Source organism: Pinus tabuliformis, chromosome J (genome assembly GCF_031772625.1).
Source record: "Pinus tabuliformis cultivar Carrire ecotype Pingquan chromosome J, CPIR1, whole genome shotgun sequence".
Lineage (NCBI taxonomy): Eukaryota > Viridiplantae > Streptophyta > Pinopsida > Pinales > Pinaceae > Pinus > Pinus tabuliformis.
Window position 1 is genome coordinate 1,490,927,883 of NC_142295.1, and position 144,179 is coordinate 1,491,072,061.

The 144,179-nt window shown below is 38.5% G+C and overlaps 2 protein-coding genes and 1 non-coding gene across 4 annotated transcripts in view; all 3 read left to right on the plus strand.

The window, feature by feature from the left end:
• The first annotated feature begins 2,436 nt into the window (after window positions 1-2,436).
• Window positions 2,437-87,242, plus strand: LOC149233055 (uncharacterized). Of its 2 annotated transcripts, XM_089379673.1 has the most exons (6): window positions 2,437-2,792; window positions 4,083-4,180; window positions 4,447-4,545; window positions 4,645-4,761; window positions 86,490-86,535; window positions 86,672-87,242. In XM_089379673.1, exons 1-6 carry the CDS (start codon window positions 2,461-2,463, stop codon window positions 86,778-86,780), a joined length of 801 nt encoding a protein of 266 aa, XP_089235799.1. In that variant the 5' UTR covers window positions 2,437-2,460; the 3' UTR covers window positions 86,781-87,242. The 2 variants fall into 2 exon arrangements, with proteins under 2 accessions (XP_089235799.1, XP_089235798.1); XM_089379672.1 differs by having other exon boundaries at window positions 2,438-2,792; window positions 4,447-4,761.
• A 37,015-nt stretch (window positions 87,243-124,257) lies between these two features.
• The window catches only part of LOC149233056 (protein kinase STUNTED-like), a 22,459-nt gene continuing 2,537 nt past the window's right edge, over window positions 124,258-144,179 (plus strand). Inside the window, exons 1-3 of the mRNA XM_089382084.1 lie at window positions 124,258-124,474; window positions 124,672-124,724; window positions 144,038-144,179. The exon at window positions 144,038-144,179 is cut by the window's right edge and continues 285 nt beyond it. Coding sequence (XP_089238210.1) covers window positions 124,258-124,474; window positions 124,672-124,724; window positions 144,038-144,179 — 412 coding nt within the window. The remainder of the gene's footprint in view (window positions 124,475-124,671; window positions 124,725-144,037) is intronic.
• TRNAR-UCU (transfer RNA arginine (anticodon UCU)) lies at window positions 129,790-129,862 on the plus strand. The gene has a single exon. It is a non-coding gene; the product is annotated as a tRNA-Arg (tRNA).

Consider the following 144,179-nt stretch of genomic DNA (forward strand, 5'->3'; position numbering starts at 1 on the left):
TCATCATTATTATACTTCCTATAAGATAATGTAACCCTTCAAGTGACTCTAATTCTCAACTCATCATAATTTAGTTTACCTCGAAAATACTTAAACAACATTCTCTTTAGAGCAATGAAACCCTTGAAGCGATTCTCATCCTCATTCTCTTTTCTTATGCACTTGGAAAACCTATCATAACTCAGTAGACAAACTAGTAGTGGGGACAACTATCACTGATTGCTATTTGCAAATCTAAATTAACTCATCACTGTTATTCAAGGAAAACCATACCATGTGAAATTATCCATTGTGATTTGTAAGAGGGTAGGCTTCACTCTTACAAATGTCTTTGGGGTTTTGGACGGTTAAACTATTTCCTTATATTCAAGAAAAACAAACTCTTAGCCAAATACAAAGATTCTGGCACCTCACATTACAAAAATTTTCAACAACACCATACAACAGGGGCTCCCCATAGATTGGACAACTAGTCTGGCAATACCTCTTTTCAAGAGCGGTGATGTCAATAATCCCTCCAATTATAGGACCATCATGATAAACCCTTTGTTTGCAAAACTATTTGGAAGCATGCTAGAAAACAAAATTAGCAAGTGGGCAGAAGAAAGAGATAAGCACGCTAAAGGGAAAGCAGGTTTTAGACCTAAACATTCCACAGTTGATCATTGTATAACTTTAAGGCACATCATTGAAAAATTTTAGGAGAAAAAGGAAGAAGTCTTTTGTTGCTTTGTTGATTTCAGAAAAGCGTTTGACTCGGTTCCTAGGGATAAGCTTTGGCACAAAATGGAGGAACTTGGGGTTCCTAAACATTTGAGAGCAGCTGTGCATAGGTTGTATGAAGAGGTGAAAGTCAAAATTAGAACTTCAGTAGGCATTTCTGAAAGTTTTAGAAGCAATATCGGGGTCAAGCAAGGTTGCCCATTGTTTCCTACCCTTTTTGGTTTGAGGAGTGGTTAAATTCGCAAGGGGGTGATGGTATCTATTTGCGCAAGTTTGTTATAACGCTTCTTTTGTATGCAGATGACCTTATTCTGATTGCTAAATCGGCCCTTGGTTTGCAAGAGCACTTACTATCCCTTGAGCATTTTTGTAGAAGTGTGGGATGCAAGTCAATATTAGCAAAATGAAAGTAGTGGTTTTCTCTAAGAAAAAAAAACATAACCAACATAAGTTCTACTTTGAAGGAAACATTCTGGAAGAAGTTGCGGTATACAAATATCTCAGAATTGACTTCAACAAAAATCTAATCTAGAATGGTTGTAGAAAGAAAATAACTCTGGGGGGTTGGAAAACATTTTATGCTTTTCAAAATAGGTGCAGAGAGGGAGAGTTATGGGACTGGAAAACCACTAAAACTCTTTTTGGGCTTCTAGTGATTCCGGTGATTCTCTATGGTTGTGAACTATGGGCGAGCAGTACATCCGACATGTAGTGGAGACAAATTGAGAAAATTCAGAAGCGTTTGATTACAAACGAATTCAAGATTAAAAGTGGAGTTCCTTATGCTATCTTGTTAAGTGAAACATGGACTGCTCTTATTGAAGCAATTGCTATGGTGCGAGTCATAAGGTATTTAAAAAAAATTGAGCGAATGGAAGAGGGTAGATGGCCTAAGGTTGTTTTTAATGACAAATTGTGCAAGAGAAAAAATACTTGGATGCAGCAAAATAACAAATGGTTTAGTAAATGGGGTATTTGCTTGAACACGTGTCCCATAAACAACAAAGAGATAAAAATTATGTTATGGAAAAGTTCCACAAGTGTACTTGGGATAAGGAGTTAGGAGGAAAGAAAAATTACTATATTGAAGTGTTTAATCCCACTCATAGTCATCAACCAAAAGCATACATAGAGGCCAATATCTCTTGGAGAGCCAAAATTCTTATTGCTCAGTTAATGATTAATTCTCATCAACGCTGGAAAAGGCCAAAAGAAGTGTGGGAGGAAAGAGTAAGCATTTTCTGTTTTTCCGGAAAAGTGGAAACAAAAAAACATTTCATTTTAGAATGTGAGGCCTTCAAAAACAACAGGGAAAATTATGCAGATATGTTGGCAGCTAGCTCTTGGGATAATCTATTTAGCGAGGGGTTTGTCGAGAAGTTGGGAGCATTTATTTTGAAGCTTCACAGAGAAAAAGGGCTGAATATGTCAAGAAAATGAAGAAGCAATCTGTCCCATAGACTATCTTTAGCCTCGTGGACATAAAAATAATTTCTTTCTTTCTTTTTACAAGCATTTTTTTTGAAAGTGAGAAAATCTATCATAACTAAGTGAAATAAAAACAATTTTAAAACACACTCCAGACCCAATTATTATTCTCATTCCAATTTTGTAACAATTTAATTAAAGTTTCCTTTTATTTATTTATTTCTCATTCTCATTCTTATTCTTATTTTTATTATTATTATTATTTAAATAAAAACTCTCGGAGCAACATGCAAAGATCACTAGAGTTTGATGCAATCACTAGCGTTTGATGCAAAGATCAAGTTTGCACTCGCCTCCATTTTATCTGCGCTGAAAAAAGTTAGAGTGGAAACCTGGAAGGGGTGTTCTATGGAGGCTCAGGAAAAAGCCGAAGAGGGTGAGGGTTTTGGTCTGCTGGGGGAAGTTCATTACGAAGACATAGGAAATGGGAAGCTCAGATGCCTTGAAACTGGTCACGAATTGCCCTCTAAAAATGTACTATCCTATGGCAACAGCAAAGGCTGTCGCTTGGCGCTCATCGATCGTGCTCTCGCTGAGAAAAAGCCTCCTCTGAATTTATTCGAACAAAGTCCCATTGCCAAGTAAGTCAAGTGTGCTTAACGATTTTCTGTGCATTCATTGCACTCTGTTGTATTTTGATGTCAATCAGATCTCAATTCTATAAGCGAAGAATTCGTATCCTAAATTTGTGAGGGACCTGATTGCCTTAGGATTCAGGGTTTAGGGTTTTCCGTTGCTGTTTCATAGCTGGAAATACCTAAATGTTTGAAACGCTGAGAAAATGCATCCTGAGCTGCCAGAATTTGGAACTGCCCCAACTTTAGCCCAGCTCCAATTCTCACCCCTCCCCACGCCCACCTTTTTTGATCGCTTGTCTATAACAATACGAATATACAACAGATTTGGGTTCGTGATAATCAGTATGCAGAAATTTTAATATTTCATATGCCCAACCGTGGATTCTAGTATACGATTTTGTACTTTTCTCTATCTGGCTTAATTATTTGCGCAGCATGGAAGGTTATGTGTACTTTTTAATGTCCCCACCTGGTCTACTTGACCTCTTCTTTAGAACAAAAAATGGAAAATGAATTTAATCAGAATTTAATTAGGGATTTCATCAAAGTTGTTGGGAATTTTATGATCGCGTTACATGGCAGTAAGCAATAAAAACAAGTTCGATATATACGGATGGTCTGAGTTATGCTTGGTTTTACAGTATTTGACCTGTCATTGCTTTAGACCAACTAAAATGTTCAGTGCGTGTGCACGCGCTCAACATATTTTCTGGAGAAAAAAAAATGTATCATCTTTATCTCATATGACAAACAAAATGATACATAAACCTTTAGCCATGTGATAGTCTTACCAGGATGAAAAAAATCTATCAAGAAATGGTCCAGATTTAGAAGAAACTTTAGTCTCGCTAGCAGCTGCTACTTAGCGAGATGGCATATAACAAACAAACATCCTGAAGGGGTGTATCCAAAACAAACAAAATATGAGAAAAGGTCCGGGGATCACTGAAAGATTCTCCTAGGTTGCAATGGACTTGATGTCCCATCTTGTGCTCAGTGATCATCAGTAAACCAGCTTGAGAATCTACTGCCCTCTTGGAAATATCAACAATGCTCAGTGATCATCAGTAAACCAGCTTGAGAATCTACTGCCCTCTTGGAAATATCAACAATAGCAGCATTTTTCTCCTGCATTGTATATTATGACATCCGCCCGTTCGCTCACACATATAGTCAGCGGAACTGTTCAAAGAGAGAGAGGGTTTTGGTTGTCTTAACTTGACTGTGAAATAATCATGTTCATTGCTTTTAAATGCAAAGTTTGTTCATTCATTATTGTTTGTTTTTCTGCAGAGGGAAGCTGATTTGTAAACTGACGGGTGACATTATCAACAAAACAGAGCAACATATCTGGAAGCATCTAAGTGGCAAAAAATTTCAGAAAAGATTAGGTGTGCCTTTTCCCATCCAGTTCTGTTTGTTAACATGGACAAGCGTGGACAGTGACTGCCTATTTTTCATTTCATGGTTTCTTTCTGTTGTCTCCTGTTTTTCCATGGTTTCTATATGTCCATATTATTATGTTTTGTTCTTGAAATTTTGTCATCACTTATCAGCTTAAGTTGTTCTTACATGCTAATTGTTACCGTAGTAATCATAGATTCCAGAATTATCAAGTGTTCTGATTCATTTTTCTCATCATTGTCCTCTCATTCAGCTGAGAAAGAGGCAGAGAAAGAGAGGTTGCGCAAAGCGGGGAAGAAGATTGAAAATGGCTCTGAGCCAAAAAAGATTAGGACCAAGATGAATAAACATAGTAATGATGTGGATTTAGTTAGGAATAATGCCACTGCTACTGCAGATGCTGAACCTAAGAGTGATTCTGAAGGATCAGATTTTTGGACTCCACCTGTAGGTAGTCGGTGGGATGATGATGATGGCAAAGACAGATGGGAGGGTCTTACAGACTCCAAGTCAAAACAGAAAAATGGGATAGAGAAGATGGCTGATGATGGTAGCACTAATGCTGAAGGTAGAAAGCTCATTCTTAAATCCTCAAATTTCAATTATTTTCAAATATTTATTTGACAATTACTATGTTTACTGAAATTTCATCTATTATGATTCATAGATGAAATCCAATGGTTCCATGGAGTGCAACACGTTGGCCTCTATTAAGGAGGTCAAGAATTAGGTTTTGAGATTTGATATTGTTCATTGTAACTAAATGCTTTTTTCCAGTGCTGATAATATCGGTATCGGGAAAATATCGGCGAGGGTCCAGAAAATATCTTATCGGCAATATCGTCGAAAATACCGGCAAAATATCGGCAAGCATAAAAAATGCATAATATATTCATTTTTTTGGTCAGATTTTTAAACATATAAAGCAATAACAACATGAAATAAACACATTGGTACATAAATATGAAGAAAACACTGATATATATGATGTCAAATAGAAATGATACATCAAAGGCGATACCAAATCCCGCTGATCCCTGATAATTGTCCATTCAAGGACTCAAATGTGGAGAACCAATACAAAATAACATCACATATATAAAAGTATCTCATCATCATGAGTTATATGTAGCATAACAAATAAAACTAGCAGCTATCTATCTGAAATCACTGCCCTCTCCCCCTTTTACGGGAAAACATGATGGGCTGTTTGCCAGGCCTGCCCCTAGTAGTAGAAGGCCCTGACCCTGCCTCTACACCTAATGTCAAATAATGAGTGCTAGGTATGGGGCTATGCTCTCCTATATCTATAGCAAATGGTGTTGATGCTGATGCTCCCGTAGTGTCCTCCTCCTCCTCCTCTTCTGAGTGCTACTGCTCCTCTGACTCCGAGTCCTCCTCTTGCTGCCCCTGTTCTAATGGATCATCTGCCACTGGCTCTAACCATGAAGGTGACTCCTCTAAGATGGGCTCCTCAGACTCCACCCTCCATGGAGACAATACATCAATATTGTCTAAGGAAATGGTATCTGGATCCGTTGGTGATTCTATTTGCCTCACTCGAAGTCGGATGTTGTAATGCACATGCACCAAATCGTTGAGGCGTGCGAACTCCAACCTGTAAGAGTGTCAAAAAAAGTAATGAGTCTTGACTCTTGACTCTTGACACTTGAAGCTCATAAATTAAAAATTAAAAATTACAATAAGTGTAATTGCTCAACCAAAGGCTTGAGCTCAAAGTTATACTTGTTGCGCTTTTTGGCGTGTATTTTCTCAAATACACTCCAATTGCGGTCACACCCTGAAGAGCTACATGTTTGACTCAAGATTCGTATGGCCAATTTATGCAAATTTGGTGCCCTTGCACCATAGCTTCACCACCAAATATCTACAACAAAATAATGAAATAAAAAATTCAAAAACTTAAAACATAATTAAACTTTCAAATAAAAGTTACATAATAGAATTTAAAAAAAATAGAATTATAAGTAAGGAAATTCTAAATTGAAAATTCTAATTTCTAATGAGTGATGACTTGTCACTTACGTGGCATGAAGAGGGCCCTTTCCCTAATAGCATCATCAAAGCCAAAGAGGCCAACACAATCCCGATAAGACTGTATCTCGCGATTGATTTTGCTACGAAGCTCAGGATCAGGTTACCATCCTCTGAATACAGGAATGGAGCCGTTCCATCACCTCGCCATCAAAATCAAAGTTGCATTTGTATGAAAATGCGGGGTTGAGGAAGAGTGCTGCTGCATGAATGGGTCGATGAAGCATCCCTGTCCACCGACTATCAATCACATCCCATAACATCATCTGCCTATCAAGGCCAACAGAACCCTTGTTTGCATAATAGGAACGAATGGCCTCCTTGGCCCTATCCATGCCCTCATACAATTAAGCCATTGGAGGCTTCTCCCCATCCACCAATCTAAGAACCTTTACTATAGGTTCACTAACTGCACATGCTTCTTCTACTCCGTGCCAAAATGTCTCAGAGTACACCATTTTTGCAATGGCTTTCCCGTCATGTCTCCTGTTGTATATACAATTACCCCAATCATCAGACACAAACATTTGCGTCAACTCGAACTGACATCGAAGCAAAGACTGAAGAGTAATAAAGTTTGTGGCAAAACGTGTGATGGCAGGACGCTGCAACTCCTTGTTTCTAGTGAACCTCCTCATGAGGCTAAGAACAAAAGCATGGTTATAAATAAACTTGGGGATGCTCCTAGCCATAGCAACTGCCTCCTTGATGAAGGGGAGTTTCCCCATATCCCCAAGCCAATGTTTTTAAAACCGGAACCGGTGACCGGACCGGTCCACCTAATGAACCGGTTTACCGATTGGAACCGGTCTAACCGAGACTGGTTTGGTCTAAACGAACCGGTTTTAAAAAAATACATTAAATAATTAATTTTTAATGAAACAAAACTATTTTTAAGATGTAAAACCATGATTCCAAGCCAATAGAGACAAAATATGCAAAGTTTGCTAATTTATATACCACGTGAAGGTGAATATATCAAAATGGCACCGAGTACAATACATATCATCGACAAAATAGCAAAATACATAAGAAATGAGGCTCTAAATGGCCTATAAAGTCCAAAAACAATGCTGCAAGCTATGAGGCCATTGGCCTACTACAAGTCTACAGTGTACACATGATCAATCATCAAGTCCATCACCACTACTAGACACAGGATCATCATCAAGAGCTACATAGACATCATCTGGTTCAGAGTCTGAGGATGCCTCAGCCTGATCTGCAACCTCAGTATCAATGCCACCAATGACAATAGAAGTGGACCTAATGGAAGCACGAGTTTGTTGACCTGCACAACTAGTGCCTTCCATTGGTTCCTTGCCTTTCCTTGATGCCGCTACTGATCCTGGTTTTGATGCCGCCACATCATCTGCCTCATCCCCCGCTAAAGCCATGTCGATATCAAAATCAACCTCAAACACAGGATCTTCAGTGTCCTCCACCCATTTTGATGTTGGATCAATATCGTCCAACACAATGGGATCTAGATCAGGTGATTTGCTCATCATTTGGTTCCTCCTCAGTCGAAGGTTGTATTGCACAAAAACAAGATCATTTAACCGTTTTTGTTCCAAACGGTTTCTCTTCTTCGTGTGTATGCGCTCAAAAACAGACCAATTGCGCTCACAACCTGAAGCACTGCAAGTTTGACTGAGGACTCTAATTGCAAACCTTTGCAATTGAGGACACTGGCCACCAAATAACTCCCACCAATGTGCAATTTAATACCCCTTGGGATTGCCCAATCAGCCAATATAATAATTCCTAAATGTGCCAAATTAAACTTTTGCAATAATCAAAATGCTCATTGAAGCCTTCTGTCAAACCAGTGATGCGGGGGAGCGGCCCCCCCCCCTTCGAACCCGCTCCCGAAGCGCGCTCCGGGCGGGAGCGGCTCGGGAGCGCGCTCCCCAAATCGCTCCCGGACGGGAGCGATTTTCGGGAGCGCGCTCCCGTAAAAAAATTTGCGCTCCCTGGTCTGTGAGGGAGCGCTTCAGGGAGCGATCGCTCCCGCGCTCCCGAAGCGCTTTTTAATGCCCGGGAGCGATCGGGGAGCGATCGCTCCCTGATTGCTCCCGGGCATTAAAAAACGCTCCGGGAGCGAATTTTAAAATTCCGGGAGCGATTCGGCGGAAAAAAATTCCGCGGACCCGAAAAAAACAAAAAATTAAACTAATTTTTTTGGGTTTATAAGCCCAATGGGCCAAAACAAAATCATTTCAATGAGATTGAGCTTGAGTTTGAGAGCAAAGGAGCAAGGAGCAAGAGCTGAGGAGCAAGGAGCCAGAGCTGAGGAGCGAGGAGCAAGTGCCAAGGAGCGAGGAGCAAGCTTGCAGAGGTAAGTAACTTAATCATTTAGTTAGTTTAGCTGGTTAGGTAGTTAATTTGGTTAGTTTCATTTACCTGTTTGAGTTTAAAGATCATTAATTTAAATTAAATTAATAAATTAAATGAATTAATCCCAATAAACTAAATTAATTTGCAGATTCAAGACTCAAACCCTACAAACATCAAACACGATGGACCTGAGCATTTTTATTGGCATTTTCCTCTTCCTGGTCCCCTTTCTGGTTATTATGGTGGTGGAGAGTAGGAAACGGAGGGGGCCTGAAACTGAAGAGGTGGATGAAGAAGCCGGAGGAAGTCAAATAGGTGAAAACCCCAGTGAGGAGGATGTGGAGGGTGAACATGAGGGTCAAAAAACTAAACAAGACCAAACTCCATTGTGGAAATATGTTCAGAGGCCTGAAACAGGGAGAGGGGGTGGAACCACTAAATTTCATTGCCCCCATTGCAACTCTGATTTCACAGGCTCATACACCCGTTTGAGAAGACACCTTTGCGGGAAAAGGGCATGGGATGGAGAGAAACAAATAGGAATCAGAACTTGCGACGCGGTGTCAACAGCAGATAGAGCCAAATACATAAAGGAAGAGGAGGACGCCCAATACAAAGCAAAAAGATCAAGGGGTTTCTTTGAAAGCTCACAAAGAACTCCTTCAGCATCCTCCCAAGGCAGTGGATATGGACATGGAGGCTCAGGGTCATCATCTTTACGCCGTAGAACCATATCAGATTTCCTTGATGAGGGGTGTAGGAATGATGTGGATTCAAAAATTTACAGGTTCCTCTATGCAAATGGGATACCATTCAATGTTCTACGCTCACCTTATTGGCACGAAATGGTTTCTGCCATAAATGATGCCCCTAAAGGATACAAGAGCCCTGGGTATGACAAGGCAAGAACAGTTGGCCTTGATCATGAAAAAGCAAAAATATCACAATCTTTGAATAAAATGACAAGTTCTTGGACTGACAATGGGGTGTCCATTGTATCTGATGGATGGACAAATGTAAAAGGCAAGCCATTGATAAGTGTTCTTGCTGTGTCCCGAAGTGGTCCCATTTTTCTAGCTGCACATGATTACTCAGACAAGTTCAAGACCGCTATCAACATTGCAGAAGCATTGCTTGAAACAATTGAGCGTATTGGCCCATACAATGTCATCCAAGTCATCACTGATAATGCTCCTAATTGTAAGGCAGCGGGAGCAATTATTGAGGATAGATACCCGAACATATTTTGGTCTGGATGTTTGGTTCACACATTGAACCTTCTGTTGCATGATATTGTCAAAAACAAAAATGAACAATACCAATGGATTGGGGATTTGTACAAGAGAGGAAAAAAATGATAAAATTTATTACAAATCATAGCAATACCCATGGCCTTTTCCGCAGTCACTCGAGATTGGAGTTGCTGAAGATTGCGAGGACTAGATTTGGTAGCTATTACCTCACCTTCAGGCGCCTTTTGAAGGTAAGAGAGGGTTTAGCTAGCATGGTATCAAGTCCAAATTGGCAGGTGTTAAAGGAAAGGACTACAAATGTAGCTGACATTGCAGGTTTTGAAACGGTGGAGGAGGCCGCTCTTGATGGGCAGTTTTGGACAGCTGTGAGACAGGTATTGGATTTCACCAAGCCAATTTATAACATGATTCGGTTTGCAGATACAGACAAACCAGTGATTGGCGAGGTGTATGAGCAAATGGATACCATGTTGGGGGAAATAAAAGACATTGTTAATAACAGAGATCCCGACTTGTACAATCTGATTCACGATTGTGTGTGTGAACGGTGGAAAAGGCTTAACCTTCCACTACATTGCTTGGCGTATATCCTTACGCCAAAATACTACTCAGATTCTTGGTTGGGCAAACCTGCAGCAGGGGGTGGTGTTAGGACCAAACCCCATTTAGATCGAGAGGTAACTAAAGGATATCTGGATGCATTAGAAAAGTTGGTGCCTGACAGGGAGGAATGTGCAGCTGTGCGCCTTGAAATAGGCAGATACTTCACTGGCAGTGGTTTGTATGGTAACTTCCATGCAATGGACGACAAAGATAAATTTGATTCTCTCACATGGTGGGAAACATATGGCGGCGACGGACTTTTGCGAAAATTGGCATTGAAAGTTCTTGCACAGGTTGTAAATTCTTCTTCTGCAGAGAGGTGTTGGAGCACCTACAGTTATATACATAATGTGAAAAGAAACAGGCTCAACGAAAACCGAGCAGAAAGCTTGGTTTATGTGCACTACAATTTGAGGTTGTTGAGCCATTACTGTGATCGGGCTAATGAAGATCCCACATATAAAATTTGGGACAATCACCCTGAGGACGACAATTTAGAGGATGGCATTGTACATATGGAAGAACTAGAAGATGAGCTTGTACGGGATGAAGCTGAAGCAGCTGCAGCAGCCATGCCACCTCCACCTCCACCATCCAGTAGCAGTTCTCGGGGCCCGAGTCTTGTTCCATTGCTGTCGCCACCTCCATCGACACCCTCGCGTGGAGGCTCTAGTTCTGGTCGTCGGTCTGGGCGGGAGACTCCTAGAAGACCGCCAAGACCTACTTATACTCCTGGAGACTCTCGTGGCAAGGGCCACTTGTAGATTTACAGTTTACTTGTCTTTTTTAGTTTCTATTAGACTTGTCACTTTAGTTTTCATAACTGTTCAGTGTTGAGTTTTGAGTCCTTGACTCTTGACTCTTGACTCTTTCATATCATTATGACATTATGATATTTTTTGTAAACATTATATCACTGTGACAATGAAAATTTGAAGTTTGAAGTTGGGCCTTGGCAATTATAACTCATTGGTAATGATTGTGAATTATGAATATGATGCTTTGTGAAAGACTAAAGTTGTTTCATTTCATCTCATTATTCATGTTTCATTTTATAAATTTTTAACATTTCATATCATGTTAACAGTTAGAAGTTAGGACTTAGAAATATCTTCGATATTACTTCTTGTAATGGTTAAACTTGGCTTACAAGTACAACTTGTTACTTTGGTGATCAATGATGATAAATGTTATTGAATTGAATGTTATTTTAATTTATTATTTTACTAAGGTTGATGACGATTATAATTTCTAGATGATTGATGTGATATGGTTCAATGATCAATTTATGTTTTTTTATGTTTTTTATGTCTATTTCATCATTCTACATGTTTTTGTTGACATATATGTATCAAAAATTAAAAAATATAAAAAATATATATATTTTTAAAAAATCGCTCCGGGATTCGCTCCCAAACCGGGAGCTTCTGAAAATGGTCGCTCCCGCTCCCGCTTCCGCTCCCGCTCCCCGCTCCCGCTCCCGCTCCCAAGTAACACTGTGTCAAACACTTATCATACATCCAACCACTACATGGTCCATTAACTCATTGAAACAATTCAGCAAACAGTTTATTAACAGCCATTTTGACAAACAGATTATTCAAACAGTTTGCCTATAGATAAAAGGGCAGCACTATTTTGACAAATATTTTGCATGCAAGATAAATAGAAAACCTCAGCATCATATGCACAACATATTAAGCATGTGCAACTCACCACTTATTTATTAAAAACTGAAGGAAAGATTCTCATGTCAAATCTGGTTACAAAATATCATGGAAACCTGAGAACGTTTGCCTGTAGAAAATAGGGATTACTGAGTTTGATTGCTGTCTCTGCATAAGAAGATTTGGCGCTCAGAGCTGAGGTATTCTGCCTCCAATTCCTTGAAGTCTTTTTATTACCTTGTTGCCAATGATAAACCATTCCACTGCCCAGCAAACAAAGCAACTTGGCCTGGTGGATTATGTGAATTTTGGGCTGCTTAAACATATATTTGTCTTGTCGTGGCTATGGCACAAGGTGGCTGTAGTTTTAATACAGAGAATGTTGCTATTTAGTAAGTCTGCTTGCAGAGAGAAATCTGCTATCCAGGAGTGATTTTCCTTGCATTACAAAAGTTACCCTTTTAATAAATTGATCTCCAAGATAACCAGCGCTACTTCCTTCAAAATATGGCACCTTAGTCTCTATCATATGACAGATTTAATGCCCAGAAATAAGTTTTTGCATGATTCGGTGGGCATGCCAAAAACCGACCGGTTTAGGATGGAACCGGCCGGTTTTCACCGGTTAGGGCCCAGAAAACGGCGAAAGGCAAGGTCTAACCAGGTTTTTGTTGGAAATAATACTGAGAGGGGGGGTGAATCAGTATTATCTAATTCTTTTAATAAATCTTCTTTATTTGTTCTTTGAATTATTTTGCATGTCAGTACCATAAAATAATGAGCATGAACAAAAGAAAACAGATAGTCACACCAAAGAACACAAGATGTAAGGTGGAAACCCAATGTGGGTGAAAACCACCTGCTGCAATATGTCTCTATCTTCTTTCAAATTAGAAACTCCTTTTACAATGGTTTTGTATTGGTGCAGTCCTTTACCAGTACGCAGGCTGCAACCTGCAGAGAGCTACAACTCTCTCTCTCGTTTTCCAGTCTCTCCTAGAAGGGAGCTACGACCCCCTACTTCTTTTCTTACAAGGACCACTTTTCATAAATTTTCAAACTGGATCCATAAGCATCAAATAATCATCAAGTATAAGAGAATCACCCAGTCAACTGTAGTAACCAGATCAACAATAATAGGACCAAACCCAGAACACAACAATGATAAACAAAGATTTTAAGAGAAGTAAGCACCCTGCTCAACTGCTGGCCTGCTTACGTAAGCACCCTGCTCAACTGCTAGCCTGCTTACAGTACTCACCCTGCTCAACTGCTTGCCTGCTTACAGTACGCACCCTGCTAAACTGCTAGCCTGCTTATGTACGCACCCTGCTCAACTGCTAGCCTGCGTACCTCGCTTTGAGTCTATTGAATTGCCTGCGGACCTCCGCACCTGCAACCCTTCTATGCCTGCGTGCCGGCGCACCTGCAACCCTTCTGTGCCTGCGTACCGGCGCACCTGAAGCCCTTCTGTGCCTGCGTACCGGCGCACCTGCAACCCTTCTGTGCCTGCGTACCGGCGCACCTGCAACCCTTCTGTGCCTGCGTACCGACGCACCTGAAACCCTTCTGTGCCTGCGTATGTACGCACTTTTCTTTCACTGTACCTGCGTACCTTCGGGCATAGATGAATTCAAGATTTCAGAAATAACCCAGACAGTCAGATCTACAGATTTGAACATGCACCGAAGAGATCTCGATCCATCAGTAGATTCGCCTTATTTAGATCTAGACATACTCCCAAGAGAGATCATAATATGTCAGATCTAGCCCTCATAAGATATTCAACCCAAAGCGTGCTCAAGCCAAATGATCTCCTTTGCTTTATATAGGAAAGCTCTTCCTTAAATCATGGATCAATACCACGAGCCGACACCATAATAACACAATACCATCGGCTAAATACCAAGAGTAAAACATAAGAAAACCCCACATGTGAATTTCTTTGCCTTGAAATGTGTGCACTGGGGGTATGCACCTCTTGAACGGGATAACTGCGGGTATGTACGCACTTTATGTAACACTGACCTGCGTGTACGCACCTTATGCAAGGTGTACCTGCGTACCCCTTATTTTCTTTAATATTTGATAGCTGATCATCAATCTCTGCTGCTGACTCGAAGTACTGTGATCTATCACCTGAATGGGTTGCCATCAAGGACAACACTTTAGCCATAATGCCAACAATCTCCCCCTTTGGACTTGATGGCAACCTCAAAGCTTCAGCTTCATTCTCCCCCTTTGACATCAAGGGCAAAGGGTTATGCTCCCCCTAAGAACATGCTCCCCCTGAATATGAACCAGATTTGCAACGAAGAACCATAATCCACCATGAAAGAGATAGAGACATATTGCAGCTACTTCGAAGATCTCCTTCTGCACATCCTCCATAATGCCAACAATGCATTATATGCTCCCCCTGAACCTGTACCATCAATCAGAAGAGGTTCAGCAATAAGATGATGCATCAACAACCCCCAGCTTTTGCCTGAGGTATTCAAAAGTGTCCCTGGGCAATGGTTTGGTGAGAATATCAACAACTTGTTCCTTAGAAGGAGCATACTCCAACTTGACCTTCTGTTCGAGCACTTGTTTCCGGAGAAAATGATACTTGATTGGTATGTGCTTGGTTTTTGAATGCATAACAGGATTCTTTGAGATGCTGATTGCACTTGTGTTATCACATAAGATGGGGATTGGTGGTGTACAAGTGATTTGAAAATCCTGCAAAGTCTGCATCATCCAAAGGAGTTGGGTGCAACAAGATGCAGCAGCAACATATTCCGCTTCAGCTGTAGACAAGGCAATCGAACTCTGTTTCTTGCTGAACCAAGATACCAGTCTGGAACCCATAAAGAACGCACCACCACTTGTGCTTTTCCTGTCATCCATGCTTCCGGCCCAATCTGCATCTGTATAAGCATGAAGTGTAAGATCTGTATCTCTAGGATACCATAAGCCATAATTTTGAGTCCCTTGAAGATATTTGAAAATTCTCTTCACTGCCTGAAGATGAGTCTCCTTCGGATTTGCCTGAAATCTTCCAACTATTCCAACTGCATGCATGATGTCCGGTCGGGTACCTGTCAAATAAAGTAAATTTCCAATCATAGATCTGTAGGTTGGTTGATGTACTGCTGCAGATTCATCATTTGCACTGAGGCTACATCCTGTGACCATGGGTGTACATACTGGTTTTGCATCTTCCATACCATATTTCTTCAAAATCTGTTTGAGATACTTGGTTTGAGATAAAAAGATTCCTCCTTCTTTTTGTTGGATTTGCAAACCAAGGAAATATGTCAGTTCTCCTAGCAAGGACATTTCAAATTCTTTCTGCATGACCGAGGCAAAGTTTTGATTCATAGCTTCTTCATTGCTCCCAAAAATAATGTCATCTACATATACAACAAGTATTAGCAATTTGTCATTTTCAACTTTTATATAAAGATTGCTATCTGCTGATCCTTTTGAAAAGCCTTGTTGATGAAGATATTTGTCCAAACGGTAGTACCAAGCCCATGGAGCTTGTTTGAAACCATAGAGAGCCTTTTTCAATCTGCATACAAGATTTGGATCATTTCCAAGAATGAACCCATCTGGCTGTTCAATGTACACTTCTTCTTCCAAGTCTCCATTCAGAAAGGCTGATTTCACGTCCATTTGAAATACTTTGAAGTTTTGAAAACTTGAGAGAGCAAGGAACATTCGGATGGCCTCAAGTCTTGCAACAGGAGCAAAGGTTTCTTCAAAGTCTATTCCTTCTTGCTGCGCATACCCTTTACAAACAAGTCTGGCTTTGTTTTTAATTACTTCTCCATTTTCATTCAATTTATTTTTGAAGACCCATTTTGTTCCGATAACATTCTTATCTTTTGGTCTAGGAACCAGCTCCCAAGTGTTGTTCTTTTCGATCTGCTCAAGTTCTTCATCCATTGCTTTCACCCAACATTCATCTTTGCATGCCTCTTTCACATTTTGTGGTTCAGTAGAGGAGAGTAATGCGAAATAGCTTGAAGCTTCTGCAACTGTTCTTCTTGTTTGTACACCTGCTTCTTTCTGCCCCATAATCTGAGATTCTGGATGATTCTTCTGAACATATCTGGATGGAGTCTTTTCTTCTATTCTTGTTTGCTCCTCTGGTTCTTCTTGAGGTTCTTCTTCTTCATCATTCTGTTGTTGGGGGTAGCCTTCATCTTCTTCGATGTCTTCATGATGTCCTTGCCTAGGAATGTATCCCTTCTCATCAACCACTACATCAATGCTGTCAACAATTCTGCCAAGTCTTTTATTGTAGCATTTGTATGCTTTGCTATGTGGAGAGTAACCAAGAAGAATGCCTTCATCTGCTCTAGGTTCAAGTTTGCCAAGCTGCTCATCCGTATTCTTGATATAGCATTTGCTCCCAAAGATTTTGAAGTGCTTTACCGAAGGAGTCCTACCACTCCAGAGCTCATGAGGAGTTTGAGTGCTGTTCACCCGGACATTTGTTTTGTTGAGAATAACGACCGTAGCATGTGCAGCTTCACCCCAGAAAGTTGCGGGAGTTCCTGACTCATCAAGCATAGCACGAGCCATTTGTTGGACTGTTCTGTTCATCCTTTCCACAACTCCATTTTGCTGAGGAGTTCTTGCTGTAGAGAATTCTCTTCTTATCCCATGTTCTTCACAGAAATCGAAAAATTCATTTGAAGTAAATTCCCCACCTCTATCGGATCTGAGGCACTTAATTTTGTGACCTGATTCATTTTCAACCAAGGCTTTGAAGGATTTGAATTTTTCGAATGCTTCATCTTTGTGCTTCATAAGTCCTAACCAGACAAACCTGGAGAAATCGTCAATGAATAATATCAAGTATTCTTCTCCTCGAGGTGTCCTTTTCCTGAAAGGACCGCATGTATCTGTATGTACTAGCTCAAGAGGCATGCTAGCTGATCCTTCTTTCTCTGGAAAGTTAGTTCTGGTTTGTTTTCCAAACTGACATGATTTGCATATGGTGTTGTCAGGAATTTTGATATCTGGAAGATCGCGAACGGCCTGATATTTGCATGCTTTTCTTATTTGTGAAAAGCTTAGATGTCCCAACCTCCGATGCCATAACCAGTGCTCATCATCCTTGCTCAGATAGCATTGTTGTTGTCCTTCTTCAAATATGTACAGATTATTTGGAGTTCTTTTGCCTTTGATCACTGTTTTACCTGTATCAAGATCACGAACAAGACATCCATTTGATCTGAATATAACCTCGGTTCTTTGATCACACATCTGGCTGACACTTAGAAGATTATGCTTCAATCCATCAACATACAAAACATTTCCAGCCTTGACCTTTTCTTTTAACTGAGCAATGCCTTTTCCTTTTATAGTTGCAGGAGTATCATTTCCAAAAGAGACTTTCTTTCCCTTTTCTAGAGTAGAATAAGACTCAAGTTTTTCTTTATCACCTGTCATATGCTTCGAACATCCACTGTCAATGTACCATAGATTTTCCTGTCCCTCTGCATAAAATGCTATCCCACATCTTTCTGTTTGAGGTTCTTTTATTCTCCATGTTTTGGTGCTTGAGGCTTGTTCCTTTTTCTGCTGAAACCTGCTCCTGCATTCAGAGTCTTCATGACCAAAGTTATTGCAAATAGAACATTCAACTTCATTTTCAAGAACCGAAAAGTTGTTATAGGTCCTTTTTGTAATCCCCGTCATACTTCTTTGTTTTTGAGCTTCCCTAGTCATGATCGTTTTATATGCAACACATTGAGCTGCTTTGTGACCAAAGTTATGGCAAGAAAAGCATTGTCCATTGAAGAAACTTCTGCGGTTATCGAATCTACCAGCCAATTGATTGTAATTTCTATTGTCATCTATTCTTGAACCAAATTGAGAAGATTTTACCTGTGGCTGGTTGTAGCTTTTGTTCACCCTTAAGATGGATTGCCCCTGATAGTTTCTGTTTGTAATTCGTCCCTGCTTTACCTGATGATCTTCATTGTGCTTTTGCTCATTTCTTCTTGCTGCATCAAGATAACTTTTTGAGGTGGATGCTTGAGAAGTTTCTTCATTATAGCCCAGACCTGTCTTGTTTAGTGGAGACCGCTGCACATTAATAATCTCATCCAAAGTTTCAGATCCTTTGACAAACTTGAGATTAATAGCTTTTGTTTTCTCAATCTCTTTTCTAAGACCAACAATTTCACCTTCTAATTTTTCAAGATGTTTTTCCTTTTCATCAATTTGAAATTGTAGAGTATCAATGATCATGTTCTTTTCTTCTATACATCTCTTGAGTCTAGTAATTTCATCATAAAGGTTATCCACATCTATAGCATCCATATAATCATCATCTTCAAATGCCATTAACAACTTATATTCATTACCTTGTTCATCTTCATCACTGTTTGATAGACCATCACTATCTTCATGAGTGTAGTAGCTTTTCTTATTTGCATTCTGTTTCTTGTTCCATCTAGCAGGTTCCTTTCCTTTATCCTTATAAGGACATTTTACAGCATAATGACCTACTCTTCCACAAGCAAAGCATTTAAAAGGTAACTTACCTCTGAACCTTCCAGAACCCCTTTGAAGATTTCTGACAAAATTTGATTCTTCTTCCTCTTCTTCTGGGACGTGGCTCGCTTCATAATAATCTCCTTTGCCTGATGCCTTGAAAGCAGCTTCTCTTCTGTCTGATGGACCTCCCTTTCTCATTTCATAAGCAGTTAGAATTCCATGTAGCTGAGACATAGTAAGAATTCGTAGATTTTCCTTTTCTTCTATTGCAGATACTTTAGATTCAAACTTGGGGGACAATGATCTTAGAACCTTTTCAACCACAATAGCCTCTTTTATTTCTTCACCCAAATTTTTCATACAGTTAACAACCTCATCTACCCGAAGAAAATAGTTAGCCACACTTTCATCATTATACATTTTGAGAGTCTCATACTGAATTCTGAGAGTTTGAAGTTTAGCACGCTTTACCTGTTCATCTCCTTCATAGCTTGTGACAATTTTGTCCCATATCTCTTTTGCGGATTTATAGTGCATTACCTTCATGAATTCTGATTGAGATATACATCCTAATAGAGTACTGACTGCTTTCGCATTTGTTTCATACTTCTTTTTCTCGGCTGCATCTGTAGGAGTAGCTGAAGGAAAAGCGTAGCCTGTCTCTACGATGTCCCAAACTTCTGTACCAAGAGATTGAAGATAGGCAGTAACTCTTACCTTCCAATAATTGAAGTTTGTCCCATCAAAAACCGGTGGCCTGATTGATGCTTCTCTCTCGTAGTTGCTCATGATGAACGATCTACCTTCAAGCGATCAAGCTTCTCTGAAGGACCTGCTCTGATACCAATTGTTGGAAATAATACTGAGAGGGGGGGTGAATCAGTATTATCTAATTCTTTTAATAAATCTTCTTTATTTGTTCTTTGAATTATTTTGCATGTCAGTACCATAAAATAATGAGCATGAACAAAAGAAAACAGATAGTCACACCAAAGAACACAAGATGTAAGGTGGAAACCCAATGTGGGTGAAAACCACCTGCTGCAATATGTCTCTATCTTCTTTCAAATTAGAAACTCCTTTTACAATGGTTTTGTACTGGTGCAGTCCTTTACCAGTACGCAGGCTGCAACCTGCAGAGAGCTACAACTCTCTCTCTCGTTTTCCAGTCTCTCCTGGAAGGGAGCTACGACCCCCTACTTCTTTTCTTACAAGGACCACTTTTCATAAATTTTCAAACTGGATCCATAAGCATCAAATAATCATCAAGTATAAGAGAATCACCCAGTCAACTGTAGTAACCAGATCAACAATAATAGGACCAAACCCAGAACACAACAATGATAAACAAAGATTTTAAGAGAAGTAAGCACCCTGCTCAACTGCTGGCCTGCTTACAGTACTCACCCTGCTCAACTGCTTGCCTGCTTACAGTACGCACCTTGCTAAACTGCTAGCCTGCTTATGTACGCACCCTGCTCAACTGCTAGCCTGCGTACCTCGCTCTGAGTCTATTGAACTGCCTGCGGACCTCCGCACCTGCAACCCTTCTGTGCCTGCGTACCGGCGCACCTACAACCCTTCTGTGCCTGCATACCGGCGCACCTGAAGCCTTTCTGTGCCTGCGTACCGGCGCACCTGCAACCCTTCTGTGCCTGCGTATCGGCGCACCTGCAACCCTTCTGTGCCTGCGTACCGGCGCACCTGAAACCCTTCTGTGCCTGCGTATGTACACACTTTTCTTTCACTGTACCTGCGTACCTTCGGGCATAGATGAATTCAAGATTTCAGAAATAACCCAGACAGTCAGATCTACAGATCTGAACATGCACCGAAGAGATCTCGATCCATCAGTAGATTCGCCTTATTTAGATCTAGACATACTCCCAAGAGAGATCATAATATGTCAGATCTAGCCCTCATAAGATATTCAACCCAAAGCGTGCTCAAACCAAATGATCTCCTTTGCTTTATATAGGAAAGCTCTTCCTTAAATCATGGATCAATACCACGAGCCGACACCATAATAACACAATACCGTCGGCTAAATACCAAGAGTAAAACATAAGAAAACCCCACATGTGAATTTCTTTGCCTTGAAATGTGTGCACTGGGGGTACGCACCTCTTGAACGGGATAACTGCGGGTATGTACGCACTTTATGTAACACTGACCTGCGTGTACGCACCTTATGCAAGGTGTACCTGCGTACCCCTTATTTTCTTTAATATTTGATAGCTGATCATCAATCTCTGCTGCTGACTTGAAGTACTGTGATCTATCACCTGAATGGGTTGCCATCAAGGACAACACTTTAGCCATAATGCCAACAGTTTTTTGGCCGGTTTGGACCGGCCAGCGTGCTAACCAGCCGGTTTGACCGGTAACCGGTTTGACCGGTAACCGGTTTTTCAAAACGGTTTTTAAAACACTGCCTCAAGCAACAAATCCAGACAATGTGCTGCACACGGAGTCCAGAACAATGTGGGATGCCTCTCCATAAGCATTTTGCGAGCAGACACATAATTAGTTGCATTGTTTGTTATGACTTGCACCACATTCTGCACACCAATCTCTTGAATGAACCCATCTAACAACTCACATATCGTTGCTGCATCTTTGATATGTTCTGATGCATCCAACGATTTAATAAACATGGTACCTTTAGGACAATGTACCAAGAAATTTAGAAGGGTCCTACCCTTCCTATCTGTCCAACCATCAGACATCACTATGCATCCAGTAACTTCCCATGTCTTTTTCAACTCCGCCAATCGAGAGTTGATGTCCTGCTTTTCTGCTTGAAGAATTGGCCCCCGCTACTCCTCATATGTGGCACTTTTGTACCCTGGGCCCACAACAGCAATAGCATCACACATTGGCTGCCAAAATGGATTGGTTTTGGTGATGCTGAGAGGTAAGTCGCTCCAAAAAATACACCTCCCCATGACTCTATCTGCTTCTTGCTTCTCCTTCTTTTTAACAAGCGATTTTACGCCAGGTTGTGCTCCAGGTCCTGTTCGTGGAAAAAAAAATGATGACCTCGCAGTCGCACTAGCAGTAGCAGGGGATGGTGTGCCAGCTGTGGAGCCCCTCCCACTAGGGCCATTACCCTCAACATCAAAATCAGGAGAAGATATCCCGAAAGATCTACCTGCACGTTCAACTTTGTTTCTTTCTGCCTCTTCCTTCTTTTTGTCCTTTTCATCAATTGCCTCAAGAGCTTTTTGTATAAGCTCCGGACTAGAAACTGTACAAACCCCAACATCATGTCCACTGAGTCTAGCAAGATGGTATTTCAGTCGTGTAACCCTACCTGTCATCCTGGTCCCATACTCCCAAAATGGGTCCAAGGCGTTTGGCATATTTATATTTTGTAGTGGGCTAACTCAAGCCTAGGGCACCAAAAAAAATTGGAATTAGTAACTTAATAAGTAATACTAATAACCACATCATTTTACAAAACAATTTTTTTGCTACATTATTTGCAAATTTGCAATTTTGCAATGTGAATTGAAAATTGTAAATTCATAAATTCATACATAGAATTTACTTTTAGAAATAGGCAAATGGTAAACCTACCTCACTGTTCACAACTTCACATTGCACAATAAGAAAAACTGTTCACAACTTCACATTGCACAATAAGAAACTAATTTCTAGGGTGAAGAAATTTTATAGAGATGAACCCCTAATATATAATAAAATTAATAAATAGCCTTTGCAGCGATAAACTCAAAAAAAATGGAGTTTGCTCTCCAAATATGGAGAAAACTTGAAAACTTAAAACCCTTGCATTTGCTCATGGGCATGAAAATCTTTTCAAATGGAAAAAAAAATCAAGCAAAATGACTGTAGGCAAATAGGCAAGCAAGAACAATCCTAAAACTAACAAAAAATTCATTAAAATAGGGGTTTATTTGAACATACCTGTTAATGGAAGAAATGAAATTGTCTCACTGTTCTTGAAGCTTAGATCAATGAAATCTTCGTTGTTGGTGTCGATAATAGCTATGGAATGCTCAAACCCTCCTTGGCAGCAAGCACATAGCTCTCCCCTTCCTTCTCCAACAACCAGAAATGAAAATGATTGAAAAAAACCAAAATCGGACTATTATAACCCGCGCGGAAATTTCTGACTGTCGCTGGGCGATATTTTGGATCATTGCGCAATATTTTGCCGAAATATCGGTGATATTTCTGAAATATTGCAATCGCGATATTTTCTCGGCAATGTTTTTGCTCGTCGAAAATATCGCGATATTTACGAATATCGCCGATATTATCAACACTGCTTTTTTCCATTTTTCTTTTGCCTTTATTTTGAAACTCTCACTATCCTTTGAAATCTTTTGTTTATTGGATAGAAAAGAGGGAATTTCATCATTTTTTGTGCACTTAGCTCATTGTTGTAGAACTTTTGTTGTGTCTTCCAAGCACATTGTGATTTTTGGCTCAGAGGATTTGTTTTTGGTTCCATTTATTAATCTCTAGTTATATTGATTAGTTTCTTCATTTATTTGCACAACGAGCATGGCCATCCTCAATATCTGAGTATTACAAGTAATGTAGCTGGCTAACTGCACTTAAATCAGAATTCTTTGGCTAAGCATCTGTCAGTGAGGGTATCCATTGTGCCAAAATACCCAGGACTTGCACCTGGCCCCACCCAAAAGCATGAGCACAAGCACAAGTGGCCCATGAGAGGCATCATGTTGCTGGGGGGGGGGGGGGGGGCGCGGGGCGAGGTCGGAATAAAATATAAAGTTATGTGGAATGACTGATTACCCAACTATGATACTATGATCGATCATTGCATTCATGCTTGAATGATGAATGCTATTGGGAACACAATATATGACCATCAGAGTTCATTTTAACTAGAACTACTTCGTAGGATAATTAGGATTTTATACTTGGCATTTTTGAATGAAGTAATATGGATAAGAGTTTTTGTTTTATCAAGGAATGTAGGTTCATGGGTCATGCATATGGTGAAATTGCGGCAGAGTCTCAGAGATATGCAATCTTTGATATGTCGATTGTTAAAAGTTCAACTCATAGTTAAATTCTGCACTCGATGAATTACAACCTACAGTTACAGATTGAAAGTCTAGGAACTACTTATTAAAACTTCAGATCTTCTATTAAAACAATATTCAGTTAATTCAGGAGTACGAACACTGCATTCTATGATCTAAGTCAAAACAGCAGATAACTAGGAACTACTCTAATTACTGCGTAAGTCTGTAATCTGGAAAATCAGGACAGCGAGCACAGTCTCCAACAGAATATCACATTACTCTATTGCTGAAGGAAATTACAATAGCAGTAAACACTGCTGGCAATTCTTTGCTGTCACAGCAGCAGACTAACTCTGCACCTCACATAGACTGCTAAGTTAATGCATTTCCTCTCCTTTTATGGACTAAGAAGAGTCGGGTGATCACATTAAGTGAATACTAAGCCTAAATGGTACACTAAACTTGACCATGCCAACATCAATAACTGTGTTTTATTGTGAGAGAGGGTAACCTCTTTCCTTAATTTGCTCCATTGTGGGTGGGTAACTTCATTAATGTTCCTTACTAGGGCTCATTAATGAGAGGAATCACTTGACTAATGGACCTAACCACCAGGATATAACAACCTCCATAAATTTTGCATGTCCATGAAGTAATGTGCCCAACATCAATTGTAACCACTGACATTGTGAAAATTCCTACACTCTTAAGGAATCCCTACTGCAGCAAATTTGAATCTACTTCACCTACTTGATTTTTAAATTACATTCATTAAGTTAATTCTTCTGAGTACTGAAGCAAATTACTTCTGCAGTCTACACTAATTAAATATTTGATCTCATCAAACAGAAAAGTTACAACAGAGCAAAGAACAAGATACATAGGACACTTATTTTTGGACACAATAGTCCCCGAAAAACCCAATGCGGGAAAACCGGTGCAACAACTTTGAGGGTTTTATTATCATGCAGGAGAAATATTTGAATACAAATCTAGGATGCTCATCTAGCAATTCTTTACAGAGAAAATACTGGCGGAAAATCTGAGTGAGTTTTACCTCACTTCACCCGGCAGAATTCCGGCTGATTCGGCACAAGACTGGCTAACCTCGACTACTTCTGCATTGGCTCTGCGTCACCTTCTCTGCCCTCTATGTTAGCTCTCCCAACTGTTTCGACAGTTCCGACAGTTCCGATAGTTCTTGACAATTCCGACTGTTCCTACAGTTCTAGATTTTGCGTGACAGGTAGCTTTTTTGCTCTACACTGGCCCTTCTGGCTCTACATCAAGGCTACATGGGCCCAGACTGGCCCAGCGTCAGCCTTTCCTGGCTACTGCACTGCATTTTTGCAAGTTCTCTCCGCCTTCTCTGTCAGTATTCTCCGGAAAGCCCTTCTCCCAGATTCTCATTGCCCCTTAGCTGTAAGATCCCCCCAATCGATTTTCCTCTTAAGAAATTCTCACCTCAGAAAATCGATTTCCTCAATCTCTCTGTGCGTGTTTCCAAATGAACCCCAAGCCTCCATTTTATACTTTTCCTGTTGAGTCTTCAACGACCGAGTCTCTAATCAACGACTAAGATTAAAACATGATTTGATCAACCTTCTAGATCATTTTCACCCATATTTTGATTAATACTAATTAATATTTTAATTTCCTTAAGTTTAGACTTAGAACCCCATTAAAAATATTAATTATTTTAAGAAAATACAATCTATGTGGAATTTCACCAAACGGTTTCTGGGTTATTTAGAACTCATGTGTCTTAGCCTCTCCACCAATTTTCAAAGCTAGAGCACTTCCGATGCTACCAAAAACTAACAACATTAAAGCACTCCACTACCTTATTGTTAAAGTGTGCACCTAGGCAAGCATGCCCATCAAGGAAGAGAATAACTTTGGGGTAAAGAGGTCTCATAAAACAAACTACCCTCATGAAGATCACCCTCACAAATTCGTCCTCTCTCTCTAGCTTTTTCATTTTTGCTACTTCTCATCCATGATGAAGGGAGAAGAGCTTTGGAGAAACATGGTAAAATTTAACCCTCCCTCTTCGTGAGAATAGTGTTCTCTACCAAGCCAAACCTCTCCCTCAACTCTTGAACTTCCCCTTAGCTAAGGGTTAGTTCAAAGTATCAACCGTCCACGACTAAGAAGGAACATATCCCAAAATGATTGATTCTTTTTGAATTCTATCTCGTAGGAAGTGGTACCAAATGTCTACACTCTATATGCTTGGAATAATCATGAAACTTTAGATTTTCAGTGAGCCTAATATAACTTTGGTTGTCGCAATAGACTATTGTAAGCTCCAAATGGTTGATCGATCACTTTTGCTATCAACTTGTGATAGGTAAGATAAGAGAAGACAATTTTATTACTGTCCAACAAATGACCTCAAACAGGTCAATGGGATTGCCAAGTACATCCGTGTCGTTACAAAGTTGGAGTGCAGAGGGTACTCCCATAAAAGTAGAATTAACCTATAAGATCTAAGATCCAAAATGTAAAATCAAAGAGTAAAATACAAAGACTAATTCCTAGCATTGATGAGAACCAAAACCTCGAGAAGAATGCCTCTCAAGAGAGTGCATAGAAGGGAAGCTCAAGGACCCTCTGATGTTGCTGATGGAGTAGGAGTAGGAGTAGGAGGTGGAGGGGGAGGGGGTGGGACAGGTTCCCTTCCCCGAGCCAAGGATCTCAACATTTGAGGCTATGGAAAAAAAATTGTGATGGGTAACTGATTGATAGACTTGGAAGAGCTGGGTTGTGGTGTGTTTCATTGTTTATAGGATGCATTTCTCAATCTAGAATTGGAGAAGATCGATTGTTTACTAGTGTTATGTGAACTAGCTTGGGATATGAGACTACATCTTCTTAAGGTTCTCGCTAGTGGAACATGGATAACTTCTTGTGGTCTCATGGATTTGGTCCTTAATACGGTGTTGTTTTCTACTTCCCTAGAGGTCAACTCACCCTTTCACCATGTTATTTGCTTCTCCTTGCTACTTGTAAGGATTAGGTCATCCACATATAAGACCGAAACTAACATTAGCTTTATTAAATATATATCAAAGTTTAGGATTTGTAATAGTTTTAGTGAAGCCCAAATTCAACGAGCACTTATCAATCTGTGAGTACCAAGCATGCGGTTTGCTTCAACTTGTACAAGGTCTTCTTCAACCTACACACATGGTTATCTTGCCCATGTACCTTAAACCCCCTAGGCCGAATAATGTAAACTTTCTTCAGTATCTTTCCATTTAGAAATACTTTCTTTAAATCCATTTGATATAATGTTGCTGCTAGAGTAGGAGTAGGAGGGGGGGGGGGTGGTACAGGTTCCCTTCCCTGAGCCAAGGATCTCAGTATTTGTGCCTCTCACAACATTTGAGGCTATGGAAAAAAAATTGTGATGGGTAACTAATTGATAGACTAGGAAGAGCTGGGTTGTGGTGTGTTTCATTGTTTATAGGATGCATCTTTCTATCTATATTTGGAGAAGATTGATTGTTTACTAGTGTTATGTGAACTAGCTTGGGATATGAGACTACATCTTCTTAAGGTTCTCACTAGTGGAACATGGATTTGGTCCTTAATACGGTGTTGTTTTCTACTTCCCTAGAGGTCAACTCACCCTTTCACCATGTTATTTGCTTCTCCTTGCTACCTGCAAGGATTAGGTCATCCACATATAAGACCAAAACTAACATAAGCTGTATTAAACATATATTGAAGTTGAGGATCTGTAATAGTTTTGGTGAAGCCCAAATTCAACGAGCACTTATCAATCTGTGAGTACCAAGCATGCGGTTTGCTTCAACTTGTACAAGGTCTTCTTCAACCTACACACATAGGTATCTTGCCCATGTACCTTAAACCCCCTAGGCCGAATAATGTAAACTTTCTTCAATATCTTTCCATTTAGAAATACTTTCTTTAAATCCATTTGATATAAAGACTAACAGAAATATGATGTAAGAGACATAACTACCTTGAAAGAGGTGTATCTTGCAATTGGAGCAATGGTCCCATTGTAGTCAATACCCTCTCTCTAGGGGAAATCTCATGGACAAATTTGGAATTATACTTCTCTATGCTCCCTTGATGCAATCTTCACCTTGTGCAACTCTCAGGAAACAATCATTATTATTGATTTCCCCTTTGGTATTGACATAATCTACCAAACATCTTCTCTGTAGAATTGAGTGATACTTCTTTGCCTTATCGTTTGGCCACACTTGGTTTGAATTTGCCTCCTCAAAACTAGAAAGCTTTGCATCAATGATGGAGGACATGAATGATGTGTAACTTGAAAACTTCTAAGGTGGATGACTTACTTGAAAAGAAGTCTTTTGCACTTCTACTTGCTTATGTGCTTCTTGCAATCTTTGGGTAAGCCATCTAAGTTTCTTGGATGTTTTGGAAGATAATGGGGTCATTGTTCCTCCCTTGGAACCTTTTTGATTTGCTTCTATATGAAAACTAACCTTTGGGGCAACAAGCTGATCTTCCTCCATGACCTTTGGAAGAGGCTTCTGAGACTCAACATTCTCATCAAATTTCAATATCAACTTACTATTTCTTTCGTTGCACTGACATATGAATGTGATAAGAATATGAGGTCTCACTCTATCCCACAAAAATACCCTTCATGCTAGAAGATTGAAGACCAAATCTCTTCTCATTAGCAATATTAGTATATAGAGGGAGATATATTAATATATAGAGGAAAAACACAAAAGTGAGATACTTGTGGTTTTTGACTATTAAAAGCTTCTTCTGGTGTCTTTCCCTTCAAGACCCTATGAGGACACATTCAAAATATAGATTGCTATATTGCATGCTTTTTCCTTAAAAACATGGGTAGATCTAGATCATGAATTATGCCTTAGCTATCTCTATGATTGACCCAATCTTCCTCTTTGCGATCCTATTTTGTTGAGGGTTGTTGGGTACTGTTAGCTCCTTGATCACAACATACTTATGAAAGGAGTCAAATTCTTTGGAGCTGTTCTATTCATTATTGGATCTCAACGCCTTAATCTTTTACTTGTGTGGTTCTTCGCAAGAGCTTTAAACCCTTGGAATTTATCAAATACTTTTTTCTTGGTCTTCATAAAATTTATCCAAGTTTTTCTAGAGGATTCATCAATAAAAAAACATAATAAATGTTACCAGCCAATGAAGTTGATGACAAGGGTCCACACATATTGAGTGAATCAGATTAAGAATCCTTGTTGATTTGTGCTCATTTCTAGGAAACATAGTTTTGGTATGCTTGCCATGTGCACAACCGTTCTGCACCCTTGTCTTCTCTATCTCCAAATCCAACAACCCCTACACCATGTCCTTCAAGAGAGGTAATGCTCCATGGTGCATGTGGCCAAATTTCTTGTGCCAAAGCTCACACAATTGGTCATTGGCATGCATTAGGATTCCATGCTTGATTGGATGAGCAAACAACCTTTAAAGGCCACCCTTCTCTTTGGGCAAAACTTGACTATGATCTCGACCATGATCTATGATAAGAACTTGCTGATCATCAATCTTTTCAATGTTGGAAGAATTTGTCATTGATGTCAAACAGTGAATGGGTTAGCATTTGGTTGATGATATGCATGAAAGAGAATGAATTTGTAGCCCTTCTCATGCCATTTCATTTGATAGGTGGCACATTTTGTGGGTCCTTCTGGTTGGAGAAATATTAATTTTTGAAGTCCTTCAAGAATTTATGACCTTATCACTTCATTGCAGCCCTAAAGAAGGTCAGAATTGTGAATTTAATTTTCCTTGTTCCATATGTCCAAATCAACCTTTGAATGAAGATATTATGGCAGACATTTTTTTTTGTAATGTATCTAATCCACCTTGTTTAGGTCGGCTCCAAAATAAACATGGCTTTTCGAAATATTTTTTATTTTTATTTTGCTCAAGTCGGCCCTAGTTAAGGGTTAGTTAAAAACACATATAAATACACCGAACTTGTGGGCAATTGAGACAAGGAATTCGAATCATCTGAGGCAGAAACAAAGGAAGAACAGTCTGAAGTTTGAGCCATACTGGATATCTGAGGAAGCCCGAAATTCAAGAAGGGATTTTTATCTTGTTTTTGATTGTTTTTGTGGTGGTTTTATCATTGAGCTTCTAGGCCTGATCTAAGGCCAGTCTTGATTTAAGATTTCATGCATCCAATGCAATAAGGATGACCTTTTTGAAGTTTGTTATGAGGACCCCTTTTCAGCCTTTCTGTGGCAGTAGCTTTAGCCTCCTTGAGGCTCAACTTCGACCCCTGTTAGAAGACTAATCCAACTCTTATCAAAGTCCGAGGCAACAAGGTAAGGGTTTTAGGCTTGATTGTTACTCGCTGGACAAAAAACCCTTCCTGATGCAGATCCGAGATTTATTCTTGAGGAATATTTTGGTGGTTTGAGGTCCATTCGTGAGACAAGAATTCATGTGAGATTTTTGAGGCAGTTCGAATTCATCTGAGATTTATGAGGCAGTTCGAATTCATCTGAGATTTATGAGGCTAGACCCGAGTTTTGTGTAGGCCGCAAGACAAAGGCCTGGTTAGGCCATCAACTACAAAAGGGGGGGCTGAATAAGTCATTTACGGGCTGTAGTACTTCACAAGGAAGACCGCAAATCACAAACCTGTATAGCAGGTTGAATTTATGCAGACTTTGAGGCATTCGAACCTGAGGTAGATCAAATTTTGAGGCCTATCTTGGCCATCTTTTGAGGTTGTTTTGTGCTAACCTAAGGCAGATTTCAAACTGTTTCATAGGCATGTCCCAAGCCAGATTTTTCTAAGATTGTTTCAAGGCAAAGCTTGAGATTTCCAAATATAGATTCGAGGCAGATCAAGTTTTTGAACAAATATGTGGCAGAGATGCGAGGCAATGAAAGAGACAAATCCAAGTCTTCGGAGGCAGGATAAGGCCTATTTTGAAACAGTTTGTTCAACCTGTTTGGAGGAAGTAGATCCTGAACCCTATTCCAAGATTCTTTCTTAAGGTATCTTGATTGTTTGATTGAGGAGCTGTTTTGAGTGCACTATGCAAGGACAATGAGGTGAAAAGGCTCTGGAAAAGACAAGTAGCATTTGGACTAGTGAAGCACGACCCTTATAAGACCCTTCAAGACTCGCAGGCGTTGATGAGTCATATGCCGAAACGAGTCATTCTCATAGAACCAACGCATAAGACCCTTACTGGTGTTGACTCGCATACAACTCGTATCAAACTCATACAGACATGTATAAGACTCGTCCCTAGCAACAAATTTCGTTTCTTTTGGTTAATTTTTTAAAATTTTATTTTATTTTATTTTATTTTTTCGATTTATTATTATTATTTATTTTTTCATTTTTTATTATTTATTTTTATTTTTCTATATTTTGCTGAGTCTTATATGGGTTGTTCCTGATTCTTATACGAGTCACCAAGTCAATAGCCAGGTGAGTCTTATACGAGTATGAGTCGTGTGACATTGATTTGGACAACTATTGAAGATGAAGGGTTGATGAGCTTGTGTTGCTTAAGGCTAAGGTTGAGGCAGATAGATGCTGGTCATAGGGCAAACTAGTGGCACATTGGTTTGTGCTTATGGTTGAAGTCAAGTACAAGAGTTGCAGTGACGACAAAATTGTGAATGAATGCAAGCAGTAGTTGCAGTGGAAGTGTCTTGATAGTGATTTGTTGAAGAAGACTAAGCAGTGTTGTAAGTGGGCCATTGTCTCTGGTACGGGACCCCAAAATTATTGTTTTATATTTTATTGTTAAGGGTGGCAGGGTGGTGCTAGGGAAGGAAGTTGTAGCTTCTTTTAGGAGGTTGTCACCTTTTTCCTATGGATGCTGGTAAACTAGGGGTTGTAGCTCCTTCCAGTAGTGGCTGGTAAATATCTTGGGGTTGTAGCCCTTCTAGTTGTAGTTGGTAATTCAAAAGTTGTAGCTTCCCTGTTATATAAATGAATTGTTTTATATATACATCTTGTGTTCCTTTGATGTGATGTTATTGGTTAATGTTTTGATATTCAATTGTAAGAAAAAGTGAAATACTGATTCACCCCTCCCTCAATATTTCCAACAATTGGGATATCAGAGCCAACACCTTCATCACAATTTAACAACTGGAAGGCAGATCTCGGGATCACAGATGGGAAAAACAAAAAAGCTAGCCTCCAAATGCTCCAAGGGAAAGGAAAAGGAAGTCTCCTCTGTATATTAAAGTCATTAATGAAGGTCAAGTTGACCCAACTATCATATTTCCACCACCTCTCATGTTTGATTGAACAAACTATGAATTATGGAGTGTGTCTATGGAGACCTATTTGAAAGCCCTAAACTGTATATGGTTCACAGTTGTTACTCGAGATACATCCATAAATGAGTCAAAAGAAGATGATACAAGAGCAATGGATACCATACTAAGAAGCTTATCAGATACCGTAAAAGACAAGGTGGGACAATGCTCCTCAGCTAAAGATCTTTGGGAAAGGCTAGAAGAGCTTTATGCAAAACAAGTCGAAAAGGAAGTTGCCTACTTGAAGACTAAGGTACAAGAGGCAAAAAGGAGAAGAAATTTTGGCAAGTCATCTTAAAAAAAATCCGAGGACTTGATGGAGTTACAAACTGAATTTGATCAACAAGAGAGAAGGCTTAAAGAAGAAATTATCTCCTTGAAGACCCGACTTGAAGAAGCAAGAAGAATTGAAGAAGTGACCAAATGCCACCTAAAAAGGAAGGAAGAAGATTGGGAGAAGGATGAGGAAGAAGTTGTATCATTAAGGGTTGAAGTCAATAGGCTCAATGAAAAGATGAAAAACTCGCAAGGGCTAGATAACATTGTCAATTGTAACAAATCAAGTCCAGGTGAACCTTCATGCAAGAAAGTTACAAGCACCAAATCCCAAAGGAGAAATTTGAAGAAAAACTTGAAAGCAAAATCTTTGTCCTCAAAATGCCAAGCAAGAACCATAAGAAGCATGAAGTTGCCAATCCAAGAAGTTATGCTAATGTTGTCAAGAAGACACCTTATCAAGAAGAGCAGTAGAACACTGGACCTCCTCCAAGGAAAAATAATTTCAAAAGACCATCATGGTAATTCAACTCACCAAGGTGCCAAAGTATATTTCTTGGTTGTTGTTATTCATGTACAAATTTTGGGCATAAGACTAGGGATTGCAAAGTTCATAGCAGGGTTAATTGCAAAGGATATTATCAGAACCCTAGGAGCATGTTTACAAGCAGACAAATTAGAAACCCAGATGGATTCTCCAGCAAAAGGTACACATCATTTATTCCCTCATTAAGGTACAACACAATGCTTTAAATGTAGCAACTTTGGACATATTGCATGAGACTGCAAATGTGACATGAAGTGGACTCTTAAGCAGATTAGGCAAGAAAGCAAACCTACTAAGCTTTGGAGAAGAAAACACGTTGAAGAAGAAATATTGTCAAAGGGAGCAACCTCGCAAAAGTAAGACACCCTTTGCCGTTGATGTCAAAGGGGGAGAAAAAAGGAAGTGCAACATGGAGACGGAGGAAGTGAAGCATGGAGACAGGGGTAGCATAAGTGTTGACATCAATGACAAAGGGGGAGATTGTTGGAAGAATTTGTCATTGATGTTAAAGGGTGAATGGGCCAACATTTGGTTGATGATATGCATGCAAGAGACAATGAATTTGGCTACAGGGACCTCCTAGATTGGTATCCTTTGTCATACCATTTCGTTTGATAGGTGGCACATTTGGTGGGTCCTTTTGGTTGGAGAAATATTAATTTTTGAAGTCTGATGGGTTTTGCACAAGCACCTTTGCTCCAAGAATTTATGATCTTATCATTTCATTGTAGCCTCTAAAGAAGGTTAGAATTGTGAGTTGAATTGCCCTAGTTCCATATGTCCAAATCAACCTTTGAATGAAGATATTATGGCAGACAAAAAATAACTTTTTTAAATGTACCTAATCCACCTTGTTCAGGTTAGCTCCAAACTAAACATGGCTTTTCGAAATAATTTTTTTATTTTACTCACGTCGGCCCTAGTTAAGGCCTCCTCCAAAATACATTTAAATACACCCAACTCGTGGGCAATTTAAGCAAGGAATTCAGATCATCTAAGGAAAAAACAAAGGAAGAATAGTCCAAGGTTTGAGCCATAATGGATATCTGAAGAAGGTCGAAATTCAAGAAGGGATTTTTTTTTTTTTGGTTTGGTCAGTTTCTTTTTGTGGTGGTTTTACTGCTGAGCTTCTAGGCCTGATCTAAGGCTAGTCTTGATCTAAGATTTCATCCATCTAATACAAGAAGGCTGATCTTTTTTGAAGTTTGTTTTGAGGCCCCCTTTTCGACCTTTCTGTGGCAGTAGCTTCAGCCTCCCCGAGGCTCAACTTTTCCCCCTGTTAGAAGACTAATCCAACTCTGTTCAAGGTTTGAGGTAACAAGGTAAGGGTTTTAGGTTTGATTGTTACTCATTGGATATAATACCCTTTCTTAGGTAGATCTGAGATTTATTACCGAAGAATGTTTTGGTGGCCTGAGGCCTGTTTGTGAGACAAGAATTTATCTGGGATTTCTAAGGCAGTTCGAGTTCTGAGGTGGTCTGAATTCATCTGAGATTTTTGGGGCTAGACCCGAGTTCTGTGTAGGCCGTAGGACAAAATCCTGGATAGGCCATCATCATTTAAAGGGTGGGGGGGTTGGAGCGAATAAGTCACTTACAGGCTGCAGTACCTCACAAGGAAGACTGCAGATCACAAACCTGTGTAAGAGGTCGAATGTGTGTAGAGCATCCGGACTTTGAGGTAGATCAAATTCTGAGGCCCGTCTTGGCCATCTTTTGAGGTTGTTTTGCGCTAACTTGAGGCAGATTTTGAACTGTTTCACAGACATGTCTTGAGCCAGATTTTTGTGAGATTGTTTCAAGGCAAAGCTTGAGGTTTGTGGAGATAGATCCTTGACAAAAGTTTTTTGAGGTGGCTCAAGTTCTTGGATAGATATGTGGCAGAGTTGCGAGGTTAAGAAAGAGACGGATCCGAGTCTTCAGAGGCAAGACTATGCTTATATTGAATCAGTTTGTTAATCCTATTTGGAGGAAGCAGATCTTGAACCCTATTCTAAGACTCTTTCTTGACGTATCTTGATCATTGGGTTGAGTTGTTGTGAGTGCACTGTGCAAGGACAATGAAGTGAAAAGGCTGTGGCAAAAACAAGTAGCAATTGGACAATTAATGAAGATGAAGGGTTGATGAGTTTGTGTTGCTTAAGGCTAGTAAGGTTGAGGCAGAGAGATGCTGGTCAGAGGGCAGACCATTGGCACATTGGTTTGTGCATGTGGAAGGAGTCAAGTACAAAAGTTGCAGTGACATTGAAATTGTGAATGATGCAAGCAGTAGTTGCAGTTGAAGTGTCTTGATAGTGATTTGTTAAGAAGACTGAGTAGTGTTGTAAGTGGGTCATTGCCCCTGGTACAATAGCCCAGAATTTTTGTTCTATATTTTATTGTAAAGAGTGGTAGGGTGGTGCTAGGGAAGGAAGTTGTAGGTTCCTTGAGGAGGTTGTCACCTCCTTCCAGTGGACGTTGGTAAATCAGGGGTTGTAGCTTCTTCCAATAGTGGCTGGTAAATATCTTGGGGTTGTAGCCCTTCTAGTTGTAGTTGGTAAACCGAAAGTTGTAGCTTCCCTTGTAATATGAATAAATTGTTTTATATGTACATCTTGTGTTCCTTTGATGTAATGTTATTGGTTAATGTTTTGATATTCAATTGTAAGAAAAAAGTGAAACATTGATTTTGTCTCAGTATTTCCAACATGCAACACCTCTAAGATTTGTCGATTTTGATACTAAAAGCATATTTTTAGCTAAACTAGGAACAAATAAAACATTATCAAACTTAAAAACTTTACCTGAAGGATGCAAAATGAGGTAGAACCCATTCCAGTAATTGGATTAGTAGCATCATGACCCAACCTAGCCTATATATATGTGCCTTCTACTTGTGAAGACTGCTGAAAGACTTCTTATTGAAGTTGATGTGTCTGAATGCTCCACTATTCATATACCACCTTATTATTAGAAATGGTGTTAGTGCAAAGGCATGAAACCATGTAGAAGATGGTCTCAAGCTTTGATGAAAGATCATCCATTGTTGTGTTGCAAACTATTTTTGTTGTTGCTGGCCCTTCACCTTCTTCTTCTTAGGACACCAAGTGTCATAATGGCTTGGTTTATGGCACTTGAAGCACTTCGCAGGATTGAAGTCTGATGGTGTATTTATATGTTTGATTATATCATTAGAGGTTTAGGCTACATAGTTAATTTTAATTGTCAGACCATGGTTATAGACTTGCGAGGCTCTCTGTGTTGTATACACAAGAGACAAGTCCCTCACACTTATTTGGATGACCTAAGTAAGAGAATCCATGGAAATTTGTGATTGAATGGGAGAATCTACTTATGGACAATGCACTACTTGATTATGTGGCACCTCGAGCACCCACTTGTTCTTTAGGGTTGACTAGCTTAGTGTCACTGGGTGGACTTCATATTTAAGCAATTCTGCAACATCTGCTCATAAGGCAGGCTAACAAATTCTTCAAACCACTAATTCTATGAAATCATAAATCACACAATCACACTTGCTTAAAGAAAGAAATCAACTAAACTTGAAACGCATTTAAAATAATTTAAAAACGAGATAGCAATATAACCCTACTTACAAATTAAACAAGGAAAGTATTGGCACAAAACCGCACCTTGAGTGGGCTCCTACTCAAGGTCAGCTTGTGCTTCAACGTGCCTAAACGATCAACACAAGCGTAAAATTAAATCTGCAAGTTCATTCACGACAACACAACAAAATGTGATTCAACAAATTAACACAGAATTGTGTATTAATCAAACTAGAGCAACAACATAGTTCATATAGTCGTCCCATGCACTATAGGGTGCTGATATATATATATATATATATATATATACTTAACAGTCTAAACTTGGTACTGATAACAACAAAGATCCCTTTCGGTGAACTAAATAGAGACAAGAATAGTAATATGCTAATAATCGGTCAACAGATTCCAAGAATGTGACAATCGTGAGTTATATTCATACCTTCCAATGCCTACGCGTTGAGCAAACGCACTGGTGCAAATGTGGACACTGATGCAACTTGCAAACATAACTGACCTGAGATGCCAATGCTCGGTGGAGATCTAAGAAATACCACATGCGTTAAAGTATAATTGTTCAACAATTTTATAACAACCTCCATAACTAGAAAGGTCATGTTTTCGTCATGTGTTTATGTTGTTCAACCAACAAGTCCGCGATACCTGGTGCTGGTGCGCACCCCTATCCTGTCCAACTGTTTCCGTGGCCATGATCCTCTTAGCTTTGGAATAGACAAAACTCACTTTTGTGCCTCGTTGCAAAGAGGTCTTCAGACTTTGCAAAAAGATCTTGAGATTGATTAAGATAGTGGATCCCTTGAAAATTCCTGGTCTCTAGAAAAGATCCTCGATTTAAAATAAACAAATCTTCAGCCCAGTGATCCAGGTTGCTCCTTTGATGCTTGACCAAGATAAATATGGTCACCGAAAACCAACCTGAATATTCAAGAAATTCTTCGGACACTATGATTAGTTCACCAATTATCATATATACACAACAATGCAAACCATAAACTAATTTATATATCTACCGAGTCACATACACCTACATCTCGATACCTCTTTAACAACCCTTAACTTTAATCATAGAAAAAGAAATAATTAAAGTTAAAAGCTATTAAAGAGGTATTGAGATGTAGTTGTATGTGAATCGGTAGATACCTACATCTCAATACCTCTTTAACAGCTCTTAACTTTAATTATTTCTTTTTCTATGATTAAAGTTAAGCGCTGTTAAAGAGGTATCAAGATGTAGGTGTATGTGAATCGATAGATATATACATAAGTTTATGGTTTGCATTGTTGTGTATATATGATAATTGGTGAACTAATCATAGTGTCTGAAGAATTTCTGGAATACTCAGGTTGGTTTTCGGTGACCATATTTATCTTGGTCAAGCATCAAAGGAGCAACCTTGATCACTGGGTTGAAGATTTGTTTATTTTAAATCGAGGATCTTTTCTAGAGACTAGGAATTTTCAAGGGATAACCAATCAAGATTGAAAATTGAGGGATAATTAGGCAAAAAGGGATGTTTTAATAGGCAAAAATGATGCCAAATAAGCGACTCATCAGAGTCGTTGTCGCATTGGTTTGGCGACTTTAACTCTTGATTCTTCTTTTAACTCTTCCTAGGTCCTCCACTCTTACCACCTTTGCTCATCTTCCTAGTGATGGCAAGGTTTTGACTCTCATCCATAGTCACTAGTTTGGTCTCCTCTTGGACGAAATCATCTAAAAGCTTCTAAAAAATAGGAAGCTTCACATGAGCACAAAATCCTTGAACCAAAGGATTGGAAGATGAGTGTTGCCTCAAAATCTAGCACACCTTGTGAGAGGCCTCCCAAGGCAAAGGCTAGATCAAGAAACACCAACGAGGTGGAGGTCCATTGTCACGGAAACACTCCACGTCTTGGTCTTTAGTGGAGTTTCACCTAATGTTGCAGGAAACGCTTCTCACCCCCAAGGATACAAACTGGGATCCACGTCCTATACGGATTTGTGGGGGAGATGCCGGTGGATCTGCGGTTCAAAAATCCGGAATTGTGGATCGGGTCAACAAACATGGTTCCTAGAAATTTGGAATAGTGCTGGCCCAATCCACGGTCCCTGATTTCTGAACTGCGGATTCGACGACGGATATGCCTCGGATTTGCGACAGATCGGGGAGAGATCTGTGTGGATCCGCTAGCCCGATAGGTAATTTCGCGTTGACCGACCCAAAAAACTTATTTATTTTTCTTTAACTTGAGTTGGATGTGGGTTTAGGTTGGGTTAGGGAAATAATAGATGGGGATAAATCTCATTTCCCCCTCTCATTTCTTCACTCTTGTATTTTTGGAGAGCTTGGAGAAGAGAGGAGAAGAGAGCTTGGAGAAGAGAGGCTTGAGGAGAGCTTGGAGGAGTGAAGGAGGAGGAGCTAGGAGCAGTGAAGGAGTAGGAGCTTGGAGGAGTAAAGAAGGGCTTCCATCTACAATAGCTAAAGAGGTAAGTGCAAACCCCAAACTCCCTTATTTTTCTGTCGTTGTTGTTTGTATTTTTTCTCCTCCCTCTCCTACTGTTTCCCATTCTTTCTTCTTGTTCGTTTCATTGCAGGTTGTCCATCTATATTCATATTCTAAAATGGTGTTCTTTTGGATTCTATGTATCATTCCACTTTTGGTTTTCATGATGGCAAGGGGGAGTAGGAATAGAAGGGAAGAAGAACAAAATGATAGTGGTCCACATATGAGTGATGTAGTTTATGATGAGGAGGAAGGGTTTAAAGAGGAAGGGGATGAAGAGGACACTGAAATGCTAAAGGGGAAAGCTACATTGATACCCTTGTGGAATTATGTGACCAAACTTGAAGGGGGAAAAGGTGGTGGAAGCTACAAGTTTTTGTGCCCTCATGGTTGTCATGGAGGAAAACCATATAGTGGTTCATATACCCATGTGAGGAGGCATCTTTGTGGGGTGTTGGACAATGATGACAAAAAGGGTGTCGTGGGGATAGTAATTTGCCCAAAGGTATCAGCTAAACAAAGAAGAAAATACATCCAAATAGAGGAGGGTGCACAACAAAAAAACAAGAAAAAAGAAACTCATTCTGAATCAAGTGCAACCTTTAGATTTGGTGCTCATCTCCTCATGGTACTTCTACAACCTCTAGAAGTAGAAGATCAATAGGGGATTTCTTGAATGTTGCTGGGAGGGATGATGTGGATGGAAAGATGGTCTGGTTTTTTTATGCTTGCGGTGTACCATTTAATGTGGTTCGCTCTCCCTATTGGCTTGATATGGTTAAGGCCATCAATGAAGCCCCAAAAGGATACAAGAGCCCCAACTATGAGAAATCTAGAACAATGTTATTAGAAAGAGAAAAAGAAAAGGTTCAAAGAGCTTTGACACGTTTTACAAATGAGTGGGTGGATTGTGAGGTATCCATTGTATCAAATGGGTGGACAAATGTTAGAAACCAACATTTGATAAATGTTCTTGGTGTTTCTGCTAGTGGTGCAGTGTTATTGCATGCCATGACTCCTCCATTAGTGAAACTTCCATAGACATTGCAGATCTCTTATTGCAATCAATCAAAGATGTTGGTCCTAATAATGTGGTTCAAGTGATCACTAATAATGCAACAAATTGTAAGGCAATAGGAGAAATTATTGAGCATACTCATCTGCACATCTTTTGGTCTCGGTGCTTGGTGCACACATTGGACCTTTTGATGCATGATATTGTGAAGCATAAAGAATGTGGATGGATTAATGAGATTTACAAGAGAGGGAAGCAACTCATTAAATTTATCATAGGGCATACAAGGGTAAACTACTTTTATGGCACTTACTCCAAGTTTCTTGAACTTGCAAAAACAAAATTTGCAAGTTATTACCTCACCTTTAGGCTGCTAGTGAAGGTGATAAGCTTTAACTAATATGGTGACCTCTGAATCATGGGAGGACATTAACACTGATAGAGATGGTGCTAATGTAGCCAAGGACACTATTCTTGACAATTAGTTTTGGTCACAGATTAAATATGTTTTGCAATTCACCAAACCAATTTATTACATGATCAAGTTTGCAGTTTCAGATCGATCAATAATTGGGGAGGTGTATGAGCAAATGGATAACATGTTGGGGCAGATTAAAGACATTGTTGAGCCTAGAGATATCATCTTGTACAATTATATTCGTGTAAAGGTGGAAAAAGTGATGGGATATGCTAAACATTACATTGCATGCCTTAGCATATGTTCTGACACCTAAATACTATCATCCATCATGGCTTTCCACATCAACACCTGGAGGGGGGGGCGTGGGGCGCGAGCAGGAGAAAACCATATCTAGATCCATAGGTTCTATTTGGTTATATGAAAGCATTGCATAAATTAGTCCTTGATGAGGAGGAGTCTGCCATGCTATGGAAACATTTGAGCAACTATATGCTTAACTTTGTCGACGTTTCGAGTCTAGACCAAGACTCATCATCAGGACTTGTTTTACAAAGGAGTGAGACAAAGCAAAGTCTCTCTCCTTTGTAAAACAAGTCCTGATGATGAGTCTTGGTCTAGATTCGAAACATCGACAAAGCAAAGTCTCTCTCCTTTGTAAAACAAGTCCTGATGATGAGTCTTGGTCTAGACTCGAAACATCGACAAAGCAAAGTCTCTCTCCTTTGTAAAACAAGTCCTGATGATGAGTCTTGGTCTAGACTCGAAATGTCGACAAAGCAAAGTCTCTCTCCTTTGTAAAACAAGTCCTGATGATGAGTCTTGGTCTAGACTCGAAACGTCGACAAAGCAAAGTCTCTCTCCTTTGTAAAACAAGTCCTGATGATGAGTCTTGGTCTAGATTCGAAACGTCGACAAAGCAAAGTCTCTCTCCTTTGTAAAACAAGTCCTGATGATGAGTCTTGGTCTAGACTCGAAACGTCGACAAAGCAAAGATGAAAGCTGTGGAATATCTGAGTTCAAATTCTAAAAAACCAAACCACAAAAATCTACAATCCATTATATGCTTAACACTGGTCCATTTGGGAGCACGCATGCAATTAAGGATTGAGAGAATTTATCTTCTCTTGAGTGGTGGAACATGCATGGAGGTGCTACTCCACTTCTACAAACTTTGGCATTGCAGGTGCTAAAAAACCCGGTTTGACCCCTCCCTTTGCCAAAAAGTTAGAAAAACCGGTCCTAACCGACTGATTTAATGCTAGGACAGCTATAAACATAATGCATTTTTTTGAGTTTTGAAGTTGTTTTGAGGGAAATTTGGGGCTGATTTCCTCCAAAAATAGTCCCTCCAAGAAAAACATGCCTACCTGCTCATTTTCCTAACACATCTCAACCCTAGCAATGTTGGCAATTAATGGTAATTGCTAAATTCTTAAAGTAAAAGTGACATTTCCTTTAATTTTACTTTTACTTAAATTTTTAACATTACCATGAAATGACATGGGATGTTTGAGAGTGGTTTCAACCTCATTGGATTTCATATGTAGAAACTAGAATTTTAGATTTCGCTCAAAATTCAGCAGACTTAATGGTTTTCAGGATTTCATGGTTTGGGGGTTTGCAATGTTTCCATTTGATTCTATCATGCGTGAAGGTATGAGATTGGCATTTGATCAAGGGCATGAAGCCCTTTAAGAACCTTGATGTTGGTGGCATTGATTGTTGAACTTTGTTGATGTTGGTGGTATTGATTGTTGAACTCCTCTACCATGGCCTTAACAAGAATGCACCCTTCACTGAAAGGAAAACAACTGGTTAGGCATGCTAATCTTTTTCTACCACATTATAAGGTTGAGGAGATGAACCCTTCACTCAAACCAAAATCATTGGCTAGGCATGTTAAACATTTTCAATTTTTATCATGTTATAAGGTTGAGCAATCCAAGTCTGAAGACTTTGAGCTATATGATGTTTTTGTATCTCTTGTTGATGATGTTTATGTATTTCTAGTAGCGTTGAATCAATGATGAGTTTCATGAGTGACCATGTTGATCAATGATTTGTAGTTTTGATGTATATTTTTGCTACTACTACTAAAGTTGTAGAGGAGTTTTAGGAGTCCTCAAACTTTGAGCCATATTATTTATGTAGCTCATGTTGATTATCTCTTGTCTAGTAGTGGTGATGAGTTTGATCATGATGAGGAGTGATCATGTTGTTGATCGTTGATATGTAGAGTTGTAGTAGGTCAGTGACCCCATAACTTAGAGCATTTTTTTCGGACTCTAGAGGCCGTTTAGAGCCTCATTGATTATGTATTTTGTTGCAGATATGTATTGCACTCGATGCCATTTTGATATATTCACCTTTACATGGTATATAGATGAACAAACCTTGCATATTTTGTCTCTATTGGTTTGGAATCATGGTTTTAAATCTTAAAAATAGCTTCTTTATTATTATCTTTTTTTTTTTGGTAGGTAAGCACCCATGGGGGATTTGAACCAGTGACCTATCGCAAAGAGTGCCTTAACAGTGCACCCATTCACCGTCAATCCAAAGCCCCGTGGGCACTTTTTTATTATTATCAAAAACTAATTATTTCATGTATTTTTTTAAAGACCGGTTCATTTAGACCTCACCAGTCTCGGTTTAACCGGTTCTGGTTTGAAACCCGGTTTATTAGGTGGACCGCTCCGGCCACCGGTTCCGGTTTTTAAAACAATGATCACAGGTGGTAAACACTTCTTTTGCAGAGATGTGTTGGATCTCTTATTTTTTCATCCACAATGTTGAAAGGAACAAATTGAGTTTAGACCAGGCAAAGAGCTTGGTTTATGTTCACTACAACTTGCAATTGTTGTCCCATTACTGTGATGATGCAAAGTCTAATAAAGACCTTAAGGTTTGTGACAAAAATCCATAGGAGCCGAATTTGAAGGATGGAGTGTTGCGATTAGAGCAATTGGAGGATGCTCTTATCCAGGATGATGATGATCGAGTTGAGATGCCACCCCCATCCAGTCCCTTGGTTCCCAGGTTCCATGCTTCAACACCAACGACAGGGGCTTCATCTTCATTAGTTTGATTGCCACAACTTCCAGAGCCACCATCTTCACCATCTTCATTACCACCACGTGGAGGCTCCTATTCGTGGTGGAAGGATAAGATAAGATATATTCACAATTTACTACTTTTGTCATAGATTAGACTTGTAGTATTGTTGTGAGTTTGAACTTTTCTGTCTTACTCTTCTTAGTTCAGTGTGTACTTGAGTCTTGGTGGTGGCCAAGTGGCATATTTTGTAAACGTTATTATTTGATTTTTGTACACGAGTCATGTTGATAGTTGCTCACTTGCTAGATAAGTTACTTGAATGTTTGATGATTTTATCTTCTAAATGTTTTATGTATTATGATATGCTTAAAAATTTGATGTATGTTTGTAATTGCTAGAATCTAGATGGTTGATGCTCGAATAATTAAGGATTGATGTACAATGGAATCATGGATGCCATATCTATTTTGATTTATGTAAATATATGCATGTTTTCATGTCAACTAATTTGGTATATATATATATATGTATATATATATAGTAGACGCTTTTGAGATGCTTCACTACTTAGATTTTTGGGAAATGATGCTTCTGTGTCCTTGCTTTGTGCAACATTGGCATCAACCTTTGGGGCAACGTTCTAGGCCAGACCCAAAGTATGGACAATGGGAGTGGACGCAATGGAGAAATGTGGATCCAGATGGGAAAAGTGTGAATAAGGGGTATAATGAGCGGAGGGGAGTGATGAATATGGTATTGGAAAGCGGGACCACGCAACCAAAATCGGGGTTTCCCATTTAATACCACTCCTAAAGCTAGTAGCCAATAGAGGAGATCCCATGGGATTAGGATACAAGACTAATCACGAAGTTGGGACAAGGGAGCAAGAGTACAAACCAAGCCCTTTCTTTCCGCCGAATCCCTCCACTAATCCATGTTCAAATGTGTCTAGGATAAGCAAGCAAAAATCCCCAGTTGCGTAATGAAAAACTATACCTTCGGGGTTGGAAGGCCCACCTTCAAATGTATAATCATAATAGATGGGCGAGGGCACATAATGCCAAGTAGAGGAAATTTCAACTCAAAAATAGCCACCTAAGAAAAAATTAAGAAAATAATAAAATAATGCCATGTAGACAATTTTTTAATTTATCATTTTTAGTATTTTAGTTTGATCAAAAATACCAAATAAATGTCACGTTTATCAAAATAATCATATATATATATATTATATTTAAATTAATTTATTATCACAAAGTTTAATAAAATTAAAATTTAACTTTCAATTACCCAATTTTTTTTTTTTGTAAGCTAACATGGTACCATTCATATTAAATCAAGTTAAAGCCTATACAGACATACAGTGGCCTCAACCCGCCCCGAAGGGAAACCGGGTCTGTTGGCCATCTTAAGTTTTTAATTGCCATCCAGAAACAAAATTTACTGAGTCTACTTGTCCATGCTAAATAAACTACACATTCAAAAAGACTATCACTGTTTCCTATCTGCATTATGAAATATAACAAAAGGGAGAGCATGCTCTCAGCTTCCTAACTAAGGAGACGATTAACATATCTTTGAAAAATCAGTCTGCCATGGCGCCCGGCTGATCATCTTCCTCCCTTGCTTCAGGATTAAGCTTCTTTAACTGTTGCTGTATCTCATCAAGCTTGCTATCCTGCATCAGAAGGGTTATCTGGAGATTGTTCATTTCTTTCTTCAGGTTTGGGATGCCTTGGGCCAGTTCTGCCATCTCCATAGCCACCTGTTCCATAGCTTTTGCTAGCAACCTCTTCATTACCCAATACACATGGAGGGCTTGCTTGTATAGGGACATACGTCCTCTAGTATTTCCTGGGTCTGGCAGCAGATACTCCCAGTCCTCCATTTCAGTTTCCGACTGTTCCTGGGTCGCCTCCTCCTCTAGCTGTTGAATTATCCTCCTAATATCCGCATGCGTTTCTTTACTGTACGCCCTCTCCGCATACTGCACCTGTCGCTTCATCGTCTTCCTGCCTCGTCTTTTTCCTGCCAGTGGAGGGAAGCTCCGCTCCTGGTTTCCCGCTTGACGTCTTCTCCCTCTTCCTCTATGACCCCTTCCACGTCCTGCGCCACCTTTGTTACCTTCCTTTACCATACTTCCCTGACTAATTGCGCTTGAGGGGGATCCCATACAGTCTTCCTCTTCTCTCCCTCTGGCTTTCTTTTCTCTGATGTCTACCTCTTCTGTTTGCATGTCCTCCAAAGGTCTCCCTTTCCCCCTTCCGTTCCTCTTCTTCTGCATCTGACTCTCCTGTTCTGGGTTGTGTGCCTCCTCCAAGCCCACCTGGTTCTGTTCCTTCTCTTCCCAGGAGTCTACCGTATTGCCTTCAGTCCCCGAAGGTCTTCCTCCCCTACTCTCAACCGTCGCAACCTTCCTCATTCTTCTCTCTGTTATCCTGCACTTAGTTTTCCTAGGGACGGGAGGTCGACCCCTCTGCTATTCTCTCTCTGCTTTACCTCTTTCTCTGGTTTCCACCTTCTTACCCTTGTCTCCGCTCACACCGAGGGTGTTAACTGCATACCTGCCCTTATGCCTCCACCCGTGTCTGCTTCCTTTCGCTTGCCGCCCTTCCTTATGCTGCTGCACCGCCTTCCTCTGTCGCCTGCATTTGCCATAATTGCCCACTCCTCCTCGGCTTGCCTTCGTGCGAGCTGACCCTTGTCCCATCACTGAAGCGCCGTCACTACCACCACCTCTGGCCTTCATAGTTCTCTCTTCCCTGCAGTTTGTAATTATGCCCAGTCTACCAACCATCCTGTCCACCTGCGATGCTCTCCTTGTGCAAGGTGGCTTATCATAGCCCCCCCTTGTCCTTTCATTAATCTCCCGTTTCGCCGCCTTAGTCACCCCGATCGGGGATCAATTACCCAAATTTAAATTAATAGGTAAATTTGAAATTTAAAGTAAATTTAAATTTAAATAGAATCACCCAAATAAATGTCACTTTTATAAAAATACTTTTGTGTGTGTGTGTGTGTGTATATATATATATATAGACAAGATTTATTAAAATTTAAATTAAAAGAGTAAATTTATAATTTAAATAACCCAAATAAATGCACTTTTATCAAAATAACCATATATATATTTAATATTTAAATTAATTTATTAACACAAGATTTAATAAAATTTAAATTAAAAAGTAACTTTAAAATTTGAATTAGTTATGCGTCATTAAAAACACTCAACAACCCATATTTTACCCTTCATTAAAAATATTCTCTATAATATAAATTTTATAAAATAAGATGTTAATTTTATTTTTAATATTAATGTAGTTTTGGGTCACTTGGGCACCATTCATGTTTGAGGTAGGTAAATTATATTACTAAACAAATTATTGGTGCCTAGTCACACTTGTATCTCTTTTGAATTTTAAAGGATTTTGATTGGCTTACAGATTATGACATGGAAATTTAATGTTAACATTTTAAAATCAAATTTCCTTTAATAGGCTGGCTTGGGTGGCAGAGAATGGTGGCACATCAAGCTATCTGGTGGCTGCAAGGGGCTGCTAGTTGTCGGCTTTAGTCAAATCCAGGAAAGAAAATCTCCTAATGGGTGTCACACACCTGTGGTGAGCAATAGTTTCTGTTGACCTTGCCACCTATACCTACCTACAAGTTAGTGAGAAAAGCCTTCAACCCCACAAGGTGTGGTTGGTGGCAGGGAACTCAGAGAAGGGGCTACCTACAAGTTAGTGAGAAAAGCCTTCAACCCCACAAAGTGTGGTTGGTGGCAGGGAACTCAGAGAAGGGGCTGTCACACTAATCTCAACTCTCTCCGTTTGAGCTATCTCCTAGGTTAGCTAAGGGGGGTGGTCCCTAATGAAAATTTAAGTTAAAAAAGATGTGAGTTTCTAGGAGCATTGTTAGAGTTAAATAGATTATTTCTTTAAGATTTATAATCAAAACTGATATGAGCAATAACCATAAATACATAAAATAAGCATGAAATACATAAACAACCAGTGCCTTCAAAGTATTGCTCTTTAAGAAATGAAATTGTATTTGTTTAGAATGAAGTGAAATGCTTTCAAATGAAAAGCCAAAATAATCCTGAAAAGTGAAGCAATAAATTGTTAGCACAAGATATTATAAATGCTTTCAAGATGATTAAGTCTACAAATGAAAGCATGGAAACTATCTTGCTCAAAAGGATATAAAAATAACTCAAATGTTAGACCAAGATGACAACATGCAATTAAGTTTGCAACCCAAAATAATAGTACTTGAAAGTGAAAGCAACCATTTATGACAATATGCAATTAAACCACAAGATGAACCAATTTCCAAGTACAAGAAAAATTAAACTTGTTGCAAAATTAAAAGGAATTACAATGCTTGCATCCAAAGTGTCTCTTGAAATAAGATTTTCATGTGAGACTTTAAACCATCGAGATAGCAAGAAATTTAAGAATTGTACAAACAAAACAAACGTGATGGAATAAGTTTTTGGTTTATTTTATTAATTAGTGCTAAGACAAAGTTACAATTGAACTCTATTCCTCAGACTTCATCCTCGCCCAAATATTTGGATCTCACAATGAGGAGTCAATAGAGGTAGAGGGTCCCTAAAAGTCTATTCAATCAATTTAAGTTGGAGGTAAATTTTAGTGAGGCTTGGGGCCTTCCTATACTAAAATGCCTAAATGAAGTGCAAATTGTGTTAATTCCCCAAATTAAACTAATGCTTCATGCAAATGTTTCAAAGAGAAATAGTTTGCAAAACTTGAGAGCGTATGCATGTGGGAATTTAAATACAAGATTAGTAAAATTTTGCATGTGGAGTGAAATGTGTTGATTTTAAGCATGCATAATATGAAATTAAAAGCTAGAAAGCTAAGAAAAACTAAAAGCAAGATTAGGCTACCCACAAGAATCCCTCCTCTAAATGAGGAAGGGGGATGTCATGGGAAAAATCCCAAGCTCCTTCCAACATTTTATTATTATTTTTTATTAGCGCTTAAAGCGGGTAAAAATGCCTCTAAAAGGGCAACCCACAATATGAGAGAGATCTTTACAAAGATGAGACTCTAACCAAGCTAGACTCTCTTCCCAAAAAATATAGCAACAACAAAATTGAAGATGGAAAAAACTCCCCAAAAGAGATCCACAAGGCTCAAAAGGCCCACGACCTCAATGAGTTTGCAACTCTCTTCCAACTTCCAAGAGCTTAAGGCCTTCCTAGAAATCAGTGTTTGGATAGCGTGAGGGGGTTCTTGCATACACACGAGTGAGTAGTTTTCCAAAGCTTCTCCTCAGGCTCTTTGCTGCCAAATGTTCAAGCCTATGGGCTGCAAAACACAAAAAATATCAATTGTCAGTGTGAAATTAGGAAAAATAAACCAAAACTAAACTTAGAATTTAATTTACAAAATACTAGCTCAAGTAATGGGAGTGAACCTCCATACTTGCCTAGCTTTAGAAATAACTCTTGAATAGGAAATATAACTCTGAAAAAACTAGAACCAAAGAAGTATTTTGAATTTTAAATGGATGATTAAGTAGCTATAGACTAATAAAACTCCCTCTTGCTCTTTGTTGGATGGACAACTTGGAGCAAAAAAATGGTTGAGTCTTGGATTGCTGTGACTCTAGGAGTGAGTTGATCCAATTGAGATTTCTCCCACTTCCAGATGGATTCATACACACAATACAAAAGATCTTTTTTACACACTTGAACATGTATTAGTTTGCACAAGATTAGAGCAATATAATGAATACTATAAACCAAACATTCCTCCTAAAATGAATTGGCAAATTTATCCCTAGAATACTACTCTAAATCAATGATATGTGCAAGATAACTTGCACACATCAATCCAAGCAAGATGACAAGCATAAATTAATAGTAATTCAACATGCGAAAGAAATTAAACACAATAGCAGTAGTATGAAAGGACATCATCTCATAATGCCAAGAGAACACCAACTAGATAGCCTCAAAGTCTTGATTATATTAAAAAAGTATGCAAGTACAAAATGACAGAGTTTCCTCAAGCCCAATAGCTTATTACATGATACAATATGAGAGCCCATGGCTCTATTATATAGAGAGTTGGGAGCAAATTCCAATGAAGAATGACAATGACAAATGACATTGGAGGCTATCCCAATGTAGAAGTGATTAAACAAGTGGCATGAGGTGACAATCCTAAAGAGAAATTCGAATTTGTTGAATGGAGCTTTAATGCGAAGTGTAAAAATCGAATTCTGGCAAGTGGACATCATTTTCTTCTTCCCTTACGTGTCGAATTCAAATTTTATGATAGAATGACAAGTGTATATGGGTGGTAACCCATGTGGGGACAATTTCCAAAAAAATCTCCACCAAATATTCTCCCAAATCTTCCCAAATGTGTATTAACTTCACAAATTCGAATTTCCAAGTAAGCAGCTTTCTTTTGTAATGCCAAAAATTCGATTTTATTTGAGCACATGTCCTTTCCTTGATTTTAGGAGTCCAGATCATCTTGGGACTTCACTTTAACTCCCCCATAATTTTCCACCTCATTTCCACAACATTTAGCATGTGTGGATATTTATTTTTCTCAATTTATTTAATTTCTGGCTTAATTAATCGTCAGATTTCCCACTAAACTTAGGAAAAGTGGGTTTTGAGGGTTCAAAACACATTTTCAACCCCTCAAAGTGTGTCATGACTCATAATAGAAAGTTGAGGGTGTGAGGTGCAATTTTCATTACTCATACCCCATACAATTTCTCTAGACATCACTTATTACATTACAAATACAATTTTATTAACAATTTCCGCAGTGCGGAAAATCTAAAAATTAAAAAAATGACTACCTAGACCTAACCAAATTCCACGAATTTTTTTGTGTGATCTAGTATTGTAATATACATCGACTTTAAACCAGTGTTGATAATATCGCCGAAATATCGGCGATATTCGGAAATATCGCGATATTTTCGGCGAGCCGAAATATCGCCGACAAAATATCGCGATATTTTCGGCGATATTTCATATCGCGATATTTCCGAAATATCGCCGATATTTCCGAAAATATCGCGCGATGATCGAAAATATCGCCCAGTGACTGTAAAATTTTTCCGCATGGCCTATAAAAATCCGGTTTTGGTTTTTTTTCATATCATTTTCATTTTTTGTTGCTGGAGAAGGAAGGGGAGAGCTATGTGGTTTCTGCCAAGGAGGGTTTGAGCGTTCTAGGCCCTAGTATTGATATGGTATTCATGGTAATGTTAAATTCTTAAAGTAAAAGTGATATTCTCCTTAATATTCATTTTCATCCTTTTACTTAAATTTTTAACATTACCATGAAATGACTCAGGATGTTTGAGAGTGGTTCCGGCCTCATTGGATTTCATATGGAGAAAGTAGAATTTTAGATTTCATTCAAAATGCAGCAGACTTGTCAATTTTTTAGGATTTCAGGATTGGGAGATTGTAATGTTTCCAGGTGACACCACTTGCCCAGGCTACCCCTGCCACCAGTAGAGGACGTGGTCTACCTCCTATAGCTCCTACTTCTAGTTCTTCAGCTTCTAGAGCATAACAAACTCCACTGCCAACTCCACCAGCACCAACATCTACATCTAGAGGGAAAGGGAAAGCTGTGGCATTTTCTCACAAGAGGGGCAGAGGAAATCAATAGGATTAGACTTTAGTTATTTTCTTATGTGCTTGTAAGTTGTACAAGAACAATGAACATTGAATATTCAAGAATCAAGACCAAGCATATCACATTCTAATTTCTAAATAGTAAATTTTGATTCTATTTATTTTTTAAAGTGAACTATGAACTTTGAGAAGTAATTATATTTTAATTTGATTAGATAGGTTGCAACCTGCAATTTAATATGGATAAAAAACTATATTTCGGTATATATATATATATATATAAAATGTGTCCCTCATGTCTTGTTTCCAGGTCGTTGTGTTTCGTATTGAATACTCGTATTTACGTGTCCTACGTGTCTCGTGTCCTCGTGTCATGTGACTTAGCTTAGACAATATTGATGTATTGTCTCCGTGGAGGGTGGAGTCTGAGGAGCCCCTCTTGGAGGAGTCACCTTCATGGTTAGAGCCAGTGGCAGATGATCCATTAGAGCAGGGGCAGCAAGAGGAGGACTCAGAGTCAGAGGAGCAGCAGCACTCAGAGGAGCAGGAGGAGGAGGAGGACACTACGGGAGCATCGGCATCAACACCATCTGCTATAGATATAGGAGAGCATAGCCCCATACCTAGCACTCATTATTTGACATTAGGTGCAGAGGCAAGGTCAGGGCCTCCTACTACTAGGGGCAAGCCTGGCAAACAACCCATCATGTTTTCCCGTAAAAGGGGGAGAGGGCAGTGATTTCAGATAGATAGTTGCTATTTTTATTTGTTATGCTACATATAACTCATGATGATGAGATACTTTTATATATGTGATGTTATTTTGTATTGGTTCTCCACATTTGAGTCCTTGAGTGGACAATTATTAGGGATCAGTAGGATTTGTTATTGCCTTTGATGTATCATTTCTATTTGACATCATATATATTAGTGTTTTCTTCATATTTATGTGCCAATGTGTTTATTTCATGTTGTTATTGCTTTATATGTTTAAAATCTGAAAAAATGAATATATTATGCATTTTTTATGCTTGCCGATATTTGCCGATATTTTCGCCGATATTGCCGATAAGATATTTTCTGGACCCTCGCCGATATTTTCCTGATACCGATATTATCAACACTGCTTTAAACACTAAGATGTATTAGGGGCTCAAACTTCAAACCATCACCCCGGCTTTGGAGTAAAAAATGAGTGAAAAAACCTAGAAAATTATTTGCCTTTGAAAAAGAAGGGATAATTAATCAGATAAAAAAAACACTCCAAGGTGTACTCGTTCGCTAATCAAGTCCCAACACCTTAGGCCTGTTACAAGCTAAAAAACTCATCATTACCAGTAGCACTTAAAAACTCTGTTGACTGATGATATCTGATGGTACAAACGTCCATTGGTATATCCTTGGGCATGAAGTCTTCATATAATCATCAAGTGCTACTCCAGTGGTCAACAATTCCCATAGGTTTAAGCGGGAAAATATTTAATAAGGGGGACATAGTTTGCCTAGGGAAACATTATAAAAGTCTAATGGGCGAAAATGGGACATTTATGAGGCAAGTGAAAAGTCACTTTAACTCTATAAAAGTGAAATATTATAAAGTGACTTTATAAAAGTTAAAATGGTGAAATGGTTGTAAAAATGGCCATGATTTTATAAAAGAAGGGAAATGAGGAGACTCTCTTCATTCGTGCATTTGAATTTTTGAGAAAAGAGCTCTTGGAGAGTTTTCCTGAAGAGAAGTTTAGGGTTTGGAAACTTTAGCTGCCATCGCTGGTTTTAGTGTTGAAACTAGACACTCTAACCGGTTCAAGGAGTGAGATCACACAAATTTCACCATTGCGCTTTAATGGAGTACAAGATTTCCAAGAATATTGAAGTACCTAGGTGTTATTAGTTTATTTTATGAACTTATTGGGTATTTTTTATCTTGGTCTTTCAAGTTGAAGAAGACCCATCAGATGCATTGAATCTCCTAGCCATTGGGGGAATCGATTTGTTGAAGTAACAAACTAATAAGAGGCTGGGCTACACACCATACTGCTGCTGGCTCCATAGGTCAAATTTCTGAAGGAGGATGGGTGAGATTTGAAGGGTGAACTGAGCCGTGCTTCCCTTTTAGCTGCTGGATGTTTTCCTTACAGCCAACACGAGTTTCCTTAAAGACAAGGGAGTCGAATGCCTTCTTTCTGTTGACTGGTTAAGTTCTCATCATTATGGGCCAAGTTTCCTTCCTGTAAGAAGGTTGTGCTATTATTCCTTCATCTTGAAAGATTTTTATAGCAGAGAAGTTCAAACTGCTTGACTAAGGGGACGAAAATCTGATTACACATTCTGTGTGGGTTATAAACTTATAAATATAAATCAGAAGCTGAGTTTCAACTTAAGTGTGATCAGAGCAACTCTCAAAAGGACCGATTCCTCACCTCTGTGTTGACTGCAAATTCTGGAAGTGACATAAATGAAGTGGAGTTTTCCCTACTACTATCTGAAGCTGCTGCAAACTTATTTTGGGAACGCGTGCCATTTCAAGGACCAAACCTGGGTTATTCTGCTGGTGTATAAAGGCTGCATTAATAAAGGAAGCATTGAGGAGACGAGCACATAAACCAGGTGCCATTATTTTATTTCATTGTACATATGACTGCTCTCAAGAAATAAGTAATTGTGTATTTCCTAGAACTTGTTTTTCTGTCATGTTATATGGTCATTGTGGCAAACATTTCATGCATATCAGCTGCATACAATTTTCTGGGTATTAAATACATCAGTTTGAACTCAGTGACGACTTCATTTAGGTGTATTTTATTCACTGTGTGTCTTTTCTGAGGTGGCAATTGTAAGAAACACTTACAGAAGTTAACAGTCAACTGTTTGACAAAAGTGATCACTGAAGAGTAACTACGAACCTCAGAGCTTTATAGACAGAATTTGGAAATTTTCCAAGAAAGAATCTTACAGCCAAACAAAGTAAAGTACAGTGTATAAGGTACATGTGGTAAGTGTCAAGTATCGAATGATGTGGACAGTCTCTCTATCAAGGCCTCCTATTCGTGCCCATCCTAGACTGAAAGAAAAGCCCCAAGTTTGCACTTTACTAGAAGGAAGAGATGACCACCAAGGTGAAATACGACAATAAGTATAACCCTAAGCATCGTGACCCATTATCTGATTTCAATCCATGATCCTTAAATGCTCTAGGCATTAAATATAAGCACTTCTTATGAAACTATGGCTATTGAACCCCTCATGGTCACTGACCTACCTTCATCGGAAGAGCATGCTAAATTGCTAATCAAGTGGATGAGATGATCAATAGGTGTGGCTGAGAGGCATCTGAGAAGCTGCTGTCTGAGTATAATGTGAGGCTGCTGGCTGAAAATAAGCATCATGGTAGAAAATTGTCTCCTATGGTTACTGCTGTGTATACATGAATAACAGGCCCAACAGTAGATTGGGAGGAGTTCAAATCATTATTACACAAGAGGTTCTACCCAACAGGCTATGAATGGGAACTTCAAGTTAAATGGCAGCATGTACGACAAAAACTAGGGCAGGATGTGGATGATTACACTGCCGAGTGTCGCAGGTGGGCTGCCTCGCTGAAAGTTTTGAGGAAGAGGCAAATCTTGTTCTTAATTATTTGAAAGGATTCTCTCGCTACATTTAACAAGAACTGGCTTTATTTGATCTTCAGTTCCTAGATGAAGCTTGCACAATCCCTGTATGTTGAGAATAAAAGGAAGGAATTGCGGACATCCAAGGAGCAGGAGTCCCTCCATATGACACAAACAAAACCATCATGCAGAAGAGCATGCTAATCAGGTGGATGAGATGATCAATGGGTGGTTGAGAAATCAGTGTCATGGGAGAAAATTGTCTCCTATGGTTACCCCTGTGCATACATGGATAACTGGCTCGATAGTAGATTGGAATGAGTTCAAATCATTCTTACACAAGAGGTTCTACCCATTGACCCAGCAGGGTATGAATGGGAACTTCAGGTTAAATGGCAGCATCTACGACAAAAATCAGGGCAGGATGTGGATGTCTACATTGCTGAGTTTCACGGGTGTGCTGCCTTACTGAAAGTTTTCGAGGAAGAGACAGTCTAATTATTTGAAAGGATTCTGTGTCTACATTTAACAAGAACTGGCTTTATTTGGTTTTCAGCCACTAGATGAAGCTTGTACAAAATCCCTGTATGTTGAGAAGAAAAGGAAGGAAATGCTGACATCCAAGGAGCAGTAGTCCCTCGATGACACAAGCAAAGGCAACTTGCAGATGGAGGAAAGACGTCCAAATATTTCAGCCATTACAACAAGAGTGGTCACACTGATGAATGATGTTGGGTTTTGCATCTTGAGCTCCATAATATTTTAATTTTTCTTAGGGCTATATTGTTTTTTGCTTTGATAATTGCATTTATTCATTTACACATTAAATTCACCCCATAACATCATAACATTATTCAGATTTACATCATTATTCAACAACATATGTAACTATGTAGAAAGAACAATATCATCATCAATGTAGCAAAAACATAAAGGAACAATAGAAGAAAAACATTTACACATAGAGACACTAGGATTGGTCGAAGACTAGGGCAAAATCCACTATGGGGAAAACCCTTCCAAATTCTTCTTATTAGATTGTCATTGAATGATTCAGCAAAAGAGAGTACAATGATCCATATCAGCAACCATAAACCTATCTAGCAAAATCAAGTAAACAATATCCATGAGATGAACCCAACAATGCTAATACTCGAAAACCTACTTCAGAAGCCTGTAATCAACTGTCACTCTGTGCGGTCAACGAGTGAAAACTTCGACCAGCTGAAAAACTAAACCCTAGGTCCCAACCGCACAGATGATGTGATGTGCGTGTCGCTGAGAGGCTTCAACTGCACGGTTGAGCTGGCCTGCGTGTGGTTGTAGCCGAGATTTCCCTGTTGCATGCCTGTGGCTGAGAACCAAAAACCCTAGAATGCATGTGTCAACTTCGGACTTGTGTGAGACAATCTCTGTGAACATGCCTTAGATCTATGCAAACCAAAACCAAGAAGGAGAATAGAAGAATGATCCTAGATGATATCCAAATGAGGTTGAGGTCACTTGTATTTATAGCCTTCCAAGGGTGTCCAATTTGCTTTAGGGCCGACCTAATCAAATGTGCACATGTGGGATTTAATTCAAAAATACACTTTCCCTTGTCCAAATTGAGCGCTTCAATAGTCAAAATTGGTCCTCTCGAAAAGAGGAATCTCGTCCCATGGTTGGAATTTGCCATTGAGTTGCCAAATTAACATTGTAACTCTGTGAATAAGATGTTTATGATCCAACAATATTCACTAGACAAGGAAAAACAGAAGGACCAAGCAATGGAAATTGAAGGTGTGGAAGAAGAGGATGGCAAACTATGTTGCAGGAAACGTTGCCCCCAGGTCCGTTTCAGCCTGGAAACGCAATTGAAACGCGTACCGTACGGCCGGGAAACGAGTTTCCCGCTGTATTGGCAAGTTTCACGCTAGGGAAATGTGGCTAGTACGGCTGGAAATGAGTTTCCAGGCCGTACAACGGAGTTTCCACTTCATACTGCGATTTTTGTTTTGTTTTGTTTGTTTGTTTGTTTTTTTTGTTCGGTTCTAATTTTTGATTGGGCGAATAAAATATCTTGTGGATGCTTCTAGATGCCTCTCCCAAGTTATAAAAAGACACTCGCCTCATTCTCCCATCACACAATTAAGCAAGTCGTTTCTCTTGGAGATAGGCAATTTTAGCAAAGGAGAAAAGAGGAAGAGAGCAATGGTCTTTTGTCTTTATAGTTCTTGCAGCGTCATAGTCTTTATTGTACTTGCAGCCTCATATATATAATGAAGGCTGATTTTGAGATTTGGATATATAATAAAGGTTGATTTTGGATATTCCGATATTGCTATTTTCATTATGTGATCATTCACGAGTAAATGTGATGTAAATTAATCATAATTTTTAAACTTTAAATGTAATAAATTATAATGCATCATGTATGCTTTATGATTGCACATAGCATTTCTTAAATGATCTATATATATATATATATATATATCGTGTTTCCTTGTTTCCAAATTTTTTTGGGTGGGAGGGAGGAGTCACGTTTCGTACCTGTGCCTGTTTCAGAAACTCGTATCCGTTTCCCCGTTTCTTGCAACTTAGATGGAAAACTAATCAAATTTCTGGCAGATGGCTAGCCTCTTCAAGTACAAGTTGAGAACAGCTCAGGTCTTGATGGCTTAGCCAGGTAAGCACAATCATATTTGTGGGAAGTGCAATTTCAATTGAAACTCCCATTTACAGTGTTGATAAGGACTGTCAACAACTAAAGATGGGAGGTCTGATCGATAACCAGAATTGAAAATATAAATTATTGTTAAAAAGAACCGAAGAAATTGAGAGCCTTGTGGAGGTAAATCAGGCAGTTACAAACTGCTACTGAATAGTATTAATTTGAGTTTTTTTCTTGTGCCCACTTCACCTCAACTAAGGAGACCCACTTAGTGTTTTGTATCACTGCCCATTTGTCATGGTTTTATACATATGCTCTGATGCCCTTTTTATGTGGGGTTCTTTCTTTGTATTAATTTCAGCATTTTCTATGAGATGTGCTTGCACTCCCACATTGTACTTATAGTAGTTGTACTCTTCAGTCCCATTGTTGTGGTCACTTGTCAGACATTAATAAAATTATCTTATCTAGAGTTGGGGAAAACAAAGAGAGATGGAGATGGAGGAAAGGTGGAGGAAGGACGGAGGCTGAAGTCACAACAGGATGCAGTGCAGCATATATAGGATGTAAATGCTTGCTGGCAACATTGGTAGTTGTACTATTCAGTCCCATTGACCTATTTTTGTATCACTCGTCAGACATTAATAAAGTTACTTTATCTAGAGTTGGGGGGAACAAAGAAAGATGGAGATAGAGGAAAGGCGGAGGAAGAACAGAGGCTACAGTCACAACAGGATGCAGTGCAGAAAATAGGATGTAAATCCTTGCTGGCAACATTGGTAGTTGTACTCCAGTCCCATTGACCTACTTTTGTGGTCACTTGTCAGACATTAATAAAATTATCTTTATCTAGAGTTGGGGGGAACAATGAGAGATGAAGATAGAGGAAAGGTGGAGGAAGGACAGAGGCTGCAGTCACAACAGGATGCAGTGCAGCAAATAGGATGTAAATCCTTGCTAGCAACAATGGGGCACAAGTCAGCCGCATTTCTCTATAACTAAACTCTGTATATTGTTCTTTTCCCAATTATATATTTCTGGAGCCTTTTTTTTATTTGGAAAGGGTTTCCTCTAGTTCGAATTTTTCCTGTGTATTGAATCTTCTATTGGTAGATTCATATGCTTTATTTATCCTAATCTTCTTGATCTATTTTTACCAGTGGGAAAAGTAGCTTTCCTCCAATGGTTTAACAGATTTCAGAAATTAAAGCCTTGTTCAAAATTGCATGATATTTCCTAGGGATAACAGGTATTCCAGCACATAAGGAAATTCAGAGCATATCAATCTACTAAAAGAAGATATTTTGAGAAATCCCTTTTCAGGTTAAAAAATAAAAGATTAATCTACAGAGTTTAGTTAGAGAGCAGTGTGGTCAACTTTCGCCCTAATGTTGGCAGCAAGTATTTACATTCTCTGTCCTGTGTTGTGTCTAGCTATGACTGCTGCCTTTCTTCTTACTCTGCCTCTTTCTCTGTTCTCCCTTCTTGCTAGAGAAAGTTCATCTTAACACTGCTGATTAATGGTTTGTAACTGTTCGACAGTGACTTTCACCTGGCTCTTGGCTCCCTCAATTCTTTATATAATTATTTTTATTTTTAAGTTTCTATTACAGATCAGACCTCCTGTTTAGTTGTTGATGGTCCCCATCAACTCTTTCTTGGTTGAGGTGGGTGGGGTTGGTTTTCATTTGAAACTACTCTTCCTACAAAAATGACTATATTCTTTAGAAGCTCAGTCTTGAAGACTCCGGCTGTTCTCAATTTGTTTCTAGGAGGTGCTAGTCATTTGCTAGTGATTTACTTAGTCATCCTCTTCTTTGACATCTTCAATTTCAATCACTTGTTCCTCTTGCTTTTCCTTTTGTGCAGCTGCACTTCCTTGAAACAGCTGAAATATTGACCGTAAATAGCTTCCTCCTTGTAAACACGTAAACATGAATTTGGTATTTATTTTTTCATAGAAATTAAATACATATGCAATTCAAAAACAATAAAGTATTTCTCATGGATTTTTTTGTTTTTTCTCCCAAATATTCTGGATACTCAAAGTATGTTCCTTGGGTTAACAAATGTGCATCTTTTTCAAACTTGGCTATTTACGATTATTTTCGCAAAAGTTGACATGGATATCAGTTTATTACACTGGTTTGGACCAAGTTTAATCCTGTTTATATCTAAATAAATAACTTGAGACTCTTATGGACCTGGAAAACACCCCCTGTAGAAGACATGGAAAAAAGAATAAAATTGTTAGATTTTACGCAAAACCAACACCTGATATTTAATTCCAAGCTTGTAATTCCTAAACAAATACATGAAAAAGTTCCTAAGAAAAAAATTTATGGAAGCAAATTACGATCTAAATCACATAATCACAAACAGATTTTTGCCCAACAAATCAATTCTTTATTAACAAAAAAACTCTGAACTTACTTGGGCTCTTTTCTTGGGATAATGGCCCAATTAAGAAATTATAGATTACAATATGCCATATTTGATCCAGCAGATCTGCTTTCTCTTGCAGATCCGAATCTCTATCCCCTTCACGCTCTTTTGGACCTAGCACATGTTCACTGAGATGTCCCTCTAAACTTTGTGTTGCTGTTATGTGTCTTCTCCTCACCTTAGCCTTGCTTTTATAACTTTACATTGAGTCAAAACCCTAACTCTAACTCTAATCTCAAAGTGATTGACAGTCGAATTTATATCTCGCCTCAGTTGAGATCGATGGCTAAGATTAAAACTTATTTACTAAAGTAAATTACTTTGCTTTTTCTAGGTTTTATTTTAACTCAATAAGGCAACATATTAATATGTGCTTTTCTTGAGTTAAACTTTTAGGCTAAGTTACATCAACAATTTGCTCAACCTAGAGCAAGTGTTCTAAGGCGATGTGGGTGACTTCTGCGCTCCTAGACACAAGGCCTATGTAGAAGTACTTGCCCGAGTTACAAACTTCAACACTCCCTCTTAGCGAGCGAGGTACTTCTTGAAGAACTTCCTCCTCGTGGATCTGTCTCCAAGCCCATCTCAGTACTTGTAGCTGCTCCCTTTGACCCTAAAGCCTGTCCTGCTACTTGATATGAGACTTGAGATGAGAACCTGTCACAACCAACCATGCTTTGAGGAGTCCTATCACAATCATGAATATCAACTGAATCTCCTGGCAATACTTGAAGAATCACTCTTCCTAGTCACTCGTCCTTTCTCAGTGACTGATACTGATCCTATATCCAAGATCCCCTCTGATACACCCATACGCTGTCCCAACAACCTATATGACTGCCCCTGTTTGATGCCAGACACTACTGTTGCATCCAAAGTTGCTCTCTTTAAACATAGAAGCACCTGTCCATCCTGGAAGAACTCTATATCCATCATCCTCCAAGGCTGATATTGAGAGTAGGTGTACCATCGGCCTTGGAACAAATAACATCCTTGTTGTCTCCAAAAATCCTCTGGACTCTAGCTGGAATCTAACACGTACAACCCTCTTTACTGCGTGGTGCTAGCTCCACAACTCACACGACAATTTGAGCCTGCCTGTGAAATACTGCGAAACACTAACATCATCCTTGTCATGTGACTAGATGCTTTATTGATGACTAGCCATAACCCACCGTCCTCCTACACATCAATACAAATGCTTGAAATACAGGTGAAAAGAGAAAACTCTTTCTCAAATTTCTCCGCAATGTCATCGATATCAGTTGATGTTGTTTAGCCACCTAAACCTCTTTCTTCTTCTTCTTATAAGGACACTGGCTTGCATAGTGACTAGTCTTGTGACATGTAAAGCATTTCACTTTTCTCGTCCTTCACAGAAGTAGATCTCTGACTTCCCTTTATTTTACCTTTGCCCTTTGCAATAAGAGCAACATTTTGCTCATTATCCCCACTACATGTTGGCTTACATTTTTGGAACATCTCCTTGTTTTTCTTGCGTGAAATCATCCCACAATCTATATCAATTTGGCAGATTTTCCTAGTGCAGCAATTCCATCAACAAAGACATCCCATTTTGTAGGAAAACCACTCAACGCTGATCCAACCAACTCTTCTTTATCAATAGTTCCCCCCACCGCTACCAACTCATCTCTAATCTTTGTGATCTTGGTCAGGTATGATGCAACTATGTCGGTTTGTACTCTAGTATAACTTGGTTAAGGATGCCCACATCTCATAGGCATTCTTCTTCCCTGTCACATGAGGTATAATATGTTCTTTAATGGAATCCAGGATTATTCTCTTGGCCTTCACATTCTTTTTATTAAACTCAACCAATTGAGTAGCATCTGTAGGAATAGTGACAATCTTCTCTACAATATCCCACAACTCCTGCTCCTCAAACAACAAAACAATCCTCTCCTTCCATGGGCTAAAGTTTCCAGCCCCATCCAATCTATCCCCTTAACACAACCTGATAGCCATCACTAACCCAACTAACCAACAATAAATTTCTCTTCACTTTTTCCTTAACACAACCCCTTGCACTCCTTTGCAATTCTCTGATGGCACCACATAGACTTTCTCGTGAAATCTCGCGGTTGTAAGCATTGTCCGGCCTTCTCACTTGTGTGCAGACCTGGTTGAACCTCCATTGCTCCACGACTTTTGATGGCTTGCCCACAACCCTCTGATCGATGACTATGTTTTCTTATCACGACCTTGAGTTGTAGTTGTTTCCCACTGTCATGTTGTTTCTTGGTTGGTGGCTGCTGTCTACAGTGCTCTGAACCCCTAAGCTACGGTTGTCTTAACATGCTCTGCGAATCTTACCTACTATCAACGATTGCGTATGTTAGTGATTTGTGGTTGTTTGGTTGGCCTTGACTTGTTGTTGACCAACTCTCCTTTCAATTGGCCTGCTAGTCTCCTCTACTTGTTGCAACAGTGTTGTCTATTGGTGACACTGTCCAACCCTATGTTGATTGTTCCCTACAAGTCAACGACTAATCTGCCTGATGTGTGCCTGTAAATTCCTGCACGTGCTCTTGCCCTGATTCCTTGGCTGTAGGCGCTGTCCCAACACTTCATTGATTCCTGGTAGCATTGGATGTGCTCTAAGTCTCAAAATTTGCAAGGAAGCTTAGACACATGCATTCTCCAATACCTTGAAATTGTTTTGGTAAATTCCACCTGAAGACAATTTTATTAAAATAATTAATTATTTTTAATGGGTCCCTAAGTCTAAACGTAGGAAATTAAAATAATTAATGGGTATTAATCTAAATTGTGGGTGAAACTTCTAGAAGAAGACGAAGATCAAGTCCAAATGATCTGAGCCATTGATTAGAATCTAATCTAGGCCGTTGGTTCTCAATTGGAGGATTATAAGAAGGACATCAATGGGCACTTGGAGAATACATCGAAGGGAGATTAGAAGATCGAATTTCTGAAGCAGAGCAGCTACCAGAGAGAAATTCGAAGTGATCTTTTGCAGTGAGGGGTAGGGATAGTTCTGGTTGGAGATTTCTTTTGATCCATGAATACTTAGCTGAGAAGGCAGAGAGAGATTCGGGAGAGGCAGTGTAGTGGATAAGCTGGCCAACGTAGAGCCTTGAGGAGGTCCGAAAATTTGCTGGAGGAATCGATATCAGAAGCCAGATTCCGGGGTGTGAGACTGGGAGGTGAAAATCGAAATTCCAACAAATTGATCAGCAGAAGGGGTGACGTTGTCCCTAGGGGCTGTGACGTTGGGCTAATGCAGAGGCAGCCAAGGGCAGTCCCTTCAGTGGATGGATCAACCAGGATCTTCAGTGATAGTGTGAGGTAATCTCACTTATCTCTCTGTTACTGATATTCTCTGTATTGGATAGCCAGCAGGGCATCCAAAGATTGTATTCAGAATTACTATTGCATGACAATAAAACCCTCAACTATTGCATCGATTTTTTTGCATTGGTTTTTTCAGGGACATTTGTCCAAAAATAACTGTGTAGATGTGCTGTATATTTCTTTCTTGTTCAATTTCTTGTTTCTGCATTTTATTTAAATGGTGAAGGCCACAATGCATTAGTTTCGGTGTTTACTGTAGGAATTGTAAATCATTTTTTCAGTAATTAACAGATAGAAGGAACTTAATCAGTTGCTGCAGTAGAAATTTGGCTTCCAAATTTTCACATGGATCAGAGTAGCAGGTGAAACAAGAGAACAAAGCAGGAAGAGCCCAGTGCTGAAGGGAGAAGGGAAGTCAAAGCGCTGCATAGGCAACAAAGCGAATACCCAGAGGGTTTGCGCAGTCCAGGCCAGGAGGGCAAGATATTTGTGGAAAATCTCTCTTTGATTGAGTTGATAGAGAGGTAGGTTTTCCAGATCGAAATTTGTTAGCGATAGAAGGAGCAATGCAACACCTTCAACGAAGAGGGGTTTTTCGTGTTGGGCAGAAAGATGTCAGAAGGAAGAAGAGAGACACTTGAGGGAATTTCTTCCTCAGAGAATTCCTAGCCACGAAATTCAAATTCTCATTTGCTGAGCAGCAACAGGAGAGAGGAGTTCATTCGACTTTTTCAATTGGCAGAGATGGCATCCAGTGGATTGAGAGATCAAGATAGGTTGGATGGGGCATCCAATTATGTGATCGAGAAGGCAAGGATGTCGTGCCTTCTGGATGAGCGTTTTCTCAAGATCTACGTTGACAGTGTGGTAGCTGAGCCTGCGGATCCAGATCCGCTCAAAAAGTACGCGGGAGAAATGGCGAAGACAAAGAGAAGATCGTCGACGGAGTGAAGGATCATGTAGTCTGTCACATCGCTGGTGGAGGGACTGTCAAGGAGATGTGGGATGCATTGTCGACGTTGTTTCAGGGATCTTCCGAGTAGTGGAAGATGTACTTAGAGCAGAAGATGAGGTCCACGCAGATGCAGAAGGGGGAACACATTAATCCGTTCTGGGAAAAGTTTTAGGAGACCCGAGATGAGATAGCAGCTGTGGGGTCTACACCTCAGTCTTCCGAGATGGTAAGATTGGCCCTCAACTCAATTTCAGAGGAGTGACATGTATTTGTCCTAAGCATTCTGGGCCGGGAGAACTTGTCGGACTGGGAAAGAATGTGGGCAACTCTTAAGCAAGAGGAATTGAGGAGAGACTTGGGCAAGTGTAAACTTGACGGAAGCAGCAGCAGTGGGTCGAAGCCCAAGGAGGAGGAAGAGAATGCAACCCTTGCATCTAAAGGGCAGCAGGAGTAGCGGAAGAAGAAGAAAGATGTTTCGAAGGTCAAATGCTTCAGGTGTGGTGAATACGGTCACTACGCAACACAGTGTCCTCTCTGGAAGAAGGATAAAGATGAGAAGCATGATCTGAAAACTGCACCCGCGAAGATCGAGAAGGAGGAGTTTTCCATGATAACCGAGATTCCTCTAGGAGGGAGGTGGGCTGATTTAGAACTGTAGTTCGAAATAACTGTAGTTGGGCAGGATCCTTGAGGAGTCCACCTCTCAGATCAATACCTTGCTACGGGAGCCCAAATCAGTAGTAACAGGATGGACCAGGTCAGTTGATGCAGAGGAGTGTCAGAGTGACAATTGCAGTGGCTAGGAGCACCAGAGACTGAGCAGCACAAAGCTAGAGTTGACAATAGTGCAGTTGGCACATAGTAGAGTTAGCAACAATGCAGAGGCTTCAGAGGGTCAGCGTAGAGACTAGCAACAATCAGAACTTCAACAACGAGATGCATCATACTCAACACCAATTTAGTAATTTGGGATGCTTTTCCATTGTTGATGCAGTAGCAACAACAGTTGGAGAAGGTTGCAGTGCAGGTGTAGTATTGGCAGTGACAGTGCCAGTAGCGTCACAGATGCAAAATTGAGAAAGAGTTGCAGTACAGATGTAGTGTTGATAGGGGCAGGGTCAGCAGCAGTGCAAATGCAACGTTTGCGCAGTAGTTGGTGGACAAGATATGTCAGATATTAGCAACGCAAAAGGAGATGTTACAGAACTAAGTGATGCTTTAGCAGGGTACATTGCGAGAGCACATTCCTCGCTAAGAGGGAGTGTTGATTTCTGGTAGCATCGGACGTGCTCTAAGTCTCAAAATTTGGAAGGAGGCTTAGACACATGCATTCTCCAATACCTAGAAATCGTTTTGGGAAATTCCACCAGGAGACAATTTTATTAAAATAATTAATTATTTTTAATGGGTCCCTAAGTCTAAACTGAATTTAAAATAATTAATGGGTATTAATCTAAACTATGGGTGAAACTTCTAGAAGAAGACGAAGACCGAGTCCAAATGATATGAGCCATTGATTAGAATCTAATCTGGGTCGTGGGTTCTCAATTGGAGGATTATAAGGAGGACATCGATGGGCACTTGGAGAATACATTGAAGGGAGATTAGAAGATCAAAATTTTGAAGCAGAGCAGCTGTCGGAGAGAAATTCAAAGTGATCTTTTGCAGTGAGGGGTAGGGATAGTTTCGGTTGGAGATTTCTCCTGATCTGGGAATACTCAGTTGAGAAGGCAAAGAGAGATCGAGGAGAGGCAGCATAGTGGTTAAGCTGGTCAGCGTAGGCTGACATAGAGGCAGTGCAGAGCCTTGAGGAGGTCCAAAAATTTGCTGGAGGAATCGATATCGGAAGGCAGATTTTGGGGTGTGAGATTGGGAGGTGAAAATCGAAATTCTTGGGCAACAAATCGATCAGCAGAAAGGGTGACGCTGACCCTAGAGGTTGTGACGCTGGGCTAATGCAATGATTGCGCAGAGGCAGCCAAGGGCAGTCCCTTCAATGCTGCATCACTAGGATCTTCAGTGATAGTGTGAGGTAATTTCACTTATCTCTCTGTTAGTGATATTCTCTGTATTGGATAACTAGTAGGGCATCCAAAGATTGTATTCATAATTACTACTGCATAATAATAAAACCCTCAACTGCTGCACCGGTTTTCCCGCATTGGGTTTTTTCGGGGACATTTGTCCAAAAATAACTGTGTAGATGTGTTGTGTATTTCTTTGTTGTTCAATTTCTTGTTTCTGCATTTTATTTAGATGGTGAACGCTGCAGTGTATTAGTTTCGGTGTTTATTGTAGGAAACAAGAAATAATTTGTTCAGTAATTAACAGATAGAAGGAACTTAATCAGTTGCTATAGTAGAAATTTGGGGCTTCCAAATTTTCACATACTCCCTGTTGCTTTCTTCGTGTGTCTTGCTGCCACCGATCTCCTTAGCCACTGCAAATTGTCCTACTTGACCAATTTGTTTCGTTGCACGCGTGAAGCCTGTTGTTTGTGCTAGTAAGTGGGCTTTGCAATGCTACTCCTGACGACTCCTCTTGGATTGTCACGTTCCTCAGACACCCTGTGCTTCAGCCTGTGTGACTGGCCAGCCTGGCGACTGAGTGGGCCGTCTGGCTTGTCATCCACAACCCTCACTCACTCATTTGTTTATTTTAAATTTTGTGCCCACAATTTTTTTTTGGTCTGGATTAAAAAAATGCTCTCTTTTTTATTTTTTGTTTGGTTCATACAATGCCAACCACACCTGGCTTCAACGATCTGGTACAAACCTAGCACCTATGATTCCTAGATCAATTCAGAGTTTTGACTTTGATAACATGTTAGGTTTTATGCGAACCCAACGTTTGGTATTTAATTCCAAGCAATTAATTACTGAACAAATACATGGCTAAGTTCCTAACAAAAATATTAAGCGGAAGCAAATTACGATTTGAATCACATAATCACAAACAAATTTGTGCTCAACAAATTAGTTCTTCATTAATAAAAAAACTCAGAATTTATTTGGGCTCTCGTCTTCTGATAATGGCCAAAATGAGAATTTACAGATTACAATATGTCGGATATGATCAAATAAATCTACTCTCTCTTTCACATCTGGATCTCCCGCTCTTCTGCACTCTCTCAGACCCAAGCACATGCTCATTGAGATGCTGCTCTCAAGCTTGCACTGTTGTTATGTGTCTTCTCATCACCTTAGCATTTCTTTTATAACTTTCCATTGATCCAAAACCCTGACCCTAACTCTAATTTCAAAGTGATTAACGACCGAGATTAGATCTCACCTTGAGATCGATTGCTAAGATCAAAACTTATTCGAATCTTATCAAAAAATATTCAAATTCAAATCGAACTTAATTGTTGCTGAACTCGAATTCGAACATAAACCATGTGACATAGAAGGCTAGTAATAACATAGATGGGTTACACCCAAGAAGGAAGCTTGCTACTGCAAGTAGAAATTAGACAACTCAGTTTGTCCTTGTATGCCATTCGACTGTTCTTGAATCTGATATTGGTCCAAGTGTTTGCTTCCTTAGGAATGCATGTTTTACCATTTTTTATTTTGGTAAACAAAGACAGGGTTTTGTATTTTTTTCAAAGGAAAACCTTGTGTGGAAACCCAAGGGATGCTTCTGCAGATTCATAGATGGCATCCCTAGTAAATCCATTGATGGAGACAATGTGCTTCATTTAGGGGGATTCAAAGTGGGAACTTGCTAGCATAGAACTAGCCAAATGCCCAACACCATTGGCAATAACTTGTTGAGCTAACCCCTTTGGGATAGGCGCAATATTGCATTATATGCAAATATTATTGCAAAAAAGCTGTTGTTATGAATAATATATAAATAAAAATAATGATGATAATTGTAATAATGATTAATTATTTAGTGATTGGTATTGAAGAGGCATGTCTCCAAGGACATGACCGTTTGTGAAGGGGTACTTGCCTAGGTATATAAGCAAGTCCTCACCCTCATTTGTAATCATCTCATTTGTGTTCGAATATTCTTATATATAATTACTTGTCCTGCAATGGATGTCTTTGTCTTCGAAGTATCCCGAAGATTATTGCAGGTCACTAACTTTGTTCGTTACATTGGTATCAGAGCTGTTTGATCCTCTAGCCGCTCAACTGCTGCACAGAGCCAGTCTGATCCGACCTTTGGCAATCTAATCTTCGTCAACCTTGTTTTTGTGATTCAAGCGTTTCGTTACAAAAGTTTTGGAGATTCTCCATTTTTCCATCCAAGCTTTGGCCATTTAAAAAAAAAATAAAAAATAAAAATGTAAAAAAAAAAGAAAATAAGAAAAAGAAAAGAGAGTTCATATATATTGAGAAAATAAAAAGTCGAAAAAAAGAATATATATATATATATAAGCGAAATAAAAATAAAAAAAAAAATCATCTGACAACTTGCGGCGGTTTTCGTCCAACCACAGTCACCGTCATCTCGCTCAGACACACTACAGTCATTGCTACCACAGTCACTAATCGATTCTGTTCGAGACACCACCTTTATCCCCGCATTATCTTAACGGACTGTACGACCTCGGTTCCACTATCGTTACAACGAAGAGTCCGTAGATTCACCCACCCATATGACGTTACTGCCGCCATATACATCGGTACTTACCAACTCAACCCAACAATAAGCAAGCCATAATACTACCATCCTGGCTGAGCCCCACCTCTACGTCCGCACAGATGCCAAATCCTACTTTTGCAGCTGCATGCATAAATGCAGAGCCACTTCCTTCACCAAGCTGTTGCTGCTCGTCCGTTCACAAACTGTAATTGTCGCTCCTAGCTACGCTTGGATCACCATAGCCGCTCACTTTGACTCTGCGGTTTGCTACAAAAGCCACCAATCAGGTTTAAACTGCGACTGAATTTCAATGTGTGCTGCAAACGAATTTGGTTTTTTTTTGTTTTTTTCAATTGTAACATGCATTAACCATTAAAATCGCAAGAGATATGGACAACATGATTTCTTGTCTACGGTCATGACTGTTAAAATAACCACTATTGGTATATCATTACTAGAAGATTAATTTTTTTTACATGGTTAATCAAGAATTTTAAGGTTAAAGATTGGAAGATTGTAAGGGTATAATATGCAAGGTAAATAGTGAGGCAAACATTATTTGTTGAGGTTACAAGTTATTTAGAAGGGAAATAAATTATTATATTCCAATCTCAAATTACAAAGGTATATCTTATAATATAAAAGTCATATAAGTTGAAAATAAAGAAGAAAATGTTAAAAAGTATTTGAGATTTACCAAAAAAAAATAATATTAAGGATTCAATACTAAAGCTTGAAGGATTAATAAGTTTAAGGGTTATAAAAAGGGAGGGTTACCCTTAATCCTAAGTTCATTTTGAATAAACAAAATGGCTAATTTGAAAGTGAACAAAGAAACTATGGATTCCATACATAATTCTACGTTTTGGACTAGATGTCCGTTTTGTCGAACAAAATATGAGTATTCATCGATTTTTAAAAATTTCCTAATATTTTTTCCAACATGTAGGAAATTGTTTACTTTGGAAGAATATCAAGGTAATCCACATACACAAATTAAAATATTAAAATAAGAGCTCGTAGAACTTGAACAAAAAAATGAGGCATCAAAAAAGAAATATAAAGATCTCAAAGATCAGTGTTACGAAGCATCAATGGAAAATAACGGAGAACTTTGTGTCTAAAGGACCATGGTAAAAAATTACTTACAAAGATCAAGAAGACCAAGGCTACAAAACAAAAATTAAAAGAAGAAAATGAAGGTCTTGAGAAAAAAATCAACGAGAAGTTGTCAAAGAAGGAAGAATAAAATTTGCGCTTAAGAAACTTGAATCAAAGGTTATTAGAACAAATCAAAAGTTTAAAAGATAAGGAGGACACTAAGAGTAAGGTCAACAATTCGAAGAACAAAGAACTTTAATGTCTAAAGAATCATAATCAAAACCTACTGACACAAATAAAGAAGCTTAAGTATGATAAGGAGTCTCTACAAGACAAATTAGAGCAACTTATTAAAAAATAAGCATAAAAGTCTTCAGAGGTAACAATTCAGTTTGAAGAAAAATGAATGAATACCGATCTAGTCAATATTATAACACAAGAACAAAATTTCCACACGAAAAAAATGTGGGGATCGAGCTCGGCAACCCTAGCAGATCCGTGACTGGTATGAACTAAGCTGAGCAGTAAACTGAACCCTCTGATGGTAACAACAGTGCTGCACATTGGGGAGACGCCCGCCTGGTCGGGATGACAGAGGAAGCTGGGGGGGGGAGAGATCCCCTCCTATCGGGACGCTGCGACAGGGGACTCTCGCTAGAATCTAAGCAACCAGCTGCAAGCGTAGGAGATGAACCAAACGACAGGACCTGTCCTTGGGGCGCGGTGGCAGGCTCGTAGCAGGGGAAAATGCTTGCCATGTGCAGCAAAGAAATCGAGATTCATCATTCCGATGAACAAATTGGAGAGATACAGAAGCTTCATGAAGGACCACGCGTTGATCTGCAAGTTCATAGGAGTGTGGCCGACGGAGAAAGACCTTATCAAGTGGATACAATAGAAATGGCAACCCAAGGGCCATATCGAACTCAAGTTGGGAGCTAGAGGCTTCTTTACGGTAATATTCTCAAACCTGCAAGATAAAGAAAGAGTATTTGAAAATGGCCCTTATTTCCATTATAATGCTGGTCTGTTCATGAGATATTGGGAAGAATGTTATGACCTAGACAAGGAGAAATTCCTGGCAGCCCCGGTATGGGTAAGATTGTTTGGCCTCCCAATGGACTTTTGGGACCCAGAAATATTAGAGGGTATTGGGAATACGATAGGAAAATTTGTCAAAATAGCAGAAACGACAAAAAGAGGCAGATATACATCCTATGCGAGAATCTGTGTATATATGAACATAGCTGAACCCATACCTGAATCTGTGGAGCTAGAATACCATGAAGAGGTTTGGCAACAGACCTTAGACTATGAACATATCTCGTTCAGATGTCGAAGGTGCCATGAATATGGCCATTTATTTAAGGAATGCCCACTGAACATGGAGGAGATGGAGAATAAGGACAAGCAACAGAAGAAACCACAGGATGGCAAGGAAGGGTTCCAAGAAGTTAAAACCAAAAGGAGGCAATCAAAGGAACCGCATAACCCAGGAAAAGAATACCAAGCCTAGTCGAGTGGTAAAAACAAATTTGAAGTATTACAGGTGGAAGAAGACGAAGAAAGCGAGATCCAACCCATGGATTATCATGATAAAGAAAAAGAGAGTAGCTTGAGTCAAGTCAAACCAACACCCAAGTGGAAAGCCCAAGGAGATCTCGTAGACAAAGTGGACAAAGAAGAACGGGCTGGGACAGAAACCACCACAATGGAAATCGACCCAAGCAAGGGAGAGGAACTTAGCAAGGAAGAAGAAGTCCTAAAGAAACTGCTGAATGAATGGAGACACTTAGATGAAATATTTATTTCGGAAGACCAAAAAAGACTGTACAAAGAGACTTTCCAACAGTATCAAGCCAAGCAAGGACAAGGACAGGTCGAGATTGCAGAACAACTGGGGACGCACCAGGAAAACCCCCATGAGTATCAAAACAAAGCAAAAGGGGGGAAGAAAAGGGGCTGGAGAAACCTACAGGAATCCATACAGATTATGGGAGAAATGTTGGTGAACACAGGCAGGGTGGTACCGCTATCAACGGTATACCAACAATTAAATAAAGTTACCCAATGATAGTAACATCCTGGAACATAAGAGGCCTAAACAACCGAGGAAAACATAGATACTTAGTAGAGACTGAGAAAAGAGAAACCCCAATTAATGCTTCTTCAAGAAACTAAGATCATAGGAGGGAAACTAGATGAAATCCTAAGTAAGATGAAACCGAGGTATGAGGGTATGGCAATAGACGCAAGAGGAAGCGCAGGAGGGATAGCAATTTTGTGGAATCCAACAAAGGTAACTGTAGACTACTGGATAGGCATGCAATGTATCCTCACAGGGCGGTTTTGCCTCATAGGAAATAAAGACTAGTTCTTGCTCTCTGCAGTTTATGGCCCGCACATCCCAGTAGAAAAGGAAAACTTCCTTCAGAGGATAAAGATTTTAAACCAAATGCATGAGGAAAAGCTATGGTTATTAGTAGGTGACTTCAACTTGATAACATCGTTGGAGGAGAAAAAAGGAGGAATGCGAAGGGAGGAGCCAGAAATGGAGAAATTTAGGGATATCCAAGAAGAACTGCACCTGGTGGATATCCCAACAATTAATGGTAAATATACGTGGAACAACAGATGGGGAGGAAACAGGCAAATAGCATCTCGTCTTGACAGATTCCTGGCAACAGAAAATCTCATAAGCAAAGATGTTTACTATGAGGCATCTATCCTACCTTGCCTGGGTTCGGATCATTGGCCTATTAAACTAGAAGTGGAAATGAAACAAGGACATTCAAATAGACCCTTCAGGTTTGAAGCCTTTTGGCTAAGAGAACCGACCTTCATTGAGAAAATGAAGGAATGGTGGAATGGGAGCGAGAAAGAAGGTAGAAATCTAATGCATACTTTCCAACTCCGTCTCAAAGATCTCAAGGGTAAAATTAAAAAATGGAACAAGGAAGAGTTCGACAACATTCAACAGGAGCAGGAATTGATCTAGGCTAAGATGAGGAAAGTACAACATCAGATCATCAATGAAGGTAGAATTGATTCTCTAGTGGAGGAAGAAGGACAATTGATAAATAAATTGGAGGAAAGGAGACAACAAGAAGAAATACTGTGGAAGCAGAAATCAAGAATCCAATGGTTAAAGGAAGGGGAAAGGAATTCTAGGTTTTTTCATAAAGCCATGATCCAACACAAGCAACAAAATAGGATATTCTCCCTAGTCGATCAACAAGGCAACCACCTTACTCAAAAGGAAGACATGGAGAACCTGTTAGTTCAACATTTTCAAAGGCTACTGACGGAACCCAATCTAGACAGGGCGGAGAATATAAACAAAATCACTCGGCACATTCCCCACCTGGTGAGCAGGGACCAGAACATGGCCCTTCTAAGGGAAATCTCTAAGTCAGAGGTAGAAGAAGTCATCAAAGGTCTGGCGAAAAACAAAGCACCAGGCCCAGACGGGTTCACAGCTGAATTCTTTCAGGCTACGTGGTCATTCATGGGGGATGATATTGTGAAACTAGTGGAGGAGTCTCGATGCAATAAAAGAATGCATCCGGCCCTGAATTCCACCTTTTTGGCCCTCATTCCCAAAATGGACCACTCGGAAGAACCGCAAGGTTTCAGACCTATAGCGCTCTGTAATGTAATTTACAAAATCATGGCTACAATCATGGTGAATCGCCTCAAACCTATCCTACCTGGTCTAATCTCTCAAGAACATACAGGTTTTGTTAAAGGGAGACAAATAGTGGATGGTATTGTGACGACACAAGAGGCAATACACTCATTAAAGACCAAAAAAACCAAAGGGATGCTGGTAAAATTAGACTTATCAAAAGCCTATGACCGCCTGAGCTGGAAGTACCTACAGGGAATTTTGAAGGTGTTTGGCTTTGATGCAAGATGGATAAGCTGGATAATGTTGATGATATCGACCCCAGTTTTTTCAATCCTCCTCAATGGGACGCCCACAGAGGCGTTCAATGCAACCTGTGGGCTCAGGCAAGGTGACCCGATATTCCCGTTCTTGTTCATACTGGCTGCGGAAGGACTAGGAAGGTATGTAAAAGAGAAAGTACAAAGGGAACAATATACAAGCCTCAGAATGTGGGGGAATGATTTACCGTTAACTCACCAACAGTTCGTCGATGACATAATGATGTTCGGACAAGCAACCCTCAGGGAAGCCAGAGGGTTGATGGAGATCCTAACTGACTTTACGAGCGCTTCGGGGACGGAGATAAATAAGGAAAAGTCTGATATCTTTTTCTTTAATATGACAACCCCATCACAAGCCTTTCTAGCAAGAATAATGGGATTCCGCATTGGTAATCTCCCCTCGAAATACCTAGGAATACAACTAAGTGATCAACAAACTAGAGTGGCAAACTGGAAGCCCTTGCTGGCAAAGATCCAAGGGAGAATGCAGAATTGGACATTCAGATCACTGAATATGCCGAGTCGTGTTATACTACTGAGAGCAGTGCTCCAATCGATCCCGATTTACCAATTATCTAGCCAAGCGACGCCTAAAACAATTTGCTAAAGGATTGACATTTTCAAAAGGTTCTTGTGGCAAGGGCCTAGAACAGGTAAAAAATGGGCCTTGCTATTGTGGAATTGGCTCAGCAAACCCCTAAAAGAAGGTGGGTTAGGTCTTAGAGACCCGTACATTCTCAATCAGGTCATGGGGGCAAAGCTCTGGTGGAGATGGATCCAGGGAGGAGCAGATCTATGGAAGGAAATATGGGGGAGAAAATATGGAATGCCGAGCTCGATTGAAGGAAGGCTGAGAGTCCAGGAAAATATTAAGGGATCGGCCATATGGAACTTAGCCTTAGAAAATAGAGATCTGATAAGAACCCATAGCTTCTGGGAAATAAGGGGAGGAGACAAAGCAAAATTCTGGGAAGAGGCGTGGCAACAGAGAGAAAAACTCAACAACAGACCTGAGCTAGGAGTAGTATGTCAATATACCAATAACCTGTAGACCAGACAGTAAAAAACTTTTGGAGCTTGGACCCAAGAGAATACTGGAGAAAATGGAAACAGAAACAAGATTGGCCAGATGCTCCAGAAACCACCCAATGGGAGGTTTATGAGAAAGAGATGGAAACCCAGAAAATTGCAATAGTGGAAGGGTTGGACATAATAAGATGGGGGTATAAAATCAAAGGGATGTTTACGATTAAAGAGGGCTATCATCTGCAAGCAGCACACCACCTGCAACAGGGGACACAGATATGGGACAAAATCTGGCAAGAAAAGTCATGGCCGAAAATCGCTTTCTTCATGTGGATATTCCAACATGGGCGAGCACTTACTTGGGACCAACTTCAGAAAAAAGGTCTGCAGGGACCCTCGATCTGCAGTATCTGTGCCGAACAAGCAGAAACAATGGAACACCTGACCAATGCCTGTAGATACAGTGAAAACCTATGGAGAAACCATGAACAACTCTTTGGAGTCAATGACAAGAACCAATTTAGTATGAAAGCAACAATGGACAATTGGCGAAGAAAGCCTTACCAAAACCCCATTCTGAATCGTGCCTGGAGAATATCATTAGGTTTCATATTATGGGCAATCTGGAAGGAAAGAAATAGAAGGATCTTCAAAGAAGAAAAAAGATCAGAAGTAGAACGATGGAAAATGATACTCCAGAACATAAGAGAAACGATCCTTGCCGAGAAATGGTATGCAGAGGACTGGGAAACAAATCCACAGGAAGAACGAATAATGATGGGACTAAGCTTGAAGCCAAGCATGTTGAGCCCCACCGCGTGGAAACAACATCCCCCCCATTGTGAGACTGCGAACAGTTTCACACGACCTCAGAAAGATTTCATTAAACTCAACTTCGATGGAGCTGCGAAAGGGAATCCGGGGGCGGCGGGGACTGGAGGAGTGTTCAGAGATGACAAAGGTAATACGATTCACTTGTTTGCCATGGATTGTGGCACTGCGAGCAACAATGAAGCAGAGCTCTAGGCATTGAAGCGGGGATTGGAAATCGCAACAAGGGAAAGGTTTCAGAGGCTGGAGGTGGAAGGAGACTCGAAACTGGCAATAGACATGGTGAAAAAACTCCAGCAAGGAACATCATGGGAGAAAATCAGCCAAAGCTGGAGGACGGCAAGGCTCGTCCAAGAGGTTGGAAATCTAATTCGACAGATTGGCTACATTATCCCGACACATGTCCGCAGGACGGGTAATGTGGCAGCAGATAATCTCGCCAACTAGGGGTGTGGGCAGGCAGGTAAAAACCTGGATATAAGGGGAGAAGAGTTAAGACAAATGGAAGGGATGAGAAGGCTAGAGGAGATTCTAGAAAACAACAAGGAGAAGGGAGAAAACCCCCAATCGGGGTGTGGCAGGGGAGAAGTGGAGACGATAGACGAGGTGGGCCAGAGGGGATGGGAGGTAGAGGCGCTAGAAGCCAACCACCTGGGCCCAAGGATAGATGGGGTATTGGGATGTGGGAGGATGTGAAGGTAGGTGGGGCAGCATGCAGGACAGGGCAGGGCAGAGGATGGCACCGAGCTAGTACAGGTGTGGCCGAGGATGGAAGAGAGCAACGGAGGTTTGGGGTCAAGCGAGAGGGTGGGCAGACCAACAACGACAAGTGGCACGGTGACAGAGGGAAACCCATGACAGGGGAAACCGATGGCACAGGTGAAGGAATGGAAGGTAGTAATGGAAGGGTAAGGGGAACCTCATTCCAAGACAAACGAATGAAGGATTGGGTGGCGGGAAGAGGAAGAGGGCACATGGGGGGCCGTATGGAAGCTAGGTGGGGTAGCTGGACAAAGTAACAACAGGTAAAGGCAGACGGGAGAGAAGATAGTTACGTGCAAAGCGAGAAGGAGAAAGAACATGCAACGAAAGGTGGTGGACGCGGGCTGGAGGATGTCGAGAGGATAACGGGCTTCGTCGTAAAGCATTGGTATGTTACTCTGGTTTCCCTTCTCGCTTGCATCACATAAATGAATTTTACAGAGGAATTCGGGGTGAGGGCGAGGGAACTCAAGACTCAGAACGAGTCGAGACTTGGGTTGTCTGGGATTCTAACCCGGCCGAATGGAGAGTCTATGCTTGGAATGCTGCTGGAGTGAGGGGGCTCGGGAAATCTATAGTGTATCTTTGGGTAGATGGGAATCGAGGGAATGAGGCCCGATGGGATGCCCATTGGGAATTCTACAATGGAGAGCGTAGGAAGCCTGTTGCTCCGGCTAGGTGGTACCTGAGGCATGGGAAGGAAGAAAGAATTATCAGAGGTAGGGAGCCCAAGACCATCATGGACAAAGCAACAAGGTTGTGGTTATCCCAACTTGATTTGAGCCCAAATCCGGCTGACGGCTGCGGGTGGGATAACCAGGGGTAAAATCCGGGCGAGGGCACCTGAGAGGAGAGAGTCCTGGACCGGAACCTCAAACACGACCTTGAATGCTGATAAGGAAACCCAAAATTGGGACTCCTGCAGATCTGCAAATGCTGACCCGCATGTTCATGTTTGCTGGGGAGGGGATAAGCAGAGAGGAGAGAAATCAGGATGCCGAAGCGTGTTAGTTTGAGAGAAGGTAGGGGGGAAAAGGAGGGCAACCCAAAGTCTCCAAGTCCGGAGCGAGTGGACAAGCCCGAGCAGAGAAAATTAAGACCACTCTGTGTAAATGAATTCTGATTGAGAAAAAATTTTCTTTTGTTAATGTTTTAGGTGTGAAAAAACCAGGGTGTAGCACTGTTTGGAGGTCCGGAACCTATATTGTGCTCCAAGAAGCAAGCCGGTACTGGCGAGTTGCTCGGGAAAAGAAAAACAATGTAGGAACGAAGACAGTATGGAAAAAGAGGGAAAAGAGGCGGGTAAAAGAGGAACCAGAGGAATAGGGAAGGCAGGGAAAAGGACAAGGGGGGGAGCAACCTCCAGCAGAGGTCCAAACAAAAGGGGCAGAAGGACTGGGAAGGAGCACATGCATGACCTTCATAAACGCGTATATGGCTGGCAACCCGTCGGAGGTAAGAGCGCAAATTGTAGAGTGGGAGAGGGAGCTTAATGACAACATAACCAATTAAGATATAGAGACAGAAGAATGGGAAACTATGGTGAAAGATCTGGGGAACACCAGAGGCTGACACATGCTGTTTCGGCAAACAATCCAACAATACTGGGTTATGAAGAACATAGTAGCTCGAGCAATGACACTATACAAGGAACAAGAGGTACAGGAGGAGGCCCAAACAACAGAGCCCAACATGAAGGATCTTCATAGAGAAATTGTTGCAGTCCAGATACAAGTGTACAGAAACAATCTTGCACTGAACAAGATCGAGCAAAGCATACAGGACATGAAGAGGAGCGAAATCCCGGGGTCCAGTGCAAAAGCCCCAGCCTTGGTGGACTCATTTGACGAGTGAAACAGGTCTCTAATCAGAATTTTGTTATATGTCGGTTAGCCTTTACTTTTCTAAGTTGAAGTTAATAGTAGATAGAACAACTAATGTTGCTTGGATGGTGTTGAAAACTTTATTTAAATTTTGGACAACATTTAACGTAGACAGGTGGCCAACCTGGTTTCCTATGGGTAGGTTGAGGCCACTTGCAATTTTTGTTGAAGACATTATTATGGTCTGAAAATATTAATAGAGAAAGTACTACCAAGCTTACACAAAAAAATATTATAACTCAAGAAAAGGATAAACCTGTTGAATTGAAGACCTAATCAAAAGTTGTAGTTCAAACAATGGAAATTTCAAGTGAAGATCTCACAAGTAATCAAGCAATTTCTATACTTGAAGGAAATCATATACCATCACCAAACCAAGAAATCACCACAAATAGATTAAGGGGAGATGAAATCACAAGATCTCCATATCGACATCCAAACCATAAAAGCATACATTTCAACTAGTCTACAAATCCATATCATTCAAACCAAAAACAAATGACTTATGCTTAAAAATTTGTGGATGTCAACATAATTCAGTCTTGTGATAAAAATCCATCTCAAGTTTCCAGTAACTACAAGATTCTGCAGAAGATTGATTTAGGATGTTCAGATCCCTTTTCAGTGCGACAATTTTGTTTATCACTTAGAAGATCCTATCATCTTGTAGTAGCGAAATTGACAACTCCAAGAATCTGTAAAAGATGCAAATAGATTACAAGACAAGAAACAAATGATATGCCTTGTCAACAATAAGCTTTAAGGATAAAGCTTTTTGAAGAGGAGGTGATGTTATGAAAAAAAATACATATAAAAATAATATAAATATAAATAATGATGATAATTGTAATAATGATTAATTAATTAGTGATTAGTATTGAGGAGGCATGTCTCTAAGGCTATGTTGCACGAAACTTCTAGGAACCCGATGTTTCGGGCCATACCCATACCCGAAAATCCGAAACTTGGCCGAAAATCAACCATCATATAATCATCTATGAGAGTTAACATAGGATTGTTTCTCCTTCTAAATTGTAATCTATGGGTCTTATTCCCTTTTTTCTTGCAAGATAATGTGTTATTCACTTATATATATATATATATATATTTATATATAATGTTTCAACTGACGTTTCAGCCGACATTTCCATTTTTGGGAGGTGACGTTTCTAAATGTACCCGTTTCGGAAACTCCGAAACATTTCGGCGTCTCGTGCAACTTAGCTCTAAGGACATGACCGTTTGTTAAGGGGTACTTGCCTAGCTAATAAACCAGATTTGTCCAAACCCCCTCGCATGTCCTGAATCCCACGAACCAAACATTTTTTTCTAGGGCACGTGTCTGATTGTCGTGTCCATCATGTCTTGGATCATGGGATTCGAAGGTCACATGAATCCGAAGATCATGTCCATCGTGTCCCGATTTTGGGACACGTGTCCCACAAAAATGTGTGTCGCATGGTCTTTGAAGCTCGATTTGGGCTTATTTGTCACTCATTCTCGAGTGTCTCTTTTGATGTGGGTGTGTGGGAGTTTCTAGCAAAGGGTTTGGGAGCATTTTGGAGGTGATTCAAGATATAGGTAAGTGCATTGTCCTTCTATTTTTTTTGCATTTTTGCTACAACAGTTTGCATGTCTATTTTTTTTTTACAAGTTTGTTCATTTTTCTTAATCTTTTTACAACATTCAAGGCTCAATCAAGGGCAATAGGGAAAGGGGCAAAGAAGGGGAAGAATGTCCCCATTAGTGATGACCCATTTGTTTCAATTTCATCAGAGTCTGCAAGTGTTCCCTCTATTGGAAGTGGGGTTGCAACAACAACTTCAAATATTGAGAGCATAATGAATTTAGAAAGACAGAAGGCTCAAGAAAACAAATATCCATTGTGGAAGTATGTCACAACAGTTCAAGGGCCAGGCAACTAGTTGAAGGGAGGAGGCAATGTTTCTTGGAAATGCAACTATTGCAACAATCATTTCAATAGCACTTATTACCGTGTGAAAGCTTATTTGTTGGCCTTACTAGGTTGTGGAATTGGAGCATGTACATAGGTGTCTTTAGCTAAGAGGAAATAAATGGAAAAAGAGACCAATTTTGGTGTGGCAAGGGTGGTTGCATCATCCAAAAAAAACAAGAATGATGAACCCCTTCCATTCTTGAGGAAAAACAATAACAAATTTCCATTTGAGAGTTTTGGTGGGGGTGTGGGTCAAGCAGCAAAAAGAAAGGCGGTGGCACTTGGTCCAATGGACAAGATTTTTTAGAAAGAGAGATGGGCAAAGCTTGATCTCACCAGTGCATTCTTTTCTATGAGAACTTCATATCCTTTAATGTTGCACACTCACCTTTATTTCTTGAGATGTGCCAAGTTCTAACTCAAGGGGCTCCATCAGGGTATGTGCCTTCTGGGTCAGAGAAGCTTAGAACCACATTGTTGACTAGGAAAAGAAAGAGGTGGTCAAAATGCTTGAGCCTATTAAATCAACATGACCAACATCTTGGGTTGGTATTGTTTCTAATGGTGTCTTCCTTGAATGGACCAGTTTTCTTGAAATTAGTGGATGCACTTGGACAATACAAGGATGCAAAATATATTGGTGAGTTGGTCATTAAAGTTATTGAATATGTAGGTGTTGATTCTTGTGTGAAAATCATTACAAACAATGCACCTGTTTGCAAAGCTGCTGGCATGATTGTGGAAGCTAAATATCCACAAGTATTTTGGACACCTTGCATTGTCCATTCCTTGAATTTAGCACTTAAAAAGTTAAATATATTGCTTCTGATGTGCCTTGGATTGGAAGTATCACTGAGGATGCACAACATATTCGCAACTTTGTACAAAATCATACAAATGCCCTCACAATCTACAAGGAGCACACCCATCTATCATTGTTGAAGATTGCAGATACACGGTTTGCCTCTTCATTCATCATGTTGAAGAGTCTGAGGGAGGTCAAGATCGCTCTTGGGGTCATGGTTATTTCAGAGTTTTGGTCTTTTTGGAGAAAGACAGATCAAGCAACCTCAAAAAAAGTCAATGACACAATGTTAGATGATGCTTGGTGGGAGAGGGTAGATGTCACTATTAAGATCATGGACTCTATCATTTCTTTGTTACGAGTTGCAGATACAAACCAACCCATCCTAGGAGAGGTTTATGAGGGATGGGATTCCATGATTGAGTCTGTGAGGACCATTATTTTATAGAGTGAGTGCCTTGAGTATGAGACATCATTAGAGGGGAGGAAGGATGCATTGAAGCGAATAGAACATCCCTTAATGAGGTGGATGATGCCTTTGTAGAGTTTCCCATTGGCACTGGGCGATTTGCAGGCTATGATGTGATTAGAGATAGTGGGGCTAAGAAGCCCTTTTCTTGGTGTGCAACTTATGGGGCAACAAGCCCTCCAAAACAACAGTTAGCCATGATGCTCCTCTCTCAGGTGACTTCATCCTCTTGTTGCCAGAGGAATTGGAGCACATATGGGAATTTGTATAGTGTCAAGAAGAGTAGGCTTGAGCAGTCTAGGGAAGAGATAATGGTGTATGTGCACACCAACATTTGTCTTATTTACAAGCAGGGGGATGAGTGGTTGAAGGGAAAGACAAAGATGTGGGATGTCTTTCCAGATGATATGGGTTTGGATTGCAGCGTTGAGTTGGCATTGGCCAACTTGGATCTTAGTGACCCAGTGCTAGAGCCTGTCACTTTTGATGATGGTGATACCCTTGAGGTGTCATCCTCCACACCAGCATATGCAGAGATTACATTGGATACAGAGGAGGAGGATGTAGCGGAGGAGTTCAATAGTGACCATGACAGTGATGCTGATTTTGATGATGATGATTGATGAGCTACCTACTACCTTGTAGTTGTTTTGTATTTGCTATTTCTATTTGCCATCGACATTGCTACTACCTTGTAGTTGTTTTCTATTTACTATTTCTATTTTCCATTTACATTGCTACTACATATGTAACACATTTTATTTTGATGACTTAATGAGAAAACTGCAGTTTGTTGTCTATTTCATATTGGATCACTGATGAATCTGTCACAATTGTATTTGTATGAATAATGTTACTTTGTAAAATTTTAAATTTACAATGTAGAGTGTAGATCTATGTCTGAATTTGTATCATGAATGAGAATTTGTGTAAGAAATATCTATTTAGTATTAATTTTTAATATATATATATATATATATAATGTGTCCTACGTGTCTTGTTCCAGGGGGTCTATGTGCCTGTGTTGGACACTTGAATTTTCTTGTCCTGTATGTCCTGGGCAGGTGACTAAGTTGCCTAGGTATATAAGCAGATTTGAAATCATCTCACTTGTATTCAAGTATTCTTATATAATTACTTGTTCTACAATGGATGCCTTTGTCTTCGAAGTATTCTAAAAATTGTTGTAGGTGACGAACTTTGTTCGTTACAACTGAAAAAGCAGGCAGCAGAACTTGCAGAGGTAGATCCTTTTGAGGCTTTGATCATAACAAACAGTCATTTTACAAGATATATAATCCACGTAGTGATAATAAACAAGCAAATGAGTTCTAGGCTTTTTGATTTTCCCCAAAACAAAAACTCTGTCTACCATATCTCTATTGAACACTGAAAACAAAAGTTCAATGCGCCTTTCTTGTTGGAATTCCATGCACCCCAGGTCTGGTCTATGTTTTAGCTGGAAAACATAAACACAGTGAAATGCTTAACTTTAAAAAGCAACTTGCACAAAGGAAAACAGGCTTGCAATTATATCAAGCACATAACACTGAAATTTAATTTCCAGTGTTGCAAACATCTCGATAACGTCCTGATTTTATTGCGAAATCACGATATTCTGGTTGTTTGCCAATTTTTATTGATACTTTGATGGTATCTTAATTTTGCCGATTTTTGCCGATATTTTCCCAATTTTTACGATTTTATGGTTTTCCGAACCCTTTCTGATTTTATCCCAATGCCGATGTTTGCAACATTGTTAATTTCTTATAATTCCTTTAACAAAAAATCCAAGGGCTCCCATACCAGGGATAGTGGCCCTTTACAATCCCTGAAAATGACCGAAAAGTACAAGTACAAAATCCTTGGGCTGAGGCTAAATCCTTTAAGCCCTCACTGCCCAAAATCACTCAGTCCAGCTCCTCCTTTAATGGGCTGTCCACACAGTCACCTTGCTGTAGCATCTTAGTGCTTCCCGACTCTCCTTAAACACTCGGTCCACCTGCAATCTTCCCTCTTTACAGGTCTGTCCTGCTGTGACTACATGTAGCCCACGACCTTCATACAGGCCCCTTGGTCTACACTTATTACCTTCCTGTGGGCAGTCTAGCCCCTAATAGCTCACGGCACACAAATATCTTCCCTCAGCCAGGTCCTGTAGAGTCTAGACCAATGTTGATAATGTCGGCAATATTTTGCGAAATATCACAAATATCGTGATATTTTCCAGCAAGTGAAATTTCGTCAGAAAATATCGCTGATATTTTTTCCTTCGAAAATATTGGCGAAATATCGTGGATGCCCCAAAATTTCACACTTTTTAATCTGAAAATCTGAAAAAAAAATCTGAGAAAAATGAATATATTATGCATTTTTTGATGTTTGCCAATTTATTTTTCGATATTTTTGCCGATATTGCCGAAAATATGTTTTCAGGACCCTCGCCAATATTTTTCCGATGCCGATTTTATCAACGCTGGTCTAGACCTTTCATAGCCCTGGCCTGCTTCCTTCTACTGTGGCTTGAACAAAACAGGCCTTCTCTGCCCTTGCACAAGCCTCAGCGTGCTGCTCCTTGCTGCAGCCTGTTCTTAGCCACAGGTCTGGACCAACCACAGGGTCCTGCCTGCTGATGATTGCACAGGCCCTAACCAGACCTCGGCCCTTACCTTGCAGCTGTGGTCTGCTTCCTCTACGCTGCAAGCCTCCTGCCAGTTACCAAAAGACACAGCCGACACTCCTTCTATGGCTGAGCCCCTACACGGCTGCCTATCAGTCAACTGAGCCTCCTTAGGGCACAATTCCTTCTTCCCTTGACTCTGGTTTTGCCTTTCAAACCAGAATCTAGCTTCCTCTACCTTCAATGGCTTGTCCTTCAGCCTTTGCACTAAGAGATATGCCCTGGAAGATTTGCCACATGAACCAAATTACTCACAGCCATCAAGAGTACCCTGCTGTTCCTTTGCAGGTCTGTGGTTTCCTCAGCCAATCAGATCCCCAATCAAGAAGAAACATCTTTTATTCTCCTCTCTAAAAATATTTCTTAACTCCATTGGCTTCTAGTTTGTACTTTTTCAAAGGTTGCAATACCATGGTTCTATACCATGGGTTTAGACCATGGGTCATCAGAATACCATGGGTCTACAAAGCCCCATCACTTAGCTCATACACTCGTACACTCATAGCTTTCTCTACCTTCAATGGCTTGTCCTTAAGCCTTTGCACTAAGAGATTTGCCCCATGAACCAAATTACTCACATCCATCAAGAGTACCCTGCTGCTCCCTTGCAGGTCTGTGGTTTCCTCAACCAATCAGATCCCCAATCAAGAAGAAACATCTTTTATTCTCCTCTCCAAAAATATTTCTCAACTCTCCATTGGCTTCTAATTCATACCTTTTCAAATGTTGCAATACCATGGTTCTATACCATGGGTTATCAGAATACCATGGGTCTACAAAGCCCCATCACTTAGCTCATACACTCATACAATTACTTGTATGAGTGTTTTCCTCTCACCTACCCAGCACCAAGGGCACGTGAGAGTACTTATCGATGCTTTCAAATTTCAACATTTCTGAAGTCATAATAGATTGTTTCAAAACAGGTGCCTGTAAGTCTTACCAAGAGAACAATATTGAACATATTAGACATGAAGTGCCTTACCAAGAGAACAATATTGAACATATTAGACACAGTGCTGAAGAAAAAAGAGCTTTCAATAACCCATCTTCATCTTCATCCATGAGCTCATCCAAAGACATGTAGCATGACGGTTGCTGCCAGGATGTCAGCCAAGTCTTTTGGAGGTCTGTATAGTTGGCTTCTTGGGAAGAGGGGTTGCTGAGTGATAGGGCCTGCTACATCTCTGCTGTCTCCCAGCAAGGCCAAGGCAGTGAATTCTTTCATAATTCAGAAGTGTGTTGCAGTTCTAGAGAAGAGGGTTTCTCTGCTTCTAGTATGGCGAGGATCCATCATAGGTGTTTAGGAGATAAATTCACAGTTATGTTAAATTTGGATTTGGACCAACTCCTAGCCATAACCCTCCATCTCTTCAATCCTTTTCGCTATGTGACTGGAATCTTGAGGCAAAATCCATGCCATTCTCAATGCCAAAGGTGAAAACATTGCAAGGAGGTGCACGGGTGGCCTGCTTTCCTTTGATTCTAGTATCTACATGATTGACCAATGGAAGTGGCACCCTGAGAGTATTGGGTTGCAGGTTGGCTTTTCCTGGGCTATCCTTGGGTCTCCTTGCTTACGAGTTAAGACTAGTCCAAATTCTCTTCTACAAAATCATAGTGACTTCGTTTTGGCTTTGTTGGGGGAGCCAATAATTTTTTCCCATGACTTCATCAGAAAGACAACCACTTCCTCTGCCCTTGAAATCCCACTATTGGCAACCTTTACAGAGATGGAGACCTGCAAATCTCCAGAGAGATGCTTGACAGTGCATTGTTTTCGGAGTAGTAAATATATTTTATGCTTGAGAATCTCTCTAGTGAGTATTTGTAGTTCACTTAGCACATTTTGCCCTTCAGCATGATGAAATGGGGAAGTTGCAGTAACAATTTGAGTGGGCATGAAAGGGAAATGTCAGATGGAGTGAGCGAAGTTGCTTGTACTCCATCCATCTTTATCTTTTCCCTCCACTTTTCCACATGGTTTCCTATGTGCCGCGTCATGCTGGGTGGACCCCATTCAGGATGTTCCAACTTCCAAGTGTACCATTTGTGATCCATTGAGTATTCTTTTTTGATATTTTCTGATGCTAATTCATAATTTCATGCACCAGTTTTAGATCTTTTGATCCTCTCATTTTTGCATTGTATTATTTGGGGTATTTACAAAGAAGTCCATGTTTAGATTTCCTGGAAAAGAATGTTCCATATTTCTTGTATATGATGTTTACTGATGTTGTCTATTTGTCTTTTAATTTAGTTCTATTGTCTCAAGTTTGTTAAGAACGATTATCATGTTTGCAAATTCGCTGAAGATGGGATGGATATTTGCTATGTCTATATTGCAAAGATTCTTTGGTGCCTGTGGATATTTTGAAATTTGTGGTGCAATGACATTGATATGCTGATATTATGGCACCCCAACTTACTTTTTTGAATTACATATCAATATCGGGTTTCAGAGGAATGTTCTTCAGGAGACAGTGGAGCTCAAGATGTTACTGTCCGGTATTTTCTTGATCCTTCCTTTATTATTATTTCAGTGGTAGGGGTCTGTTATTTTCGTCTTTTTGGTTGGTGATATATCTACCTGCACGTCACCGGTTTCAAATATCTTTTCCTGATATTTTGTTCTTCACATTAGGACCAAGCGCATGTCCATAGCAGTTGGTCCCAGTAGTTTTGCTCCGCGGAAGAAAAAGAGTAGGCTTAAACACGAATCGACGGAGATTGAAGGACAACCAGAAAAGTAGATATTTTAACTTGAGTAGCTTGTAACTCAGGTGCTTAGCTTAAGATTCTCATTTCTGATTACATCATTTGACATCACAATCAGAGTTATTTCATGCTAGAAGCCTGCACATCATTTTTCAGAAAACCTACTAGAATTTTAGTAATAGGGCTGTTGGGCTTGCATATCATTGGTGGAAACTTAAAGCATTCTCAGTTGTTGTTTGATGTGGATTAGTACTATACCAGTCCAAATTTTTTCAAGGCCATCAAATATTTTATGAGAGGCTTTGTTCAGTTAATTGTAGCTATGGGCATCAAAGTAGAGCAGCATAGTAGTCACCAGAGTGTGCTATGGACGCCTTTCTGTTGTTGAAATGCTAAGTTTGTAACGGCGGTTAATTTTGTGGCGTCAAGTGATTTGAATTTTGAAGAGCTTTTTAAAGTTTTTATAAAGGGAAATTAACCGTTCCCTTTCATCGACATTTGTGACTGAAATCATCCCTTGGAAGGGAAATTAAAGTGAAAGAGCCGTGTTCAACTAACAAATTTAAACCAAAACATAACATATATTTGTTTACATTGTAAAACTAATAATTTTGTTATAATAAAATGTAATAAACATAAGAAATAAATTAGGGAAAAAGAACTAATATTTTGTTATATTAAAATATAATAAACACAAGAAATAAATTAGGGAAAAAGAATTATAATGTCTTCATGAATTTATATTAAAATATAATAAGCCTAACAAATTAATTATAATGTCTTTATGAACAACTCTAAGAACGTGGGCAAACAGCTTCTTTATTATGATTTAAAATAATCCCTGCCTTCAACTAATATTTAAAGCAGTTGATATCTTTAATTATTATATTTTTGTTTGATGCTTTTCTAGTTAAAAACTAGCTGTTTCCTTCTTTATACAAATTTTGAGTGTGTAAACATTATATTAATGAGAAGCTGACTGAAAAAGTAATATGCAATTTTAGTTTCAGTTCTATATTTTATATATTTATGTTGAGGAAATGAAAACTTGATGCTGTAGTTACTGTTCTCTTATTTTACATGTTCTTTGTTTTGTTTTGTTGGGGAAGTTTATAGTTTTCCAATTTACAAAATAATAAATTGATATTATATCAATATTCATAAATAATAAAAAGTAAGTATATATATATATATGTGGTAAATTAAAAAGTATTTATATATATTCTAATTCTAAATATATGGTTGGTTTTAAGTGTGTAAGAATGTGCATTTTATTTTTATTTTTATTTTTCATATCAAATATTAGATAAATTAGGAATTAATTTCAATCATTTTAGCTATACATGTAGCTATAGTTTGAAAGTTTAAAAAACTAGTAAAGACAACTAAGTCATTATTTGCAATATCAAGAAAATAGTATAATTATTCAAGCTGAATTTGCAATGTTAGGAAAACAGTATAATTATTCAAGTTGAATGTGTAGGTTGAGAGTTGAAAAACAAGTTTAAATGATGAAGCTCATTTTGAGGGTTTCCAAAATATTTTATTAAGGATTATTGGTAGGCAAATTAATTAGACCTACAAAATGTTAATTTTGTTTCTTTCCACTGAAGATGTTAATTTTGTTTCTTTCTACTGAAGAGAACTCTTAATGTTTGGAACATGAACTTCCCTAAATTCGTTAGGGAGTCTTTGTTGTAGTGAAGCTTTCTCATTTATAAAAGTGTTTATTGCCTTTTTTTTGGTGGTTTTCTTGGGACTTCATAATTTGTTCTTTGTAACCTAATCTTGAGAGTGCTTCACTCCCTTGAATGTTTTGTTTCCTTTATTATTTTTATTCCGAAGTAGGATTTTTTTATTCCTTACTATTAAAAGTCGACGGGAAGAATCTATTGCCATGTCTAAACTAGGTTGGTGGTGATGGGCATGGTTCTAATAAATTGAGGTTTTGATGAATAGGCTAATGCTCACCCAAAGACGTGTTAGAGTATCTAATATTCAATTTGTCTTTTGAATTTTTGATGTAAATAAGGAAATGCATGTAACATGTATAGAATAATTTGTACTCTAGTGCTTATTTATGTAGTTCGTCATATAATCTCCATTTGGCTTTGTGCTTATTGAATTGGAAAATAAGAGCAAAATCCATGTAGTTGTAGAGATCAATTTTGTCTCGCTTCATCGAAGTTTGAAGTGTTGTGATATTCTTTGTAACAAAACTTTTATCTTGCCTGTTTTTCCTTGTTGGGGCTTGGGGTAGATGTGTTGTTGGCTTAGCCTCATCTACATAGGAAGGGGAGAAAAGGTATTTGTAGAAAGCGAGTTCTTACAAAAACATACTAGAAACATACCAGAGTAGATGAGAAGAGGGATGAGTCATATATCAACAAATGTAGAAGACATCAAATGCCATAGTAAGGATTGATGCCATACCTATGATTGTCCCTAATAGTTAGTACTGTAGTGTTTTTTTTTTTTTAAGTCCGTTGTACTCTTACTCTCCTTGAAACTCTACCAGGTATCCTTTGACAATACTTGTTCTTGAATTTATAGAGATTTCCGTTAATTCCACCTTTGACACTTTCGTCAAACACTTGGTGGTTAACTTGTAAATTTGTAAAGATTTTCCTATAATTTGTGATTTTTGGCGCAATTTAGTCCCAATGTTGTAACTAGGCTATGATGCCACTTGTAATGTCCCTAGCCGCCAACTTGGCAACACCATGTAGCCAACACTACTTATACTTAATAAAATTCACTACAAAAGCGTATATATAAACTCAATTTTCCATAATTTTAATAATTAACCTGACATATAATTATTTAGAAAAGCAATACTACATGTTGTATATAATTACTTTATAAATGAAATTACATAACCACAATGGAAATAATAAATACATACAAAACTCATACATAAACAACCATGTACGATACTATATGCATAATATGACAATGCTCAACTAGCATGTCCCATGCAATGATTAACTGTTTATTCATACAATTAACCAACAATTATATTCTTACTAGTTAAATATGCATAACGAAAACGTTACATATAATATACCAAACCTAAGGTAGGGTTAACAAGCAGACACAAGTATATGGCATGACACACAAACATTGCAATTACCCATTTTAGGGTTTATTATAAAATAATATAACATCCATAAAATACACAAAAAATAGGTCATGGAACATGGAACACTTATTTACTTTGAAAGTGTTTTCTGATTGTGGGCTCTCCACATTCCTCCTTAACATACCGTGTGGTTCATAAGCTCATCCACAGGTCACCCCTGACCTGGGACAACAACTCCAAGTAACAGTTGGCAAAACAATAACAAAACCCTGGCCATGCACCAACCCCGCAACCTTAGTCTCCAGCGACAGGGTTTGTTTCCTCTAACCTACGCCCAAGTGGCGCACCCCTTCTCTGCGCCTTGCTAGTTCCTCGACGATGCTCACCTTCCAGGACGCCTTACGGTCAACTAGAAATGTCTCAACTTGCAACTCTTGAAGCTTTGTCGCTGTCCAATGTTGAAGTACCAAACAACCAAACTGAAAAAACACATAGTTGGTACCAACGCCCATACAATTCACCAACTATCACCAAAATATATTTTAAACTAGAACTCCATGGCTTTCAAGCCACAATCAGAGCCACCAAACTCCCAAAGCCACTAGGGCTAATCCAAACTAGATGCATCCAATTTGGTGTGGTTAATCGAATAAACATACCTCCAAGTTCTCCATTGGAACTCCATGGCCACCAAGCCATAGCTAGAGCCAACCATGCTCACCAAACCAGGCAAAAAGCCCAAACAACAAGATGCATTTGTGTGGTGGTTAATCGGATAATCAAATAGTAATACCATAATAATTCACCAAATCCCTGAATGAATAATTCACTGAATCTATTGTTCACTGAATGATAATGCATGTTTGAATAACTCCCACAATATTTAAACTATAGTTTTGTATGGCTTTACCTCGCCATGTGGCGCACTCTTGAGCCACATGAGCCCTCAAGGCTTTTTTCACTGAACGCACCCAACTGTTGCCTTTTTCTTTAGAGTTGCACCCTTCATACCCTTTCCGTGGAGTGGGCTTTGCAACCAACTTATTTTAGTAATATTATGAATAATTACATTTTATTTACAAACTCGACCCTTAAACCACTTAGGCAAACCAACATAAATATTTGGGCACGATGGCCCCAAAACGTATCTACATGTCTACACGAGCATGCAAGCCTTGTAATTTAACTTTGACTCACAAACCTAAACATTTAAGTACATATAATTTCATTGAATTAGACAAGTCAGGTTATTATAGTTCTGCTTGTCTAACTATTAAGTCTAGTAGAGGAACAAGGAGGATTGCCACTTTAGCATAATATTAATTTATTTAAATCTTTCCTAAGATTAGATTTAGGAAAAAAATAAAAGTTCCTAAGTTAACTTATGATTTAATCTCAACTATTGAGAAGGAGATTAGGGTTGAGATCAAAATTATAAGAGGAGATAGAGCGAGTTAGTGGCAAGTCAATTGAGCACAAGCAGGTGTGAGTGAGAAATGAAGGAAGAGTGAGAGTTTCAATAGATCACATAACTCAACATCTGAGTAGAAGAAATAAAGTGAGAGCTAACCTCTTACAACCCAACGCAATATTCTATTCGCACATGCGCTCAAGAGAGAGAACAATATAAAATTTGAAACGGGAACTATAAAACTATAAACTCAAAATGAGAACTTTGGCCAAAAAACCTCGAAAAAACATCAAAAACAGTGTTAAAAACAAAAAGTGTTGACGCTGGGATAACACCTTTTTTTTCTTGGGTAAATTTTCAACATATTTTAAAAATGGTAGTAAAAACCAAAATTTTGCACAAAATTTGTCCAAAAAACACTTTCAAAACGAAAAGTGTTAACGTTAGGAAAACATATATATATATATATATATATATATTTTTTTTTTCTTTCAAAAGTAAAATATAAAATAAAATAGAAATAAAAGAAATTAAAACAATGAAAAAACACACAACAAAAAAAAGTTAAAAAAAATAACAAAACATAAATTTAAATATATATAAAAAACAAAACATAAAATAAAAATAATAAATGAAAAAAATCAATCATAAAAAATGTAAAAAAAAAGAAAAACAAAATTAATGATAAGAATTAAAAAAAAAAAAAACATTATAGACAAATAAATAGTAAAAAAAATGGATTTTTTTTTTTTTTCTAAACCATAAAAAAAAATTGGCGAAAAGAAAAAGAAAAAAACAAAACAAAAATATGGAAAAGAAAAAATAATATTTAAAATAAACTAAAAATTAAGTAGGGAAAAATATAAAAATAAAAAAAAAAGAAAAAATTAAAAAATTAAAAACAAACTAGATTTAAAAAAACAATGGAAAAATATATATAAAAAAGACAAAAATAAAAAATGTTAAAAATTTTTTATCTCATAAACCATAACAGAATTAAAAAAAACACAAAAAATAAAATATATATATATATATATATAAAATTAAGTAAGTAAAAATAGAGAAATTAAAAAAAACAGAGATTAGGAAAAAAATAAAAATTAAAAACAAATTAGTTTTAAATTTAAAAACTAGTAAAATTAGTTTTTAAAAAAAACAAAAATTAACTCAAATTATAAAAAAAAAAACCAAAAAAATATGAAAATTATTAAAAAAAACCAAAAAATATTAAAATATAAAAAAAACCAAAAAAATATTAAAATATAAAAAAAAACCAAAAAATTTTTAGCATTTATTTTTTTCTTAAAACAATTTTTTTTTTTTATTAAAAAAATATTATTATTAATTTTTTTATTTTTATTTTCATTTATTTATTTTTTCCAAAGTATTTATTTATTTATTATTATTATTATTAATTTTTTTTTTAAATCATTAAAAAAATTTAAATTTCTTTTTTAAACGAATTAAACTTTTTAATTTAAAATTTAAAAAATTTATTAAAAAGGAAAAATATAAATTTTCTTATAGATTTTTTTAAAAACAATTTATTTATTTATTACTATTATTTTTATTTTTTAAATAATTATTATATTAATTTTTTGAAGACATTATTTCTTCTTGTAAGATAATCTTCGGCAAAATCACATAACGAATCTTTTGTCGACGCGTTTCGAACCAACCAGTGTGGTTCATCGTTAGGACAAGTTGAACCACACTGGTTGGTTCGAAACGCGTCGACAAAAGATTCGTTATGTGATTTTGCCGAAGATTATCTTACAATATTATGGATCACAGAAGTCTAAATTCCTCATTATTTCTTCTTATTTAAAAAAAAATAATTAATTTTTTTTATACGTATTAAACTTTTTAATTTAAAAATTTAAAATTCAAAATTATTATTTAAAACTTTTTTATACGTATAACATTTTTAATTTAATTTTTTTTAATTATTATTTAAAAAATAAAAATAAAAATAAAAATTATATTTTTCCCCTGCTCCTAGCCGTTCGTGGTGGCACGGCTGTGGGTGGAGGGTCCTGCGTGCAGGCTCTCCGCCCATGGCCATGCCACCATGGGTGAGAATTGGATGCCCCCCGGTCGCTCGTGGGCGGAGGGCCTACGTGCAAGACCCTTCGCCCATGGTTGCGCCTCCACGGGCAGCCAAGGGCGAGGAAAATACATAAATTTTTATTTGTTTGTTTGTTTTTGTTTTTAAATAATAATTATAAATTTTAAAATTTAAAATGTTATATGTATAAATTTTTTTAAATAATAATTACAAATTTTAAAATTTTAAATTAAAAAGTTTAATACGTATAAATTTTATTTTTATTTATTTTTTTGAAATTAAGGAAAAATAATGTTTTAAAATTTTTTTAATATAATAATTATTTAAAAAAAATAAAAATTGTTTTTAAAAAAATCTACAATTTTTTTTTTTTAAATTTTTATTTTTCTTAAATAATTTTTTAAAATTTTTAAATTTTAAATTAAAATTTTGATTCGTTTAAAAAAATTTTAAAATTTTTTTAAATAAGAAAAAAAATTTGTTTAAAAAAAAAAAGTTAATAATAATAATTTTTTTTTAATAAAAAAAATTGTTAAAAAAAATTTAAATGTTAAATTTTTTTTGGTTATGCTGCTGTTGTTTTTTTTGGTTGGTTTGTAAAATATATATATATATTTGTTGGTTTTTTAAAAATAATAATAATAATAATTATTATTTTTTGTTTGGTTTTTAAAATTTTATTATATGATGATGATGATGATTTTTTTTTCACTTAATTTTATATATATTTATTTATTTTTCCAAATTCTTTTACGGTTTATGAGATAATTTTTTATTTTTTTATTTTATTTTATTTTTTTGTCCAAAGAAAAAAACTAACTTTTTATAATCATAATAAAAAGTTACATATACATGCCACAACTTCCTTTTGCTGTATGATAGAGCATCATAATACCTGCTGGAAGACTATTCTACCTTCCTTTAATTGAGTGTTATGGGTCATTCTGAGTGTAAGCAGAGCCTCCTCTAGAGAGGAAAACAACTCCATTCCTTAGCATTATCAAAAAGAGTCAACAATTTAATGTTTATGGTAACAAAAACATTCACTGGCATCTTTCCCCGGGTTTCCTCTATTGAGGAAAACAACCCAAGATGAAAAAGAATGCACAACACTATCATAAAAGACTAAAATAGATTTCAATAAGCAGACTTTCCAGCTATAAACAAAAAGAACCTAGAATGACCAACTCTACTATGTGCATAAGCATGCAAACTACACATAAGGAGGCTGGTCCGAGAGGTGAGTGCCTCCATTGTTTTCCTCCACTATTCTCCAGCTACCCATATCTTGTTGTAGACCTTCTTTAGAAAACTTGTCTGCAGGGTCTTGCGTAGGCATTAAAAGATAGTTTTAAATGCTGAATATCTTCTAATAAAGGATACAATATGTAATTTTGACATCTTCTTTGATCATTTGCCCATTTGATAACATTTGATGAATCCCCAAAAATCTGAACTGTGATGATGTTCCCGTGAAAGGTTAAGAGCATATAATTCTGCATAGTTATTCAAGCCATTGTCTAATCTTACAGAAGCTTTTAGAGAGTGTCTTTCAATTATATGGATGATTAGACCTGCTCCAGCTTTGTTACTTTGAGAGGCTCCATCAAAGTAAGCCCATGGCACTCCTTGATTTGTTCTTCTCTAATCTGCACGGGCATCCTTTCTTCCTCTGAATCCGGTATATTTGAGTAAATTGAATTACTCTGAATGGAAATTGATTCCACCGAAGTTTCCTTGTCCTGAAAGATGACTCTGTTTCTTGCAATCCAATGAGATAATTTTTTTTAACATTTTTTTTTTAATTTTTTATTTGTCTTATATATGTATATTTTTATATATGTTTTTTAGAGACAATTATTTTATGTGGATTGAAAATTTAACTAACGATGTATAAATATGTAGAATATAAAAAATGTAAAATATCGACCTCCTTTAAATATGCAAACCAATAAAAACCTCACTACAAAAAAAAAAAAAAAAAAAAATTAAAACAAGAAAATATGAAGAAGAAGACCACTTCCAAAGTTATTAAATTTACAAAATAATTATTTACATTTCATACATTATAAAATTAAAAGTAAAAAAAAAAGCCTTTTAAAAAATGGACATGGTGTAGAATTACCACTTTTTAAAATCAACATCAAAATCACAACCATTCTAAAACGCAATGTACATAAAAAAATTTATAGTGTCAAAAACTATGCTCTAAAAAAAACGTGTGTGTTCTGCATCACCCCTTTTCAAAATCGGGTCACTTTTTTGCTATTTCTACAAAACGGGTCACAATATCATTTCCTGTTTCAAAGTTTACATTGTTAGAGGTAGTGCACTCACACATGTGGGTTGAATTGTTGATTTGTGCAATAGTTTTATAGATCCAGTGCACATGAAGGGAGATCGATTTAGTTGTAGGGAGATCAAGTGTTTTATTGTGATAAACTCAGAAGTTTATCCTTTGTTTTCAAGGAAATATCTAGGGAGATCCACTCGAAGGGATCACATCCCGCCGGATTATTGGCAGAGCCTAACCTCGAGGGCGTCAAGGAGAATTGACCCTGTGATCTCCTATGAGCAAGGTTCTTTAGCAACAAAAACTCAAGCAAATGAGCTAACCCTCGGGGCTTAGGAAATTTATCCCTTGTAATTTTCAGAAGAAAATCTTTTGCTGTAGAAGAATAATAAAAACAACGTTGTAGGTTTCCCCTGTAGTTGGGGTCTCCTGGGTATATTTTGTGTTCTATGGTTGATGTGTTTGTCTTCTGATTTATTTTCCGCTGTGCATATTAGAAAAAAACTGTGTTTGGGATTTAAGTTTCCAGAATATCAGTTGTTTATATTTATGGGCTTTTACACTTAGATAATTACAAATTAGTTTATTGGGGTTTAAGGAAAACTAACATACCTTTAAATACATGCTTAATATATAATCTTATATATGTAGACTAGCCAAGGGTTGAATGATAATTATGAGTGCATACTATGAGGGCACTGACGTTAAACTCTTGTTTATTGCTTACCATTTTATAATGTGGCTTTGTGTGTGCAGGGTTACACATACATCTACACACACATCCACACACATTTTCCCAGGATAATCATGGCTGAATTTTTTTCGAGTTCTTCCCCATGATCCGGATGGGAAATAGGGTAAACCATTTGCCCTAATTGGAAAGCCTAACCTTGATGGGACCAAGAGAGTTGAATCTAAACCTCCTCAACATTAAGGGACAAATTTCATGTTTGTTCATGACCACTCGAGCTATTCACCGCTATTACCCCCATACTTAAGGGGATTCAAATCGGTCACATGTTAACATAAAACTAGTCAAATGCTTATCGACATTGGGATGGATTGAGCAATTGTCAACACAAAACAAACCAAATGTTTATGAACATCGTCGACAATTGGTTGAGCTAAACCCTTAGGCTTATATATAGTTTAATATATACAATAGATTCAAGTTACAAGTTCTTATATATATATATATATAGAGAGAGAGAGAGAGAGAGAGTTGAATGATAAATAAGGGTACATATTATGAAAACATAAATGTTAAAAATTTTGTTGATGTGTTGCTTATTTATTCTCACATATATATATATATATGTGTGTGTGTGTGTGTCTTTTTGTGTTTAAATATACATTAAATGTTTATGAACATTGTCATTAATTGGTTGAACTAAATTGTCAAACATATATATATATATAATACATTCAATGTACAAGTTTATATAAAAGACTTTAAGATATGTCTCTGTAGAGTTGAATGATAAATAGGGATGCATATTATGAAAACATGAAGGTTAAAATTTTTGTTGATATGTTTCTTATATATATATTAGATTATTTGAGTGATGGTTAACATCTCCTCAGATCAAATTTGGTGTATCCTTTAAGAAAGACAAATGATTACTTGCTTGCTTTAAAATTTTATTTCTATGCTTTAAAGGTTTTAAGAGAAGTGATGCTAGATCATCAAAGATTTAATGAGTTGAAAGTGGAGATGGAAAATAATGTTTGTATGGGACAATTTCAAACTTAATATATAATATAATAATTTAAAGATATAATTATTATATTTTTTTTTATTAAATTTGAAATTTTAATATTTTAATTAATATTTTATTTTGAAATAAAATTTAAAATTAATTTAATATAAATATAATTTTAATATATAGGTAAAATTTATATTATTTTATGAATAAGAAATTTTAAATATATAAATGTTAGCAATAGTCTATCTCTCTTACATAAAAGTCAATTATTAATTTCAACGAGGAAGACCATGGTAAAAATACGTAAGGAAAAAAAATATATAAATTCATTTATGAAGAACTCAATTTGTCAATTTTGATATGCAAGAGAGTAGGTATACATTAATTTATTAGCTTTATACAAATTCAATTTTTTTTTTAAATATTTTTTTTAGAAATATCAATTATTGATTTTGCTAATATTAAATATGTATATATTTTGATGGTTAAGAGAATATTTGTATTAATTGTAAATTTGTATTTGGATTATGGTGTAAATTTGAGAGGAACCCTTTCTAGTTGAGTAATTTTTTTTTTTAAATTGTCACATCCCTTGAAAAGAACATCATGAATTTACAATATATATATAAAAAGAAAAACATGTGGATTGGAACCATTAATTGCAAGGTCACCAAAATTTAGTGGTAACATTTGGATTTCATAGTAGATTCATTAATTGGAATACAAACATCATCAAAACTAAAACACCTTTGTGATTATCCATAAAATGCGACCATGATACAAACTTCTTGCACTGCATTTTTGTTGTTGTTTATAATTGATATTTTATAAATAAAGAATTCTGACTGATATACTATGCACATTTAAGAATTTTATAAATGAATTTCCACTTTGGAAAATTTAAGATATATATAATTAATTAAAATGATAAGAATTGTTAATATGAATTGTACTTTAAAATTAGAGAATATTTTCTATTTTAATTTAACTCAATCTTTGATATATTAAAGATTACAATGGTAAAAATAAAGTGTGGAAAAGAATCTCATAGCCAACAAGAATGTGAGTATTCACACGTATATGTATGCATTTATGTATGTATTCACACATGTGTTATGGCACAAGTAATCAAAAGTGATTAAAACAAGAGTTCCTGAGGCAAAGTCCCCTTTTACGATTATTCATGGTGTATATGACATCAAGAAAATTTTAAAATGAACGAGAATAAATATATTTTCTCAACTTGCTTACAAACTAGGACGCTGTTAAATGTGTATGCCAAGAGCTTTTAAACATAAGATCCTCCTCTCCTGTTCTTAGCAGAACTTTTCCATTGAGCAACTTGGTAACTCTACAAATGATAAATATAATTCATTAATATCAATTCCAATTAAAATATACGAATCATTGGAAAAATGAATTTTTAAAAGAAAATCTAAAAAAGATTAAAACTCACATGTTTAACTTCAAGCGAGTATGTTGTGTTTGACTAGATTGATAGATTGAAATAAATTACACTTCAATTGAATAGTCATATGAAATTTATAGTTTTTTATAAAATTTAAATGCATAATTAGCTATGGAAAAATCAAATTATATATTATTAATTATGGAAAAAACTATTTATTATTTTATAAAAAAAATAAAAACTCATTATGTTATGAAAACATTTAAAATTTATGCTAAAATTATTTATTATCTTAAAGATTTACTGATTACACTGCAGGTTAACTTTCCAATTTTAAGAGTTAGAATTACTATTTATTTGGAACACACACACACACACATATATTCTAACTTCTAGATGAAATGGCCTTTATGAGAGCATTTTTTTTTGGTTATTTTTAAAAACTTTACTTTAAATTGTTTAACTTGTATAATTCGAGTGCCCCAGGGGTTTTTGCTTGAAATTGTATCATTGGAAGGTTAATTCGTCTATAAGTTAGACTATGCCTATATAATATACCCGTCAATGGCATGCAGATCATTACATTATGATTTTATTCCATCTTTAGTATCATCTACATACTCCTTAATCAAAATTATCCTTCTAAGAGGAATACAACAAATACTAAGCATACGAGTATTTAGAGGGGAATACCTTTTAACAAAGCCCCAAAATTAAACAAAATTTGTAGTACATATAGCCTACTTCAAAATACAATCCTTGATTTCAATATATTTCCTCATATCCATGGATCATTGACACTCAACATTAGAGTTGTTGAAATTGACTAAATCTTTCATATTTAAGACCAAACTATTGACCAAAGATCTCAATTTAATCTCCTGGAGCATGAGAATATGGGTTTTCCCTTTTGAACTAATGATTTAACTTCTAGCATTCATTTATCTAACCCCAACCCCATGCAGTTCCAAGAGAATAGTTCATCATTTGCTATTAGATTTTGCGGCCCCTTGAATAGGGAATAAAGTGCCTCCTTTCCTTGTATTCTGTCTCCGTGTGATGTGTTTGTCTAAAATACATCGTCTTCCCACTTCTTTGTCCCTTTTAGCTTTTTGACTTGAATCTCCCTATTCATTTTTCTTCCCACCTTACGATGAAATCAATCTTGTTCCCTTTTCTTTGTCTCTGATTTTTCATCAGTGGAACTTACAAGGGAGGGGCAAGTTCGAGCCACCCTAAGAAACTAGAATTTGCCCTCATTCGAGGAAGAGTTGATTTTTTTATCACATGGATAGGGGCGTCCTCAAGGAGTTGAATTCAATCCTCAGGAAGACGAGGAGAGGCTCTGGAGCCCTTCCTAGGAGAGGGAGGGATGTTGCTTGAGGGAATATCACCTTCCTCTTCAACTAGGTTGAGCGCTTTAAAAATATATCTATTAGCCTTCGTTGCACCCTGATTGCTGGTACCCTCTCCTGGAGGTAATTTCATTTCGGGTGGAGGTGCTAGGCCCTTACTTTTATTCCCTATTGGATAGCTCTACTATGGCTGGTTGTTAGTCTATTTGGATGGTCCTCTTTATCTTTTGGGTTATTGCCATTGATCCCATTCTTCCACATGACTCTGTTTCGCTTCGATTTTGTTTTTGCAGAAAAGTATTGGTGACAAACCTTGCACTTAAAAGGAAGTTGGTCATAATCCAGCTCTTGGATATGGGACAAATGTTGGAATTTCTAAGTCTAACTGTTAGAAACCCTTCATGTACTTTTCTGATTTATTTATGCCTACTTGTTCTGATTAATTAACAAGTTATTTACCATATAAATATTGAAAATAAATACAAGTACATGCTCAACACATTACAGATCATCAACTGAAGGAAACAAAAACAAGCACACAAGTGACACCGTTGTTTTTGGACCAATGTCCCTGGAAAAACCCAATGCGGGAAAACCGGTGCAACTATCTGAGGGTTTTAATTATTAAGTAGTTTCAGAATACAATCTGGGTGCAAAAAGCGGCTCACCCAACAGAGAATAATATCGGCAGTAGTACCTATCATTCAGAGATAGATGTTTTGGCTGAAACCTCAGATAAGCACTCCGACAACTCCCAACTCTAATCTACCTCATGAAAACCCCAGCGTCAGCGTCTAGGGACTGCATCAACCCTTTCTAGGCTAATGTCTACCCAGCATCACCCTAGATCGCCCTGTGTCAACTTCTTGAGGCACTACGTCAACCCTTAGAGCCTCTGCGTCATATATGATGGCTCTCTGAGGCACTGCACAGCGCCTGGCTGGCTTTGTGTGAGCCCTGGCTGGCTCTGCGTGAACCTCTGGTTGGCTCTGCGTCCCTCTCTCCTAGCTTCTGCGTTGATCCTCCTGGTACTATCTCTACCTCTCTTCTTCTGTATCCACTGCCCCTTAGCCGCAAATATGATCACTCTTTCGACTTCCTCAATAAACCCTGCCCTAGAAAATCGAAATCTTGATCAACTCGGTGTGTTCTCCAAGTGACCCTCAAGCCTCCTCTTATACTTTTCCCATTGAAAATTCAACGGCCGAGATTAAGTCCCTAATCAACGATTAAGATTAACTCTGGCTTGATCCATGACTTTTGGACCCTTCTAACACAATTTTATATTAATTCACATTAATATTTTAATTTCCCTAAGTTTAGACTTAGGGACTCCATTAAAAATATTAATTATCTTAATATCTCCCAAACTGTTTAAAATTTGCCAAAACCATTTCTGGGTATTGTAGATCTCATGTGCTTTAACCTCTCCACCAATTTTCGTGGCTATATCACATCCGATGCTACCCCAAATCAACACTCCATCTTAGCAAGGATTGTGTTCTAATAATACTCCTCATTGAGCATCACCTTGATCATCCGACATCGGTCCCTGTGCTGATGCTAAGCCTGCTGCCCAACATCCTCTACACTGCTGCATCATGTACTGCTACCCATGGCCTTGCCACTGCCACTTCTGCATCCATACGACAACCCCTCTCATCATGCTGCATCGTGCAACCCATAGCACTGCCACTACTAATTGCTGCACTACAAATCAGTTACTGAGAAGTAAGTAACTGATCTCCCAACTCTGACATCTCTGTCAGGGTAGAGACACCCATGAAGCTGAAACTCTCTCTGTCGCTGATAAGTTCTCTCTCTCTGACCTCTGTGCTGCTGCAACCACTCCATGCATCTCGCACTGCTGCCTCACGCTGTCCTGGGAATCCTGCATTGTAGCTCCCTCTATCGCTCCATCCTCATTCGTCTCTACTGATATCTGCCATCACTACTACTCCCCTTCAGGGCTCCTGTAGCCAGGTATAATTCAAGAGGTTTGGTACCTCAAGGATCCTACCCCTCATTGCCTGTAGTCTGTCTGACTACAACTCAATGTCTCGCCACTTCCACTCAAGTGGCATGTGAGCACTCATGGCACAATCATCATCTGTCTCCAATTCCTTCTCTGCCCTTTCTGGCGCAGACTTGGTCTCGGAAGTCTCTCCCTTTCTCTTCTTCCTCGGCCACTGGCTTGCATAGTGACCCAGTTCCCCATAGTTGAAGCATTTGACCTTGGAGAGCTCCTTCTTCTTTCATTTCTCCTGCTTTCCCTCAGATGCTAGGGAAACATCCTCCTCTTCCTCCTTGATTCTGATCCCCTTGTTGCTGCTTCTCGCCTTGCTTAGCCTTATGATGTCTTCTTGGCGAAGAGCCGCCCACATTTCCTCCCAATCTGGAAGGGTCGCCCTGCCCAGTATGCTATAGACAAACAACTCCCAGTCTTCAGAGACTACGTTTAGGGCTGTTCTCACCATCAATTCTTGATCCGGCGTGGCCCCTATGGAATTCAGTTGGTCCCGTATCTCCTTCAATCGACCAAGGAAGGTGTCGATCTATTCTCCCTTCTTCATCTAGTATGACCGCAACTGATTTTCTAGTAGCATCTTCCTCTGCACGGAAGTATGCTGATGCAATTTCTTTAGGGCCTCCCACATCTCATTTGCCGCGTCCTTTTCGGTAATATGTGGTACTACATGGTCCTTGACCATGTCAAAGATGATGCTCTTGGCCCTCGCCGTTGCCTCCTCGTACTTGTCGTTCTCAGCTGGGTCAACTGGGATCGCTATCGTCTTCAAGGCGAAGTGCTTGACACGATTCCTGTCTAGAACAGACAAGATTCTAGCCTTCCAGACTATGAAGTTTGAGGCTCTGTCTAGTTTGTCCTGGTCTCTTACCCCATTCACTACCATCTCGTTGCTTCCCTACTTCCCTTCTGGAAGTTTTTGGTGTGACTCCCTCTGAGCCTCGATTTCCCTCCTGGAAACCCCTCTGCCAATGTCGAGATGCCCCCACTCCGATCCTTAGTGCAACTGCACCACTGATCCAGATTTCTTGGCTAGAAATCCTCAGTAGCAACTCCCTCCTCCTTGGTATTGCCCTGTTAGGTACTGTTTTGACTACAACACCCCACCAGCTTCACTCTGCAACTTACCCACAACCTCCTAAGCTCCAACAAACTGAAGGTTAGAGATTCTAGGCTTTGTGCAATCCTGACACCAGTAAAATTCACACCTCCTGGCCACGAGCGTCAATCCTTCCTAATTGAGAAAGATGACTGGGCACTGCGTAGGTCAAGTCTGCTCCCCTATGATACTACGCTGATCCTCTTCTTGGCTCAAACTTGATGATGCAGGCACTGCATCACCCCTTCCTTGTTGCTTCTCTGCTAGGAACAACTTCTGTCACTCAGGACAACTGTTTTCTGCTGCTGCTGCTCTACTTGGCTGATGTCCTTAGTTCTTCTGTGATTTGCAACCTTTCTCTGATACCATGTTGGAATTTCTAAGTCTAAATGTTAGAAACCCTTCATGTAATTTTTTGATTTATTTCTGCCTATTTGTTCTGATTAATTAACAAGTTATTTACCATGTAAATACTGAAAATAAATACAAGTACATGCTCAACACATTACAGATCATCAACTGAAGGAAACAAAAACAAGCACACAAGTGACACTGTTGTCTTTGGACCAATGTCCTCGGAAAAACCCAATGTGGGAAAACCGCTGCAGTTATCTGAGGGTTTTAATTATTAAGAATATTTAGAATACAATCTGTGTGCCAAAATTGGCTCACCCAACAGAGAATAATCTCGGCAGTAGTACCTCTCGGTCGAAGAAAAATGTTCCAGCTGAAACCCCGGATAAACACTCTAACAGCTCCCAACTCCAATTTGCCTCACGAAAACCCCAACGTCAGCCTCTAGGGACTGCGTCAACCCTTTCTGGCCCAACGTCTGCCCAACGTCACCCTAACTCGCTCAGGGTCTGCCTCTGGAGGCACTGCGTCAGCCGTTAGAGCCTCTGCTCTCTGAGGCACTGCGCACCTCCTGGCTGCCTCTATGTGAGCCCTGGCTGGCTTTGCGTGAACCTCTGGTTGGCTATGTGTCCCTCTCCTGGCTTCTACGTTGATCCTCCTGGTACTATCTCTGCCTCTCTGCTTCTGTATCCACTTCCCCTCAACTGCAACTCTGATCACTCTTTCGACTTCCTCAACAAACCCTGCTCCAGAAAATCGAAATCTTGATCAATTCGGTGTGTTCTCCAAGTGACCCTCAAGCCTCCTCTTATACTTTTCTCGTTGACAATTCAATGACGAAGATTAAGTCCCTAATCAATAGCTAAGATTAACTCTGGCTTGATCCATGACTTTTGGACCTTTCTAACACAGTTTTATATTAATTCACATTAATATTTTATTTTCCCTAAGTTTATACTTAGGGACTCCATTAAAAATATTAATTATTTTAATATCTCCCAAACTGTTTAGAATGTGCCCAAACCATTTTTGGATATTGGATATCTCATGTGCTTTAGCATCTCCACCAATTTTCGTGGCTAGAGCACATCCGATGCTACCCCAAATCAACAACAAATTATCTAGTATGAGATTTATTGCGGATGGAAGCCCTTTTTCCACATCTACTTCCACACAGATCCTCACACAAGTAAACAAACCCTCTTGTGGCTCAACACAATCAATATGTTTACCCAGGGTGTTTATAGTTTAAAAAGTGGCATCGTTCCAACAATGCAGAGGAAGGAAGGGGAGTTTAACCTAGAACATAACTGTTGAAGGAACACCACATTTTGAGTTAAAATTCAGGCTCCATGATCTTAATAGAGACCCTGGGCACCCATGAAATAAGGGCTGCTTCTGAAGATGAAGTTCTTGTCCTCCTTATACTTGAAGAAAAAGGTATAAAACCCTCTCCCGCAGAAAGAAGAGGAAACTTGAACCTTTATTAGTGACTACTAAGTTTTATTTACCCACTGCTTCAAGGAGCATCAGGAAGGCCATATCCCCATGAACTTACCCACCCTATATTAGTGACTACTAAGTTTTATTTACCAACTGCTTCAAGGAGCATCAGGAAGGCCATATCCCCATGAACTTGCCCATTAAACCTCGTTCTACAAGCTGAATATCCCTTCTTCTAAATTGAAAAGCATTAATCTCTACCTATGGAATATCCTCAAGCATTTCGATAAAGCATGAGGGATTTGTCTTCTAGAATTTCACCCATTGGAGATCAAAGCATTGAAGGCAACTATATCAAGCACTAGCAGAGGGGGCAGAGAAGCAAGGCAACTTGAGCTAGTGGTTATTGAGTTACAAGAGTGTTGGAAATAATACTGAGAGGGGGGGGGGGGTGAATCAGTATTAGCAAATCAACCACTTTTTCATTTTCATACTTAGATTCATATACACTACTTCAGTTAAGGATACCCGCGTATATACGCAACTATGTTTAATGCAACTAGCGTATATTCAGTAAACTTATGATTCAGTTAGTTGATCTTCAATGAGTGCATCGGAACATTATTAACCATATTAACAGTAAACAGGTGCAGCAAAACAGAACAGATCATCACACGTAAGGAGCACACATGAACACAATGATATAAGGTGGAAACCCAATGTGGGTGAAAACCACCTGCTGCAATTCGTCTCTATCTTCCTTTAATAAGAAACTTCTTTTTACAATATTTATGTACTGGTGCAGTCTTATACCAGTACGCAGGCTTCTACATGCAGAAGGCTACAACCTTCTCTCGTTCTCCAGTTTCTCTTGGAAGGGAGCTACAACCCCCTTAGATCTTGTACTAGCCGATCCATTTACTAGTACATAGGTGCCAGCCTACTGAAGGCTTCAACCTTCACTCGTTTTCCAGCTGCTCCTGGAAGGGAGCTACAACCCCCTGGCTCTTGTACTGGCCGATATGCTTACCCATACGTAGGCGCCAGCCTACAGAACTCTACAATCTTCTCTCTTCCTCCAGGGACCACGTTTCATAAATTTTCAGACTGGATACTCCTGAAGCACAACACCATAATCTAAAGGCCACGTTTCATCCAATTTTCATACTGGACCCATCAACAACATTGAAGCACAAAATTAATCATCACTGCAATAGACCCATCAACTACACCTACATCATCAATCTCTAAATCACCCAATACTAAAACACTGAAACCCTGTCAACGACACAGTTACCAGAACACAGAACAGACAACAGAACTCTGCAAAAATAACCAGATCCAACTACAACTTCAAATATCATATCTCATAATGTATGCGCTACTATGAAGAACCAAACCAACGTACATACATGCTTTCACCAAATCCAACACGCGTACAAATCTACAAATATTTACTCATAACTTTGCAGCTGTTCCAGACATCAGTCATACCCAGATCATAACATTCATACAATGAAACATGCGTCAATAATTCAGATCTAGTCTATCCATAATCAAACCATATAATGATAAACATTCGAAGCCTCCCGATCCATCGTTCATCATCATCCACATGAGTGCATCCTTGGTTCAGATCAAGTAAAGCATCACAAACCCATAACCAGCATATCAGATATTCATCACTTCCTGACTTGCCCCCCTTGGCCTAATGATCTTCTCCTTATATAGGTGTAGGCTTCTCTCAATACCATGGTCCAAAATCATGTTGAACCAATACCTTGGACCCAATACCTGGGGTCAACACTTCAGACCAAATACCATGAACCAATACCAAAATACCATGGACCAAATACCACGGACCAAATACCACGGACCAAATACCACGGACCAAAACTTAGTTTTCCGATATGTACACACCTTTCCTTCTGTGAACCTACGTGTGTACGTGTACGCGTCTTTTGTTATGCTCATCCGCGTGTATACGCACTTTCATCAAGGTTAACCTACGTATACATCTCTCTTGACCTGTTGTACTATGATCTGTCATCTGATTGAGTTGCCACCTGTATCATACCTCTAAGTGAGTTGCCATCAAGGACAACACCTGTATCATAATGCCAACAAAGAGATCCACTAACTACTTGTAAATAAATATTTATTCAAAAAATCGATTTCATTAAATATGCATAAAACTATAGAACATGATAACCAAATATAGTTGATGAGTTATTATTAATATATTAATAAGAGGGACTAATGTGTTACATCTTCCTTTTCCTAAAAAAAAATTCTTTGTTACAAAAATAACAATTATATTTATAAATATCTAAAAAATAAATCTTCATCTAAATTTATCATAATAAAATTTTTTCACTTTAAATAAAACCATTTTATATCCCTTTATCATTAATCTCCATAATATTTTCTATTATATCATTAAAACCCAATAAATAAATAAATAAATAAATATTGTTCAAGCAAAATTTAGAGTTGACTTCAACATTTTCCTCATCAGCTTGCCTTGGCTATACAGGATCTTGGACCTAGGTCATCACCTTTGGCCATTCCGAGGTTGCGGGCTATTTCAGGTCCATCACCTCCCTACTTTCCTTTCCCATGCCAACTTCTTCTACACCTTTGCCACTCAGAGATTCAACTCTTGCAAGACAAAGGTCTAGCAAATTAATATGTGCCTATAACCTATCAATCCTGGTTTGCAACAGGTCATTCCTTTGGTTCAACATAATTGGGCTTGAACCTCAACAAAGTCAAAATGTTCTCCATTGTGGTAGTGAGATAATCCACGTGACAACTAAATTCTTCCTTCTCCGAGACGGGTAGAACCTCCTCGATAATAAGCTATGAGCTTGCATTTCTACACTCAGACTTTTGCAAAGAGAAAGGTAACCAAACTTGCCTTATAACCATACATACTTGCCCCCACCAAGCCATAGATCCTTTCGACGTATTCAATGCATCAAACTGCAATGTGCATGCGACTGTCCAAATGTATGTTTTCAGAGAAAAAACCATAATGAATTTCTCCCTTTGTCGTTAAATCACTGTACCTTAAGTGTCCTTGGTGTAAATGTGTTAAAAAACCTGCACAGATGAATCTAGCTAGTAAAGGTTGAACACACAGCTTTGCAGAGCAAAAACACTAAAATAAAATCGAAAGAACAAAAGAATGATTCATTAGAAAATAGGTTACAATGCTCATGATATAGCATTACTGGGTGAAGATCCCAAGGTAATGCACCATAGTGGTGATCAAAGAGAGGACTCGACACCTACAACAAGTTCCGGAGAGAACTAGCCAGTTGCAAAGTGAAAGGAAGAGCAAATCAGGGAGTAAATCATGCAGAAGAACTAGCTAGTTGCGAAGTTAAAGAAGGAGCAAATCAGGGAGTAAATCATGCAGAAGAACTAGCTAGTTGCGAAGTTAAAGAAGGAGCAAATCAGGGAGTAAATCATGCAGAAGGAATCTTGCATGTAGTCCCATGCTCTAACTAAGTGTCTGCAGGTAGGTGTGTAGTACCTCCAACACCCCCCCTAAACACCATTATGGGGAAAAATAGAAAATTGGCCTTGACAACTAAGGCCAAAGGTCACCCAAAATACAGTGAAACTTATACTAAAATTGAGGAAAGAGGGAAAACCTCGTGGGAAACCCCCCCCTCAAAATACAATGTAATCAAAAGAAAAGAAGAAGAAAAGACAGTTGCTAAGAAACTATGCACTTCACTCCAAGACGATCGCGCAGAGAGCAAAACTTTTTCTCAGTGAATGTCTTGGTGAAGATGTCTGCAGTCTGTTCTGGTGAATGACAAAACTGCAAATCAATGACCCGATCATGTACTAAGTCTCTGATGTAGTGCATATGGATCTCTATGTGCTTCGTCCGCTGCTGCTGTATTAGATCCTTGAAAAATTTGAGAGTGCTCTGGTTGTCACACCAGATGACAATGGGTTGATGGAACTGGACGCGCAACTCAGTGAGGAAGTGCTGTAGCCACAGAGCCTGAATGGTGATGTTGACTACTCCTCTGTACTTGGCCTCGACTGAAGTGAGAGCAATAACAACCTGCTTCTTGCTCGACCAACAGATAGGGCCAGACCCTAGATTGAGTGAATATCCAGAGGTGGACTTGCGATCAATGATGTCACCCGCCCAATCAGAATCAGTGAAGACAAGGAGATTCAATGTAGTGCCTGCTCCATAGTGAATCCCGAAGGTGATGGTGCCCTGCACATATCGGAGGATGCGCTTAGCAGCATTCCAGTGTAGCTCATGTGGCTTCTGCATGTATCTGGAAACTGCCCCTACTGCATATGAGAGATTTGGTCTGGAGTGGGTGAGGTACAATAAGCTCTCCACTAACTGTCGGTAGAGAGTATTGTCAACTAATGGAGTGTCACCTCCATCCTCAAGGCGGGCCCCAGACAGAAAAGGAGTCAGTGCTGGCTTGCAGTCAGTCATGTGAAATCTCTCGAGGAGATCCCGAGCATACTTAGCCTGAGAGAGTTTGATGCCTGTGGCATCTTGACTGATCTCAAGACCAAGAAAGAAGTGCAATGGACCCATGTCCGTCATCAAGAACCTATCATGCAAGGCCCTCTTGACTGCAGCAATGGTTGAAGCCGAGCCGCTGGTGATCAGGAGATCATCCACATACAATACTAAGATAAGAAGAGAATCATGTGTCCTGAGCATGTAAACATTCAAATTAGACTTACATCTTTCAAAGTTTTGTGATAAGAGAAAAGAATCCATCTTCGCATACCAAGCTCTCAAGGCCTGCTTAAGGCCGTAGAGAGATTTCTTCAGTCTGTAGACCAAAGATGAATCCTAAATGAAACCATGTGGCTGCTCCATGTAGATATCCTAAGATAGGTCTCCGTGAAGAAAGGCATTCTACACATCCATCTGATGTACTTCCCACCCCTGGGCAGCCGCAATTGCAAGTGCAAGGCGTATGGAATCCATATTTTCTACTAGAGCAAAGGTCTCATCATAATCAATGCCATGCACTTGCTAGAAGCCTTTGGCTACTAGCCTAGCTTTCTGTCTGGTGATTTTCCCATCTGCAACACTCTTGGTCCTATAGACCCATTTGCATCGGCCAAGTTTCCTTCCTGAAGGAAGGGGGACCAGATCCCAGGTCTGGTTCTCGAGGAGGGACTTATACTCCTCCTCCATGGCGGACTCCCAAGATGGATGCCCAACAGCCTCAGCATAAGACTGCGGATCAGAAGACTAAACCAGATGACAATGCTAGGATGGCATTGGCTCAATGGCAGTGAGGGCAAGAGGAGGCTCAATAAACTCTGAGCTAGTCCTCCGCAGATCAGAATTATCCCCCATAAGACCATTTCTAGTAGTTGGGTGGTCTTGTGCATATATCTCATGTAAGCTCCTTGTTCTCTGATTTATAACAGGGGAAGTTGATTCACTACTGGAAGCCCGATCTGGGCTTGGATGTGGATCATCATATGCATGCACTGGATTTGTATTTGAAGACTCTGTCTTTGCATCTGCATGCTCTACCGTGGCATCTGCATGCTCTGTATTTGCATTTGAGTGTACTAAGTCATCATCTCAGACATGAGGTAGATAAAAGGTGTCTACATGCGGAAATTGAGGTGCATGCGAGAGACTTTCCTCAAATTTGACACTTCACTCAATGATGAGCTTGTCCGTAGAGGAAATCAGGAGTCGGTATCCCTTCACACCATCAGGGTATCCAACAAAGATGCACTCAATGCTCTGTGGATCAAGAGCTTTCCTCTTTTTAGAGGGGATCCTGGCCCATGCTCGGGAGCCGAAAACATGGAAGTGGGTGACCTCTGGTTTAGTGCCGCTCCAAGCCTCAAAGGGGGTCTGATCCTTGACAGACCTACGAGGAGATTTGTTTTGGATGTAGTTAGCACAATTAAGTGCTTCAGGCCATAGCTTATGAGGCAGTGACTTAGCATGCAACATGCCAGAATCCATCTCTTTGAGAGATTGGTTCTTTCTCTCAGCAACTCCGTTCTGCTGCGGAGTGTATGGAACTATGTACTACAACTGTATGCTGGACTCAAGGCAAAGCTTTTGAAGTGCTGTGTTAACATATTCCCCCCCATTGTCTGTACGAAGTGCTTTGATCTTTCTCCTGACTATGTCTCAACTAGTGCTTTGAAATCTTCAAAGTGTGCAAAAACTTCAGATTTGTCCCTGAGAAGATACACCCAAGTATACCGTGAGAAATCATCAATAAATGTAAGCACATACCTTGCTTTGTTGATGGAAGGATGAGGAAAAGGCCCCATGAGATCACTATGGATCAGATCTAGAGGAGAGGATGCTCTGTGAGTCTTGCCGGTGTCAAACTTTTCTCTAGGATGTTTGCCAAGGACACACCCTTCACAAACTCCTTTGGAGAAACTGATATTTGGCAAGCCTTCCACCATCTCATGCTTGCTTAGCTGCTGCATATACCTATAATTTAAGTGACCAAACCTCTCGTGCCAAAGCCTACTACTATCATCAGCATGTGTAAGCAATAAGGAGGATTCAGATTCAATAAATTCAGAAAATGTATACAGTCTGGCTCCATTGTTTACCTCACCGGTTGCAATTTTGGAGCTGCTATGTAGGTCATATATGTTCACTGCATCTGGAGTGAATTCCACTCTCTTTCCGGTGCTGGAATGAGTGATCTGATAAACTGAAAGCAGGTTTACCGAAAGTTTTGGAACATGAAGCAGATCTTCAAAGCTTTCGTGTAAAAGTTCCACTCTACCTTTTCCGGTGACCTCAATAGGTGAGTCATCTCCCATGAGGATGGGAGGTCCTTTGCATGCATCCAAAGAGGAGTAGACTTCCTTTGTAGTAGCCATATGATGTGATGCACTAGAATCTATAATCCATGCATCAGGGGAAGAATTAATTACAACTAAAGCATGAAAATTTTTACCTTTCTCGTGTGGTGGATCCTCAATTTTCTTCTTGGTGTCCTGAGGGATGTGGTCCCCAAGGTTGTGCTTTTGAAGGATTTTTTCCATTTGGTCAATTTGTTTCTTCATGCATGAGGATTCTGGATGGGATCCTCGGTGACAGTAGGTGCATTTGTCTCCTTTCTTCCCTTTCTCATTTCTGGAGCCGGAGGAGTCATTGAAGGGCTTGGTGTACCCTTCCTTCTTTGGATGGGAATGCACTTTTCCCTTGTCTCATTGCTGCTGTTTTTTCTGATTTGAATCAAATCTATGATTTTTATTGTGGCTGCCATCATGCACAGCAAGTGCATGCGCTTTTGGAGGTTTGATTTTCCCCATGCCAATGAGTTTATCTTACTCAAAAGTAAGGGACTCCATGAACTCTTTGAGAGAAGGCATCGTGTAGGATTTACCTGTTGCGAGCCTTACTGAATGAAATATAGACACAAAGACGGAGTATTCCGGTTCTAGCTTTGATATAATAGAGAGAACTTGGCGACTCTTCTCCTTGGATTTGTCAATTCCACAACCCTTGAGTTGTGGCAATAGATCATTATATTTGGTGAAGAAGTCTTGAATTCTGTCATAGTTTCGTGGATCCAATGACAGCAGCTCCACTTCGAGCAGATGTCCTTTCATCTCATCCTGTTTCCCGTAGAGTTCTTCAACCTTTTTCCAAATCTCATTGGGAGTATTGCAGGCAGATAGATGAAACTGCAACTCTGGGGAGATGCACATGCATATGGATCTGTGGACCTCATCCATGCGGTTGAGGTACTTGGATTTCTCTATGGCTGAAGTGGGTTCCACTTCTGCAGCCATGGTAATCTTGTACAACCCTTTTTGACAAAGGTATCGAGCCATTTGGTCCTTCCATTCATGATAGTTGTATGGTGTTAGGATCGATGCTTTGGGAAACTCCATTTTTCTGTCGATCTTTGATCTCCAAGCTGTAATACCTGCAAAATAAAGTACTGGTGCGCCTTTTATCTAGCAACCTATGGGCTCTGATACCATGTAAATGTGTTAGAAAACCTGCACAGATGAATCTAGCTAGTAAAGGTTGAACACATAGCTTTGCAGAGCAAAAACACTAAAAGAAAATCGAAAGAACAAAAGAATGATTCATTAGAAAATAGGTTACAATGCTCATGATATAGCATTACTGGGTGAAGATCCCAAGGTAATGCACCATAGTGGTGATCAATGAGAGGACTCAACACCTACAACAAGTTCCGGAGAGAACTAGCCAGTTGCGGAGTGAAAGGAGGAGCAAATCAGGGAGTAAATCATGCAGAAGAACTAGCTAGTTGCGGAGTTAAAGAAGGAGCAAATCAGGGAGTAAATCATGCAGAAAGAATCTTGCATGTAGTCCCATGCTCTAACTAAGTGTCCGCATGTAGGTGTGTCGTACCTCCAACACTTGGCTCTCCTCATTAATGAGATTGGGATACGTCGACTCCTCCCTGCATTTATTTTTGTGTATGGAAGATCCTCCATCTATCCCAGACCCTGCTTTCAACCACATAGCCAAGCCAAGTGGTTATATGGGCCTAGATCTCGATTGCTAGCAGGAGGTGCCAAATAGTGAGAGAATAATTTTGATGATTTAGATAACATGGTTATGGGGTGACGTGAGAGCACCAAGGCAACTGCCTATTAATTCTACCACCGATGCCTCTTAATTCAATTAATATACCAATTCATTGACCTTTTTTGGCTGCATTTTCCATGGTCAAGGAGAATAAACACCATTGCTTTCATATTTTGCCAATATCCATTGATTTAAGGATACTCTATTATTTACTAAGGTATCTGTTTTTGAGTGTAGATGCTTCTTAACCTGATAAAACTCAAATATCACAAATTTTGCAATTTGTTTCTTATTCTTTGGAAAATTGGGGATTGTACGTGGTTGTGATTTTCTTTGAGCTTAAACACTTATTGAATGACTATCATGGAATCTCCATTAACCATTAGCTACTGAATTTTCTTTGAAATAGCTAACTCCAGCCTTGCCACAAAGCTAAAAATTCGGCTTGATCTTTCCAAGCCCCATGCATATTGTGCCTTTGTTTCTTCATGGAGGTGATAAATTAACTTTCTTGCTCCTCTCCCTTAGGTTACTTTTCGATGCTTTGTCCAAAAAACATAGAGTATTGCCCCTGATTGATCCTCCATTTTTGGAATGTTTCTTCATCAAGGTGATAAATTAACTTTCTTTCTCCTCTCCTTAGGTTAATTTTCAATGCTCTGTCCAAAAAACATAGAGTATTGCCCTTGATTGATCCTCCATTTTTGGAATGTTACATGTTTTTGTTTGTTTTGTTTGTTTGTTTGTTTGTTTTTTTGTTTGTTTTCCAGTCGAAGGCCTTCTATTATATTATCATGAAAATAGATTGTACAAAATGTGTCTCAAGGGATTCCCTATTCCCTAGTTCACTCCGACTAGATTTGAAAGCTAGGGGAGCCGAGTATGCAAAAGATATTTCCATTTAACCATTATTTCAGATAGAATGTTTAGCCATACAAACCAAAAAGGAGACAAAATGAACAAAGAAACTGTAAACATCATATCATGGAGGTGGTTGAGGAGGAAGCACATGAGGTGTTGCAAATAGTTTGACTCTCTCATGCATGTGAAAATTAGTATGCTCTACTCAAGCTTCCAGATCACGAAACTGGTCAGTGATATGACGTTGGCTCCGACGGATGTTGTCCAATTCTTCCATAATTTCATTTTGGTTGAATTGGATTTCGTTCATGTAAGCCACCAACTCATTTCTATCCTCATATCTATGCTTCCTGAGGATGTACAAGTTGGTCCAGATTCCTCGGAGTTGTTCAACTATTGATTCCAGTGTTGCTAGTGCATCCACATGTCCTCAGGAGCAGCCTTGGGCATGGGCCACCTCCCCCTCACGCCCCACACTTTCCGAATCTTGTGTGGATGAACTATGGCTATTGGCTTGGTGCTTTGTAGGACCGTGCCGACCTCTGCCGCGACGAGGCCACCCTCTCTGATGAGGCATGACTTCCTGAGCAATATAGTTCCAAACTGAGTGCACGGAAGGGACCCCAACTTTCTCACCAGCGCTGGCTATCAGAGCCCAATCTAAAGACCCAAGAACCCCACACCAACAATGGGAAACATACCCAATATCAAGACCAGACCCAAACTGAGCAGGGGTGATTGTAATCGAGTTCGACCCCAGGAAATTTGCACCACCCGCAAAGAAAGAGACAAACTTCAAAATACTCAAACACCCTACCCCCCAAGCTGAGACACCCAACAATGCGATGCCCAACCAAGACCAGAAGAAGATAGCTGGTGTCTTGAGACAGAAACCGGAAATAGGTAGGACCAAGGAGAGGTAAAGTAGAGGGAACTCAGATGAGCGAAGAGCAGAAAAAGAATCGACTCCCAACCTGTAAGGTTTGCACCTCCCAAGAACCGTTCAACAGAAACCCTCCACCACACACTGAAGACCACTAAAAGGTGCTACAATGATATTAACACTCACACTGCCTCTTCCACGAGCTAGATTCAACACATCAAGAAGAAAACAAAATTGTGTCCAAAATCCAAAATCCACTGGAGAAAGAATCACACAAGAGAACCAGAAGCAAGAGAAAGGATTACCTACAACGCTCAAGGGGCTCGGCCAGAAGGGTCACCGCACCACAAGTTGAAGCAAGAGCTCTCAAATTCCTAATCAAATTGACAGTAGAGACTTGAGACTCCACTCAATTTCACTCCAGGGTCCCAAACAAAAGTTTGGCAGGCGAACCTGGAACACACTATTGCATGACAGGCTACCACTGCGCTTTGCTAGCTGAACCGATCACAGGGCGACCATGCATGGCCACCGGCATTCACCCTCATCACCTTGCACCCAACACTCATCACCCGCATCTCATCAACCTTCCCGTTAGGCCTGCAGCTCATTATATCACTTACATTCGCTTCTGGAGAGTTCGAACTGCTCACAACCCGTTGCATTAATCGATGGTGTTCCTTAAACATGTCTGCTGCGTGCTTTGAGGGGATAGCCCCAAGGCCAGTTGGCCACTTGTTTTCCCACCCCTATCGAGGACTTCATGATACATTCTTAATATAATTATTAATTATAAATATAATTATTATTATTTTTAATTAAGTGTAATTTGATTGAGTTAAAATGTTTTATTGATAATTATAATTGTTAAATTTTTTTTGGCTTCTATTTTTTTTTTTTTGCTTGTTAAGACTAACCTACGCACCCACGGGGATTTGAACCAGTGACCTATCGCAAGGAGTGCCTTAACAGTGCACCCATTCACCGTCAATCCAAAACCCCGTGGGCTTTTTTGGCTTCTATTATACTGAGCTTGAGAGTACATTAATTTATTATGAAATTATTAATTTTAATATATAAAAGATAATTTTATTTTTTTTAATAAATTTAATTAAAAAATATAATAATAATTTGATAAATATTTATTAAATATATTTGAAAAATAAATTATATATATAGATATATATTATAATAAATTTAACTAAAAAATATAATATCAATTTGGTAAATATTTATTAAATATATTTGAAAAATAAATTATAAATGTATATATTTATTTAAGTATTTTTGTTTTAAGAAACTAATTCTACAAGTAGTTATATGCGGTCGTGGTACGTGGTGCTAATAAAAACAAGAGATTGGGTTAACATTATTGTCTTCAATGCTATTTCCACCCAACATAATTTATACATATGGCATTAATCAAACATAATTTAGATAAAGATGGTATTAATTCAGGTAAAGATGGTATTAATTCACAATCAAGTGCTTTAAAGTTTTTTAAGATGTTGAATTCTTATATGTGGTAAAAAAATAGGTTTATACAACATAAATCAAGTTTTGACAACATTTTTGTTTGCTTTTTTATACAACATAAATCAAGGTTTGACAATAATTTTTTTTTGTTGGATTTAGACCAGAAATTCCAAAAAATCTAATTAGTAGACAACGAGCATAATAATTTTTTTTATGAAATTCATTTATAATAGTTTTTATATAGCGCTGCATAATGGTCTTGTAAATTAAGTACAGTGAATGATCAAGGTAACGGGATGGAATTTTAGTCATTTTTCATGCTCTCAACGTCAGGAAAATGAATGATATCCCCTCCTTATTGCTTTGACAACCTATATCTCCCATAGTGTAGATTTCACTCCTTTAAGCGTGTTAGTCCAAATCAGATGGCCCATTGATTTATCTTTGACCTATTTACCCCATCTGTATATTATAGGCCTCCTAATCCAAATATTTCGATTAGCAAGGACCATGAGTATGTGTCACTCTCTCTGCAATGTTTTGGAGCCTGAAATTAATTAAAAAACTCACTGTTTAACACTGCAAATTAACCACTAGATGCAACTTAATTTGTATCAAATGACTCTCTGTATAGCTCTATCAAAAGGTCTTTGTATCAAAAAAGGTGTGCTTCAAGGCACAAGATTGATTGATTGAAACCAATGGTATACAATTCTCGAAGGACTATAGCGATGGCCATACCAAACCTTGGTGCTATGTTCGATCACAATGATAGATTTATCATTGATTTCTCTCTTTCGACTTTGATATGCATGGGTGCCCTTTATTTTCTACAATGGAGATTTCTTTCTTTTCTTCCCATTGAGTGCTTACGTCTACCTGGGTGGAAGAAGTCTTGTTTATCTTCTTGTTGAGTGCTTACGTCTACCTGGGTGGAAGAAGTCTTGTTTATCTTCTTGCAACCTTGTGGATGGGAAATAATTTTTTGTTCTTACTTTGTTTTTGTTTGTTTGTTTGGGATAATGGTAATAAAGCTGGTGGCAAGTTCATAGAATTACCTACCAACCAAAGAACACTAGTTTAGATGTGATTTAGAGGATAGTGGAATGCAACATAATAGAAATGAAGAAATAGAATAGAATCTAATGAGGGGATCATTTTGATTGATTTCCAAACTGTGTAATGGTTATACCTCAAGTCTGCGACTTTGCCTGTTGGTGCTCGAACTGAATCATACGTTCTCATAGTCAAAATCACTATAGGATAATAAACCCTAGCCACTAGAACTATAGGATAATCCTTAGTCACCTAGCCAATGATGAAATGCTAGCTTGCTGGCCCAATGCAATTCCGTTCAATTCTTACGTATGTATGTTTTAATGACCCCGGTCATGTCGTAATATGTGAATATTTTGCTCGGTTACGATACAATCATGTATACGATGTAAATGTGTCACTATGGGTATTGTAAATATTGCCTTAGTTATCTTTATATACATATTGAAAATAATAAACGTACTTATGCTTTGTGCTCTTTTATGGTGTACATGTCAAGTAAATATCATAAGCCAAATTTTTTATTTAGCATTATGATTATCATGGATAAACACATTGTAACTCATAATATTTATAGATACTTGGTTAAATATGTGGGAATAACAAATGAAGTGTTTTTAAGATTGTTTACGAGGCTTATGGCAGTAAGGCTTGGTACATAGGTTTAGGGAATTTGATATAGTCCTAGACATAGATCCGTCTTTTAAAACTAGCATACATAAAACAATTTCTCTAGTATGGGTAAGAGTGAACATTAGTGAATACTTTGTATAAGTATGGGCTTTTATAGGTATTCCCTTAATCATTAAAACCTTAGATTATATTAATATGCCATTCAAGATCGAGGTGTTTCCAAGGATTGTGTGCATTTCAAAAGCGAAGGAGGTTGTAATTGAGGAAACACACAAGATATTTAAGGAATTTTAGCACATGGTGGAAGAAATTGTATTGCGAACCTTGTCGATTCTAGAACAAGCCCTGGGAAGAGGGAATATGGCAGGCAAGGAGAGAGAGAGGCCAAATGGCAGGAAATGAATTGGCCAAAGAAAAATGTCTTCTAGTCAAGAGAGACAAGGGGGTACCTCTAGTTGGTCTAGAGAGACCAGTGGTCTAGAGGGGTTGGACCTTAAATAACCAAAGGTAGTGTTTGGACAATGGAAAAGAAGGGGAAGTGGAGCCAGGGGGAGAGAACAAAGAGAAACCAAGAAGAAGAAGAGACAGTGGAAGTGCAAGAGAAAGGGCACATTGGCAGTGAAATCAAGTGTGTTGAGACACAAATAGTGAAGGGTGAACCAACTTCTCCTCAACAAGCTTAGCATTGAAGGTTAGTCACTATGCTTCACTTGTAATCGTTGCCTGACAATTTAATTCTCATTTTTCACTATCGAAGATATCGGTCTTAGTGTGCATCGAATAAGCGAGATATGTGTGGAATCAACTTCACAGAGGGTCATTTTATAACTTATAATATCAATTTATGTTGTTAAGTTGCCTTGATTAAGGGTGTATTCAATATGTTATTATTGTAACATTGTTTTTCTTCCTAAACGAGGTGAAAACAAGCTTACTAGGGATGCAATTCTCTAAACCCTTATTTTCATTTTTAAATCCTATGATTGCTATGTTACAATTTGCCAGCAGACTTGTTTCCCAACAAGGGAGGGATTGCGACCTCTGCATCTATAAGTGTATGGGCATAACTAACGCAACAGGGTGTTAGTTTGGGAAACATCCATTTTCCATGCGCAGTTGCCCCTGTTGGGGGCCAGGAATGGGGCACTTGTATAAATTCTTGATTTAGGAAGCCATTGGTGAAACCCTAAGTTAGTATTGAAGAACTTTGTTATTATTGCATTATTTTGTTTCCTTTTGGAGGTGACATTGGTATACGAAATTGTAGAAGCCAAATAACTGTGTAACCTATTCACTGTAGTAGTTGGTATACGAGGCTATTACTTTGTGTATTGATTTCAAACAAGGCAGATTGACTGAGTTTCATTTTGTATCTATGGAATTTAAAGTTAAAGTGACTACATCACCTGACCCAGTCCCTACTTACTGAAATAAGCTTGGTTAACTTATGATCAATGGATTAGTAGTCCCAAAATTGATTGACGGTGGCAGACTTGCCTCTGGAACCCCTTACTGCTTAAAGGGTGGAGGACACTAGCTGCCTTGAAATTAGCCTTCGTTGATGAGTTCTCGGTCTTCATTAAACTTTGGATTCTTTGTGTAGTGTGGAGTTACTGTGGCAGTCAACCTAAGGGTGGAGTATCTTGCCTCCGGAGTCCCTTAACAACTAATGGGTGGAGGAAGTCTACCTCTGGAATCCTTGTATCAATCTATAAATAAAGGTTGGAGGTCGGAGTAGATCTCTGGAATCCCTGTACTCATACATTGTCATGCTAAAAAGGTGGAGGACGAATTAGATCTCTAGACTTCCTGGAGCTGAACATTGTTATGCTAAAAGGGTGGAGGTCGAATTAGATCTTTGGACTCCCTGTAGTTGAACATTGTTATGCTAATAGACTCATTTACGACTACCTTTCATGGAAATGGTCATAGATGAATGACTTACTTAACGCAGTTGAATCCCAAAAATGATATCTAATATAATGCACTGCGAAAACCCCCCAATACTTAAATTCAAAAGAGTGAAGGGAACTCTACTTGAATGGTTCATGAGGCACAATACTTGCTAAGGTTTTTCAAATGGGGTAGCAAGCTAAATGGGCTTGATTGTGGGGAAAACTCCACAGTTAAGCACTCTTGAGCCAGAGGCGATATGGTATGGGTGACCTCTCGGGAATGAGTGCTAAGTGGACTATTCAAAAATCATGAGAAACTAGTCTTTTTCTTGGAAATGGTCATAGATGAATGACTTACTTAACACAGTTGGATCCCAAAAATGATATCTAATATAATGCACTGAAAAAACCCCCCAATACTTAAATTCAAAAGAGTGAAGGGAACTCTACTTGAATGGTTCATGAGGCACAATACTTGCTAAGGTTTTGCAAATGGGGTAGCAAGCTAAGTGGGCTTGATTGTGGGGAAAAATCCACAGTTAAGCGCACTTGAGCCAAAGGCGATTTGGGATGGGTGACCTCCCGAGAAGTCCCAGTTACCGGGGGCAAGCCCTGGGAGTTATGATTGACACTATGTGATTAATTTCACTAGTTTCAATCCCATTTCTTCACCCCTGTGAGCATCACCCGATGCAATGAGTGCTAAGTGGACTATTCAAAAATCATGAGAAACTAGTCATTTACGATTACCTCTCATGGAAATGGTCATAGATGAATGACTTACTTTATGCAGTTAAATCCCAAAAATAATATCTAATATAATGCACTGCGAAAACCCCCCAATACTTAAATTCAAAAGGGTGAAGGGAACTATACTTGAATGGTTCATGAGGCACAATACTTGCTAAGGTTTTGCAAATGGGGTAGCAAGCTAAGTGGGCTTAATTGTGGAGAAAACTCCATAGCTAAGTGCGCTTGAGCTAGAGGCAATCTGGGATGGGTGATCTCCCGGGAATGAGTGTTAAGTGTACTATTCAAAAATCATGAGAAACTAGTCATTTACGACTATCTCTCGTGGAAATGGTCATAGATGAATGACTTACTTAACACAGTTGAATCCCAAAAATGATATCTAATATAATGCACTGCGAAAACACTCCAATACTTAAATTCAAATGAGTGAAGGGAACTCTACTTGAATGGTTCATGAGGCACAATACTTGCTAAGGTTTTGCAAATGGGGTAGCAAGCTAAGTGGGCTTGATTGTGGGGAAATCTCCACAGTTAAGCGCACTTGAGCCAAAGGCAATCTGGGATGGGTGACCTCCCTGGAAGTCCTGGTTACTGGGTGTAAGCTCCGGAAGTGATGATTGACTCTTAAGTGCTCACACCCGATGCAATGAGTGCTAAGTGGACTTTTCAAAAATCAAGCAATGAGTGCTAAGTGAATTATTCAAAAATAATGAGAAACTAGTCATTTACGACTACCTCTCATGGAAATGGTCATAGATGAATGACTTACTTAACGCAGTTGAAACCCAAAAATGATATCTAATATGTTTAAATATTAAATATTGTTTATCTATTTACATTATAAATTTTATTTATATTTTAATAAATTAATTAAATAAATAAATATATTTTATTTTAATAAATAAAATAATATTTTTTAAATGGTTTAGAATTTCAAAATAGATATTATTTGAAGGAAAACTTTAAATATACTAATAATGATGAAAAGTAACAAAAAAAAGTAACAAAATATATTAAATAGATTGATAAATTACTTCAAAATGTGATGGAAAGAACTAACTCGGGGGAGTTTTAACTATTTAGATGTAAAAAAAATGCCGAAAAAGACATGACTAAAAGAACACTCAACACTCAAGGCAAACTAATGATGAATACAGGTCACCATATATCAATTGCAGCTTCTACTGGAAACGTACAGATTTGTATCACATTCACATAACCTCAAAAACACATCTACCATAGCATTTTTGAATTCATCATCTTCAGAGAAAATACAAATTCAATTCAAGAAAACTTCTACTCGAAAACCAAACATATTTAGTTCAAGACAACTTCTACTCGAAACCGCGAATATGTATCACATTCGCATAACCTCAACGACAATGTATAATAGCATTTTTTTCATTCATCATGTTCAGATAAAATATAGATTCTATTTTTTTATCCATCATGTTCGGATAAAATACAGATTCAATTCAGGGCAACTTGTATTGGAAACTTAGAGATATGTAGCACTGGCATAACTTAAAAAATACATCTACAATAGCTTTTTACGTCTATAATCTTTAGGTAAAATTCAGAAACGTGAAGAAAAAATAGCTACACGCTTTAATGCAAGCTAGGCAACCAGACAAACTAATGATGAGTGGTGACGCCAGATATTAGTTGCAACTTCTACTCAAACACTTACAGATTTGTATGACATTCACAAACCTACTTCAAAATACCGACATTCACAAACCTACTTCAAAATACCACTGATTAACAAACCTACTTCAAAATACCACTAATTAACACCAGAGACAACAAATTACATTCTGAAAATAAGATTACAACAGACAAATAAATAACTTATTTTCAAACGAATAGAGATATATTGAAACTTATTTTCAACGAATAAAGATATATTTGCAATGAAATCTAACAAATAGTACTTAAAGCCAAAACCAAAATTTAAAATAAGTTACATGTCTTTAAATAATTGTATCAAATATTGTACAAGTAACCAAAGACGCTGAACTTAAAACCAAAAGTCAAACAAATAGCATGTTCTTTTCCATAGCAATGTCTGTGCCAACTGTATTATCATGCTCCTTATAATACCAGTTTTCAAAAATAATTAAAAAATGTACTCTTGCCTCTGCTTCTGGCTCAGGAAAGGAAACAAGTTTCATGCTTTAAGGTTCTACATTATTTGGTCCATTTGGCGCAGCAGAAACTGAAGATTTTTTGAACACAAACCGCTAGAGATTCGAGACGTTATTATGAAGGCTGTTAATTATTTTTGAGAGATCGGTCCCATAAAGAGACAAAAAGAAGAAGAGAAAAGTAACCATTAAAGATATAAAGGGGAAATATTCAATTGGTTTTTTTGATGGGGCAATACAACAGAGGAGTTGTGGGTGTGGTGCCGTTATCATACTGGAACCAGGGAGATTCTACCACTTTGGGTGGAATGCTGGAAGGGAGGACAAGGCACAAACAATAAAGCCAAGATCATCACATTATGGGGCGTCCTACTGCTCGCAAAATGGTTAAGACTAGATCAAATCTCCATTCACAATCATCATAGACTGGGTCAGGGACCACACTTCTTTCAACCCCTATCCTTTCCAACTGGATGAGGCGTACTAGCAGATTGACAATCAACTTTCAGAACATATCTTACACTCACATCTACAGAGAGCATAACCAAGTGGGAGACGCTCTCTCAAAGAGGAGTATTCACTTTAGAACCAGGCAAGTTTTACTTTGCATCATTCGTACATGGTGTGCTCTTGAACTCTGGGTCCTTCACTTATTTGTAGAGTCTCTGTTTATTGCTCTCTGGATACATCCAACTGTGCATTTTTGAAGCAAAATTACTCTTTGCGGACAATACTGTGACCAACACTCTCTCAGATATAATGGAGTAAAGTAGAAGATTATAGATAGGAATACATAGACAAATCACTAGAAGATTGAAGATTGTACGAGGAAAGCTCAGAGAATGTACTCTCCTTTTTGTTAATAGGTAAAGAAAAGGTTTTTTTTTTTTTTTTTTAATATACACTACCAAAACATACAGAAATGATAAAATCTCAATCAATAACATCCAGAAATTATAAAATCTCAATCAAAACCGATATAGTGAAGATGGTCCTAGCAGTTAGAAGAATCAAGGCAGCAAAGGATAATGAACTCATAGATATGCCCAAGGCAACAATTCCATTGAGCATTTCCCTGCTGCTTCCACAATATGTATTATTTGGCATAGCTGATGGTAGGAATGCACGAGTACGTTTATCATCAGAAGGTAGACTATATGAAATCCCTGCGTATAGCTTAGTTGCAGAAAGAATGGGGCTTGTTGGTTTGCAACCAACCTGAACAAAACACATTTAGACTACTTTTATTGGTTTCTAGAATCTGTGAGTGCAATCAACCTTACATGTTCTTAGCCAAAGTTTGCATTTTATTTAAAATAAAATAAAATAAATTCAATGAATCGTTGTGATATGCCTATTGGCACTCAAACCAAAGTCCACATTTGCATGGCATATTTAACAGGGGCAGGAATATGCAATAGGGCAGAATTGATGAAGATGCTTACATTCTCTCTGGTAATATAGATGATGAGCTATCTCAGCCAACCCTTGGACTCAGAGCAATAGATTTGGATAACCTGATACTGTAGCCAGCAACCCGGGTTTTCCCAAACAAGGTAAGAATGCAAACATCACATTGAAACATGGTAGAAGTCCTATTGTCCACCTAAGAAATGGGATTCCCGTTAACGATATGCATGATCGACAAAATTCAATACATGATAACAGAGCTAGTTTCGATGGCCCTCTGTTTGACGTTCCACTTCATAAATAAGAAATCAAGCAGGTGACTAGAACGAAGAAAATGAAATTGAAAAGGATTGCTTTTGTTTCCGCGAGTCTGTGGACAGAACTCATTTAGCATTTTCGAAACCCTTCTGCTTACACACTGAAGACGTGGAAGAGGCCCGAGCAAATGTGGATGTGGTTGTGGACTGAGTTGTTTGCAGGAAGGTGTTGGAGTCACGATTGCCGTTACACCAAAACCTGTAGGTGTTAATAAACAGACACATCGCTAGTGTTAAGCACATGCCACGAAACACACGGGAGTGTTGGATCAACACCGCCATCAACGGGGAGCACAACAATCTCCCCCCTCAACGAGAGCCAGGTGTGTTTCGAATTCGAGACCTTTGGCTTTGATACCACTTGATATAGACACAATGGTCAGCTTTCAACCTCTAAACACCATGTTCCAACATGAATGAATCAATTTTTTTGTACCATTGTCGAGGTGCCTGTTTCAACCCATAGAGACTCTTCTTCAACCTACAAACAATGCCTTCTTTGCCTTTTTCTATGAAGCCTTTTGGCTGCTCCATATAAATTTCTTCCTCCAATTCACCATGAAGGAATACAATTTTTACATCTAACTGTTCACATTCTAGGTCTAAAGCATCAACTAGACCAAGAATGACTTTAATGGATGACATTTTAACAACAGGTGAGAAAATTTCAGTGAAGTCAATACCTTCTTTTTGGGCAAAACCTTTCACCACCAGTCTTGCTTTATACCTCTCATTCTTTTCGTCACCTTCATGCTTAATCCTGTACACACATTTGTTTTGTAGAACGTTTCTTCCTTTTGGGAGGTTTGCCAACTCCCAAATTTTATTTTCCTGCAAAGAATTCATTTCTTCTTCCATTGTTTTCTTCCTTTCTTTACTGTGCTCAATTTTACAAGTTTCTTGAAAACAATTAGGCTCACCTTCATCAGTCAACAAAATATAGTTTGAAGGAGAATACCTTTGTGAAGGCTTATGAGGCCTAGAAGATCTGTGAACCAACTGTGGTGGTGCATTATCAGGTTGAATCTCCTGTAAAGGTTCCTGCAAGATTCCTTCTTCTTCTTGTTCATCATTTTCCACTTGTTGTTCTTCATTCTCCTGAATTTGCTGTTCATTTTCTTGTATTGGTAGTATGTTTTCCTGCGGCTCTTCAAACCTATCAATAAATTTCTTGACCTCCAACTCACCTACAGTTCTCTTGAACATTTCTAGTTCATTAAATATAACATCCCTGCTTCTAATAATTTTATGTTTGACTAGATCCCATAGACGATAACCAAAATCTTCGTCCGCATATCCCAAAAATATGCATTTCATAGATTTATCATCTAACCTAGTTCTGTTTTCTTTGGGAATATGTATGAATGCTTCATATCCAAAGATTTTCAAGTGAGAATAACTCAAATTCTTACCAATCCAAACTTCGTCAGGGATACTGCCATCCAAGGCTATAGTTGGAGATCTATTTATGAGGTAGCAAGCGGTCCTAACTGCTTCAGCCCAAATTTTTTTCTCCAAACCGGAATTGGACAACATACTTCGCACCTTTTCCATAATGGTGCGATTCATCCTTTCTGCGACACCATTCTGTTGAGGAGTACTAGGCACAGTCTTTTCATGTTTTATGCCAAACCTGTTACAATATTCCTTAAATGCATTTGAGCAATATTCTCCACCATTATCTATTCTTAAACACTTCAGCAATTTGTTAGTCTCTCTTTCAACAGCAACATGGAATTTTTGAAATATTCCAAACACTTCACTTTTACTTTTAATAGGATATGGCCAAACCTTTCTGGATGCATCATCTATAAATGTTATAAAATATGATGCTCCTCCTAATGATTTGATGTTAACAGGCCCAAACACATATGAGTGTACCAATTCTAACACATTTTTCTTCCTGTCATGGCCATCTCTAAGGAATGAAACCCTTCTTTGTTTACCATATATACAATGCTCACAAAGATCAAGATTGTAGGATTTCAAACCTGGCAATAAATTTTTATCAACAAGGATTTTTAAGCCCTTCTAGTTCATGTGACCCAAACGCTTATGCCACAGATCTGTTGAATTTCCTTCTTTTGTGACAATAGCCAAATCTGATTTTCCTATCAGTGTCTTCAATGTGTATAATGTTCTTGTCTTGGGTCCTTTGGCCACGACCAATGCACCTTTGCTAATTTTCCAGCCTCCTTTTCCAAAGCTTGTGGAATAGCCTTCATCATCCAGTCGTCCCATAGAGATTAAACTCATACACATTTCTGGTACATGCCTGACCTGTTTCAACAATATATTTTGCCCATCTTTTATCTTGATCTCGACATCTCCCACTTCAACAATACTGCAAAAATGATTATTCCCCAAATGCACTCTACCATAATCACTAGGATTATATGAAACAAAACTATCTTTGCATGGGGTTACATGGTGAGATGCCCCAGAGTCAAGGATCCAATCAAAGCTACTGTTAGATGTATATACACATGTATCCTCTATCGAAATAGTGAACAACACATCACCATCTGTGGCTACAACAATAGTCTCACCTTCATTTGTGCTGGATGACTTGTGATTTGTACTGGACGGTCTTTGATCTTTTTGTCCTTTCTTCCAGAATCAACATTCTTTTTTCATGTGCCCAGGTTTGCCACAATGAAAACAAATGATTCTACCTCTCCTTGATTTTGATCGGCCTCTCGATCTTGATCGTCTTTGCTGGCCTCGATCCATTCTCCTACCACGATCAGCTAGAGCTAGAGCTTCTCCTCCCTGGTTTTCCACAATTGACTTGCGTCGTAGTTCCTCATTCATTAAACTGTTGTTGACATCATCAAACTTCAGGGTCTCTGTAGTTGTTGAAGTGCTCATAGCTACAATTAAAATTTCCCAGCTGTCTGGCATAGAACACATTAGCAAAATAGCTCTAATTTCATCATCTAAAATGATTTTAACAGAGGCAAGCTGATTAGTAAAAATATTAAATGCATTCAAGTGCTCAGCAACTGAAGCACCCTCTTTCATCTTGAGATTATAAAACTTCTTCATCAAGAACACTTTGTTTGATGTCGTGTTCTTTTCATATAGATCATGGAGCTTCTTCCATAATCCTTCAGCCGTCTTTTCTCTGGACACATTGAAATACACATTCTTTGCTAAATATTGGCGGATTATTGCAATTGCCTTTCTATCTAGCTTATTTCACTCTTCATTTGTCATCGATGAGGGTTTCTTTGTTATGCCCTCAATCGGCAAATACCGATCCTTTAAAATCAGTATATCCTCCATCTGTGATTTCCATAGGGCAAAATTAGCCCTGCTCAACTTCTCCATATCTGTAACTGTTGGCCCCATTTTCAATTAAATTCACACAAAAAACTCCACTTAAAAATAAAACTTTAATTATTACTTTTTAAAATTTAGTAATAATGACCTTCCTCATTTTAAAATACCATTTTCAAAATTCCTGCTCATTTTTAAAATATACTTTTTAAAATTCCAACATATAAAAACATATATAATGTTTTAACCTTTTGACATTTCACACATATATATGTTGGTTTGAGGAAAAAAAACTTGACGTATACATGCAAGCTTTATGAAAAAAAACTTACGAACACCACGTTTCAACTCCAATCTCCACGGATCTCCACGTTTCAAACTCCAGCAACACGTACGGATCTCCATGTTTCAAACTCTAGCAACACATTTCAACATAGGTCCACGACCTTGTTTTTCTTGCAGCAACTGTCTTTTAGTTCCAGCGTTCCTTAGCTATTTTCTGCACAGATCCTTCAACAAATCCAGATGTAATAAGGCACTAAGTGGCTTGAACAATGGATATTCGACCCTAGCTTTGATACTAGTTGTTGGAGTCACGATTGCCATTACACCAAAACCCGCAGGTGTTAGTAAATAGACACATCGCTAGTGTTAAGCACATGCCACAAAACACACAGGAGCATTGGATCAACACCGCCATTAACGGGAGCGCAGCAAAAGGTTGATAGAAGGGCTACCGATTAGAGTGCTAGAGACAACTGATGTGAGGAGAAGTTGATTGATGAGTTTGTTGGTAAACACGTTGTTCACCTAGAGTCTGATCTTCTTTGCGATGTAGCAGCATGCTTAACACCTCAATTTCTGAAAGTGTGGGCTGAGGTTAAGAAGAAATTGGGTCATGATTTAGGAGGGGCGGAAAATTAATGCTCTTGAAGCAGATTACAGGTTATACATAAATTTACCATGCAAAATTGAAATTGAACAAATTTGAACTCAGACAAGGCTTAACACTCGCCTACCTTCTCTGGTCTCCTTGTATAAGACTTTGACCTGGGCATAAAAGTTTCCAAAGTCAATGATATATTGATATACTCAAATGTCATAGAAATTTCCAAAGTCAATGCTATGCTCAAATGTCATAGACCAGAGACGGACTAGGGACAAGCAAATTGTGCTCCATACTTTGATAAATCGATTTTCCACATTGGCCTGCTTTGCAGGCTAGTAAATGCAAACGCAGGCGTTGGGAACAGCTTAGTCGTTATAGAAATATAAACTAAACAATAATGGTTGCACTAAAACCAATCATTGCAATCAAACTACAACCATCAAATGTCTCATGGTACGCAAGTTAGGTTGATTTGTTCATTCCATGGCATTCTATCTAAACATTCTCAGCTACCAAGTGTATTTTCAAGAGTTCGAAAAAAAACCGAACGAAAATTTTTTAATCGGTCTTTTACAGGTTATTGACAAGTTCAGCGGTCTTTTAAAGTTTATTGACAAGGTCAGCGCCCGTGGCCTAATGGATAAGGCGTCTGACTTCTAATCAGGCGATTGTGGGTTCGAGTCCCACCGGGCGTGATGCAAATGTTCCCTTTTCTTTATGGCGGCGATTGTGGTTTTGATTCACACCAAGCGTGATAAGGCTATATCTCTGTGGGGGCACCTTCCTGTTTTGAAGGCCCGATATCTAATGATAATTCTGTTGATTGCAAAATTGTCTGTGGGTTCGATTAACACTAGGCGTCATGCTTATCTGTCACCTTAAGGTTATATCTTAACATTATTTTTCGCTGTGGCACATTCCTGTTTTGAAGGTCCGATGTCTAATGATAATTCTGTTGTCGGTTCTGTGTTTGCTTGTTCACAAAATTGTCTGCCCAGCTGATGTCTCTAATTCTACATATAAAGTTGCTGGCACTGATCATTAAATAGGTGAAGGTCTGTTGCTAGCACTGATCATTAAATAGGTGAAGGTCTGTTGCTAGCACTGAATCAATAAAAAGATTCTGTCAGTTATGTGTTGCTGGTTGTTCACAAAATGGTCTGCCCAGCTGATCCTACATATAAAGTTGCTGGCACAACAGAGGATGGTCTGTTGCTAGGACTGAATCATTAAACAGATTCTGTTAGTTATGTGTTGCCAGTTTAGAAAACTGGCTTGCGGATGATATCTATAATTCTAAATATAGAGTTGCAAGTATTATAGCAGAAATTAAATAGATGACAGAAGTTAAATCCTATGGAGAGATTAAGGATGGAAGTTACTTTTGAAAAATTAAACTAAACTAACATTGATGTTTTGAAAAATTAAACTAAACTAACATTGATGATCTGGTTCAGAAAACGGTTTGCCTAGATGATATCTCTGATCGTAAACATAAAGTTACAGGTATTATAATAAAAATTAAACCTCATAAAAAAATCGAGAATGAAAATCATTTTGAAAAATTAAACTATTCCAAAAAAATATTCAACAAATAAATCATATATTTGATTGCTGCCCCAAACAGTAAATTCATTCACTTATCAAAAACATGATATTGCATAAAATTATAGAACTGAGATGCATGGTGACCACCAAATATTACAGAATTCCCAAAATACCTCTATCTTGCATGGGATTCGTACATGCTTTATTACAACAAAAGAGATCAAAATTTACATTGAAAATGAAATGACATACTGCCTACACTCTCCTCTTTAATACTCAGTGTAATATTTGGCCAAATATAGTTAATACATGAAACATACAAAATATATATAGAGCAATTGCACCGAGAGATGTAAAAAAATTCCTGAAAGCTCAATAAGCCAAGAACATAAATATATGGTAAAAATTTGAAGTGTTAACTGTGGTGAAATTCATATCATGATGGGACCTTCAAAGCCATATTACAAATTTCTGCAGATAGAGTTCCTAAAATCCCCAATCAGATGCGGATGATCCTCCTAAATAACAACAGATAAGTAAGGGTCAAAGCACTGATATAAGTCTTGTAGGTTTTTCCGTTATCTTTCAACCCCGCTTATGTCCCTCTCCGAGTAGGTGTAATGGCAACAAGTACAAGTTATAGAATGAATTCCATCCTCACAGAGTTAGAATGTGTAATGGAAACAAGATACAAGTTATAGAATGTGTAATGGAAACAAGATACAAGTTATAGAATGAATTCCATCCTCACAGAGTTAGAATGGGACCCCACTCCTTCTAAGGATATCGTATTTGAGAAATGAAGCCACTCATTACCTAGGTTAGATAAAATCAAGGTTGACTTTTGAGTGTTAATCCACGAAATGGTTCACCTAGAATAGTAGTGTTTGTAAACCACTATTAGGCAACCATGATTTTTCTTCTCCAGGTGTTAGAGAGTGGGCTTGGAATTCCAAATGAGTCTGTTTTCTAGTGGTTTCTAGTGGAGTAATGATTACATTGAAACCCGAAAAAAATGAAACTATTAAGTATGTAAAATAACTTATTGGTATTTCACCATTATACTAAATCCACTTCGTTGCAATATTACTATAAATAAAATCAGTTAAACAAAATCATCTTTAAGGGATTTCACTGTAATTCTAGCCTCTAGAATGAGATAGTTGCTCCTATGAAAATATGAATAACAATCTGCTAAACCAAAATACATATTACAAAGGGATAGCAAACTCAAATGCGAAACCAAAGCGCTTGCTAAGTAGTACATTGCCTTTTGGAGTGTCCACCTGAGGCAAAGGCTTGGTGCACAGATTGCAAAAACCTAAAAAATGGGTTCCAATTCCCTCTGCATTGGTTCACAAGCTCGGTTTGGCAAGACAACGACATCGCCAAGAACATCCTATCCGCAAGACATGAATGAAACGTTGCCATCTCCGACATGGACTTCAATCCTCCTCTATATGTCACAAACCCATGCCCATTTCCATATGACGTCAGGATGCCTCCAACCTCGCCAAGTCTGCAGTACTCAGTGTCCCACTGCTCAATATCTCCTCAAGCAGATGGGCTGGCAGCTCTTCCACGTTAGTCGCTCAATATCTCCTCAAGCTGATGGGCTGGCAACTCTTCCACGTTAGTCGCTAAAGAATGCAAGGGGCTTCCTCTTGCTATTAAGACCATTACGGTAGCAATGGTAGGAGAAGGAGATCATCGACAATGGATCAACTTAGAAATACAGATATAAATTTTTATTTGACTCGTCCACAGGCAGAAACAAAGTTGTTGGCGAAGCTAAGTTTGAGCTACAATGCTCTTAACCCTTTGGTTGAAGAGCACAGTTTTATTTTTGACCTCACAAAAGTATATTGTTATTAGGAAATATTGTGACCTTATCAAATACCTTGGTTTGGTTGGTTGTCTTGCGATGACATTGGTTGTGTGGAAATTTATAGTTACAATGAAAATCTCGAGCTCTGCGATGAAAAAACAAGTTACCTTTCAAATAATGCATCGTCCTTCAAACTGAAAGTTTTTCTGTGATGTGAAGTGCAAATGATGCTTTCAACATTAAATTAAGGAGTTGTCTATAATGCGACTTTTTGGAGATTCCGGTGACGGAATCCGGCAGAAGAAATTGAGGTTAAATTTTGATTTGTTGCAGTTAAAATGGTTTTTTAACTGCATATTTGGATTCAGCACCCTGGAAAAACCCTGGGACGCTTTGATTGTGCAGAAACTAGCTATCAAACTTGCGATTCCAATAAATTGCTGCCGGATTTTGACGGGAAAACTCCACCGGAAAAGCTTCCAAAAAGTCGCATTATAGACAACTGCTTAAATTAATGTTTAATGGATAAATGGATGAAAATGATAGAAAGGAAGGATTTGTCATAGAATTTTATGAAAGTATAATATATTTTAAAATATTCGCATGAGAACATTGCTCTGTGATAATGAGTGAATTGGATTACTCACTTAGTGATTGATAAATTTCGTTTATTAGAAGATATGAGTATTTCCTACACGATAAAACGAAATAAAGTTGATATGTTCTTCAAGAAAATATGGAAAATATGTTTGATTTGCTTTGCCATAGTCACCTCATCAAATAAAATGTTGTTACCTCATCAAATACCTTGCTTAGTCAGTTTGGTCATTCAATGACGTTGGTTCTGTTTTGTGAGTGTGAATTTATAGTTACAATAAGAAGTCCCAAGGTATATCATGCAAAAACCAAGGTGTCGTTCAAAGAAAGCATTGTCTTTCTAAACCAAAAGTTTCTTTGTGACGTGAAATGCAAATACTTTTAAATGGATAAATGGAATTAACAAAGTTTGTTCTTTAGGTTAAACACTCCAAAAGACTTGGAATATGTAGACCTCCATTGAGATACGCGAATATATATTATATGAATGAATAAGAATGAATGATACAATTGAGAGTGAGGGACTTGCTTGTATACTAGGAAGGTGCCTCTTCATGGAAAGTCATGTCCCATTTAGATATACCTCTTAAACACTAATTACTAATTAGCTAATTATTATTACAATTATCATCATTATTTATATTTAATATATTTTATTCATAACGTTGCCTCCCTCTTAAGAAAAACTTTGTCCTCAAAGCTTGTTGATGCAAAAGGGTGAATCTCTTTTTTGGTTTCGAATATCTTCTCGTCTTGGCACTGTCATTTTTGTTGATACAAGTTGATATGATCTTCTAAGTGACAAACAAAACTGTCACACTGAGAAGGGATTAGACCATCCTAGATTAATCTTCTGTGGAATATTCTGATCACTGAAATTCTGTAACGAATTGTCATCATAGGACTTGATTGAGGTTACATCAATTCTTTGGAACACCAATTTTTGTTTTTGTTCTAAATGGTCCCAATATGTAGCTCGGTTGAATTATCTACTCTCATGATTCAAATGTCGATAGGGAACTTTTTTGGTTTGACTTTCCCTTATTAGGTGTGTGGAATTTTTTTGATTTCCTTCTAGTACTACGGTTGTTGAGTTACGATACACAATCTTTGTTTGGCATTTTCATCATTTGGATTGTAACATGTGAGTGTGTTTTTCTTTCAACTGATTGATCCTCTTCTTGAGTTGGGCTATTGCCTGGTTCAGTATTTGCTTCTTTATCTTCAACTGGGGATGTTATGACTGGCCAATTCGATACTTCCTCTTGAATACAATGTTCTAACTTGTTTTTTAATGATTTCTTGTCCTTCTTAAGCTTTTTAATTTGTGTTAGCAATTTTTTGCTATGATCCTTAACTCACAAGACTTCTTCATTTCTATCAACAATGATTTTGTCAATTTCATTTTGCATATTTTGTAATAGCTTTTTACCTTCTTGAAAAATTACTTTTGAAATATCTTGGATGTCTTTTGGTGTTACTGATTTTGGCTTCACGGTGACATTTTGTAGTGTTAGTTTTTTCTTTTTGTAAGAAAATGTCAAAAACTTATTTTTCGTATTTAGGATGAAAGAACTAAGGGTTTCCATCGAGGGTGAACCTAAAATAATGTTACCATGACCGCTCCATAGGGTTTGAACTGAGAATTGTGACACAAATGTATAATCTTCTATGCTTAATTGTAATTTGGTTATGTCATATATTTTGTTATTAAAACAGTGAAAATTTTCAATTATATTTGACCCGGGAATCAGTAATTGGTTTGCGATTTTAGATTTTATATAATTTTTATTTTCAGCTAGTGGGATAACGATAGTAACATATTTTCCCACAATATACCCTTTAATTCTAAAGAACACTGAGGCATAATTATATTTAGTTTTTGGAAATCTTCCTTCCTTCCATTTGGAATTAGATGTCATTTTTCTTTTCAAGTCTTTTCTCCCATTTTTTTAATAACTTTTATAATAATTGTTTTTGTCACTGTAACTTGTAGCTTTAAATGAAATAATGTATATATATTTTTTGATATTTGAATAATAATATATTTCCCTTTTAGCTTCAAAAAACTCTTTGTATTTTAGAATATAACAATTTACCTTTATAAATACCTTTGAATTATCACAAGGTAATATAAACTTCATGAAAACCCTTTTATTAATTTCCTTTTCCAAAAATTAAATGGAATTCATATGAGTCAGGAGGTTACGACCGTACCGATGGTCATGTCACACATGGATAGATCACCTCGCTACAACAATTCTATACAAACAACAACGGAGGGTAAACAATGTAGCATTGTGTGTTATAATTTGCAAGCCAACATGTGGAGATAACGATCATGGAGGTGGAAGTTGAACATGATTAGCAATGGTAGCAAGAAACGAACCTGGCGGCAGCCTGTTAGATGGTGGCTAGTAGCGGTGGTGGTGATTTAGGTGAAAGTGGTCGGAGAACTATCAGATAATGACGTGGGTATTTTTTTGGAGGCGTCCAATCTGGTTTGTGATGGAGCGGTTGCAATGATAAGGAATTCGAAGTAGCGAATGGAAGGTGATGGTGTATGACTGAAAGATGACAGAAGAAGGAAGCAAGGACTGGTGAGGGGGGTGACGACTATGAGGTTGGTTAGTGGTGGAACAATAAGACCGAATTCTTCTTCTTCTTATTATTATCTATTTATTATTTTTTTTGAATAACCTTCTTTTTTTTTCTTTATATATATTTTCTTTCTAAATGGCCAAGGGCCTATGACGAATCAGCGACGGAGAAGCTCCAAATTGTAGCGAAACACTTCAAGTATATGACAACAAGGTTGAAAAAATGTTGACGACCAAAGGCCTGGATTGGAGAATGAGGCTCTTGTGCATCGATTGAGCTTGCCAGAGGATCAAACGATTCTGATACCAAATGGAACGAACAAAGTTCGTTCTTCTGGTTAAACACTCCAAAAGACTTGGAATATTTAGACCTCCATTGAGATACAAGAATATATACTATATGAATGAATAAGAATGAATGATATAATTGAGAGTGAGGGGCCTACTTATATACTAGGTAGGTGCCTCTTCATGGAAAGTCATGTCCCATTTAGACATAAATCTTAAACACTAATTACTAATTAACTAATCATTATTACATTTATCATCATTATTTATATTTAATATATTTTATTCATAACAATGAAGATGATAGAAATGAAGGATTTGTCTCATAATTTTATAAGAAAATGTTATAACTGAAAATATTTGCATGAAAACCTTGCTCTGTGATGATGTGTGAGTTGGATTATTCACTTATTCATGGGTGAATTTGGTTTATCAGAAGATCTGAGTATGAATCACAACTTCCTATCTGATATGAAAAATAAACCATGTGATTGTTGATCTGGTCATTAAGAAAATATGCTTGATTTTCTTTTCCATAGTGATTCTCCCCTTTCTGTCAATTCAACCCAAAAAAGTTATAAGGAATGGTATAATGTATTCAACCATGTTTTCTTTGCTGTGCTACTTTTCCAAAAGATGAGGAGATCGATACAAAATATTTCATACAACTCTGGATTGCCGAAGGATTACTAGGGAGTGCCATTGCCAATAGGAGTTGCTCGGATGTAGAAGAGATTGGGCGACATTACTTGAATCTCAAAAGGCTTCAGATAATTGATATCTCCAGGTGTTGGAATTTCTAAAGGTATTGCAAGCGCTCTTGGAGGCAATCACCCACCCGTCGTTGCCCTTCACACTCAATTCTGCCGGGCAACTGCTCTGAAGACTGGATCTGCACCTTGTGGTCCAGCAGTCCCCGATACCTCCCTCACTGTAACAAGCTGCGGGAGCAATCAAGTCCATAGAAAGAAGGAGGACATGTGTCAAGGTTCGATTCAAAGAAGGAGGACGAATAGTATGCGCTATGATTAGCTGCAATAAACAATTTTTTCATATAGAATCCCATAGAGAGAACACCTTCGGCATAATTATTTTTCAACACGTATTAGAATAGTAATCTAATTTTCTTTAGAACTAAAACATGTGCTCATGTAATTACGTCGAAAGACGTTTTCTCTATGAGATTCGGTGTGCAAACACTGTTCACAATAGCAAATGAAAGAGCTTAATGTTTGTCCTCCTTTGTTAAATACAAAATTGACACATGGAACCAAATTTGGGCCTTCAAAGAAAAGCACAACGATGTAATGGTCTATTTTGGAAAAGAACCTGATAGGAGTGAATCCCTGTTTGCTTGTATCAACTAAGATTCCCATTGGGAGAGATGTGGTGGACAGGATAAATTCAAGAATGTTGACTAGGAGGAGATTCAAAAAGTAGTTGAATAGATAATCTCTAAATTGGTGGAGAATAAGCAGAATTGCATTCGGGTGTCGACCATCATTGGATTGATGGAATCCATAGCTACTCTACAATACTCAAACGACTCAAATAGGGGAGGATTTGTTGCGCTGAGGCTGACCATAGTGAAAAAGATGGCAGAAGAGCGCTCCAACTGCCATAAAATCAATTGCAGCAGAGGGCTACTTCCTAAAATATCTCACTCAAAGACTTAAAACCCAATGAGCTTCAATTCGAACCCAACACGTTCCAAGTTCCAACTCGAAATCGAGAGGGACAAGAAGATCCCCTTTGCAACCGAGGTGGCAGAGCTCGCTTTGCAGATCGTGAAAACTCTGACAAGCACTACAGGCTTGATGGGGAAGGACTTGAGGATAGTCTTCGCCATACACAATCTCAAAAAGATTCTTCAGTTCATAGAAATAGATGAGCGTGAATCCTGACGATTGAGATGTTAACAAGTCTTGCTCACGAACACAAGGGCTGTGAAAGCATCGGCCGTACTGACAAAATTTTGCATAAGCTCTTCCAAGGTTAATTTTAGGGGCGAATAATAGCCTAAAGGCGAAATTTAAGGCCTTTTATATTTTAATGGGGCGAATTTTTAATTAAAATAATAATTTTTTTTTATATAATTAGCTCATATTTTATTTAAAAATTAATTTATTTTTTTATTTTAGCCCAGGGCGGATAAACTAACCGAATCGGATTTGATCAAAATAGCCCCATTTTGATATTTGCGGAATCGTATTTGATCAAAATCGCCCCCATTTTGATTTACAGTTTGGGTTTTCTGGTCTGAGAGTGGTTTGTGAGGGTCGATTTGGTCATGGGATGAGGGTCGATTTGGTCATGGATGTTAGATTTATTTTGAAATGGAGGGCGGCTCCCTGTTTTGATGGATTCAGCCCGCTGTTTTGGTGTATATGGCTCCCTGGGTCCCTGTATAAAAATGGTTTTGAAATAAGTTTTTTCATCCTAGTTCACAAATCTAGCAGCAACAGTTTCGATGGGATATTCTTGCATTTTCAGATTTCAATCAGCTTATTCTTCTCTGGTTTCGGGTTTCTTGGATTTGAACGGCTCATGATTTCTTTTCTCAGGGATTGCAATTGCTTTCCGGAAGATGGGGTATACCTGTTCATGGTACTTCTTTACCTTCCCTTAGACTTGAGTTTTGTTTGGTTCTTGTTCATTGGGTGATGATAAAAAATGTAATATTCATTTGTATTTGTTGATTTTATACTCATGGAACTTGTTTCTTATTTGCAGCGGTTTATAATTCACCAAGTACTCGGTATAACCCACGCATTCGTGTACAAACCAGTGTAGACGAAATAACACGAATATCTCCGGTAGTCAGTCCATTTCCATCAGCCGGCCGGTGGGAGCGGTAAGTGTCTTTTGGTTTCTTTTATGTGATAGCTAGTTGATGTTCTGTTGATTGTTTATCGATGGTAGTCTAGTGGATTCAATCTCTCTAGTCAATGAGATGGTCTGATCAGATGTAAGTGATGATTTTAGAGTTGATGTAGGTTTGCTCTTTCAAACCAGCAGCACCCAGCCGGGATAGCCTTTCCTTAATGCTTCTTCTATGAAGTGCCAGAACACAGATATAGGGTTGGTTTCAGGGCATAGGAAGTGAAGATCTGAGATTGCATTACACGATCTAAAAGAGCGAAAGGCTTCCTAGTGGGCTCGGGTTCCTGGTATAGGTATAAGAAAGCCAGTAGAGCTAAATAGAGAATGGCTGGAACATAAGGTGGCGTGTCTGCTTGAACCACCTCCTATCTAGTAACATTTGCCTGCCGTTGTACTCAGTTCTTTAGTGCTCTCGTTCTCCTTTTGGACCAGTTGTCCATTCTCCTCACTTGCAAAGCATGCATTCACATAAAATTCACCAATTTTAAAAATAAAAGGTTACCTGGCCTCTTCTGATGCCTCCAACATCAAATTTTGTCTTCCTTCCATGCTTTAGGAAGGTACTCCTTCTCTTTCTTTTATTCTTATGACAACTATGAATGATTGTCCCTCTTGAAAATCCTTATCATCTGCATCTATACACATAGCATCAGTATCATAATCACCAAGCTCTTTAGCCCCATATGGTATATATGTTAGTGTTACGAGCACTTCTAGCTAACCTCCCATGAGACTTTCATTTATTGTCTCATCGACATCCTCTTTGTGTAGCTCCCTCTACTGTTATGATGCTTTTTCCACCATATCTTCTATCAACAAATCCATATGTTGATTTGAACTCTTTATGCAGTCCATGAGACTCTCTTATAGTCTCTCTTCAACATCTTCCTCATCATCAAGGACTATTCCCTGCTCTGGTTCAAAATAGTGAACTAATTCAACTTTAGGCTCAACAGGTGCTTCATCTTCCTCCCTAGCTTTCTAGCTTTAGGGGGCTTCCTCTTAAAATTTTTTTTCTGACAAGTAATTTGGCCTTCTTCCTTAGGTCCCATCTCTACCTTTGGTATTCTCTTTCAAGCCTCATTTTGACTATGTTGAATCTCTCCTTCAACTCATAAATCTCCTTTTCAATTTCTTCTTTACTCATGCCATTTTCCTTGGCATGCTTCTCCCTTTTGTTATGGCCTCTCTTTGAATTATGTCCATCAGTAGCCATCTTCTTTCCTCCTTTCTTGTGAGCTTTCTCTTGCTCATTGTGAGCTACACTCAAGCCCCTTTAACAATTCTTCTCCATCACTTGTTACCCAATATCTCACCCACTTCACCTCAACCTAGGCTTTTGGTATTCCTCTGGTTCCCTCCTCTGGAACCCACTTGAGCATGCTCTGGTCTTCTATGGCTTCTACACTTTTCTCACCTTTTGAGAACTCCACTTGTTCTCTTCTCTTTGAGGACCTCAGCTAGAAACCTTCTATGTTTTGTTTTGTAGCCTATTTGTCGTAAGTTTCTTGCCATACACTTTAAGAACTTTATTGGTCCTCTGTTACCACTCCTTCTACTATTACCACTGTAAGGATTAACTCCTTGTATACATTTAAAAAAAAATACAAACCAGTTACCTACTAGTTCCTTAACCTCTGAGGTCTCAATATCTCAGTTCTTCCTAGCTCTACACTTGGTTGGTACTTCTTTAATATGCTCCAATCCTGTATTCCGTTCTCAATCTCTTTCTCTCCTCACTTTTTTTCTTAGGTTCCTCTTGCCCAAAATTTTCTTGGTTTCTTTGTCTCAACTTTGATGTCTCTTCTTCATGAGCAATCTTATAAATCTTTTTGGTTCACTGCAGAAACCTCCTCAATCACTTGTCAATCCCCAAGAGCATCAATATTGCTCTAGTACCACTTAATGCATACCTTTTGGCTACTCTCATATTTCCATCATTCAACGTAGTCCATCTCATTCATTCACCTTCCCATTTTTGGCTCTTCCGGTCCCTTTTTCTAGCAGCCTTAACTGTGGAACCTTACGTTATGACCCACTAGTCAATTGCTCTATTCCTTTGACCTTTGACATAATAAACAATCTTGATTTTCCCAGATTTTCCACAAGTTCTTTCTCACAGTGACTATACTCGCCCCTGTCTTGCGTTCTAAACCTCCCTACTACCTTCAACACAACCACCCTTAATAAATATCTTCGCATAACCCACTTAGTTGTTCTAGGTCACTAGACAGTTCTCAACCTCCTTAGTTGAAGATTTGTTCCCACTGTGCCTTGAAACCTCACAGAATCTGTGTGTAATAATTCTCCCAGGCCAAACTTGAAGTCAACACACACACCTGTCTCCTGGTATTTGAAAGCACTCAATCTCAATAATAAAGGTGCTTAGGCCTAACTTTACTCATATTACACTTGAGGTACTTGAAGCGGCAGCAGCTCTCTTCTCAAGCGGTATGTGTTCTAGTTCTCAAGTGTAATATGAGTAAATTTAGAATGTACTGCCGTTTGACAATACTTGTAAGCACTTTGAAGCAAATGTGGCCTGAATGCTGTTTGAAACTGGAGATACTGATGACCTCAATGATGTGAAAAATTGGAGATACCGTATGGCCTCAATGGTGTTTGTAATCAAAATCTGGATTGAACACAGTGTCTGTATAGACTGTTGTATAGACTGTAGTCTAATTATGTATAGACTGTTGGTCTTAAGAGCATGCGATCATTGATCAAGCCATCATGACCCATGGCAGCTTTGAAGGGATAAAAGGAAGACGTGTTGAAGCCAATGCTGCCAATGGAGTTTGATTCTTGAATATCATGGAGATTAAGAAGAATTATGTTCCATGCTCAAGGTTAATTACAGTAACGTTTTATGTGCTTACTCTACAAATGAATTTGAACAAGTTTTTCATGGAAACCTTTCGAAAAGAGAAAAAAGACCTTGCATTATAGTTTATTGGTGGATTCCTATATTTTCTTGGTTGTTGTTACATGTTGACTATTGGAAGATCTGTTTATATTACTGAGAATCTTTCACCTGAAAATGGAGCAGTAAAGGACATATTAACTGTTATACGCTTTTGATTTTTCTGCCTTTGAGAACCTTGTGAGTTGTATGTCATTGAAGGGTGACTTGGTTTGAATAGTTAGCTTTGGAGAGCAGTTAGAGGAAGAAATAACTCAAACCCAAACTCAACAATGGAATTTTTATCAATGTGTCCATTCCAATAGATTATTATTCTAAATCTGGATGATGTGGCAACAATAATTATATATTTTTTGGAATGTACCTCAGTGAATGATCACCTTTTGTAATATTTTAAGTGCCGCTACATAGAGATGTTATTTCTATGCTTAATTAATTGCATTGATGTGCCATAGAGCAATGCAATGCATCTGGATACTTGAAGTCTTGGAATTGCAGAGCAGCATTTGCTTGATTCCTTGGTAGCTGTTTGAAGATCCTAACCAAACTGATGTTTCTTTCAGAATTGTGGTTCTTTGTCATAGTAGTATAGTACGCTGTTCCTGAGATTACCTTTGGTTCTGTTCTGAGATCTGTAGAGAATTGTTGAGCAAGGGGGAGGATAGCTTCATCTTAAAGCATCCCTCTACCCAACGTTAAGCTTGATGGGAAGAATTATCCTATCTTCAAGTGAAGGGTGCTAAACATATAATTGAAGAATTGATTGTTAAGACTTGTGGAGGGTAAGAAGACAAATTGCACTGTTGCTAAAGAATTAGTAAAGCTATAAGACAAATTGCACTGTTATATAGAGTGTCTATACAACAGTCTATATATTACAACTAAGTACAATGAGTCTCTCTTTGTGGTTAATTGTACTATACCTTGGGTGCCAACATTCATAATTCTTGTTGTTGAACCAAGCTCTCCAGTTGCAGCAATAAGCTCGACACCTTTGTCTTATTGATTGCATTCTTTGAACAATGTTACTCAAGCCAATCCTTAAACCTTGGATTGATCAACCGATCTCTAAAGAACATTGCATCATGATGTTGTTCATCCCCTCTTCTACAATTTCTCTCTTATAGATGCATTCTTTGATTGTTCAAGGCCTCCTCCTTAATGACATTTGAGGGATAATTTTGCCTCCTTCCTTGTCTTAACATAAACTTGGTTTTGTTATCCATCTTTCACATGGCTGCTAGGATCCATGGTCACTTCTGAAAATTGCTTGCAAGGTTATCTTGGCTTCATTATGCATTGTTTTTTCCTTTTGGAAACTCATCCTTCCTTGAGGATTGTCTAGCATCTACTACCTCAACTTGGATTTCTTGGATCAATTTAGTGCTCTCGTTCTCCTTTTGGACCAGTTGTCCATTCTCCTCACATGCAAAGCATGCATTCACATAAAATTCACCAATTTTAAAAATAAAAGGTTACCTGGCCTCTTCTGATGCCTCCAACATCAAATTTTGTCTTCCTTCCATGCTTTATGAAGGTACTCCTTCTCTTTCTTCTATTCTTATGACAACTATGAATGATTGTCCCTCTTGAAAATCCTTATCATCTGCATCTATACACATAGCATCAGTATCATAATCACCAAGCTCTTTAGCCCCATATGGTATATATGTTACGAGCACTTCTAGCTAACCTCCCATGAGACTTTCATTTATTGTCTCATCGACATCCTCTTTGTGTAGCTCCCTCTACTGTTATGATGCTTTTTCCACCATATCTTCTATCAACAAATCCATATGTTGATTTGAACTCTTTATGCAGTCCATGAGACTCTCTGATAGTCTCTCTTCAACATCTTCCTCATCATCAAGGACTATTCCCTGCTCTGGTTCAAAATAGTGAACTAATTCAACTTTAGGCTCAACAGGTGCTTCATCTTCCTCCCTAGCCTTCTAGCTTTAGGGGTCTTCCTCTTAAAATCTTTTTTTCTGACAAGTAATTTGGCCTTCTTCCTTAGGTCCCATCTCTACCTTTGGTATTCTCTTTCAAGCCTCATTTTGACTATGTTGAATCTCTCCTTCAACTCATAAATCTCCTTTTCAATTTCTTCTTTACTCATGCCATTTTCCTTGGCATGCTTCTCCCTTTTGTTATGGCATCCATGAGAACTGGTTAGTAGTGGGTAGTTCTTAACCAAAAGGTTCCCAAAAGGGCGACTTCGGGACTGATTACAGAGAAAGGAGAATCAGTACCTGGATGGCCCCTCTTACGTGGAGCCGATTCACTGACCAAGCTTCCTACTCCACAATCTACATCAAAACAAACATCTGTAGTTGAATGGG

What these genes read in the sequence shown, in the direction of transcription:
- LOC149233055 (XM_089379672.1), top strand. Translation starts at nt 2,461, where the DNA reads ATGCAATCACTAGCGTTTGATGCAAAGATCAAGTTTGCACTCGCCTCC. An exon ending in AAAATTTCAGAAAAGATTAG is followed by an intron (nt 4,181 to 4,446) that starts GTGTGCCTTTTC and finishes CCTCTCATTCAG; the next exon opens with CTGAGAAAGAGGCAGAGAAA. An exon ending in GCTCAAGATGTTACTGTCCG is followed by an intron (nt 86,536 to 86,671) that starts GTATTTTCTTGA and finishes TCTTCACATTAG; the next exon opens with GACCAAGCGCATGTCCATAG.